Below are 144,179 nucleotides of genomic sequence, written 5' to 3'. Positions count from 1 at the left end.
AGATCAGGTGTGGCTATCTTTAGCAAACTTAGTATTCCGGTGACTGCTTGAATAATACCTGTCTTCTCCCTTGGACCATAAGCTCCATGAGGGCAGGCGCTGTCTGCCCTGTGCTCTCCTGAATCCTCAGATTGTGATGGAGTGTGTTGCACACAGGAGACTCAACAAACACTTGTTTTGATGCATAAATGAAGCATGTATCACCTCATATTCCCAAGGAGCTTGAAGTTGAAGTGGTTCAGAGTCAGCAGAGATGGGTGAAACCATACATCTTTGGCCTCCTTGACACAGAAGTCAGAGAACAGCTGGTACTCTGATGTCACACCATTCTTTATGCCACAGGCTATGTCACCACTACATCGTGGAAACTGTGTTGTGCATCCTCATGGATCCCGGGGTGTTTTGTGAACGTTTTTCTTTTTCCCTGGGAGTTTTTCTCATCTGCCTTTGTAAGTTTTCCAGTGTCACTGCTATCATCAGATTTCTTTGCAAAAATACATATCTGAAGTCCCCTCCATGAGTAAATAAACCATTCTCTGCCATGAAAGGGAGCACCGAATCATATTAGCGAGGTCTTGGACAGTCTGGGCAAAAAGCATTCAACTAGCCGAGATAATTTGTCCCTCTGGAAAAGTTCTGAAATGTACCTCCAGATATCAAGCTTTAGAATAATGACATTATCTCAAAGGTAATCTATGTGAACAGGTACTAATGTCACGATGAGGCAACGGGAAAAAGTGTTGGGCTTTTCCCCACCTGTTTGTTTTGAGTGTGTCTGGTTCTTTCCCTAGTCCTCTGTTTGCCTGATCTATGAAATGGGTGTGTGAACACCACACCTTCCCTAAGGACTATAACTTTGACGTCAGCAAGCTTCATTAGCTGCTGTTTGCCTAACCAAAAAGAACACAGGAGAGGTGGAAAGTGTTTTTTAATTATCTGTCTGCTCACATGCTCACTCATCCAGCTTTCAGACGGAGATTGGCATCAAACAGACCAGCCAAGGAAAGAAACATGGAGCAATAGAAACAAAAAGCAGAAAAAGGAACCCGAGAGAGGCTGCTGAGTAGCAGAGCTTTGGTCCGGGTCCTGTGTTTCAGGATGGTGTGATTGAGACATCATGTGTTTGGAGGTTAGGTGGGCTCAGCTTCAAATCCCAGATGAAGGACTTTCCGTGAGTTACTCAAAAGTCTGAGCGCTATTTCCAAGACTAAAATGGGGATCGTCATGCAAACGTTCTGGGGTTGCCATGGGAATCAGATATGTGTATGTAAACTACACGCTCCATCGTATCACTCAATTACTACTCGCTGATACTGGTCCTGGCACCCTGGGGAGAGAGAAGGTAAGGTTTGGTAACTCCCCTTGTACATTCAGGTGGAAGAAGGTAGCAGTTGTTCTTTCACATGCTAGGAAAAACTATTAACTACTAGTTACTGTTAGGTAGATTTTGAAGATGAAATTTTGCTTCAGAAATAGTCCCTTGCCTCCCTTACCCATCAGCTTTGTTTAGTTTTGCTTTTCTCCAGAAACATCTCTTACAGACTTACCCTCAAGTGTAGCTGTTACTGGGCAGGAATGAACAATGAAATGTAAACTTGTCTCATCCTGATGGGTTTCTTCTCCCATCCCGAGCACATTGGTGATGTTGGCTTATTCTGTATGTTCCTGCTTACACGGACACTAACTATGGACTCGAGCCTGCAGAAGGAGGTTCTCGAGTGACCACACGAGCCCTTCTATTTGCCTGCCTTGAGAGGTCCTCACCACAGTAACTGTGAGCCTTCTCTTCTGTGGAAACCCTTAAATATTTTAGAAGAACCCATGAAGTTTCTTGGGGCAAGAAATGCGGCCATCAGAATCTTGTGTGAACTAAATGGGTGTTACCCTGGTTTTGGGCAGAGCCTCAAGGGAGCTAACATAGAAATGAAGTTCAGGTAAAAATAAGACTTTTACAAAGGTCAGGAATGGAGAACCCAAATATATAAGGGGAGAGTTGAAAAGTAAAGGAGAAGAGGGGAGGTTACTATTGGTTTAGCCAAGATATCATCCTATATATTAGCAAGGAACCTTGAGCGTGTTACCTAACCTCAGTCTTATTTTCCACAGCTTTGAGATGAGGGTAATGAATATCTATCTCAAATGTTTATTACTGTGATTAAGTAAGATAATGTTGGTGAAGTGCCCTGTAGATTACCCAGTATTTAACAGGCAGTAAAAAATATCAACTGACGCATCCTTGCACAGATCCTCTTTCTTCTATAGCGATGTGTTGGAATTGGCTCACACTAGAGCTAGGGTCAATTGCATGAATTTCTGCCCCACTTTAATTTCAGGAATATCATGTTGGTAACTCGAAATTTGCTATGGTGGGATTATTTACACCATGGAAACTGGCAAATGCCATCAGTCAGGGCTTTCTTATCCACTCCCCTCCCTAGAGAGCTTGTTGGTACATATTTATCAGTACACCACTGGGTACTGACCAGGTAACTTGACATCTTTGAGTCTCAGTTCCTTCACCTTTAGGTGAAGGAGAATAAACACATTCTACCCATCTCACAGGGATTTTGTGTCAAATAACAACGAAAACCTGAAAATGACTGAGAGTAATAATGATTAATATTAATGTTAGCCAGAGAAGGTGCTAATGGCATTTCCTCCAGGGAAGCGCTCTCAAGACCCATTTTTTTCTGAATACCCCGAGGAGGTAGAAGGACCACAAGAGTGAAAATCTCAAGTAGAATAAGGTTGGCACACTTACCTTCTAACCAAAGAAGCTCAACAAACATATAAACCCTATTCCAAATGCCAAGGATATAATAGTGGTGAAGATAGTCTCCGGCTTCAGGGGGCTTATGGTCTAAGGGGTGATAGGCTGGTAAAGCAGAGTAACAATCCTGTGTGGTATGTGTATGACAAGGGTGGGCCCAGGTTGCTCTCGAACTAACTGTGTGGGCTAATGCAGCAGCCACTAACCACATGTGGCTATTGAGTATTTGAATTGTGGTTTTCCAAATTGAGATGTGCTGTGAATGTAACATACACCAAATTTTGAAGACTCAGTAAACAAAAAAAAGTAAGCTAACTCACAAATAATTTTATTATATTAATGACATGTCAAAATATTAATATTTTGGACATATTGAGTTAAATGCAATATATTATTAAAATGAATCTTACTAGTTTCTTTTTACCGTTTGTAATGCCACTGCTAGAAAATTTAAAATCGCATCTGGGCTCACATTATATTTTTATTGGCCATTGGTATATCTTTGGAGAAATGTTTATTCAAATTGTCTGCCCGTGTTTAAATGGGGTTGTCTGTTTTTTTGTTGTAAATTATAAGTGTTCTTTATTATTCTGGATACTAGACTCTTATCAGATAAATGATTTGAAAATATTTTCTCTGTGCCTTTGGCAGGCTCCCCACTAAGCATGGAGCCCTACTCAGGGGCTCAATCTCATAACCCTGAGATCATGACCTGACCTGAAATCAAGGGTCAGACGCTAAACCGACTAAGCCACCCAGCCGCCCCAAGTCTCCTTTTTAAGATTGTTTTGGCTATTCTGGGTCCTTTGCATTTCCATGTGAATTTTAAGACCAGCTTGTCCATTTCTGCAAAAAAGGCAGTCGAAATTCTTATAGGGATCAACACTGAATCTGTAGATTAGAATATTGGGCAATATCACTATCTTCACAGTGTTAAGTCTTCCAATCCATGAAGATTTACTTAGGTCTTCTTTGACTTCATTCTGCAATGTTGTGTAGCTTTCAGTGTACACAAAAACTTGGTTAAATCTTTTCCCAAGAACTTTTATTTTATTTATTGATTCTATTGTAAATGGAATTGTCACACTGGGATGACAGTGATTTCATCAAGACTGGCTTTGACCCCTGCCCCTGATGTCCCTGTTAAGCTGTCTGCCTCTGGAGGTTTCACACCCAGCCTCCATGCTCCTCTGATTGCAGGCTGATTGTGCTGTTGCTTAGACAATGCCCTGGTTGTCAGCTTGCTCTCCTTCTGATCCAGCTAAATTCGAGTCCTTTATGGAGGTAGTTTTTGAGGGAAGACTTTGAGGTTTGTTTTGACCCCCGGAGGGTTCTTCTTAGCTCTTTGTTTGCCTGGTTCTTTTTGATAAACTAGCTGATTGATGGTTTAACTTGTTACTCTAAAGGAACTGCCAGCCTCCTCTTAATTGCTACCCCCCAAATCTCCAAGGCTTGAGTTTCCCCATATTTTGTTTCAAATAAAGTCAGTTCCTCCGGGAATAGCTTTGGAACTCTCTGTTCTTATGGACTGCTTCTCGCCCTGGGCAAAATCCCTGAGCTTCTGCTTTGGATGAAGAAACAGTGGCTCACTTCTGCAGTGATACTGCTGCTTAACAAGCAGGGAACGGAAAAAACAAAACAAACAAACAAAACAAAAAGAAGCGGGGCACTGGATGAAGGTAATAGCTTCTGGTCTTTTCAGTTTGCCTCTCCCAGCGTGGAATCTCTGCCCTATGAGTGAGCTAGGGCAAGGCTGGTCAGGGCCCCCATGTTTTCCACCTGCCACATCTGGGGCCAAGCCTGTGGCCCTTGTAAGTGTGAGATGAATGGAGGAAGGGAGTCCCCTATCTTTTGGTCACACTCACAGGAATTTAGCTTCAGCAACTTGGAGCTGGAGGGAATGCGAAATGCCAAAGCTTTGCCCCCTCTGGAAAACTGGTGTATTCCTTGTTTGGAATATAAGAGGAAAGGGAGCCTTGTTTTCTTGGCCACACCTATCTGGATTGGAGCTTCTGTCATGGCACCAAGATGCAGCTGAGGGAAGAAAGGAGTGGTGTTGGCTCAAGCACCACAGATCCTTGGTGTTACCACCTAGACTACTGAGATTTAGTAGATTTTCTTGAATAAATGTTTCTTCATCTGTTGTATGCCATTATAACAACTTTCAGAAACCCTAAATGGTTGTTTTTATATTATTTTCGCCAAATCATTGTTGTTTCCTGTGGAGTGAGTCCACAGAGCTCCTCATGCTGCCATTGTGGAAGTGGATGCAGTAATAATTTTTTTTAAACAAAACTCCAAAACCATAAAGGGGACATTTATTGGTTTTTACTGTATTAGAATAAAAGGTTTTTGTTCAAGAATGGGTGGCATATAAGAAGTTGACTGGTCACTATCAGGTGGCAGACTGTGATAAAATATTTAGAGAAGACATCGATAAATAAGATATTACATATTTTTAATGGAATATACAGAATATATAGGCATTCCTGTAAATCTGCAAGGAAATGATGGGGAAGCTTATAGGAAAATGGGCAGTGGATGGGAATAAGCAGTTCACAGGAGGAGGAAACTCGTAGAGCAAATAAGTTCATGAGGAGAGACTTAGCCTCACGAGTAGTCATAAAAATGTAGTTATTTTTTTTAAAGATTTTATTTATTTATTTGAGAAAGAGAATGAGATGGGGGAGGGTCAGAGAGAGAAGCAGACCCCCCTCCCCCGCTGAGCAAGGGGCCTGATGTGGGGCTTGATCCTGCGACTCCGGGATTATGACCTGAGCCAAAGACATATGCTTAACTGACTGAGCCACCCAGGTGCCCAAGAATGCAGTTAAAATAAGATTCTACTTTAATCCCAACATTGGGCAAATTAAATTATTTGCTATCAAATACTGATGAAAAATGGGGAACAAGAGCCTCACATACTGTTGGTGAGATTGTAAGCTTTTGGAGAACAATTTGGCGGCATTTAATACAATTGACTATGCATTTAGCCTATGACCTAGGAAATTCCGTGCTCTGGTAAATACTTTAGAAAATCTTCACAAAGAAACTAGGGGAAGGTGATTCATGGCAGCATTGTTATTAATGTCTGTCAGAGTGAAGACCTGAAATCCACCTAAAAGTGCATCAACAGGGAATGAATGAACATGTGTGGTATATACATGTTATCAAATACCGTGTATCAATCAAAAAGTGAACTAGATATATCAATAAGGATAGTTTACAGGCGCGATATTGAGTATAAAAAGTGAAAGCAAAGCAAAACGATGTGGAACATAAAATAATACTTTATGTAGTTCATTGTTACACAAATTTGTGAATAAAGAGGGATGGTGGAATAATACTCCTGAAATAAGGGAGCATGGGTACACATGGTGGGAGATAAGATAGCAAATGGCAGTGGGTAGGGGAGGTGAAGATGACCAAAAAAAAAAAAAGCATAAAAATGAAGTTAAAAATGGACGATGCAAGGGCACAGGAAAAAAAAAAAAAGACTGTGCAGGTAGTGATGTCAGTAATACGTCCCAAACTAAGGAGTATGATTGGTCCCATTAACGCAATTCTGTGTGCCCAGGAGTCCAATAATGTTTTTTGATGACAATAAAATGAGATAACATGTGTATGAGTGACCAGCAATGCTACCATCTTTGCTAGTTCTCCTTCCATTTCTGAATACCTCACAGGTATAGCAGCAGAATTTGGGAGATAAACACTCAAGATAGACTTTGCAGGGGCGCCTGGGTGGCACAGCGGTTAAGCGTCTGCCTTCGGCTCAGGACGTGATCCCGGCGTTGTGGGATCGAGCCCCACATCAGGCTCCTCCGCTATGAGCCTGCTTCTTCCTCTCCCACTCCCCCTGCTTGTGTTCCCTCTCTCGTTGGCTGTCTCTATCTCTGTCAAATAAATAAATAAAATCTTAAAAAAAAAAAAAAGATAGACTTCGCAGCTTCCTGCAAAAATTATAGTTTGAATTACCTTTGTAAAAATTAGGTATGAATTACTATTATAAAAATGACTATTCATTCCTTTAAACTGGCCAAGGGTTGAGTCAAGTAGAGATCAACAGGGAAGCCAGAGTTTAGAAAGAAAATATTTCAACAAGGAAAGCGGTCAAGGTACATATGAATTATTCACAAAAAATGAAAACAAAAAATTCCTGGACAAAATCTGTAAGTCTGGAAATATGGTCCAAATGGTGCCATCTGCTCATGAAATCATGGAGAGGCTATTGGAACTTGCCAGCACGGGGTTGGACTGTCTCCACAAAATTCTGCGGCACCGGATCACCAGGAGCATTTCCAAGGGGAGAAGGCCACGGGGACGCTTTCACTCTTCTTGCCTTGTTTCTGCACAGCTATCCCACAAGTAAAGAAAATGAGGATTTTCCTTCATAAAACACCAGCCCAAACTAAACTTACTTTTACTGAACTAAATCCAGGAGTGTCTCTACCTGATTACCACCACCCATCCAAGTCATAATCGCTCTTCAAATTTCATCTCAAGTCCAAGAGAGAGTGGAACAAGAAAGGGCATTGGCTACATACTAACTTGGGTTCAAATCTAGATCAACTTCTTATTGGCCACATGAACTTGGACATAGTTGTATGATTTTTTTTGAGGGTTTTTTTTTTGTTCATTCGTTTTGTCTTGGGTTTTTTTTTAGAGGGGGTGGGGGGTGCAGAGGGAGATGGAAAGAGAGAATCTCAAGCAGGCTTCACACCCAGCACAGAGCCTGCACAAGACTTGGTCTCACAACCCTGAGATCATGACCTGAGCTGAAATCAAGAGTCAGGCGCTTAATAGACTGAGCCACCCAGGCACCGCACGTGGACATAGTTTTAAATTTCACTGTGCTGTGATTTACTGAGTAAAATGGCGGCGTGTATGGAATACCAAACTTTCAAGTTGTTGTGAGAATGAAAAAATCAGTGCAGATGCTTGAATCAATATTGACACATTATTTCCTCTTCACGTGCCTTGACTACTCCTGTCCCTGCCCATGGCTCCCTTTTTGGAACTTCCCCAACACATGTAGGTGCAACTCAATAACTTCCTATTTTTGTTGTTGTTTTTAAGGATTTTATTTATTTATTTGACAGAGAGAGAGAGAGCCAGAGAGCACAAGCAGGAGGAGCGGCAGAAGGAGAGAGGGAAGCAGGGTCCCTACTGAGCAGGGAGTCTGATGCGGGGCTCGATCCCAGGACCCTGAGATTATGACCTGAGCCAAAGGCAGACACTTAACCAACTGAGCCACCCAAGCGCCCCTCAATAACTTCCTACCTTGATTGTAATCTCATTTCATGGTGTAAGTCTTACCTCACCAGGAAGAGCTTGGCATGGACTTTCTTTCCCTTCTTTTCACCTTACCCCCTGCCTCCTCTCCCCATATCCCCCCTCCTGTGCTTAGCAGACCTGGTACTTATTAAACCCTTGTGGGCATCATGATAAGGATGCTCTCAGCCTTCCCAAAAGCCTCCAGGTGCAAAATGTCTGTATGGGTGTGCAGGAAAAGCTCATTATCGGAAAGTGAAGCAAAATGTCACTGTTGGACCGACAGTCTTAACGCAGAGGGTAGTGCCAAGTATTTCCGTGTGTACCCAAAGCCACCTTAGTCCTTATAGCACCAACCTCAGGCAACCAGAGGCCTTTTCCAATTGGTTTCTCTTTTCTCCTCCCCCGTGACCCCAACTTCTCCTCATCTTGCTGCTACCAACGGAAGTGGACAATTTATTTCTTCTATGATAAATCTAAAGTAGATAATCCCTCTTTTCTCCAGATAATAGGGCAACATTTGCGGTCAAAAGGGTTCATTTAAACTCATAATTTCCCGTGGGCCTATGATGATATCCCAAACCACAAAAATAGGTCCGTTTCATCCTACTGCTCCCAATCAGAGAAATAGAGTTTAATTGGTAAGGGGGCGTAGTGATAGCTAAATTTTTTAAATAAAATCTTTAAGCCAGGGGTGCCTGGGCAGCTCAGGTCATGATTTCAGGGTAGTGAGGTCAAGCCTTGGTCGGGCTCCATGCTCAGCAGGGAGTCTGCTTGAGATTCTGTCTCCTTCTGCTCCTTTCTCTACTCATTTGCACACATGCACCCTCTCTCTCTCAAATAAATAAATAAATAAATAAATACATCTTAAAACAAAATCTTTAAGCCATATGGATGATTTCATGGCTTTCCAATTTCCCAGTGAATTTTCCTAGTGAATCCTTAAGATTCACCGGGAAAAGAGATGTTCCCTATTTTTCTGGGTGCAGAAAGCTGGGTGCTCTGCTTGGTGGGAATGCACGTGGGGTGCCCTTTCAGTTTCCATGCCATAGTGGTCCCCAGGAAGCCTGTCATTCAGCCAGCTCCAGGGGGTCCAACTGCCAAGCTCACCAGTCAAAGGTCTTTATCCCTCTTCATGTAATACAAATGTCTATGAAGAGCTTAGAACCCTCAAAGGAAGTGAAAGCAATTATATTTTGACTTCAATATAGAGGTCATTTGTTCCACACATTTGCATCAATCCAGTTAGATTTCAGTTTACACTATAAACACTATTAATATTTGCGGAGCAGCTACTGTGAACAAAGCATTATATAAATGCTTAAGACCAGCAGTTCTCACTCATGGAGGGAATAGAAGACGACCTGGGGAGCTTTTCTTTTTCTTTTTTAGAACAGTTTTGTTGAGATTTAATGTACATACTCATAAAATTGACCCATTTTAAGGGTATGATTCAATGATTTATAGGACATTTGCAGAATTGTGTGAACACTGTCACAATGCAAGTTTGGAACATTTCCATCATGTCAGGAGGCCTAAAAAATTTTGGATGCCCAGGCCACCAGGATACATGTAGTTAGACTTTTTGCAATGATTTAGGCAGCTTCCCAAGTGGTTGTGGAATGCAGCATGTTGAGAAGGACTGCTGCAGAAGATACAAAGATGGGTCGTTCCTAGTTCCCACTCGTAGGGAACTTATGGTCTACAGCCGTCCCAACCTGGGCACCAGCAACACTTTGAGCTGGATAATTCTTTGTTGTGAAGGGCTCTCCTGTGCATTGTACGGTGTTTAGCAGCAGCGCTGGCCTCTACACACCAGTAGCACTGTCTCCCCCTATTCCCAAATCGTAACCACCAAAAATAATTCCAGACATGGCCAAACGTCCTCCGGGGGAAACTGGCCCCAGTTGAGAACCAATGGATTACAGAGGCAGCAAGACATGACCAGAAATACATTGAAAACTTGACAGAAACATAGTAAGACCATGAGAGATACAAAAAAAAAAAAGAAAAAAAAATGCTGTAGCGGCTTAAAGAAGAAAAGCTCTCCTGTGTGTCTCAGTGTGGTACAGGGTCAACGATGGTGGGCTTTGGAGCAACAAATGTTTAGACTGATATCCTGGCTCTGCCAGTGGCTGGCTTTATGATCTTGGATAAAGGTAGCCAAATTTTATGAACCTATTTTCTCATAGCAACCATTCAGTATATAGGTAGCTTAGTATTATCTGCAAAATGAAGGTAATGACACCTTGGCAGGAAGTGTAGAGGGCGTTGCCAAGAATTAGCGCACAGTAGGCACTTGATAGAGGCTTACATTAATTGGACCTTTCCTCTGCCAGACATTGTGGTAAATTCATTACATAATATCACATTTCATCTTTACTACAATCTTATTAATTATGGATAATGATCATCCCCAGTTTACAGATCTGGGTACGTCTTTAAGTTGAAACTTAGAGTCTTAAGTTGGTGAACTTACCGCGGTCTTGGGAGTTTGGTAAAGAGGAAGCCTCAAGAAGCAGATGGGTCTGACTTGAAAGCCAGAGTATTTGGGAGCTGTGCTCTATGACAGTGCTTCTTAAACCTGCTCATCAGAGGAGCCACCTGGTACGTCATTAAAAATGCACATCTACAGATTCGGAAGTTTTGTGACTCTGTACTTTCTCCAGGTGCCACAAATGATTTCTGTGGTCATCCAAGTTTGGGGATGGTCGTTATGGTGTGTTCATAAATACTAAATGAGTATTAAAAAAATAAGCTAGCTAAAAATTCTGGCTTGGAAAATGAGGCTTAAACATGTGCCTGGGTATCGTAGTAACAAAAGCTAACATTATTTTACATTTACAGGCACTCTTCTAAGCGTATTACATATATCATCTTATTTAATCTTCTCAAACCACTTTGTGAGATAAGTACCATTATTTTCTCATTTATAGATGAAAAAACTCAAGTGCAAAGAGGTGGAGTAACTTGTATAAGATCTCGTAGCTGGCAAGTGGTCAAGCCAGGATTTGAAAACAGGCTTGCATCTCATCCTCATACCAACTGAACCGAAGTATCTGAGGCTCCGAGAGTGTGTGGAACTTGCCCAACATAGCTACTGAGTCACACAGATTAGATGGACACTTGAGTTTGTCTATTCCCAAATCTTGATTTTTCCACTACCTCGTAATTGTAGGGAGCTTTGAATAGTGTAGCTTTCAAATTACTTAAAAAATATTTATTTCAGTGGCACCTGGGTGGCTCAGTCGGTGAAGCGTCTGCCTTCTGCTTCAGGTCATGATCCCAGAGTTCCAGGATCAAGCCCTGCTCAGTGGGAGTCTGCTTCTCCCTCTGCCCCTCACCCCGCTCGCATGCTCTCTCTCTCTCTCTCTCTCTCTCTCAGATAAATACATAAAATCTTTAAGAAAATATTGATTTCATGCTCATCCTTCACTCAACAAGTAGTCATGGCGTGCATGCTGTGGACCAGAGCCACCGAGCTGCAGAGGACTAAGGCATGGTTGTGTCTGGGGGGGAATCACAATCTTGTGTAGAAGCAGACACAAAAGCAATTAATTCTAACAGTAGGAAAGCATAAAAAGCACTCCGTCTAGAGAACAGAAAGGACTAAATTCTGCCCAAGGTAGTAGAGACTTGAAGAACAAGCCCAGGAGACATGCCGAGTGCAGAGTCTATTCTTAATTCTTTAGATAACAGGGCACAGGTGAAAGCAGAATCAAATGGCATTTTAAGATTCATTGATGGTAGGATGGAAATCAATTGCAAGGAGATAAATTGTTAGTCCAGTCAGGAAGTTATGATAGCAGCCTGAGAATAAGATGGGAGACACTGGGGGCCTAAATTAGGGCCATGAGTGTGGGGAAGGGAAGGTGCGGGGAGATGGTGGAGAATATGTGCACTGTGAACATGCAGTTAGTTACTCAGATCGTCTATGTGCTCTCTACTGGGCAGGAGGACTGCAGTGGGAAAGGGTATGAGATGCCAGGTTGAATCTCTCTAATTATTCCCTAATCCAGTGGCAGCTTCATGAACCCAGAGAAAAGGAAGAGAATCCTCAAGTTTCCCTCCCTTATCACACATGAAATGTTTTCATTTAGAGGTCTTTTAGCATTAGAAAGTTGCCTTTCAGCAATGCAAATGTTTTTGGGTGAGTGTCTGCCATCTAGGGAGAAAGTGAATGAGAGGTCAAAATCTACCCAGGTAGAAGGTCTACCCTGGATATGGGAGACTCTACCAGGATTGACTGGAAGGTTTCCAATTTCTTAAGGCAAAGTGAAAGTTGGCAATCCTTTCCAAGAGGAATCCTTGGCAGACAAACTGGACTGCCCGCTACAGAAAACAGGGGACAGCCTAAAGAAATTCAGAAGAAAAGAACTCACGGTGCACGCAGATCCCAGAGGGCCGTCAGGGTGCACTTTTTGCTGAAATAATGGCCAAGAGGACTCACAGAAGCTCACCTAGAACAAGCGAATGGGGCTGGCATGGAAACAGAAGAGGCTAAGAACCACCTGCGAAAGATAACAATGGCTCCCGCAAGTCCCCCACAAAGGCAGCACCTATGCAAAAGATTGCGAAGCCTGGGAAGGTTTCTGCTCCCCTAGTTGGTGGAAGACACCAAAGTGGCAGATCAGATTTTTAAAATAAAAATCTGACTATAAAAAAGGACTCAGTTCTTAAAATAAGATACAAATATTTATATCTTCTCCTTTCCTCTATCTTCAGCACCCTCCCCTTTTCTCCCCCAACAAATGAGGTTTCTATGAGTTAGTCATGAATTGGACCTTCCGTCTCCTCCAATTACTAGAACTGATTGTCTTGAACCCCGTTCCACGCCCAATAGGACTTCAAAGCCCACTCTAAGATGCCTTTATCCCCAGGGGGCATACAATGTGTTCTGATCCGAGCTCCCGTTTTTCTCTGAGCTCACAGGTTGACGAATCACCCAGCAAAATTCTGGGTCTCTTCTTCTTGCTCAACCTTTCGCTCCAGGCACGCAATATAGGACTCACTAAAGACCTAGGGGTTCAAAGGGAGGATATATCTTGCAGAAAGGCAAATCTCTTCAAATCTACAAGTCGCTCAACCTTATCACTGACACTGATTTTCCACTGTCTCAGCACAGACTCCCAGTTTCCCTTGAAATTCTTTGTTTTCTGAGAAAAGTTCCCAACAGCCCACCCTATCAGACCCACTGGGTGTTCAAGAGCTCAACAGCACTGTAGGGGTCTATACCGAACAGAATCCAGCCTTCTTAGCTGGCGATTTGTGGTTGTAAATAGCAGGTCTCCCTGGATCCCTCCAATCCGTTCACTCTCCACTTCTATTGTTACACGATATCTTCCCTTTAGGAGATTTTAGTCTCTTGGGAATAAGGCCTAATAAAGATATGTGCTAAGTGCTGGAAGGCTATCAGGAAAGGAGAGACTTGCACTCAAAGGTACTTGTGGGGATTAAAGGAAAGCTGTATGAGAAATCATCCATCTGTCCATCCATCCATCCATCCATCCATCCATCCATCCATCCAACATTGACTGAGAGCCAGCTATGGGCCAGATACTGGTCTGGCCATTGGGCATATAGTCATGAACAAGACAGCAAGGGCTATGCCCTACCAGGGTTTATATGCTGGTAGGGGGATGTGAATTTTGATTCATGTCTTGCAGGAAGGATAGGGGTTCTCTGTGTAGGTAAGGAAGTCAAGGCTTCCAGTAGAGAGAATAGGACATACAAAGGCATAAAGGAAAGAAATAGCATGAAATATAATTAAACCCCTAAGAAACTTAATATGGTTGGCTCATAAGATGTGCAGTGGGATGCCAAAGATGGAAGGAGATGGGGCAGGGCCTATCAGGCACAGAGCTGGGAGTCTGGGTGTTATCCTGTGGTGACGGGAAGGTTTCATTCATTGTGCAATGTCTCTGCCTTCTTTTTGCCCCACGGCCGTGCCCTCTCCTCCTCTGTATTCCAGTAAGCATGCATGCTTGTCATTCCCACCAAATGAGTCAGTGGAGATAGGAGCATTAATTTATTTGAGCAGACATGTGTCAACATCATTTGGAGAAAAGGCACCAGACCCATTATACACACTCAAATAACATGATTAGGACTAGTTTGAAAGCAGCAAACTCCAGGCCTTCCTAATTCAGTCCTGATTGGTTCAGCCCACTCTGCTGCTCAGGCTGTCTCCCTACGGAATTTCTACTCCCCCATCTCCCCACCCCTCATTCCCTTTTCCCCTACACGAGTGTGCATGTGCACACATGTGTACACACACACACACACACACACACACACACACACACATTGCCCAACTCCATCTCTCTCCTGTTGTCTTAGTTCTTGTGAGGACAACTCATAATAGTCACTGGATCGCTGGATAGGTCCTAAGATAGTAAATTCTTAGGACCTATCTCCCTTAATGTAGGGGAAGGCACTAGAAGAAAAGAAACAGAGTCTGATTCTAATCTCCTCACATCTTTATTAGATTCATGAAATTGTAAAGGCAAGATCTGGACAGGATCTTAGAGACTGTCTAGTGAAATATACCTCCTTCATTTTAGAAAAAAAAAAAGTGTCTCAGAGAAATTTATCTGAAGTTAAAAAAGCTCTGGAGTTGAAAGCGACACAAGCACTTTCTGGTTTCTCAATCAATGGGGGATACGTGTGAGTGTTACGAGTGTGTGTGTGTGTGTATGTGTGTGCATGCATGTGTGTCGAAGAGGAGTGTGTGGTAGGAAGCCACAGGGCTATGTGGGAAAGTGGAAAAGGTAAGACACAATCCCAACAGCCATGCAGCCGGGCTTTATGGATGCTGGAACATTCTTTAGGTTCTGCAGGAGTCGAATGAGCCCCAAATCTAGGCCATCTGGCCATGCCCTCAGCATCAGGAGCTCTTAGTTCCTACTTAAGGGTTATACCTTTGATATCCCCATTCCTCTTGATCTCTGCTTCTGCTATTACAGCTGCGGCTTCTATCTCAGGATAACGACTTGAGAAAAACCTCATCTGTCTTCTTTACGGCTTATGCTGACTCTTGGCTTCTCCTGATTGTGGTTTCTGCTTGTCGGTTCTCTCTGTGGATAATTCGGCTCGTGCCCATTGCTAACTCTCTCTCCTTGTCTAGCCTTCAAACTCCCTAAGAGAGAGGTACTGATTGGTTCATTTAGTCTCATAGCTATTCTTTATTGTGGTCAAAATTCTTGTGCCAGCCCTTCTTGGAGACAGCCACCTGGCCTGTGGATCCGCTGTCCTTGGCTCTTCACCTGTGACCAGGGTGGCAGGAGTTTGCTTTTGTAAGATGGGACTGGGCAGGTGGCAGTGTTGAACGTCCGCTCCAAGTAGACTCTCCGTAACTATTAGTTACGAAGATAGGGCTTGAGTCCAGGTTCAGACTCCTAGATGAGTGCCCTTTCCATTATGCCAAACTCGCCTGGGTTCTCGATGGTTCTGTGTATTTCTTCCTCACCACGTGCCTACCCCTTCGCTTCTCAGGCTGTGCGTGGCATCCTATTGCCTTCACTCTCCCGTAGAGCAAGGCCCACGCTTAGATCCTGAAATGACTGAAAAGGACCGGATAAAGTAATTATAACTAAGAATGGCTTAGTCTCTTTCCTTGGGTATTTGCATTTTAATGATGCTTTAAGCTGAGCAAATTACCCTCTAATGTGGCATTTCAGACTGCTCAAGAAGGAAAGAAGAATTTGGGAGGGAGCAAATTTTCTAGGGCTGCTCCAATTACCACATAAACAGCAACTTACTCTGTATGCCAATAAATAGAGCTTCCAGGCTCTTCTGCATACATCATCTCCTCTGTCACCACCACCTTTATTTCACTGATGAAGATTAAGAAGTTAATACATTTTCTGGGTACAACCCAGATCAGGGATGTTGAGACTGGCACATAGAACCACTTTTTATGGTCCAAAACAGGCTTATGCAACACAAGGTGAAGGATGAAAAGACCCTGAATAAGGGAAATTTTTTCTAATTTAAAGAACTCTCAAACTTTCTATTACCCATTGCACTCCTGCAAGGCAGAAGTACATTGTTATTCACCGAGCTGGAATTAGTTGTCTTGTATTCCTGGAGAGTTATTAATCAACAGTGTTATCCTCATTCCTACTACAGACTGGGTACGATTTAAGAAGTACCAGTTAGTGCCCAGTACTGAGTGAGGGGCCCCTTTGGAGATATCCACTGTAAATATTTCTATTTTCACATTTATTTCATATGTGTTTCAAATAAAATTGAGAATATGTGCATGTATGTATATGCATATGTATGTACTTATCTTCTATGTGTCTAATTTCATGTTATATTACAGGAATTTTCATATAACTGAACATGTGGAAAGATGTTATTCTCAAAAGATGTTATCCTAATAAACTACATAATATTCCACCACTTTGATACATTGTATACATTAAATATTTCCCTCTTGGTGGATATTTAGGTCGTTTTCAAATTTTCACTATTGCAATGATGCTGTAAATATCCTTTTACATAAATCCTTATATGCATTGATTATTATTCCTTAAGATAGATTCTCAGATCTAGAAATAGTAGGCCAAAGAACATGATGATTTTTCAAGTAAAGAAAAAGTCATCTTTGGGATGCCTGGGTGGCTCAGTCTGCTAAGCATCTGCCTTCGGCTCAGGTCATGATCCTAGTGTCTTGGGATCAAGTCCCACATCAGGCTCCTTGCTCAGCACAGAGCCTGTTTTTCTCTCTGTCTGTCCCCCCCCCCCCCCCGCTCCTGCTCTCTCTCCCTCTCTCTTTCTGACAAATAAATACAGAAATCTTAAAAAAAAATTATCTTTGAGGCTGAGTTGTGAAGATGCAGGGGCCGATCTAGGAGAAATGCCAGGACCCTCTCTTGCAAGTATGGAGAAAACTTTACGAGTCAACACTCCGTTTCCTTTATCATGGGAAGGGAGCCACTTGAGGTGTTACTTCCATTTTGTCCACCTTTTTCTTGGAGAAATGTAGACCAGAGCTTGGAGAACAAGTCAGTCCTCTAACATCATTGGCCACCTCCCATTCTTTGCTTAAACCGTACTCTCCCTTCAATGGCCTTCTGACTACTCTTAGAATAGAATCCAGAGCCCACAACATCCACACCACCTGGCCTCTGACTGCCTTTCCTGCCATCTTGTGACACTTTTCCTTTCCTTTTTTTTTTTTTTTAAGATTTTATTTATTTATTTGACAGAGAGACAGCCAGCGAGAGAGGGAACACAAGCAGGGGGAGTGGGAGAGGAAGAAGCAGGCTCCCAGCGGAGGAGCCTGATGTGGGGCTCGATCCCACAACGCCGGGATCACGCCCTGAGCCGAAGGCAGACGCTTAACGACTGCGCCACCCAGGCGCCCCCCACTTTTCCCTTCCTTAGCTTCCTTCAGTGGCTCGAACATGCCAAGCTCTCTAACAAGCCTTAGTTCAGCCTTTTCTCTCTGTCTGGAAGATTCTTTCCCACACTGTTTACATGACCTAGCTCTTTCTTTTCCTTTAGGATTCAGTGTTAAGCATTCCTTCTCATGCGTGATGGAAGAGCAGGTTCTGGGCATACCATGGAAAATCTAGAATCCCTGGAGCTTAATACAGTGACTGGCTTGTAGTAGGCATTGCGTGACTATTTGTTGTTGAATTTCTGATGAATTTGGCCAGCTGTGGCAGTGGGACAAAGTGTATAGTAAGACAAGATGTGGAATCTAAAGCCAGATTTTGAAGGGAGGGACTCGGGTTACAGGTCCAAGGTTGGGTTGATCTGCATTTCCTGATGTGGTGGTTGAATAATGTCCCCCAAAGATGTCCATGTCTTCATCCCTGGAAACTGAATATTTCAGAATGAAATACCAAAGTTTGTTTGGCAAAATAGCCAACCAAGCCCAAGGCTGGGGTAGCTGTGATCTCGGTTCAAGGCCCGGACTCTATTAAGTACCGAGCTCAGCAGAAATCCGAATTGCAATAGTCAGAGCACCCATTGAAATCCGAGTAAAATGAAGACAAGACCAGATACTGAAGTCAAAGTTGGGTGTAAGCCTGAATGGACCTGATGATGGGCCTCTGTTTGTGGTAGTTGAGTAATATCAGAAAGTGGCCTAGTGTAATTGAAACAACATGGACTGTGCCATTAAGCTTTGGTCTGAATCTGAGATTAGCTACTTACAAACTAGCTAGATAGCCTTGAACAAGTCCTTTAATCTAGCTGAGATTTAGTTTCTCATCTGTACAATGTCAGTAATAACACCAACAATGTAGGATAGTTGTGGAGATCAGAAAGTCTATTTAGTATGTCTGGTACATAGTAGGCTTGTAAAATGCCGATTATTATTTTTCCTGGGGTCTCTACTAGGGAGCCATTGCCAGAGCCACGAATCAGGAACTAATGCTCTGTCCTAGGTCAGTTCTGATAGATGCATATCCCTGATGATGAGTAATGTTGAGCATTTTCTCACGTACCTGTTGGCCATTTGTAGATCTTCTTTGGAAAAATATCTATTCAAATCCTCTGCCTGTTTTTTTTTTTATTGGATTGTTTTTGTTTTTACGATAGAGTTGTTTGAGTTCTTTATATATTTTGAATATTAACCTCTTATCAGATATTTCATTTGCAAACATTTCCCCCCATTTGGTAGGTTGCCTTTTCATTTTGTTGATGGTTTTCTTTCCTGTGGAGAAGATTTCCGGTTTGATGTAATCCCACTTGCTTATTTCTGCTTTTGTTGCCTTTGTTGTTGGTGTCAAACCCAAAAAATCAGCACCAAAACCAACGTCAAGGAGCTTCGTGCCTTTTTTGTTCTAGATGTTTTATGGTTTCACGTCTTACGTTCAAATCTTTAATCCATTTTGAGTTTGTTTTTGTGGAATGGAAGATAGTGGTCCAGTTTCATTCTTTTGCATGTTGCTGTCCAGTTTTCCCAGCACCATTTACTGAAAAGACAGTCCTTTCCCCATTGTACATTCTTGCCTTCTTTATTGTCAATTAATTGACTATGTGTGGTTTTATTTCTGGAGTCTATTCTGTTCTGTTGATCTATGTATCTGTTTTGATGCCAACACTCTGTTTTTGTTTTGATTACTATAGCTTTGGAATATAGTTTGAAATCAGGGAGTGTGATCCTTCCAGCTTTGTTCTTTACTCTCAGCATTGCTTTGGCTATTCAGGTTCTATTGTGGTTCCATACAAATTTTAGGGTTGTTTGTTCTATTTTTGTGAAAATGTCATCGGAATTTTGATAGGAATTTCACTGAATCTGTAGATTGCTTTGAGGAGCATAGACATTTTAGTAATACTAATTCTTTCAATTCATGAGCATGAATATCTTTCTATTTATCTGTGTCTTCAATTTCTTTTCTTTTCTTTATTTTTTTAAAGATTTAATTTATTTATTTGACAGAGAGAGACAGCCAGGAGAGAGGGAACACAAGCAGGGGGAGTGGGAGAGGAAGAAGCAGGCTTCCAGAGGAGGAGCCTGACGTGGGGCTCGATCCCAGGATGCTGGGATCACGCCCTGAGCGGAAGGCAGACGCTTAACGACTGTGCCACCCAGGCGCCCCTGTGTCTTCGATTTCTTTCATCAATGTCTTGTAATTTCCAGTGTACAGGTCTTTCACTTTCTTGGTTAGATTTATTCCTAGGTATTTTATTCTTTTTGATATGATTACAAATGGGATTTTTTTTCTTCATTTCTCTTTGACAGTTTTTTATAGAAATGCAACAGATGTCTGTATATCTGTGCCTCCGGTTTTAAATTTGGCCATTCACTGGTGAAAACTGAAAACTTAAAGATAAAACACAGTATTAACAATAACAATTATAATGAAAACAAAATGCACTTTTTCGTTTTTGACCAGTCTCATCACTTAAAAAGAGTGCAAAGAGTAGGCTTGCTGGTCAGGGCTGCGGTCAAGTCCTAATTCTGATACTTAACAACTGTAAAACTTTGGGTGTATGGTTACATTTCTTCATACCAGAGTTTCTGTTGTGTGTAAATGTGGATAAAAATACCCACCTTATCAATGGGTGGATTAACTAATGGGATATATCTAGCAAGTTGCCTAACCTGCCCCCTTCTTAACTTTCCTTCCTCCCTTCCTCTCTCCCCCTCTTCCTTCTGATTGCTTAAAGAGCTGTATAGCATTCCAAAGATATTTAGAAAGTACAAGTGTCCAAAAAGAATTTTAATAAAAATGTGGATATTTTTCTAAGAAAACGTGTCAGTGTTTATAGCAGGTGTCATATGAAACTCGTAGCAATGATAAGGAGAGGGAGGAGAAGAAAAGGAAGGAAAAGCCTACATAATTTCCTCTTTCTCCTTCCTCCTCCCCCCTCCCCCATCTCTCCCTCTGTTTGTCTCTTTCTCTCAGAATGTAAATTCCCGGAGGGCAAGTTTTTATATACTTTTATATCAACACAAGAAATGTATTCCAGAAAAAAAAGTAGATTTACTGTTAATCTTGCATTAGTTAAGTAAGCAAAAGTTTTCCCAGCCTCTGTAGGGACAGCATTGTTCCAGGTGCTGTGAGGTGATACAAACGTGAATAAGAAAGGTCTCTCCTTCCAAGGGGCTAGTACTCTAGCTATATTCACATATAATCTTATGGAAGTACAATAACTATAATGCAATGCAGACAGCCATGCATGAAAAGAGCATGTGTTAGAACCAAATAACCTAATTGTCCTTTCTACATGTGCTTGCGGGTAGGAGGATGTGGGGCAAAGCTGGCGCTCTTGACACCAACCCTGATCCAAACCACCACCCTCTCCGGTCTGGGTTATTTCAGGAACCTCTTGACTGGTATGCCACGCACCCCCCCCCCCCCCAGTCTGTCCTCAACACAACAGCCAGACTGATCCAGACAACACAAATCAGATCATGAAACTGCTCAATGGCTTCCTGAATTACTGGGGGAAAACCAACGTCTTATCCATGGTCCTCAAGGCCTTCCACATCCTGTCCTTGTTCCTCTGTCCTCTCGCCTGCTACTCTCTAATACTTGGCCTGCATTCCTTCTCTTCCTTCCTTCCTTCCTTCCTTTCTTCCTTCCTTCCTTCCTTCCTTCCTTCCTTCCTTCCTTCCTTTTCTTTTTCTTTCTAAAGATTTTATTTATTTATTTATTCGAGAGAGAGAGAGTGAGAGCATGAGATCGGGGTGGGGTTGGATGGAGAAGCAAACTCCCTGCTGAGCAGGGAGCCCAGTGTGGGGCTCAATTCCGGGACTCTGGGATTATAACCTGAGCCGAAGGCAGACACTCAACGGACTGAGCCACCCAGGCACCCCAGCACTTGGCTTTCTTAGGGTTCCTCTAAAATAACGGGAACACTTCTGCCAGGGCTTCTGCAGGTGTTGCTTCTCCCAGACACCTACTTGGCTCCCTCCCTCCCTTTCCTCAGATCTTTATGCAAATATGGTCTTCCTTGATCACCTTACTTAGAAACTGCAGTCTCTCTCTCTGCTTTGCGTTGTCGCTATCATACTGCAGAGCTCCATCAGTTTGCTGGAGCTGCCGTCACAAAGTACCACAGACTGGGTGGCTTAATAACAGAAATTCATTTTCTCACAGTCCTGGAGGCCGGAAGGAAGAGATCACAGTGTCCGCAGGATTGGTTTCTTCTGAAGTCTCTGTCCTTGGCTTTAAATGGCCACTGTCTCCCTGTGTCTTTACTTGCTCTTCTCTCTGTTCACGCCTGTGTCCTCAGCTCTTCTTATGCAGACAGCAGTCGTACTGGAGTAGGGTTCAGCCTAATGCCCTCATTTTACCTTAAATACCTCTTTAAAGACCCCATCTCCAAATACAGTCATGTTCTGAGGTATGGGGCGGGGGACACAATCCAGCCCATAAAAATAACTTAAGTATTTGTTTTTATCTGTTTCTTAGTAAGTTCCAAGATGGGAAGGGGTATCGTCTGTTTTGTTTGTTGCCAAGTACCCAAAACTCAGAAAAATGGCTGACCCATAGTGGATGATTAATCAACATTTGAAATGAATAGATAGTAAAGGAATAGAGAAGAAAGCAGAAGTAATCTTTCAAAGTTTGGATACGTAATGGCTGGGGGCAATACACATTGCGAAGTGAGAAAGCTGTCTTCAGTGAGGGTCAACTGGTCAGGGGGAGACAGATCTCAGCTTCTTCTCAGATCTGAGCTGGTTCTTGGCTGGATAGCGCTGCATTTCTCAAACTGTGTCTTTGTTCCTGCCACCAACAGGTGTCCTCCCCAAGGGGCTGGGAAAGAGTCTACTTTTATCACTTGGCCACGTGAGCTTGGACCAGTTGCTTGCCTCTCTGAAAATCTGTTTCTTCATCTGCAAAATCTGGTTAAGGATTCTTGCCTCACAGGATTAATAAGAGATATTTGTGAAAATGTCTGGCATATAGTATTCATTCAAGCCAAAGTTTCTGATCCATGAAATTTCAAGTTATATCCTTCTCAGAGCTCTACAGACATAATACTCCACCCCTTAACCCTGCCCTCCCCATCCTTAAGTTCTGTTCTCTGCCTTCTAAATCCTTCCATCTCAGCCCACTGACAGAAGAATTTGAAAACAAAGCAATGGAAATGAGGGTGTGGTTTTTTTTCGTGGCTTGTAAATAGATAAATTATTGTATTAGAGAAACAGTAATTTAATGCCTAAAATGAAACTCATTTTTACAACTACTTCGAAGAGAAGAATTGAATAAAATACCAACTTAGCAACCAATAAAATCATGTACAACCTTTGCTTTTTAAAATAGTAAACAGTTCTGGGGCGCCTGGGTGGCACAGCGGTTAAGCGTCTGCCTTCAGCTCAGGGCGTGATCCCGGCGTTATGGGTTCGAGCCTCACATCAGGCTCCTCCTCTATGAGCCTGCTTCTTCCTCTCCCACTCCCCCTGCTTGTGTTCCCTCTCTCGCTGGCTGTTCCTATCTCTGTCAAATAAATAAATAAAATCTTTAAAAAAAAATAGTAAACAGCTCTATATTAAAGACAGAGTTTAACTGATTTGTGGAGTAGGCATGTACGTGGATGGATTTTCAAACAATAGTGTTCATAAGTCATTTCTAGAAATGACTGCTTTAAGATAAAATATCTATTGTGCTCATCATTATGAATTCTTTATTTAGTATTAGTTTTACTGCTGTGAAGAGGGAAGGTTGAAACAACATTTTTGGTTAAACTAAGCCTTTTAACTATTTTAAATATTTCAGTGAAATGATTCTTTTCTGAGCCAACTCTGGTTGTCCATGTCGCTTGAGAACTGACTTCGGATTCAAGCAAATTACTTCAACTGAGCTTAAGGCATAATATGTGCAGGACGTCCTCAACTCTTTTTTTTTTTTTTTTAAGATTTTATTTATTTATTTGACAGAGAGACAGCCAGCGAGAGAGGGAACACAGCAGGGGGAGTGGGAGAGGAAGAAGCAGGCTCCCAGTGGAGGAGCCCGATGTGGGGCTCGATCCCAGGACTCCGGGATCACGCCCTGAGCCAAAGGCAGAGGCCCAACGACTGAGCCACCCAGGCGCCCCAGGACGTCCTCAACTCTTAATGCAGTTTGAAGCTTTAATTACTGGAAACGTGTATATGTTGCAAACAACAACAAATCATTTGAAAATGCTGTTATTTCAATTTTTTTACCTTTATGAATTTTGAAAAATCAATGTTTTATTTTAATTTTCTTTTCCTTTTTTTGGGGGGGGTCAATGTTCACCATCTTCAGTTAGAGGGACAAAAGTTAAAATTAAATGTGCACTATTCCAAAAAGCAAAAAATGTCGTAGCTATACGAAAAAAGCTTAAAAATTAAACTTTCAAATGTTTTTGGTCAGTTTGGAACATGGATACTTCTGTAAGTATTGATGTTTGAAACTGCATTAAGACTTTGGGGGCACCCCTTGGAAAACGGTCTGTATAGTAAGTGCTGTGAGGAATAAAAGAGAAAGAGATTTAATCAGAAGGGGAAATTTCCTCTCAAGAAAAAAAAAATCCCCTTTTCCTCAGCTCAGTTGCTGCAGGCAGGCCCCAAGGACCAATCATCTAGAAAACTGTAAAGGCCTTTGAAGGGGTGAGGCAGGGTGTGTGTGGGGTGGGGAATTGGGGTATGAGATTATATTACTGACATTTCCATCACTTAAGTGACTCAGGACCCAGTTTTCTCTTGCCGATGAAGTTGTTTCTCCATCCATTTGTCAGAGGCTTTTAATGCTGCCCTTGTCATTTATAAAAGCTGAAAGAATGGCTCAAGAGAGGTGCTGCAGGATCTGTTAATCAAAGGAATCTTCTACAACCCACAACCTACTCTTGTGAGCTAAGTTATGTATTGGCTAAGTGGGGGAGCTCTGAAGCCGTAAGACTTAGGTTCAAATCCCGCCTCCATCAATGTCTGGGTATGGGACCACCGGCAAGTTACAAAACCTCTATAAGACTCAGTTTTTTGGTACAAAGGGGATGATGAGGGGTGCCTGGGCGGCTCAGTCTGTTGAGAGTCTGCCTTTGGCTCAGGTCATGATCCCAGGGTCCTGGGATTCAGCCCCACGTGGGCTCCCTGTTCAGCAGGGAGTCTGCTTCTCCCTCTGACACTCCCTGCTGCTCGTGCTCTCTCTTTCACTTTGCTCTCTCTATCAAATAGATAAATAAAATCTTAAAAAAAAACAACAACAAGAGGGAATGATGATTTTAATAATACATACCCCAGAAGTCGGCTGTATGGATCAAATGAAATAATGCATGGGAAGGGCTTCTATGGCGCCTGGTATATAGGAATTGTTCAATACGTGTTGCTGACTGTTAGTGTCACTCTGATTGCAGTGCCCCAAACCCTCTCCCTGCTCCCATCAGAAATGGAATCAGGTTTCTCCAGTTGAGGTTGGCAAAAGGAGAAAACCGCTTCTTTGTTTTGCAAAATGCCTCATTGAAAGGCAAGGTTCTCAGTGTCAAGACAAAGGACACTAAAGGGCTGCACAGAAAATGGAACATATTTCTTCCCTAGGATGTATAGATTTTTCCATGCAAAATCATTTGGAGTTCTCTTGGGATAGACCTTAGAAAGGTTTGGGGAAGTGCAGGGAGGCTGGGAAGAGGAAAGATGCTATTTATAAAAGACCCTGTAGAGAAGGCTGGCCCAAGAAGCAAAGTGGGAATCTTCAGGAGACAGAAGGCTGCTTGGCTCAGCTTCCCGTTAGCAGGCAAAGGGACCTCAGAACAACAGCACGTAATCTAACTGTGTGTTGTGCTCTTGGTCGTACCCACTGCACTGCAGGGCCTTCCTCTCCTGGAAATCTAACTCTCTCTTCAGGCCTTCCCAGATGGGCTCCCACTTGACATGAATCTTTGCTTCCTATACCTTACTACAGCATTACATTTGCATCTCACATAATAATTATTTAGTCATTCCGCGAACATGTATCGCATAATCTGTGTGCCAGGCTCTAGCTAGCTATTGAAGGCAGAGTGTCAAAATCTGAATGTATTTATATGCTTCCAATAGCAAGTCTCTCGAGCATATTGCCAGCCCCTGACGGCAGAAGTCACCTTTATTCACCATTGTATGACTTATGTTGCCTAGCATACTGCATTGAACATAGTCGGTCCTCGATAGATGTTTGCTGAATTGAATGGAATTAAATAAGAGAGGCGAAATATTAAGATGAGTCTTAATTGAGGATTTCAGCTGGTAGAGATTCCAGGCAGAGAAAATGGACTTCACAAAATCACTTAGGAAAATGCATGGTGTGTACTAGAAACGGTGAGAAGTTCTTCTTCTCTATAGCTAAGGTAGTGGCGAAGGATGGTGCAGAAAAGGGAGGTTGAGGCCATACTGTAGAGAGCCTTAAAGGCCAAAACAAAAATTTTATACTTAATTTTTCCGTCAGTGGGGAGCCATCGATTGTTCTTCAGCAGATGTGAGGAATACTAAACCCGTGATTTAGGAAGCCGACTTTGGCCACCGTATGTAAGAGTCTTAGGGCGGGTGAGCCGTAAGAGAAGTAGGCCAATAATCAAACATTCATTCATCTAAGCAAAGATGTTAAGAACTTTGATTACATTGTTCGTAGAGAGAAATGGAAAGATACAAAGACACAGGGGACTTTGGTAAAGTACAGGTCTTAGCAGCAAAGTAGATGCGAAGGTTGGGAGGTGGGAGACAGAAGATGAAGAAAAGGAGGAGTCAGGGAGGGTTTGGGAATCCAGGCCTGTGGGCGAGAAAAGTGTGGTGCCATTAACAAAGCAGTGATTGCAAAAAGAGGCATTGGTGTATTTAGGAAAGACATGGAGAAATATAAGGGTTTCTTTGTTTATACATTTACTTACTGTATTTACGTATTTAAGGATGAAGGTCCTTGGATATTATAAGGATGGGGAAAACCAGAAAAGAGAGATTTTTGAGATGCAGAGGGAGAAAGAGTCATGATTTTAGAGGCAGCAACAGTGAGCTCAAGAGCATAAAAGGAAGCGTCAGCCTTGGCAAGGACAGGTGCCTCAAACACTGAAACGGAAGTAACAGTGATGGAAAAGGGGGTGAAGTCAGAGAACAATTCAGGCTCGTGGAGAAGCTTACATTGCAGAACCAGGATCAGCAAGATGGTCTGATGAGGGTGAAGGGGGGTGGGGAGAGGATTTGAGGGCAAGAGAAGTATGAGAAAAAAGCCTGCTTGCCACGACTGAGCAGACTCACCATAAGTACTTAGTCGCTAAGGGGATGAAAGGTCAGGCAGAGAGAGCAAGTGAGGAAAGGTGAGAAGCCCACGACTTGGTAAATCCCCAAATGGACAAGCAACTCTTGAACAGAAGCAAACTGTGCTCCATCACGCTCCCTCCACGCCTCCCCGCATCGGATTGGACTTCCTCCTCCCCAAATACTTTCTTCTTCAATCTTCTCTGCCTTCAGACATTAAACCACTTGAACCTCTCTGGGCCAGGAGAAAGTATGCTATTGGAGCCAATTAGAATCCCAGGACTTTGGTCGTCAAAAGAGCCACAAATGATCACTTAGTTCACCTTTATCACTTTGCACATCAGGAAGCTTCAACAAACCCAGACAGACACCGAGCAGTGCAGTGCCTTGTCCGAATGGGCACGGCTGGCTCGTGCGGGAACCAAGACCAGGAGTCAGATTGCTTGTTGTATCTTTCTTGACACTACATTGCATTATATCAGAGTAAGCAACTTTTAAAAATCTGTTCTAATCCTAAATTCTAATGTGTCTATGAAGAAATATTACACTTCCCCAGTTTCCTGTAATTAGTTTTTGAAAGATTATCCTCTCAAAAGGGGACCGGAGAAGGGGAGTTGATTTATTGAGTACATACTAAAGGACAAGCAATGTATTAGGGGTTTTACATATTTTATTCCATTTATTCCTCATATCACCACTGTGAGATAGCTCTTATGTCTTACAAACGGAGAGGTTCAAAAAAATTAAGGTACTTTCTTATACCTACCCAATCAGTAAGTGGTATAACAGAGATTTGATCCCATATCTGGTGACTCCTCAAACCCAACGTCTTTTGATTAAACTATTAAATGACAAATATAAAAATATATTTTATAAATATATATAATATATGATCCCTAAAATTATATAAGTATGTAAATATAAAAATTAAATATTAAACTTATTAAACTTTCTCATCAACTCTCACACGAAGTGAAAAATTATTTTTAAAAAAGCTTATGGCAAAATGACAACATTACAGGCATGGACTCCTGAAGTGCGTGGATGACGGCAATTGAAGGTGAGCCCCACTTTCCCCAATGCCAACATTCTCTCCTTCAGGGAAATGAACTAATTTAATCACCTCACTGTTCTTGCGAGTGAGACCAAGTGTCAAACCTTCAAAGGATTGTCTATTTTATTTTTCAAATCATCCCTCTCATCATCCAAGAGAGAAGGAAGCTTCTGGAACTGTGTCTACTTTGCAAGTCTATTCCCATTTGATCTTATCCAAGAGTGCCTTCTTTGTAGAATGTCACCATGGAGACTTGATCAAACTCATGCTCACGCACTTAATCTTGCAATCTGTTGCTGAATGGCTGCTATTCTTTCTTAGGCCAAAGAACGGCAAGCTCGTAAATGAATTTTTGAAGGAAACAGAGCTGCGGACAAAAGGTTTAACCCAAGTGTAGGATGTGGCACTTTGGTAATATACAACATTAAATCTATTGTTGCGTCACACAACTCAGGATGTTTAAATTAAGGCTTGGAAAAAGAAAATGTACAAACAGGTGTGTTAACTATTCTGCTGCTTGTCAAATTTTCCAAGTTTGCTTCACTCAACCAATATTTACTGAGTTAGGTACATATCTTGAATCTTGACTATGGAGATATGAAGATGATTAAGATATGGACTTTGGCCCCAAAGAGCTCAAAACTTGGCTAGGGACATGGAGAGGTAAGCAAACTATAGTACAATGTCATATATGCTGTAACAGAGCCATCTGGGAAAAAACGAGAGGTAGGAACAACTCTTTCCGAATGAGAGTAGAGAAGGTGAAGAGAGAACATCACGGAAGGCTTCTTAGATGAAGTACCACTTGAGATGGGTCTTAAAGGGTGGATTCACAGGAATTCCAAAGCAGAGGAGGGGAAATAAAAAGAAAACAATACTTAACAAAGGTCTAGAAGAATCACAGGGACGAGGTAGTCAAGAAACACAGTGATCTAATGGGATTAGGATGTAGACCTTGGGGTCTGTAGAGATTGGCAGCAACGGGGGTGGAAAACTGAGCTGGATGTAGGAAGGAAAGGCTTTGTGATGTTTACTCAACCTTGTGGCAGTGGTGAGGGTTGAATCATAAGCAGAGTTCACAATATGAATAGTTTTATTAGGACTTTGAACTCAAATTGAGTATAATGAGGGTTCTTTGTTGGGCTTTTGGCAAAGGAATGACATGATCAGACTTGGGTTGTAAAAAGCTCATTTTCCTTAGGGTGTGAAGAAGAGATTTATCGTGGACCTGAGAGGGCCAAGCAAAACTAGAGGCAGGGGTGCCAGTCATGAGATTTGTGTATCGGTAAGGGCAGAAGGGATATAGAGGAGGAGGAAGAGGAAAATAATTGACATAGAATCAGATCAGAATTGACTGAGACAGCTTAGTAAAGTTTGAATAGCAGGGGTGATGGATCACTAAGTTCTAGTCAATGGGAATGTTTTCCAGAAGACACGCATGACGGTTCTGCTTGGCAGAAACAGGAGTCAGGTGCTCAGGAGCGCTGGAGGCTAGGAAAGGTAATCTTTTATTCTGGGCAGCTGCATGAGCGTTGAAATAGGTGTGCACCTGTAATGGGGGTACAATAGCGACCTTTACTACCCACACCCACCATACTATTTCCCCTCCCTGAGACTGTCAACTCAAAGACAGGATCATTTTTTTTTTTTAAAGATGTATTTATTTATTTATTTGACAGAGAGAGAGAGACAGCCAGCGAGAGAGGGAACACAAGCAGGGGGAGTGGGAGAGGAAGAAGCAGGCTCCCAGCGGAAGAGCCCGATGTGGGGCTCGATCCCAGAACTCCAGGACCACACCCTGAGCCGAAGGCAGACGCTAAACGACTGAGCCACTCAGGCGCCCCAGGATCATTTCTTATTATTGTTTTTGCAGTACCCGACGCATAATAGATACTTGGTACATGTTGCAATGAAACAATCTTGCTGTTGCTTAGACAAGTTTCATGCTCTTCTGCCCTCTGAGCTTGGCTTCAGCAGATTCTTGTACCTTCTGCACACTAACATCTATTCCTGTCAATTCCTGCCATCCCATCACAAGGATCAGCTCAGGATGCTGGCCATAAAGCAAGCACTACTCAGAATGCGGACAACAGCTATTTTCATTATAAAAACTGGGTACTCACATTTTTGAAAATTGAAAGTTTATTAGAACTGCCCAAAGTGTACAGGATAAATGCAAGTATAAGGCAACACTGAAGGCAAGATGGTAATTTTGGTGATTTCTCCAGTGTCCAAATATGTAATAAGGATTTAGCTAGAAAGACAGAGAAAATGGACAAATTGGAGGGTAGAACAAGCAGATTGGCTGGAAATGCATTAAGGGAGGGAAAGGAATCAGCAGTGATTTTGAACCTAGGAGACTAGGAGAAATGTATAGCACTGGCAGAAATTAAAAAAAAAGCCCAAAGTGGGAATGTGTGCCAGGAGACGGGGGCTGGAGAAGGATATAATGGCAAAGATATGACAAAAATAATCCTTATGGATTATTGGATTTCCATCCCTTTCCAGAAAATAACCACGTCTAAGTGACCATACTGAAAATGTGGCAATGAGTTTATCAATAGTTGAAGAATTTTTACAAAGTGAAATAAAAACATTTATATATTTTAATTCAAAGTAATAAAGTTTCACACCCTGATAGATTCAAATTATTCATAATCCATTTTATTTGTTAGTGGCAAACAGGATTGAGGGAATTTTTCATCCCTCAAAATGGATATTCAGTTTCAACTTGATGTGATCAATACTAATTCAGGAAATGACAAAATTCCCAAGTGGTGAAAGCACAATTCAAACTTCTTTTAGGTTTCAGGAAGAGAGATAGTTAAGAAAGGACTCCTCATGCCTGCATAGTAACCCAAATTCTAAACTTGAAATTTGCTAACTTCATGGAGCACATCGATCAGACCCAACTTTGAGTAGGTTTGGTTGTAAGGAGTTACAAAACTAGCTAACAAACAAGGGCTTTCACCCTCCACCCCCCCTTTTTACACCTATGTAACTTTTTAAAAAACATGATGATATTGACCAGTCGTTTGAATTTTTAAAGAAATAATTGAAGCTGTTATATATGGCGACACAAATAACCCTCACTCTTTTGAACTCCTGGAAATAGCTAGAGACATTCAAGTCCAAACATAACCCTCTCCCCAAAACCACATATTTAGTGATAATATTTTTCAGAACTTCTTTGGAGTTCCCCCGAGGTTTTATATTATGGCTTTTCCCTCCTCCAATATTTATGGATAATCCTTCTCTTTCCTAATAGATGTTTGAAATAAGAGATTGGAATGAATGTTCATATTTTTTTATCATCTTTGAAGTATGCACAGAACAAAGGCCAACACAAAATATATTCATCAGAAAATTAATAGTTCACACTTGCATTTTATAGAGTACCCAGGAGTACTGGTAGTGCTTCTTGAAGCAGGTAATTGAGAAAGTGTGTTCATATTGAAATAGAGGAAACCTACGGTAAGCCCAGCACCACCAGGGCTCACAGGAAGTGGTGGGCTGACATGGTGAAAGTGGTAATTTCAATATAGCATACTGTGAACTGTCAGCAGCCAGATGACGAACACCACTGTCCCCCACACGGTGGTCATGGTCAGGGGACTGACTCCCTGCAGGTGAAACGAAGGGGATGCCAGGTCCTAGCTCACGTTCAGAAATGTAGGAGATGTCAACCAGCCAGGATCACGTTCTGGTTTTCTTACTTCTGAAGCAGCGTGCTACCTTCCTTTCCACCCACCCACAGCCCACAAAGGCATTTGAAACTCAACTCAAATATTGTAATGCTTTTTGGGGGGAAGAATTTTTTTTTTTTAATCTCTGTGATAATCAGATTCAAAACACTGGATCCTTAATTAGGAAGATGCAACTGCCCACACATTTCAAGGATTTCCGAGGCTTCTCAAAGACCACCCACGGACGCAACCAACTCCACCGACTCTGAGTTTGGAGCCCTTAGTCTGGACTTCCTTAACTGCATTCATTAGCCTAGAAGTTTTCAAACTTTGCTCCATCCGAAAAATCACCTGGAGAACCTTTGAAAATCCCAATGCCCGGGCCACACCCCGTTTTCCATTAAATCAGACTCTCTGGGGTGGGACCATTCATACATACATATGTTTTCAACTCTCTAGGTTATTCTAAAGCGCAGCCAGGTTTGAGAACCAAGTCCCGTATATTTTTGGCACGCAGTTGATCTATATGTTCCATGGTCGTTGGCTGTTTTTAATCACTGTCAAAAACAGCAGAACGGCGCCTGTCGCAGAAATAATTTACTTAGAATCATCTTAGAAAAAATAAGTAAATTTGGGTCAGGGGTGCATACCTCCGCAGCGGTTTCCCTGGGTCAATAAGCAGCTGCAATTTCTTCAGCCAACGCCAAGGGGCACCCTCTCCCTCCTCGCTCTACCTGGAACGCCTTCCCAGTTCTGATCGCACAAAGAGCCCGGCCTCCTCCCGGGTGACATCACAAAGGGCCGATCCCCCGCCCCTTCGGCGCCACCACGTGTGTCCCCGCGCCCGGCGGCCACCCGACTCAGTCCCTCGCCGGCCGGTCTGGGCAGCGGTGGAGGGTGGTTGGCAGTGGCTGGAGGCTTCGCTATGGGAAGTTGTTCCTTTGCTCTCTCGCGCCCAGCCCTCCTCCCTGGTTCTCCGCAGCCGCTGTCGGAGGAGAGCACGGGGAGGCGCGGGCTGCAGCGGCCGCTGCCTCTCCCCGCCCGGGCGGCCGCGCCGCTGGGCAGGTGCTGAGCGCCCCCGGAGCCTCCCTCGCCGCCTCCCTCCTCTGCTCGGCTGCCCCGCTGCCGCAGTGCACATGGGGTGTTGGAGGTAGATGGGCTCCCGGCCCGGGAGGCGGCGGTGGATGCGGCGCTGGACAGAAGCAGCCGCCGACTCCAGCTGCCGGGGGGCCACGCGCCCCGGGCGCCCCTGCGAGCCCCGGGCTCAGCCATGGGGACCTCCGCGAGCAGCAGCACCGCCCTCGCCTCCTGCAGCCGCGTCGCCAGAGCTACGATGATCGCGGGCTCCCTTCTCCTGGTGAGCGCGCTGGGGGACCGGGGGCGGCGGCCGCGCCGGAGCCGAAGGCGCCGCTCTCCGGGAGCGGGGCGGGTCCACCGGCCGGGGCTGCGGGAGGCGCGGGGTCGACCAGGCTGGGTTGGGGGGCTTGCAAGCAGGGGAAGGTACCCGGGTCGTTTGGGGGAGCCACCGGGCTCAGCCGGGAACTCAGGAACGGAGGCGAACTGTGTTTCTTGCAGTCTGGCTGCGCTGGAGGAGGCGCTAGAGGTGGCCACCCGGCTTCCTGCGCATTTCAGGGCTTTCCCCTCTCCTCGGACCCCTGGTGCCCCCACCCCCCTCCACGCACCCCCACAGCCACCGGCCGCTGCCCACTCCGCGTGGTGTGGGGCCTGGGCTGCGGTGCGGGGCGCCGAGGGCTGGCGGCGGCCGCCGCTTTGTTGCAGCTGCAGTGTCATGTCGGGATGCTACCGCAGTGGGAGAGCGGTACCGGTGCGCGCCGGCCGCCGGGGACCCGGGTGCGTCCGCGCGGTGCATTCCCCAGCAGGGCGCGAAGCCCCTCCCCCACCTCGCCTCCTTGGCTCGGGTGGGTCCCAGTTTCTGTAGGCCAAAAAAAGAACCCTTCGACCCACTCTCAGGCGCCTCCAAAGCGCCGGCTCCCAGCCAGCCAGCACGCTGGCACTTGAGTGGGGGGAGGGGGAGAGGGAGCTACATAAAGGAAGATGAATTTCTCCAGTCTTTCCGATCCCTCGTTTACCTGTGGCGAGGCAGGTGACCCTGCAAAGTGGAGCGGGTTCGTTCTTCAGCACCCAAGCTGCATTCAGCTCCAAGGCGTGCCCCATACCTCGTCCTCCCTCACTTACCTGGTCAAAGCCTGAAACCACCCTTGACCCAAAAACTTATCCCCAACTTCCCCCAGATCCCTTCCCCTTTCCAAAAGTTAGAGGGGAGAGGCCGAGTTAGGTGGAAGAAAATTTGAGAGCTAACCCTTGAGCCACCATAAGCTTCCCATGCCTATCTTTTTGTCTCTGCAGGGAGGACAGATTCTTAGCTGAAACCCAAACGAAAACAAAAGACAACAGCCTATTTTCACGGCAGGGCTGTGTAAGGGAAAGGCAGGCTTGCTGTCTCCTTCCCAAAAAGGGCTTAATGCCTGGTCAGCCAAGATCTCTTAGATCTCAGGGCATTGCAGTTGCTATGGCCTGGGAATTCATCCTACAGGCGCTCTGGTTCCCTGTGTGAGTGTGGGTTTTAAGGGGGAAAGAGACACTGAAGAAAAGTTTGGTGCTGTTAGCATTTATAATGAGTCTTCTTTCAAAAAGTCTTTTCCGCCCATTTATAGTAATGGCAAAATCAAGATCTGTACCCTCCAAACAAGTGTGGGGGCTGCTGAGCAGTAAGGAGGGGTCTCTTCCAGCCCTGAACCTGGATTGATAGTGTTGGTGTGTAGAAAAAGCCATTTCAGTCTACGGAACACTAACATCAGTGGAGTTAAATCAATCCTCGAGTTTCCTCCTTCCATCTACTAGTCTACCCCCCACCCCCATGCCCATCCCATCCCTCCAACATATCTGATTATTACATGCCCTACAGAGTCCACTCCTAGATTAAATCTTAAGTTAGTGTGATACTTCATTCATTTTACAATTGAGCATGAGATAGGTAGGTGTTTAAAAGTAAGGTCTCCATGTAATGAAAGTGTAGGTTGCTTTAACCAACTGAGAAAGATCTCAGTTCCTTTTCTTAAATCATTAAAGTCAGTTTATCTAAAAATTGTGCACTGGATTTGCCACTAAAGACCTGAGAATTTAGGTTTGGCTGTCTTTAAAAAAAAAATGAAATTTGTAATGGAGCTTAGAAGCAGTCTCCAGTTGTTAACTAAAATAAGAATCCGTCTTCTCCTGGTTAACTCATAGAAGGGCTCTACTTCAGTCCATGGAATGGCTTGGGGTTGATCCTGTCGTCCTGAAGAGTGATGGAGAGGGTGTACCAGGGAGCACCAGGGACTTCGCTGTAATCCGGAACCAGGGTGGGGAGGCAATGTCTTTTCCTTTTTTCCATCCCCAGTCTGCAAGCTCCATTCCTCAGGGTAGACACTACTTATGTGTAAAATGATGCTCTCACGATATTGGTATAAGGCTTATTTATCCCATTGGGATTCTTAGCCATGTGGAAATGACCGACACCAGGCACTGGAGCCCAGCTAAACACAGCAGGTGCTCAGAACAGTTGGGGGGGGGGCAGGAAGTGGGAAAGTTAGTGCCCTACCCATATATTGCGGTTAGATTAAGAAAAAATAAACTCAAGAAAGTGTCCTGTTTATAATGGCTTAGGTACTGTTGTTTTTCAAGTATCTCCTTTTTTGTGCCAATATTTGTTATTGTCATCATTTTTGACACTTTTTTTTTTCTTGGGATGACCGGATAACTGTATGAAAGAGAACTTTCATATGGCTTTAATAAGCTTTAAGAAACATATGATGCCTAACATATAATGTCATATATATATAATGTCACATGTATATAAACATATAATGTCATATATATATAATGTCACATGTATATAAACATATAATGTCATAGTTATATATATGTGTGTGTGTGTGTGTGTGTGTGTCAGATGCTTTATATACAGTGTCTCATTTATTCCCAACATCTCTGTGAAGCAGGAAGGTGTTATCTCCATTTTACAGATGAGAAGATGTAGGCTGGGCAAACTTCACTGGTTTGTCCCCGACCTCACAGCTCGCCACTGGTGGCGCTCAGGCCGGGAGCTGGGGGCGCCTGACTCCTCAGCTCATGCCCTTGCTCCCTCCTGTGCCACATTACCTATTTCACAACTCCGAATTGCTAGAGGATGAAATGTAGCAACAGAGAAGGCTCCCTGGAGCAAAGTTGAGACTGGTGGTTTGGTTTGTTGCAGAATATTAATAAGAATTACATGAGTGCCTTTGGAAGAAAGCGTTCTTGCTCCTTGTACTTCTGTTTCTGATGAGTTGAAGTGTCTGCATGATACTGGGAAGTAAACCACAAACAGAAAGATAAAATGTTATGTGTTCAGGCCAAAAGTCTGGAGGGAAGATAAGGGAAGCCTTTAAGTTTGTGCCAGTGTTAAGAAATGGCCCGGAAGGGCTTGTCCAGCACGACAGGACACATTCAGAGACGTCTCTTGCCCTCGGGGAGCTTGCTTTGCCTGGACCCATGGAGTGTTGGTAGTGAGGCAGTCAGAAGAGAAGGGAACCATAGTGGATAAGGTTCCATGTCGCAAACCTACACTGAGCGCCTGCTCTGAGAGGGACACTGTACGAGGCGGTGGGAGCCCAGGGATGAATTAGGATTTGGATCTTGCCCCACAGGTACAGTTTTTATGGTATGTAAAACGTACCTGGCTATCAGGAGTGAGGGCTGGGTTTCATGAGCTGCTATGGAATCAGGGGATGAATGTATTCAAAGTAATACACAAAATGTGGTTGATGTTAAAATCTTTAAACTGCTTAAAGTAACTTTGGGCTAGTTTAGCCAGTTTGAAAGCCAGCAGAAGAAAAACCTTCACAATTCTCAGAGTAACATACATTAGCACTGGTAGGGAGAGCCACTTACACTCAGAATAGGGAGGGCGGACATGTCCTGGAATGCAGGATTTCTGACTTACCCCATGAATCTCCCATCCCTGATCTCAAAATGTATAGTAGAGGATCGAGCTTTCTCGATCTGAACTGTTTCTAAAGGCGTGTGGCTGTATCTGCCTCAGGTTCAGCCCAAAACAAACAGAGAGACCTCCAGTATAAATAAAATACACAAGCAAACCTAACCAGCAAGAAAAACAAATTCCTTGTAATGGAATGTATATTATACTACCTTATATTGAGAAAAACCCCGAGACTACATAGACGTGGATCCATCAGCCAGCTAAAGTATATATTTTAGTGTGGCCGCATTTGCACAAAGGCTGCCAAGCTGGATGTGGTCCGAACAGTTAACGCCCTATTTTCCAGGACATGTTGCGGAAGGCGCCTTCTCCAGGTGCGCCTTATTGGATAGAGGCAAGGAGGCGTGGCCTAAGTAACAGGTGGTCTGTGTACTTGTGCCTTGTAGATGAGGATGTGGAGACAGCACACTTGAGCTGTACCTTTGACTCCATCTCTGAAGATGAGGGGTACAGCTTCTTCGGTCACTCCATAGACAAGCTGCAAATTGGTTTTGTACCCCACCGGCCCTTTATAAAGCATAATTGGCTTAAGGAAACTTGATTGATTGATTGATTGATGCTGGGAAATGGTCCGATGCGTTGCCAGGCTATTCAGGAGCCAATATGAATTGAGTGACTTTTTACTGCATAAATGGCAATGTGTGTTTTCCAGTAAGCGCTGAACGCTGTTGGCCTTCTTCCCCCAAACAGGCCTGGCAGATTCCGGGGAGGCCAGGTCACTGGCAACTTCCTGGAAAACTCAGATGCTTGCTGTTCTGTGACAGGAGGAGCCCCGGGTATGTCATCGCCTTTGGGCATGTGCCCGATGACCGTCTGAAGCGTTCAGTCTGGCCCATCAGGCGCAGATACATGTGTTTGATGGAATGAAGACAGAAGCCTTAATAGGAGTCAACTTGTTCCCCCAAATTGAATCTCCCTTTAGTGTGAAGACACTGGGCTTTGTCGCCGCTGGGATAGTGGCTATTGAGCTTTGATTTTTTTTTTTTAGGAAGGGGCTGCAGATCATGAATAAATACAGGCCTTGCCCCAGTGTTTGTATTTGTCAAATACCAAAAAATAAACAAGAATCCTAAATTGGCTTGTATGCTGCCATCTGGCTTTCCTACCAGCTCTCATTTCCAGCCTGAGTCCAGGGGAGAGGAGCCCGGCAGAGGTTATAACCAGGGAGGAACCTGGCAGATGTCAGGGAGTGTGTGCTCACCTTGGGGCTACAGAGAGGTGGGGCGCACTACTATTCGGGCTGTTGATTCAAAGCTGATATTGAGGCTGTTGACCTCATTCTTCTTGAGAGGTGGAAAGTCCGCCAGGAGCGGTGCATTTCTTCCTGGATTCTGGCTGTCTGGATTTTTTTTCCACAGATGTCAGCACATGGCCTTGTAGAGACAGATGCTTGCAGTGGTGGGAGAGTTTGCTCAGAGGGACCTCAGGCAGGGTGGGGTGGGGCTGGTGTAGGTGAGGAGGCAGGGCCCTGAGCTGTATGTAGCCCCATCTCCTCTTTAGAAGATTTGAAAATCCTGTCTAGGGCTTTGTTCTTTTTTTTTTTTTTTTTTTAAGATTTTATTTATTTATTTAACAGAGAGAGAGACAGCCAGCGAGAGAGGGAACACAAGCAGGGGGAGTGGGAGAGGAAGAAGCAGGCTCCCAGCGGAGGAGCCTGATGTGGGGCTCGATCCCACAACGCCGGGATCACGCCCTGAGCCGAAGGCAGACGCTTAACCGCTGTGCCGCCCAGGCGCCCCTCTAGGGCTTTGTTCTAAACTAAAGATCAAAACCAAAACAACATAAAGGAGAGGAGTCTCCGTAAGCGAAGTCATAGCCAGGCTCATTCTCCGATCTTCACACAATTTTCCCTTTGCTCTTCTGCCCCCAGAACGGCGTGGGGAGCAGCTGCTTGGAGCTGTATGCAGATCTGTTTTGGGAAACAAAACAGGAGTTTAGTGGATTTAGGAGTTGGGGGGGGGGGTGCGACCGTGAGTCCTGGAATCAAATGAGAACCACTGTGAATTCAAGAGGGCTTCACCACTGAGAGCCCAGAGGGGAGGAATATTAGTGGCTGTTAATATTGATCATTTATATTGAATTACTAAGCTTCTATTGATTACTTACCCCTGGCATTGTGTTGAATACTGTCTACAAATGATCTCAGTAAATCTTTCAAGTACACGATGTGGTAGCATTCGCCCCATTTTATAGATGAGGGTTTGAGGTGTAAGAGAAGTTATGGTCGAGCAGTTGGCAGCTTCCAGAGAGATGATTCACATCTGGGTCTGAGTGGCTTGATACACACAGCTTTTTTTCTGCCAAGATGTGGGTAGGCGACAAGTGACCTTAATTTACTGGAATTTTCTTTTTCTTTCTTTCTTTCTTTCTTTCTTTCTTTCTTTCTTTCTTTCTATCTATTTATTTGAGATAGAAAGAGAGCACAAGCAGGGGGAGGGGCAAAGGGAGAGGGAGAAGCAGGCACAGCGAGTCTGATGCGGTCTTGATCCCCAGGGGCTCAGGGATCATGACCTGAGCCTAAGGCAGACGCTTTACCGACGGAGCTACCCAGGCGCCCCTGGAATTTTGTGTCTTGTTAAGGGAAAGATTTTACCTGAGAGCTGAACATTCCCTTTCTTCCTGGGAAGCAGTTTGGCTCCATGATGGCGCTTGGAAGTTTAGCCAGAGGAGCCGATTATAAAGTGAGAGCAACCTGTGTGTGCGGATTGAAAGCCGAGGGTGTGGAGTCGTGGCAAGCATTTTCCTATGGTGTGACTCTGACGGACAATGGTGCCATGGGTAAGATGGAAAGATCCTCTTGCAAATTGAAATGTTAAAAATAGGGAATGGATGCTTTGCTTTCCTGCTACTCGGGTCATTTTGACAAATATTTGCTTAGTGAGTAACAGTGTGACATGGGTTCTGCTTAGCAAGGAGTTTTCACTCACTTCTCCTGAGAACTTGAGGACTGGGGTCGGGTTTTCTTTGCTGCCAGCCTGATTATTTGTATAGGATTAGGGCATAGGTTTGCATCATCTGTTATTACTATTTACTTCGTTCACTTTTTGGGTCTCATAGAAACTGGTTTAATGCGCCGATATGCGTGGTCCCATAAGTCATGTTTTTGTGTGTGGTTTATCCCACTCACTTTTTCGCATTCTCGTAAGCAGCCTTTTAAACTTGTCTCTTCCTAGATAGCACATGCTGAGTAGATTAAAGAAAGGCAAAGAGTGAGAAGAAATTTTAATCTTTGGTTCGGGGAAAGAGGATGGACTTCTGCTTTCCCAAAGAACTCATGAGACGAGACCATTATCTGACTTCCTACTAGGTATGGCCAGGTCAGTGTAACCAGAATTAAGAGAAATGGGGGCGGGGGATGGAGAAGATTCAGAGGCCCATGGTGACAGGTTTCTGGAATAATTTAACTGGTTATTACTCACTCCTTGCTCTTCCTTAACTTCTAGGAGTCCATGGCCCCGCTCTCTTTGGTTTGAATCTTGTGTATCTGGTCCAGGAAAAAAATACCAAATTAGACAAGGTTTGGGTGTGTTTCATTCCTCATTTGGAATGTTCAGGGCCAATGTTGTTATCCCCATTTCAGGTTCTTAAAGACAACATACAATGTGCTATTTATTCATCTTTGTGTTTTTGGTTTAATGCCCTGACACATAGTAGTTAAGCAATAAAGGATTGTTGAATGAATTCCAGAAGGATCTTGCTCTAAACTAACTGTTCATTCATTCTAGATAGGTTAAAGGGTAGTTGGGTCCTGAGCCACATCTCAATACTTTGAACTACAACTGAAGGATATTTGAGTTATTAACAAAGAATATTTTCACCTCAAGCGAATTGCCAACTAGAAGAACCTAGTGGATATGGATTTCTCTTCCCAATTCATTTTTATTCTTTGGCAGTGTGCAACATTTATGTACAGTTAAAACTAATGTGTGTGTACTTGCTTGTATTCTGCTTTTCTTTATGTAGCTATTATATCTTACAGAGATATATTTATAGTTCTTCATTCATTTAATAAATGTTTCTGGTGCATTGCTAAATTACATTGCAAAATGTCAGGCATTGCTAGACTTTGGGTATATGATAGTAAAAGGCTACTCGTGGGCCTTCCGTTTTGGAGTTAATAGTTCATTGGGGATGGGAGAAAGAGTGATGTTTTAGAAGAGCAGAAGGAAGAGTATACCAGTGTGAAGGAACAGCATGTACAGTGGGCCAGAGGTAGGAAAGAGCCTATGTGCTCAGAGGGTAGAAAGAAGGCCACTGTGGTTGGAGCTCAGCGAATGCGGGCAAAGGGGGTGTGGATTGAGGTTGCGCAGGCAGGCAGGGGCCGGATTGGACAAGCCCTTTAAAGGTCTGACCGTGTCAGGGTGTTGCTAGGCATACAATTGTAGGCAAGGTTATAATATGGTTTTATTTTTATTTTTTTAAAAGATTTTATTTATTTATTTGACAGAGCACAAGCATGGGGAGCGGCAGGCAGAGGGAGAAGCGGGCTCCCCACTGAGCAAGGAGCCTGATGTGGGGACTCAGTCCCACCACCCTGGGATCATGACCTGAGCTGAAGGCAGATGCTTAACCAACTGAGCCACCCAGGCGCCCCTGTAATATGGTTTTAATGAGATTTTTTTTTTTTTTTTTGAAGATCACTCTGGCAGTTCTGTGGAGAATGGATTCGAAAGGGGAAGTAGAGATGCAGGAGGCCAGTTGGATTCTTTCGCAGTTAGGTCAGGGTGGGGGGAGCCGATCGTTCCAGGGGGCAGTGGCAGTGAAGATGGGGATTACTATAGATTTTAAAGATTTTTAAAGAAGATCTACCGCCGGTGAGATGTGAGAGGGCAGGAGTGGAAGGAAAGCATGACCACTTTCACTCAGTAGTCAGGGCTGACTCCCTGGTTCCTGAGCGGAGTCTTTGGTGGTCTGACGACTTTGAAGGGCAAAGCTGGGGCGGGGTGAGGCGGGTCGGAGGCCCCAAAATTTGGGGGTGTGTTAGTAAGTCTGAGGTGCCTGTGATTCCTGCAGTTCAAGCTTGCGGGCCGCCAAGCCCCCTGTCTCCTCTGGGTGGGCAGTGTGTGGAGCCATCCTGATGTCATCGCACACTTGGGCTGTCGTCGCACACTTGGGCTGTCGTCATTGTTTTGCCAGCCAGCAGCCCTGATGAAGTTGTCTCTGTACAGATCAATGGCTCTTTTTCCTTTTGGGTTGTTCCCAGAAGTGAGGTATATTTGGGGTATATTGCCCAAAGTGGATTGCTGGGTCACAGGAAATGAATGAATGGTTTTATGGCTCTAGCAGCACGTTGCCAGATTGTCTTTAGAAAGACCGAATTAATTTAGAGTGCCACCAGGAAACTATAAATGTGCCTTCTACCCCACAAGGCTGCCAACATTGGAGTTTATCATTTTCATTTATTTATGCTGCTTTAATATAGATATGTAAGGGTCCTTGGTTGTGCACATGTGCATTTCAGGAGTTGCTAAGGATGTCCTAAGTTTATCCATGTGAAAATTACCTTTGTAATTACTCATGTCGTCCTCCGGCTCAATAAAGCTGTGTATGGCATACATTTTTTTTTAAAGTAGGTTCCACACCCAGCTTGGAGCCCAACATGGGGCTTAAACTCACGGCCCTGAGCTCAAGACTTGTGCTGAAATCAAGAGGCAGCCGCTTAATGCATGGAGCCACCCCGGCGCCCCTCGCATACCTTTTTATATTCTAGTTTTCATGCTACATTTAATAACAAAAATTTAGGTTAACGTTCTTAAACCTCTTCTTTTTTGTGTCTTCTTTTTTGTTGCCATTGGTTCTATTTTAATAGGCAGAAATTGATCTCTGTACCGAGGGCCAAAGTAAACTATTCCTGTTACTTTGAATTTTGTATCTGTGTGTTGCGGGTTTGTTGACTTTTCTGGACTTCAGCACCGTGTTGGTGGTGGAAACTGCATCCGTGTGTGTTTTGCAGGGTGTTCATACATCTTGCATGAGTAAAGGATTGTATGGACAAATATGTTTTGGGAAATGCCAGACTCCACCAAGTCACTGTTTTCTGCAGCCCTCCTGCTGGGCCTCCTGGAGCCGTCCGCAGGCGAGTATTAATTGTGCCTCCATGAGGGCTGCCATCAGGAGCATCTCCTCGACTTGTAGGCCAGGGCGTGGTAAACTTTATCTGTAAAGAGCTAGATAGTATTTTCGGCTTTGCAGGCCGTGTGGTCTCCGTGGAAACTACTCAACTCCGCCTTTGTACTTCGCAGCTCTGAGCGTAAGTACCTAAAAGAAGGGGTGTGGCTGCGTTCCACTAAATCTTACTTTGTGGACGCTGAAATCTGAATTTCAAATTTTCACGTGTCACAAAATTTTATTCTTCCTTTGATTCCCACCCCCTGCTGCAACTATTTAAAATGTGAAAGTCATTCTTAGCCTGCGGGCTATAAAAAAGCAGGCAACTGGCGGGAGTTTGTGCGCTGGTGTTTCGTACCCGAGGTCCTCGGCATCCTGTGAGACTCGGTCAGGGAGAATCATTCCAGAAAGTGCTTGCTGAAATTCTGCTCCATTTGTCTAAAGTGCACTTTGTTAATAGGAAATCCTTTCTTCTCCCTTGTGCTTTGTCATTTGCTGCGTGGTGTTGATACGCTAAGCCTTTTTTTGAGGATTTTATTTATTTATTTATTTATTTATTTGAGAGAGGGAGAGGGACTGGGAGGGCGGACAAAGGGAGAAGGACAAGTAGACTCCACACTGAGTGCAGAGCCGGTGGGAGGGCTTGATCCCATGACCCTGAGATCGTGACCTGAGCTGAGATCAAGAGTCGGTTGCCTGACTGTGCCGCCCAGGCGCCTTGTTTAGCCTTTTTTGAAATGTTGGTTGGCCTTTGTTTATCTTTTAATTCATCGTCAGTCTGTATTTTGGTTGTGTTTTTTGTTCCGTAGAATGCTCCAGGTCTAGTAGGGGATGTTTCAGGATGTTTAAAATCTGGAGTCTGTCATACACTTCTCGGGAACTGGACAGTGGCATTTTAATCGGGGTGTTTTAAAAGATTGTCTAATCCTGGGCGCCTGCATGGCTCAGTCGGTTAAGGGTCTGCCTTTGGCTCAGGTCATGATCGCCAGGTCCTGGAATCGAGATTCCACTTGGGCTCCCTGTTCAGTGGGGAGTCTTCTTCTTTCTCTCTCTCCCTCTCCCCCCCAAATAAAAAACTTATCTTAAGAAAAAAGATTGCCTGATCCTCAGGGAGTGAAGCTAAACTATAGTGATATTAACATTTTTTTTAAAGATTTTATTTATTTATTTGACAGAGAGAGAGAGACAGCCAGCGAGAGAGGGAACACAAGCAGGGAGAGGAAGAAGCAGGCTCATAGCGGAAGAGCCTGATGTGGGGCTCGGTCCCATAACGCCGGGATCACGCCCTGAGCCGAAGGCAGGCGCTTAACCGCTGTGCCACCCAGGCGCCCCTAACATATTAATATTAACATAGAAGGAGTGATCATTCAAATAACTAAACTATTTGGGGGTCTTGGGTCACTCATGTCCCACCTGCTTGATCTGTCTTAACAATTCTGAAAACAATCTTAGGAGGGTGGGTATTACCATTATCTACACTCTGCTGACGAGGAAATGGAGACACCGGTTGGGTCACTCGCCAAGATCGCCCAGCTAGGACCTGGTAGAGCGGAGCGTGCTGAGCACACGCCAGGCTAAAATAGGTTTTGTTGATGCTTTCTTGGCGGAACTGCTGTGCTGGCTGGTGGTGTTAGCTTTGCCTTGGTTTATATGCAGATTCTGGAAATTCTCAGCGAGCACAGCAGAGTGTTTCCCCCTAAACCTTTATCACTGTCTTGTTTATAACGTGGCTTCTCCAGGCAGGCGGGGGTCTTAGCTTACAGAAGTAGCCGTGGGTGTGGAAGGGAGGAGATGATGAAGTTTGTGGTCCGAGGACTCAGGGCCGAGTGCGCATGCTACTCTGCGTTGCCGGTTCCAGGGAAGACAGCATCTGGGTTAAGTCGAGCCTGTTTTTTTCCTTTTCCCAGTGTGCCCCGAGCTTGTCTCCTTCCAGTCCCGGAGTCAGCACATTCTAGCCTTGGCGTTCTTTATATTCTCCGGCATTAACAGCAGTCCCTGCTTTTGCCTTAGCAACAGAAGACTTTTTTAAGTCAGGGAAGATAATAGGAAATGCAAGAGCTGACCACATTTATATAACATACCTAGGAACAGTTCCATCTGTGTTTTGTGGAAGCTTTACCCTTGGAGTTTTCCTTTTTAGACCGTTCTTTTTTCCCTTCAAGTATGGAGAACTCCCAGCAGTCGGGGTCTTGTTATTGTAAATTTAACGTGATTCTCATAATAAAATGGTCGGAAATTCTGGGGGTCCCTCCCTCTGCCTGGCTGTTGCCTTTTGATCATCAGCTGGCATATTTATGGCCAATGTCTCCGGAATAATTTGCTTGCCTTATCTTTCCCTTATCTTATCACAGTAACTGAGATCCCTCTTAAAATATTAGTTTTATGCACCATTAGACATTTTCTGTAGCAAACTCACAGTCCGTCTTCTTGCTTGCCCATTAGGAATAGACACAAGTTTATCACTGCCCTTGAGTTTACTCATTTTCCGTACAAAATTATTGTAATTTGATACAGAACAAGAAGGGCATAAATGTGCTGTACTCGTAAACTGCAGGGAATTTTTTTCCCATTTGTTTGAAGGATGAGGTCATGGGATGAGAATCGTTACAGATAAATAGGCATCAGCAATCTGACAGGTGTTTGCCCGTCTGGGTGCTTCAGTCCCATCCCAATGCCCTAGAGGAGAAATGACAACAGGACCAGTGTGACATGGGCCACCAAGGTGAGTGTGGAAGACTTGGAGGCCTTTATAGCTGGTCGTTTTAGAGCTACTTCTTCCTTCTTTCAAAATTTGCTTTGTCCTGGGGTTTACCTTTTGGTTACTCAACAAGCAGTTATAGCCCTCCTTCATCCTGTGCACTTTGGGATGATACACTGATATTTGGTAGTTCATTCATTATTGTCGGTGAAAACAGTGTCCTGGATAGATGAAATTTTCCAAATAACTGAAGTTTAAACCAGGATGGAACATAGATGACTTCTGAAGCATAATCTCATTATACTTCTAACAATTCCAAGTATCAAATTAGTGTCATTTTTTTTTTATAAGATGGGGGGGAGGTTTTAAATTCTTCATTACATGCGCTTGTCATCGGAAGCACCATGCTGAGCATAATTCTTGTAAACCAGTTATGGTTTTGTTAAAACAGTGATGGGGCTTTCGGGTCTTTGGAGGTGAAACGCACTGTTTGCCCTTCCACTGAAGGGTGCCAGACAGCTTCTATCCCTTGAATTATTATGGCTACATTGCAGAGGCTTTTTGGTCTTTCTCACACTTGCTCTTATACCTGTGCTCCAGCAATCTCTTCTACCATCCCCCTCGAATTTGTTGCTTCTGATTATTTATGGTCTGCCAATCTGTTCATTCAATCAACAAACACTTGTCAGGTATATCACGAGTCAGGTACTGGCCTGGGGGGCTTGGATAGCATCAGTATGTAAAATAGACTACACCGATGAATGTACAACTACAAAACTGTGGTAGTCATACAGGAAGACAAGGGACGGGAGTATGTGAAACCCGTTTTAAGTTAGGAAGAGGAGGTCAGGGAGGATCTTTCGCTGGAAGTCTGATCTCTGTGAAAAGAGTTCGCATTTCATCCCAGGTCCTATGCGAAGCCATTGAGTTTTAAGAGGGGATAAAAGGATCAGATTTGGTGTGCGAGTTGGAATGTCAATAAAGGGAGCCAAGAGCTCAGTACTCATTGCTAGACTCCAGAGGAGGTCTGAGGGTTCCTGTGAATGGGCCCCCTGATCCCTGCATTTTTTTTTTTTTTTTTGACATTTTCTTGGACGGCTCAGAGCAGGTATTGGCTGGCGCTTTTTTTTTTTTTTTCTGTACAGTGCCAGATAGTAAATATTTTAAATCTGTGGGCCATATGGTCTCTTTTGCAGCTACCCACCTCTGCCATTACAGTGTGAAGGGTACTATGGGCAATACCTAAATGAATGGCTGAATTCCAATAAAGCTTATTTATAAGAATAAGTGGCATGTGGGATTTCATTTGCTGACCCCTGGCTCAGAGGCTGCTTTGTTTATGGTTTCCGTGGTCTTCATTATTGAGGTGGTTGAGCAAGGAAGGAAATGCAATCTATGTGGTTGTCCCTGGCCTTGAGCTGCTTATAATCATTATGGGAAGATAAATATATGCACCTGTGAGGCCATCAACAAACATTACCAGCAAGATGTAATTAGGTCCTGAAATGAAGAACAGAAACAGGAAATGTGATGAAGAGTTTGCTCATCTGCTTGGAATCTGGGTGTCTAGGAGTCATTGTAAAGCCTTCATGGGGAAGGTGGAATGGACCGATAGTCGCAGGCACCTCAAAGGTTAGAGTTCAGTATGACCTAGTCTAACATACTAATTTTACATGCAAGTAAGACAAGGTCCAACTGATCTTAAGGCAGAGCCTGGACAAAAACACGTCTTCTGTTTTCTAAATCTTTGCCCAAGTATTCTTTCTTATTCAGGTCTGGTCCTCCCACAGGCTGAGAACACTAATATAGTAGATTCATATTGATAGGGAAGAGGGGTGTGAGTGAGAGCTTCCAAGTTATGGGTTATATAAAGACTTCTTTTGTCCATTGAAGAAAGTGGTTCTCGAAAGACTGAAAGCAGTATGGTTGTATCTGCCATTTGGGGGTGGAAAGGACAGAAAAGGGAAACTGGGGTGTTGAGTGGGAAGGCAAGGAGGGGAATATGGAATGCAGAAGAATGCATGAATACCCTGACACATGGATAAGGAGGCTACTCACATGTTCTCGGTAGGAAAAAATCCCTAAGTTACGATGTATCCATCCTGTTGAAGAGAACTTGGGCCATTATAAGGAATAAAGTAGTCTGTGTGTTCTGACATGGAAAGATTTCAGTGATGAACAAAAACAAATCACAGAACAGTTTGTATGGTCTGTCCCTTTTCGGTATGTGAGACAAAACAAAGCCAACAGTAACGGAAACAGCCAGCTCGAAGTTCATGTGTATGTAGTATGTGTGAAACCTGAGAAGAGGGTCTGGGAAGATACGCACCGAAATTACCTGTGAGTTTCTCTGAGGATGAGTGTGTTTAGGTAGAGACTTAAACACTTTATTTTGTAATTGTTGGAATTGTTACAAGAAGGTTTATTTTTGTTGTAAAACAAAAAAAAAAGTAGCAGGTTGGATAGGAGGTAGAGGGAGGGACTCTGACCTTGAAACTGGGGTTCTCCAAAGGAGTTCTTAGAATCAGGGAAGATGAGAGCCAGAGGGGTCCTGCCTTAGTTCGGGGCGGGGGTGGGGGAACAAAACTTGGCCAGCGCATCGGAATCACTTGGAAAGCTTAAGAACAAAACACATTGCTGCCTCTATTGCAGACCCACAGTAGGCTCAGGTGATGGGACTGGAGATGTGAGTTGTTTTTTTTTTATAAAAAGCTTCCCAGGTAACTTCTTCGATGCTGTGTTTGAAGCCTGAGGCTTTGGAGGGAACGTCTGATTTAGTTTTTCTGCCTCTGTGCAAATGAGAGAATTAAAAATCTTGATCTGGTGGAACCAGCCTCAAGCGCTCTGCTTCCCTCTCTCGAAGTTTTCAATGACTGTGTCTCCTGATTTTGGTGTCTTCCTAACTTTTGCTTTTAGGTATTATCTAAACTGTTTTTACATTTTGTAGGGAACATTTTTTAAAAAAGATTTTTATTTATTTATTTATTTGAGAGCGAGCGTGAGAGCGAGCAGGGGGAGGAGCAGAGGGAGAGGGACAAGCAGACTCTGTGCTGAGCATGGAGCCCAACATGGGGCTCGATCTCACGACCTGAGACGAAATCAAGAGTTGGACGCTTAACGGACTGAGCCACGCAAGTGCCCTGGGAACATTCTGAAATATTTTTTTTTTAAAGATTTATTTATTTATTTATTTGACAGAGATAGAGACAGCCAGCGAGAGAGGGAACACAAGCAGGGGGAGGGGGAGAGGAAGAAGCAGGCTCATAGCGGAGGAGCTTGATGCGGGGCTCGATCCCATCACGCTGGGATCACGCCCTGAGCTGAAGGCAGATGCTTAATGACTGCGCCACCCAGGCACCCCTAAATATTGTTTTTTGAACTTGATTCACCCCCTCTCCACTGCCCATTGCTTCACCCCCAGAACTGTCTTGGGGGATAAGGTTTACATCATTTCAATTTTCTTAGGAACCGGGGACTTGCCACCAGGCTAGTGGGAAAAGCTCTAGTTAGGTCACCAGCCTTCAGGCAACGAAAAGCCTTTAGGAAAATAAGTTCTCAGGTGCCACCTGTTCTCAGTTAAGAGAAAGGGGTGTTGCCTCCTCTTCCCTTCAGGACAGTTCGGTGATGATGAAGAGCCCAAGGAGCAGGTCCTCCAGCTTTGTAGCTCAGATTGGTTTTGCCATGAACTTGGGAATTGGGGGAGATCTTAGAGGTCCCTCGAGCGCAGTGATTTTCAAACTTATTTCAGGAGTAATCCTTTCTTCAAACGAATTGTACCTTTCCCCTCACCCCCCCCTTACCAAATTGATAAATTGGAGCTGCTGTGTTTGAGGCAGAAATGGGGAGTTCGGAGCCCTACCTCCTGACCCTGCCATGGGCCCACAGGTGCACCCTCCCGGCTCGAGGGGTACCCTCGAGAACAGTGTTGAATCCTGTGCTCTCTTGAGTCCAATGTGAAGATGATTGATTTTTTCCTTTTTTTCCTTCCATAGGTAATCATTCACCAAATCTAGCTGCCCTGACCTCTCAAATCTGTTGCCGTCTTCTCTTTCCACGGCCACCCCCTTAATCCAAGCCACCCCTGACTTTCACCTTCTAAGTGGGGATTTCCATCCACTCTCCCCCCAACCACTTTCATCTTCTGCTCTGCTGCCAGTTAACTTTTTTATTCACACATGTGTTTGTATGCCCCTTCCCCTCCACCCCATACAAACGAAGGGTGACTTCTCATTGTATGCCCCTTCCCCTCCACCCCATACAAACGAAGGGTGACTTCTCATTGTATGCCCCTTCCCCTCCACCCCATACAAACGAAGGGTGACTTCTCATTGCGTTTTGGATTAGAATCAAAATGCGGAGCCTCTCCACATTTAACTATGGCCGCCATGTTGCATTTGAGGGAGAGCCCCATAAACTTCTTCGTTCCTGAGCTAAGCTTCATTGTGCTTCCAATTTTTGCTGTGGGGCTCCCTCTGCCCAATCCGCCGTCCCTTCCCACCCGCCCAGAATTACATTCTGCTTCTCTGTCCTTCAGAACGGCTGTGAACGCCTCTGTAACATCCCTCAGCGGGGAAGCACCTGGTAACCTCCCCCTCTCAGGACTCTTGTGTTTCTCCTCAGCAGTAATCTCAATTCTAATTAAGTAATTCCTGATGTAATTAGGTGTTTCTGTCCTGCTTTAGAATGTACTCCGTGGGGCTGGAATAGAGTTCACTAGGCTCTGTTGTCAGCCTGTGGCATAGTGCCTTGTATACACGTAGTAGGTCTTCAATAAATATTTGTCCGGTGCACTCATAATGCCTAGTTTTTGCACAAATCTCATTTCTAGTGTTCAGTCCAGGTGAGATCCTGAGGCATCTTTGTTAACTCTGTGTGTAGGAGCTGGAATTGCCTCCTGCAACATGAGGTGACGAAAGGTCCATTTATGGAGCCACGTTGTCTCAAGTGCGCTGCTTAGTATGATGCAGTTAAAGAGCCCCGAGCCTTGCTTTAGTGAGACACTTGATCGGTTCTCTTAAATGAACCAAGAACTGAAAAATCTACCTAATGAGTGGGGCAGAGTGTGGGCGCCATGGGATTTGGAGACGGGTTTTGTGTGCTGCTGGGGGGACCTCTGGTAATTCGGTAGTCAGGGGGCTGATGGATCCCCAACGAGTATGTGCCCTGGGGAGAGAAGTGAAACTGTAGGAAGACAAGCCCCAACCTTATGCCTGGATGAGTGTGTGCTTGCAAACACACACACACACACACGCACGTGCACACACACGCACAGTGCTATTCGCCACCCCTCCCCCCCAGTGCCTGTTCTGCAGAGCCGCCTGGGGGTGTGTGCCTGGCTGGCTGCCCAACCTCCCTGCACAGGTAGGGGGGGCCGACTCAGAGCCCGAGGCCCAGCAGGGGGATGTTTGTTCCCAACCATCACCCTCTGGCCAGATCTCCTGTTACCTTCTCTGCTTTTAACTCGTTTGCACAAGTGTCATAACCTGCCATTTAGGTTATTTATATACATCTTTCAAATTCCAGAACCCTGTGGCCATCTAAAAGTGCTTTTGCACTTAGAAACTAGATGTAAAGGAACTTGGAGAAATACAGAGCAGAGCTGCTTTTGCGACCCCTTGGGTGGGTCCTTAGCATCAAGAAGACTGGGAGAGATTTGTCCTCAGGTACTTGCCACATGGAACCTGTGCTCCACGTGATGGGGGTGGCTGGCTCTCTGCCCCCCATCTCATAACACCTGGCAGGCACAGAAGAGGGTGGCTGGGCTCATTTTGCAAATAGGAGGACCAAGAAAAAGGAAAGGAAGCCAGAAACCAAAAAGGGGAGATAGTGCAGAATTTACCATTATCAAGCAGGAGATTTCTTTCTCTTCAGTCCAAGATGCCATTAAGTTTCTTACTGAGAAAAATCAACCACTAGCCCTTTTTTGTGTGTCTCCTATTAAGGAAAAGATGAATAGATTCTCACAAGCCGGAAGTTTGTTTTCAATATTGTTGCTTAATGGGAGGCAGCTCTGGGTAGAGTGAGGGACTTCAAGGCAGATACTTCCGATTCAAATCGTTAAATTTTGAGATGGAGGGGAACCGAATCTTGCGTTAACTTTCAAGGCACTAAGGAGACAGGAACTCTGATCAATGTTTGAAGAGATTCTTGTTTTATTTTCTTAGTTCCAGGTACCCATTTAGAAGGAACTTGTCCTGGCGGGCATCTGGTAGTTTGGGCCGGCCTCTATTTTCTTAACACATAACCATTCTCCATTTTGTAGAAGGCCATGGAAACTTCCTTGTTGGAACCTCTCAATCTTCATTCATGCAGAAAAGCTCTCTCTCAATATTCTTTCTTAATCCCTCTGCCCCGAAGGACCTCAGGATTTACCATCACAAATATAATTTCCTTTTTCCCAAGTAGTATAAAATGCTCTCTAGCTGGGTGAAGTTTCTGTCCTATGAATTCAATTCACTTGTGTTGAGTCTCTGCTGGGCCCAGCTTTGTGCTTGGACCTCCTAGGTGTCTGCAGGCCCATGCTCCAGTGACCATGGCCTTTAGAGGCTAAACAAACAGGATATACCTCTAAACGCATCAACTCTGTTGCTTAAAGCAAATTAAGAATGCCAAGGGCCTGTCTCTGTTTTGCAAATAAACCAAAACCAAAACCAAAACCAAAAGATGTTTGGCTTTGCATAGACAAAAGCTTTGAAAAACTCCAGCATTATCAGGTAACTCCATGTGGGTAATCTGGTGCTCTAGCAGAAGCGGCTAGAACATAAGCCATTCTACTTCTCCATTGCTTTGTCCTGCTACTAAGAAATGGCAACTTAACATTTGCATCATGGGAAGGAAGAAAGCTGTTCGGCAAGTTATTTTCTTCTTGCATTAGGATTTTTCACTTCTATGCAGGTTTTAAAAAAAAAATTTAAATTTGAGGAAAAAAAAAATTTTTTTTTTAAGTAAGCTGTACATCCCCAACATGGGGCTTGAACTCATGACCCTGAGATCAAGGGTCACCTGCTCTACCAACTGAGCTAGCCAGGCACCTCTATGTAGCATTTTGAACAACAAAGCGCTTACATGCTCATACTCTCCATTGATTTTTCTAATCGATTTGAGCAGGATTGTCAGCTTTTTTAATAGAAAAAAAGGAAGTTGAGGCAAAGGTCACGCAACAAAACCAAAGCTTCGTAGCTAGTAGGTCAGGCCCCGGATGGAATCGGGGTCTTTCTCTCTTTCTACAGTGTCACTCTAGTAGCATTAAGAGGTTGCGGTTGTGGTCAGATCTGAAATGGGGGTGGTGGTGGGAGTATTCCGTCCTTTCCTCTCTGTCCCTGTGTAACCCCTTCTTCGTTTTTGTTCCTTTTCCCTCCCCTTTTATTTCTTTCAGCTCGGATTCCTTAGCGCCACCACCGCTCAGCCAGGACCGAAGGCCCCAAATCTCGTTGGCAAATACCGCCATGTTGACCGTGCCACCGGCCAGGTGCTAACCTGTGACAAGTGTCCGGCAGGAACCTATGTGTCTGAGCACTGTACCAACACTAGCCTGCGTGTCTGTACCAGTTGCCCTGTGGGGACCTTTACCAGGCATGAGAATGGCATAGAGAAATGCCATGACTGTAGTCAGCCATGCCCATGGCCAATGGTTGAGAAATTACCTTGTGCTGCCTTGACGGACCGAGAATGTGCTTGCCCACCTGGCATGTTCCAGTTTAATGGTACCTGCGCCCCCCATACGGTGTGTCCCGTGGGTTGGGGTGTGCGGAAGAAAGGGACAGAGACCGAGGACGTGCGGTGTAAGCAGTGTGCTCGGGGTACCTTCTCTGATGTGCCTTCTAGTGTGATGAAATGCAAAGCATACACAGACTGTCTGAGTCAGAACCTGGCGGTGATCAAGCCGGGGACCAAGGAAGCAGACAATGTCTGTGGCACACTTCCATCCTCCAGCACGACCTCACCTGCCCCTGGCACAGCCATCTTTTCACACCCGGAGCACACGGAATCCCATGAAGTCCCTTCCTCCACTTATGTTCCCAAAGGTAACTTAACCTCATGTGTTATTAATTTGAGAAAGTCTTTGAGCCCAGTGGAACTACCAAAAATGGGCTTGTACCAAGGATGTTTCCTCCATTTTGTATATTCCAAATTCACCCCTTGAAGAAGGGGCCTTCATTTCGTGGCTCATTTAATCTGTCTTCTTTGGATGTATTAGAAACATTTAGACTCAGATTTTCTGTTGGGGGGAATCAAATATCTAAAAACTAGGTTGCAACAAGCTTAAAAAGAAAGAACGGTGAGAAATAAGGACAGTGCGTGGCCTTATGTAAGTCACTTCTTCAGGCCTTGATTTCAAACTTGTCAAATACGTGAGTGATTTAGATGTTCAAGGTTCCTTCCAGATTCAGAGCTTTCCAACATGGAATCAATCCTGGATAGACACAGCCAGAGGGAAAGAAGGAAGGAGAAGAGGAGAAAATACCATGATGCCCGGAAGGGAGGGATAAATATTGGAACCATGGTGGGGCAAAAAAGAGGAAAGAAAGTTAGAAGCTTTGGGAAATGAACAAGTTTGTACCTGTTATAAGGTACTATAGATAGTAGATAACTAGCATTCACATCTGGAAAATAATAAGTTTAATTTTTTCAAGCGATTTTAATTTTATGCCCTCATCAAGTATCCTAGTTGTTCTCAGGATTTTGAGCCTCAGGCAGAATATAAAATTTGTTCTTTATTTTCAGATCCTTTTTGATTAATTTTCTCGAGGTGATAGCCAGCTTGTGTTCTGCTCTCTAGCATACTCTTCATGTGTGATGACATTTTACCTTCATGATAACTCTGTAAGGAGGGCCTTACGACCACCATTTTGAAATGAAGAAACAGGCTCGGAGAGCTTGAATGACCTGTCCAGGTTTTCTCAGGGACTGATGCAATCCAGGTCCTGTCTCTTGGGACTTGAAATCCCTGGCTCCTTAGTGAAGACTGCTGGGGAAGCTTCTCTGAAGGAAGTCCACTAAGCTGCCAGCCCAAAACTTATGTCTTAATAATAGATCCTAAGAAAGTCCTGACTTGCTTTAGTCACTGATTGGTCTCACCAAAGCTTACACTGGTCAAATCTGGATTTGAGTCTGAGCTCTTTTCCCTTAGTCATATTCTCAGTTTTACCATTGTATCTTGAAATGGCCAAAAGGTGGGAGAGGAAGGATAAAGGGATTAAATTTGAACTAGTTCTGTGAACAATCGACACAATTAAGGGTTGACGAGAACCCTGAACATACCCGAGTCCGTTCTGTATGTGAAGCATAGGGGAAGCTGCTGGGAAGCTCAGATGTTAGATCCCTGAGGATGCTGTTGGTTTTGCCATGAGGAAGCGAGTTTAGCTGTTAAGTTTAGTTTTTATCTTCCACGTAAAGGTGCTGTTAGAGTCTTGACGAAAATGTGCAGTATAACTTATTCTTAAGCTCCAAAGTTCATCTCTTCTTTCATTATCTGGCCTGGCTTGAAGATGAGCAAGAAGAGGAGGAATGTACAGATCCCCAAATATAGAAAAGCTCTCCCCCCTCCTTTTTTCTAGGCGTGAACTCAACAGAATCCAACTCTTCTGCCTCTGTTAGACCAAAGGTACCGAGTGGCATCCAGGAAGGGACAGTCCCTGACAACACAAGCTCAGCGAGGGGTGAGGAAGGCGTGAACAAGACCCTCCCAAACCTCCAGGTAGTCAACCACCAGCAAGGCCCCCACCACAGACACATCCTGAAGCTGCTGCCATCCATGGAGGCCACTGGGGGTGAGAAGTCCAGCACTCCCATCAAAGGCCTCAAGAGGGGTCACCCCAGACAGAACTTACACAAGCATTTTGACATCAATGAACATTTGCCCTGGATGATTGTGCTTTTCCTGCTGCTGGTGCTTGTGGTGATAGTGGTATGCAGTATCCGGAAAAGCTCAAGGACTCTGAAAAAGGGGCCCCGGCAGGATCCCAGCGCCATTGTGGAAAAGGCAGGGCTGAAGAAATCCATGACCCCCACCCAGAACCGGGAGAAGTGGATCTACTACTGCAATGGCCACGGTGAGCCTCCTTTTCTCCTTGCTCAGGGATCCCCCCGCCTTCCCTTTCTTAGTCCTTGCTGCCTGAAGGAGTGGGAAATGCAAAGGTTCTAGAAGCTACCGCCTACCGAGGGCTATCTGATCTAGCTGTGTTCTGAAAAATGACGTGGTCAGCATTTGATATAATATGTTCAGAGAGAATAACCACTCTGCCCTTTTCTCCCCTGACGCATAAAAGGAGAACGTTGGCAAACCAGAGACCTGAGAATGACCTTTAGGGACTTTGTTCAGCCATGTCATTTAACAAGCAGGGAGGTTGAGTTCGGGGAGGTTTGGCTATGCCCCTGACCCAGGCTGGTTGTTTGTTCAGGACAGACGGGACTGACCCCGCGTCTCTCTGACTGTTGGGCAGCTTGCTTCTATAATTCCAGACTACTAAAACAGGAGAGGGCAAAAAACCCAACTTGTCTTAATTAAGTTTGCCTTTTTAAATCTGAACCTTGCGTATCGATTCCTATCACTTTCTCACATGTGCTTTTCCCCTCCTTGGATTTTTAAGGTCCCATTTCTATGAGGAGGATAGAAAGGTCTTTTAGATTTTAGACACCCAAAGCTTAATAGACTGGTTATCATCTGGGACTGGGCCCTACATCTTCTACCCAGCAGCCAGCGTGTGTTGATCTAGGCTGGAATATTTCAGTTTTTCCTTTTCTGAGGACAAACAGTAGCTTACAGAACTTGTCTCTGCAGCAAAATTTGGTCTGAAGACTGCAGGTTTTAGCTTGGGGCAGTAACTACCCTTCCTTTAAATCTGCAATGAGATATCAGCCCAAAGTTTTGACAATCCCCTTCAGGTGTCTCCTTTCTCTTTTAAGATAAAGGCGTAAGCCTAATTTTCTAAAAAAGTCATTTGACTCTTTTCCATTGAGTCTTAAAAATGTTTATACCTTTTGCCTCAGTAACTTAATTTTTGTGAATCTGTCATAAAGGTATAAACCATAAATACTAAAAAAAAAAAAAAACGATTTAAGCACACAGGTCTTAAACTTTTTTTTTAAAAAGATTTTATTTATTTATTCGACAGAGATAGAGACAGCCAGCGAGAGAGGGAACACAAGCAGGGGAAGTGGGAGAGGAAGAAGCAGGCTCATAGCAGAAGAGCCCGATGTGGGGCTTGATCCCATAACACTGGGATCACGCCCTGAGCCGAAGGCAGACGCTTAACCGCTGTGCCACCCAGGCACCCCAGGTCTTAAACTTTTAACTCAGCATTATGGGTAATAAATAAAAATTAGAAATAATCAAAAGTCCAGTTTTAGGCAAATAAGTAAATTATGGCATATCCATATAGTGGAATACTGTGTTGACATTGAAGATTTAATGAAGTTTTTTTTTTTTTTTTCCTTTTTACCCATGACATAGGAAAATGTTAATACTAGGTTAAAGGAAAAAACAACAAAACCAAACCAGGCTACACACTTTATACAATATAATCCCAATTCTCAAAACGGTGGGAAAAAGACTGAAAAGAAATATGCCAAAATAAAAATAATGTTTCTTCCAGTTTGGGGGATATGGAGGAATTTATGTATTTTTTTCTTCTTTATTAGTTTTCTGTTCTTTTCCCCAAATTTTCTATAATAAGCACCTGGAATTCTTATAATCAGAAATTTATAGAAAGTTAAGAAAAAACCCCAAAAACTTCATTTTCCTTCCTTTTGCTAGTCTGTATGAATGACCAAACCAAGTGAAAATCAGACTGAGGCCAACGTCCTACCTGGGAAGAGCCTTCATAGACTTGAATAAGACATCTCTTTGCTGGCAACCCAGTGGGGGAAAGAAGGCTTCAATTCTCCCCTCGTTTTAATAAAACATATTTTTAATTGGATGTAATTTCAGACTTCAGAAAAATTTGCAGTAGTACAAAGAATAACCACATACCTGTGCCCAGACTGAACTGTTGCTAACTTTTGCCCTTCTGCTTTGTTATTTTCTCTTTTTACATAAAAGTACATACAGACTTTATATTATGACATATGTATAATATAGACTAGTTTATTACATATAATGTTATATGATATATATAACATAATTTTTTAAAAGAGATTTTATTTATTTATTTGAGAGACAGCATGAGCCAAGGGAAGGGCAGAGGGAGAGGCAGAGCAGACATCCCACTGAGCACGGAGCCCGATGTGGGGCTCGATCCCAGGACCCTGGGATTGTGATCTGAGCCTAGGTCAGACGCTTAACCAGTGGAGCCACCCAGGTGCCCCCCATGTTTTATAATAGACAATATATAGTGTATATATACAGACTGTCCCTGACTTAAGGATGGTTCAGCTTAAGATTTGTTAACATCACGATGATGCCAAAATGATATGCATTCAGTAGAAATCATTCTTCGAATGATGAATTTTGATTTTTTCCTGGGCTGGTGATATGCAGTGTGTTCCTCTTCCATGATGCTGGGCGACAGCAGCTCCCAGTCAGCCGCGCAGTCACAAGGGTGAATAATTGGTGCACTCATAACCATTATGTACCCGAATAACCATTCTGTTTTTCACTTTCGGTAGAGCATTCAATAAATTATATGAGCTATTCAACCCTTTATTTTAAAATAGGCTTTGTGTTAGAGGATTTTGCCCAATGTGGGCTAACATGAGTGTTCTGAGCGTGTTTAATTTAGGCGAGGCTAAGCTGTGATGTTTCGTAGATGAGGTGTGTGTTTTTTTGTTGTTTTTTAAATTGAGAATAATGGGTTAGATGTAGGAAATGCATTTACAACTTACTGTATTAAATGATATTTTCAACCTGCACTGGGTTTACCAGGATGTTACCCCATCATAAGTCATTATTATACAGTAATTTTTCTGAATCATTTCATGGCACTTTATGTATTTCCTAACAATAAGGACAGTCTCTTAAAAAAAAAAAAAAAGCTTATTTTCAACCTCAATCAATTGAACATGGATGCGGTATTTTAATTCACTGCCCATATTCCAGTGTTGCCAGTTGACCCAGTCGAGCCCTTGATTGATAGCATCCCTTCTTCTTCTGGTCTAGGATCAGCCTAGGATCAGATATTTCATTGAATTGCCCTTTAAGTGGCCAGTCAGAACACTTGTTCTGATCTATCTAATTAGGAGAAAATTAGCAGAGAACATCCTGCTGGATTTGTAAATGTCTGGAACTGTCCTCCCACTTTATTAAAGAAGTGACTCCATTCTTCTAGTGGTTGCACTTACGGATTAGAGCTCGGTCAGCTGTATTTCTAAATGCTCTTTTGCAGCCTAGATGTCAGAATTCTTGGGAATACCGGGAGTTGCAGAAGTAGAATTGGGGCCAGCAGCAGAAAGCAGCCTAATGCAGGGGCGCCTGGGTGGCACGGGGCGCCTGGGTGGCACAGCGGTTAAGCGTCTGCCTTCAGCTCAGGGCGTGATCCCGGCGTTGCGGGATCGAGCCCCACATCGGGCTCCTCTGCTATGGGCCTGCTTCTTCCTCTCCCACTCCCCCTGCTTGTGTTCCCTCTCTCGCTGGCTGTCTCTATCTCTGTTGAATAAATAAATAAAATCTTTAAAAAAAAAAAAAAAAAAAAAGAAAGCAGCCTAATGCAATGACCTTAGACATTCTTATGACCGCTGTCGCCTTGTAAACTTCCGTGCCTGTGTCCTTGAAACGATATCCTGTTTCGTAAAAACAGTAGAAGTGCCAAATCAAACAAAGCCTGACCATGCCTCCTGCGATAGCAGGACCTGGGCGATATGCTTTTCCAGCTGAATCACAGTAGTCTCATTCAGGTGCAGCCACCTCTTCCCATAGTTTAACCATTCCCCCCAGGTTTTTGCGTTGCGATGTTTATATTTAAGGTGTTTTTTGTTTTGTTTTGTTTTTTTCCTAAGGATGGTCTCTTCTTTCCAAATTGCTATTCTCAAAGGTACAACCAGGTAAAAGCCATCACAAAGTGAGGTTCTGTTTCATAAAAACCATCCCAGGGGCTCAGAGAAGCCTTTAGAAACACTACCTGTTTGATCAGATTGCAGTGAGTTCTGGGCAGCAGGTGATCCTGTATAGTAAGATCTTTCTGTGGTCCTCATCCATTTCCCATCCTCATCATGAGGATGAAAGAGGGGACACAATCACCTAGCTCTGGAACGTGCTCTGTAAAAGGTTATGTAGGACCTCCCTTATTACCCCTGCCTACCTTCAGCTGACCCGGCTGAAGGTAGACCGTCAAGCATTCTGAAGCCAGGCTATTGGTTCCCATCTTTGTCACCAACAAGAGCCTCTTCTCTGTTAGGCCCCACTGACCCCTCTCTACCTACCATGGACTTAGAGTTTTTAAAGTTGAACTCTGCAAAACTGCAACCCACTTTCATGGAATGCTAGTGTTGGAAACACCAGATGAGACATTATGGGGCCAGGAGGTTGAGCAAAGGCACTGTGGTCCCTCGTATACCTCCTTCCTTTCTGAAGTCATAGCAGTGTTACTTCTGGTAGGTTAGGACTGTACCGAGGTTCCCTGTAATATGTCTCCCACAGCAACAGAATTAGAAGTCTCTTCAGAAAGTCTGTGTGAGACTTTATTACCGGGTCCGAGTGTCATCAAGATGTAAGTCTATTGTTAACGCTCCATTTGCCATGTTTTTGTCACTTTTAAAAACTTTAGTTCTTTCTGTTGTATAACCCCAACACAATGAGGCAAGTGGTAGGTCCAAAATGTTCCACTTAAAGTTAGAAAGAGTGTGGGTTCACATTAATTGGGAGGTTACATGGGAAACAATAGTTTTTGTTCTGTTTGTTTTGTCACAAAAGGCACAAAAGTAAAGATAGTGAAACTTTGTCTGTACCCAAGTGGCCATACATTGCAATGGGAGAGGCTCAAATGATCTCAAAATAGTCGTGCCATTCACTTCCTGGTAACCATGGAAGATCGAGATCTGTAGTCCAGTCCCCCTTGAGAGTGGGGACGGCTGACAATGGTCTTCCACTGCTGTTGTCTCTTCACTGTTCTTTTATGGGCCATTTCTTTTTTTTTTTTAAAGATTTTATTTATTTATTTGACAGAGATAGAGACAGCCAGCGAGAGAGGGAACACAAGCAGGGGGAGTGGGAGAGGAAGAAGCAGGCTCATAGCGGAGGAGCCTGATGTGGGGCTCGATCCCAGATCGCCGGGATCACGCCCTGAGCCGAAGGCAGACGCCTAACCGCTGTGCCACCCAGGCGCCCCTTGTGGGCCATTTCTATTTACCTTTCCTTCCCTTTTCCCTCTTCTCTCTCCCTTCCCTACTTGTCTCTCTTTTTCCTTCCTTTATGCCCCCTCTTTTCAACTGTTTGCAAAAGGCGGGAAGCTGGCTTCCCAGCCAACCTGTTGGCCTAGGGCTTTGGAGGGGAATTTCGAAAAGCAGGTCGAGGAGTAGAAATGCCCCTGCAAATGCTTGTAGAGAGGAGAGGAAACTCCAGAGAGGAGGGCCCTGCAGGATGATGAAAGGAGCAAGAAATGGACAGTATTTCTCCCCGATTATTTTTCCTTTTTCTCTCAGACTTCAGGCTAGGAGGATAGATGAGGAATAAAATGAGAGAAAAAGGAATTGGATTTATCTCATTTCCACTGAGCTTTGTTCCTGCTTAGCGCTTTCTTAGTCCCGCGTCTTGGGGAGATAGTAAGCACTTGATGGGCAGCGATCCCTTCGGGTGTACTTACTTCAAGCACATGACATATAAGGACAGTGGCGTCTCCTTTGAATGGACCACAGAAGCGACAGTGCAAGCAGCTAGCACGCTCTTCCTCAAGCAGGCTTTGTAATCCCAGTAGCAAAAGGGTAAAGGACTCATTCTGTAGAACTAGGTTCTAAGGTGCTCTTTCTTAATTTCTGTAGCTCTTATTGTCTGTCACTGCTTAACTGTTTCTGTGTGTGTGGTTCGTCTGCCCACATTGCTTATAAGTCCTTAGAGAGCAGACACTGGGTTTTTTTTTTTTTTTAGATTTTATTTATTTATTTATTTGACAGAGATAGAGACAGCCAGTGAGAGAGGGAACACAAGCAGGGGGAGTGGGAGAGGAAGAAGCAGGCTCCTAGCGGAGGAGCCTGATGTGGGGCTCGATCCCATAACGCCGGGATCACGCCCTGAGCCGAAGGCAGACGCTTAACAACTGCGCCACCCAGGCGCCCCGACACTGGGTTTTATTGTGTGACCCTCTGCCTGGTCAATAGCACGGGGTCCTGGAAGGGGTGGTCTGGAGCCCGGTTGGCCCAGATGGTAGCCACCTGAGCTATTTAATTTAAAGGTAAAACGAACTAAAATAAAAAATTCAGTACCTCAGTTGTACCAGCCACGGTTCAAAGGCTCAGTAGCCACATGTGGCTAGTAATTACCATATTGGACAGGACAGATAGAAAACATTTCCATCATAGAAAGTTCTACTAGATAACACTAGTCTAAATGGAATATTACTCAGCTATCAGAAAGAACGATTTCTCAACATTTGCTACAACATGGACAGCACTGGAGGAGATAATGCTAAGTGAAATAGGTCAAGCAGAGAAAGACAACTATCATATGATTTCTCTCATCTATGGAACATAAGAACTAGGATGATCGGTAGGGGAAGAAAGGGATAAAGAAAGGGGGGTAATCAGAAGGGGGAGTGAAGCATGAGAGACTCTGGACTCTGAGAAACAACCTGAGGGCTTCAGAGGGGAGGGGGGTGGGGGAATGGGATAGGCTGGTGATGGGTAGTAAGGAGGGCACGTATTGCATGGTGCACTGGGTGTTATACACAACTAATGAATCATCGAACTTTACATCAGAAACCAGGGATGTACTGTACAGTGACTAACATAATATAATAAAAAAAAATTAAAAAAAGAGATAACACTAGTCTAGAGCGACCATGAACTAATTAATCCACTTAATCCTTTTCCAGGTTGGATTGTTTTCAACCCATTGAACTATTGGATTTTTTTTCCGTTTGACTTACAATAATATTTGGTGTTTGGGAATTAACATAAAGATCTTAAGGTGGGTTCTTGACACGAAAGTGCCATAGATACCAAGAATTATTATTCAGAGCTGAAGGAGTCTTCTATGACAGCAGTGCTTTAAAATATTGAAAAACAGCTACAAAAAACTGCTGATATTCCGCCATCTGATTTTCTTCTTCGAAGTGGAACGCTTTGGCCCCCGGACCCTGGGGAGCTGGTGATGTGAAGAGAGAGAAAACTGCTAATTTGTGAACACTTCAATGCTTGTGTTGAAGCAGAATGGGAGTGGCTTAGTCCGGTGGGTGGCCTTAAGCAGAGAAGGCTGTGGGAGTCCTGTGGTTGGGTCGGAGGTGAGAGCAGCAGGGGCAGTGGAGGTAAGGGGGCTTTGGGAGGAAAGCAGTGTCACAACCTCGAAATGACAGCAATAAACCTGGGCTCGCAAATTCTAGATTTTCCATTCCCTGTTCATTTCGGTGAAGACCTTTTACTTCTCTGGGCCTCTGTGTAGAAGGTTAAAAAAAAAAAGGTGTTGTCATAGGCACTTAAGAGCAAAGACTCTGGAATCTGGTTCCACTTACTAGCTGTGTGGTCAAGGTCCAATTAGTTAACCACTCTGTGCCTCATTTTCCTTATGGATGAAATGGGAATCATAATAGAACACAGTTTGTTGTGAGAACTACCTAAGGGACTGTGTGCCCAGTGTTCCGCACGTCGCTGGCCGCATGGTACGTGCTAGCGGAGATGAGAGCGGTGATGGTGGTGGAGATGACTCATCGTCACCTCTGTCCTCTCTGGTAATCTCTCGGTTTGTTTCCTGATTCACTCACAGCAAGAATGACCATGAGAAAGGCAGAAGTATTCTCCTTCATAATGCATGCGACTAGACTTAAGGAAGCGGTCTGGCTCTTCTTGGATAGCTTGAGTTCTAGCCGCTAGAGTTCCTCCTTATTTGTTTTTTTAAAGATTTTATTTATTTATTTGACAGAGAGAGAGAGAGAGCCAGCGAGAGAGGGAACACAAGCAGGGGGAATGGGAGAGGAAGAAGCAGGCTGTCAGCGGAGGAGCCTGATGTGGGGCTTGATCCCAGAACCCTGGGATCACGCCCTGAGCCCAAGGCAGACGCTTAACGACTGAGCCACTCAGGCACCCCTCAAATGACATTTTAAAAGAATATTTGAATTTTTTTTAAAGATTTTATTTATTTATTCGACAGAGAGAGAGACAGCCAGCGAGAGAGGGAACACAAGCAGGGGGAGTGGGAGAGGAAGAAGCAGGCTCGTAGCGGAAGAGCCTGATGTGGGGCTCGATCCCAGAACGCCGGGATCACGCCCTGAGCCCAAGGCAGACGCTTAACGACTGTGCCACCCAGACGCCCCTAGAGCCCCTCCTTATATTTAGCAGTAACTCTTCTCTAGTCTGCGGACTGCTGAAGGCTTGAGTTATAAAACAGGACCGTCAGATACATGTGGGAGTGAGGAAAAGGTGGCAGTTGTCCTGTATTTTGCTTAAAAATTACTCCATTCTTCCTTCGTCTCCTCCTGGAAAATACTAGTTTTTACCAGGCAATCCCAGTCTTACCCTGTGGGTCTACCCCACAGAGGTACCAGCCATGCACTTGCTACAACGTGTCTCTCAGGCAAACTGGAGCCATAGAGGGGGAGAGACAGTAGCTTGGGTGCAATCTGTCCGCCTACCGTTCATCTGTTTGCTCAGGGAACAGATACACTTTGAGTGGAGAGAGGGGCCAAGAGGGACAGTCGATAGACACAACCAGCTGTAGATTCCAGAGAGAAACCCAGAGAGTGAATGGTCACGAACATCTTCTTAGTTCAGTGCCCGAATAGTGCCGTGGAGGAGAGTTAGTTGGAAGGGAGGCACGCTGGATTGCTACACAGGGTAGTAAGGATCTCCCAAATGCAGTCCTTTTAACACGTATGAGCTGGTTGAGCGGACCCATGGGCTCATGCTTCAGAGTCTGGCTTGCAGTCCACAGGAGGAGCCGTGGCAGCAGAAATGAAATGGACTATGAGACCTGAAGTCCACGTCTGATTCTCCTACTAAAGGGCTGCATGATCCCCAGCAGAAGGCTAGCTCTCTCTGAATCTCAACTTGTTTGTAAAATGAGGAAACTTGAACCCCTCACAACAGGGTCACCCGATTTTGATGTATGTGACCGTTTTGCTGTAACCGAGTTACACTGCTGTCCCGCCTGTGCCTGTCCCAGGAGACACTGCCCTGATTGACCCTGCGGGGTGCTGTAGAGTGGAGTACAGGGGCTGCCAGGCAGAGGGAAGAGGCCAGGCTTAACCCCAAACTGATGCCGAAGAGGGACTGTCTGTGTGCTCGCCGCCACACAGAAGAGCTTTCCCTCGTGCTCACTATAGAGCAAGGTCAGGGCAGGAAGATTTCCACTTCAGTCAGGACCCAGAGTTGGGGAGGTGCGGGAGAACGGGCGGTGACTGCACATGCTTTTAGGGAGAGTGTGACTTTTTGTAGCATGGTAGAGATTGAGCAGCTATTAGAGAACGACTTTTGGGTCTTTTAGTCCCTTCAAGTGTGTCACCTCGCTTGCAGTGGAGAAGCTGTGTCCAACGTTCTCATGCATTTCTGAATTTTTAAGCTGAGGGAGACCTTGGTCTCCTCCTATGGGCCAGGGAGCCCCGGGCACAACAGAATTCCTGAGAATGGCTTTGCACCGCTCACCAGAAGGGCATACTTGGTCCATGCTTTCCTGTTTTGGAAAAGTTCCTCGACTCGTCCTGGCCGGCGGGAGGCCAGCAGCTCATATCCACCGGTCAAGAGCAGGCAGCTTCTACCATACGTGTGTTCAGGCAGTACTTTCCTCTCAGTCTACCTAAGGATCAGTAAAGAAGCTCAGACTTTTGCTATACTGAAACCTTCTTTAACTTTCATGTATTCTTATTAGCTCGTTAGTGGGAGCGTTACTGTCCCCAGGGGCGCCTGGGTGGCTCAGTCAGTTAAGCATCTGCCCTCGGCTCAGGTCATGATCTCAGGGTCCTGGGATCGAGCCCCACGTTGGGCTCTCTGCTCAGTGGGGAGCCTGCTTCTCCCTCTCCCACTGCCTGCCACTCTCACTCTCTCCCTGTCAAATAAATAAATTAATTAATTTAAAGAAAGGAGTTATTAAATTACATGTTGACCACAGATCCATGTTTCTTTGTAATTCGTTGGGACTTTGTGCTTGAAATTTTACAAGATAATCCAACAGTAATCCTTGAGGATGGGGGAAATATCACTCATACAAGAGTGGAAGGCCATGGTTACAGAAAGATTTTATTTCACTTCCAGAAAGCAATGTCCAAGTCTGGTTTCACCTGCAGGGAACAGGCTAGGTGCCCTGCCAGGCACTCCAGAGGCCCAGGCAGGGCTCTTGGCCACAGGATTTGTCAGGACAGCCATGAATGTCTCCACGGAAAAATGCTGTGAGAGATATTAGATTGGAGAGGAGCTATTCTCCCTCTTAGTTACATGTTTCTCCCTCTCTTTTTGGTCTTTTGCTGTATTATCTCCTATTTGAGAGTTGTTGTCCAGATCTTGAGTTATTTTCCTAAAGAGAAACTCAGTGGTCAATCTGCCTGATTCTTTGGCTGAAGTAGGGGACTATAGGATCTGAAGTAAGCTTTTCCTGTTTGTAACCAGGTTTACCTTGAAGGAATCCCAAGGCAAAAAAAAAAAAAAAAAAGAAAGAAAGAAAAAGAAAAAATTGGGAAATTTCAAACATGACTCATTATTAAACTGCTTAACTTCTGTTATTTTTCATTTAATTATATGTATGTGAACACCAAGTTCAAGATACTGTCCTAGGACTAGGCTTTAGTAACATAAAGGTATTCGTTTTAGTTTTCTTTGGGGAGAGCCTCAAGTTGGAGATCATGGAGCATTGTGTGTGTGTTGGGGGGGATGTGTGTTTTGTGTGTGTGTGTGTGTGTGTGTGTGTGTGTGTCTAATCCATCATTTTACAGAAGCTGAAACTGAGTCCCAGGGAAGAACAGTGCCTTGCCCAAGGTTACGTGGCCAGTAGGGTTAGAGAAGAGACTAGGACTGAGTTTCCTGACTCCTGCGACAGTGCTTTTTTAATTTCCCATGTTGCCTCTCTGCTCAGAGGACCACAGGGTTCTGCTCAGAACAGAGGCTATCGTGGTTTGAAAGCAAGTTACTCCAGTTTCTTGAATGACAAAATGGAGAGGCTGTTTGCCTGTGAGGCTACTGAAGGCTGTGGCTGGGGGGGCTACTGAAGGCTGTGGCTGGGGGGGCTACTGAAGGCTGTGGCTGGGGGGGCTACTGAAGGCTGTGGCTGGGGAGGCTACTGAAGGCTGTGGCTGGGGGAGCTAGAACCTTTGGCCTCAGGGACTCAGGAGTGGATGAGGGAGAGAGAGTTGAAGGCGTGTTTCGAAGGGGACATCCTTTGGCATGTTTCTCCCTGGATTGCCTTCATGGGAATGGTGATGGTCCCTAGGTGGTCATTCAGCGGGGGCCTGAGGTGGTGGGGGTGCTCGGCTGCTTTTGCCGACCGTCTTAATTGGATGATTTCAGACGGGAGGAGGTAAAGGAGCTGATGGCTGGGGATGAATTAGATCTTGGCTGCAGGTGACAGGAAAGAGATGCTTAACTCTCAGAATCTACAGGGAACCTTCCCACCTTGACCTTGAAGAGGCAAAATCATCCCCCCCTTCATTTATCCTTTCTTTACACCCTCTTCGCCTGTCTCTCAGGCACTTGAGCACCTTCCTGGTTGCTCTTGACATTCTCTGACTTGAACTCCGTTTTACTTGAAGATGTCCTTGTCCAGGATTATTCTATAAGCAAATTGCTCCAAGGGAACCAGGGTAAGGCCTTATTATTGACACACTGGTTTGGGGGGAGAGAGAGAAATAATACTTCATGGTTATTGAATGCTTACTGTGTGCCCGGCACTATTCTGTGGGATTTACATGTACTTTCTTACTTAATTCTTTGAACAACTTTCTAATGTCAGGATCGTGCCCATTTTACATATTAAGAACGTAGAGGCACAGAAGGGTTACGTGACCTGACAAAGGTCACACCTCAAGCCCATGGTGAGCCAGGACTGGCACTCAGCTGGTAAGTGGTGTGCAACACTGCTGCTCACTCGTGTGTCTCCATTGTTGGGAGGAGGAGGGGTGGGGTGTGGGCAGACAGTTGAAACCTAGACCACTGTAAATATGTCGTTGTAACAGATTTCCCCTTTATTTCCATTTGTCTCCTTTTCTATGATGCCACGAAGGGGAGTAAGTTGGTAACACTGCTTTAGTCCCAGGAGGCAGCGTGGTGCAGTGAGTGGTGAGGGCGGGCGGGTCGGACTGACCTGGGTTTTGACTTTCAGCTCTCACTAGGCAACGGTGCCGAGCTACTGAAACTGTCCTTAGTTTTTCTGTCTGGAATGTGGACATGACTCTCATCTCTTGGGTTTGTTTCTGAGGATCGAATGAGATCATAGGTAATATTGATCAAGGTGCCAGCGCGGCTTCTTTTTCTTTCTTTTTTAAAGATTTTATTTATTCATTTGGCAGAGAGAGAGACAGCCAGCGAGAGAGGGAACACAAGCACGGGGAGTGGGAGAGGAAGAAGCAGGCTCCTAGCGGAGGAGCCTGATGTGGGGCTCGATCCCACAACGCCGGGATCACGCCCTGAGCCGAAGGCAGACGCTTAACCGCTGTGCCACCCAGGCGCCCCGCGGCTTCTTTTTCTTTCTCTCTTTCCTCACGGGAAGGTCAGGAAGCTGAGCTGTACTAAGCATTCTTGGAGAGCTGAGGTCAGGGTGGAGGGACAGTTGTATCTGTTGTTCAACACAAGTAGAACTCCATTAAGGGTGAGACTTAATGAGTCCTAGGGGCCAGGAGAAATGGCAGCAGAGAAAACATCTATGTTAAGAACGTTGGCCATAACATGCCTCAAGGCCCGATTGAGCAGTACAAAAACAGCTTGAAAGGAACTGACAGTGTGCCACATGGCCTCTGGTTCTCAGTATTCTCGAGGGTGAGATGAAGAATTTCTGCTCACCCAGCCTGCTTCCATGGTGGGAGGAGCACGGGAGGAGCACTGCGGAGGCGATAGGGGGGCCTGGGGCCAAGGGAAGGGGGAGCAGTCAGGGGGCAGGTGCAGTGGGGGAGCGTTGGCTGTGAGGGAAGCCATGCAGAAGGGAGGGAGCTCGTGGGGCCTGGTGGTGCTCACTGGTATGACGAAGGTCTTGGATTCAAGCATCTCTAACATCTTCCATTCTAAAATCCTATCCTTCAGTGCTGCAGAAACTGAACGGTGAAGTTAAACACAGTCCGCAACCAAACTGCTTCTGTATCTCAGGCTTGAAACCCTCAGATGAAGTTCAAGTGCGGACCAGCTGGCTTGGTGGTTAAACCTCTTATTTGCATAACTTGATTGCATAACTTTACTTGTATAAGATTGATATCCTACTCTGGGTGTAAAGACTATTCTTTGGGGAAACAGTGCTGCTTCAGAACCGGGACATAATTTGCTTGTGTTCTTATTTAAAAAGTTCAGACACAGTCCTTGAACTGAGCTGCATTTTAGGCATGGACGGTTTCTGGTAATATATTTTTGTTTCTTTCGTCCTGTCCCCTGTCCACAAGCCACTGCTCAAGCAAAGCGGTACACGACGTCGTCCCACGTTACCTGGCAGACACGCAAAACCTATCCCTTCTCATCTGTGTTGTCTTTAGGTTTTACTCAAGAACAGCGTTCTTGTTTCTAGGTCCTTATGTATCCCAACGATAGGCTTAGGAAATGTGTTTCCTTTCTTTGCAAATTGTGGTTTCTCCTTTAGGATGGGTCAGGTGTGGGAGAATAGGTCTTTGTGGGGGTTGTGAAGGAAAGCCTTCTCTTGGATTCCCAGCTCTGCAGACTTCCTCCTCTTTCCAGGGATGCAGTCCAGTTGGGATGGTGTTTCTGGCATGAATCTTTGCCCGAGGTTGCAGTGACTGGTTAGGGGACAGACACTGAGTAAGCGGAAGCTGTGCCCCACATGTATTTGAACAGTATCAGTATTCTCTTCCATCAGGTCTTAGGAATGACGTAAAACATTTCAACTGAATGATGAAAACTATTCCGTGCAGCGTTCAGAGGAGAAAAAATGAGGTGTGTTAGGAATTTGATAATAAGTACTTCTCCACTCCTCCCCTCACCCCCAAAGTGACATTGTGGAGTGTTTCTTAGTACAGACGTAGGCAAGATCACAAAGTGACTCTGGGATGCAAAGATGACCTGTTACACAGTGATTATGAAGTATATTTTTCTAACCTTATAAGAAAGGTCTCTGCTGCCATTTTATTTACTTTTCTTCAACAAAGGCTTATGCTGACTGAGCGCCATATCTTGCTCTAAGTATTTTCTAAATATTAACCTAATTTCTATAATCCTGGGAGGTAGGCCACTATCATCACCATTTTACGGATGGGGAAACTGAGGCAGAGGGAGTCACTCACTCCAGGTCACACAGCTAGGAAGTGGCAAAGCCAGGTTTTAAACTTGGTCACCAGTCTGACTCTAGATACTGCCCCTTGATTCTTACAGTCTGGATTTCCCATGCATCACCCGAGGCTAGAAATGTCTAGGTTTCTATGGTTGATTTTTGTTTTGAATCATGCTCCATTAAGAAAATATTTCCCTTAGCAAAGCCCAGCTTGTCCTGAAGTAGAACAGCTATAATATTGTCCTCAGCAAGGAGTTGTCCTTTGTAGAAATCACACTGATTTCCTCCTTTTCGCTTTTTTCTTCGATTGCTTGGAAGGGGAACATTCGAAAGCCAGATACCCAATGGGCTCAAGGCTCCGAGGGTTCTTGTAAAAAGAAAGGCTGTGACCTGTAAGTCAGAGGTGCTGGAGTCCTGCTAATCGGAAGTCACATCTGTTGAACTTGGTGGTTTTCTCAGCCCCAGACAGCAGACAGCTGCAACCGAAGAAACCTTCCTTCTTTGCCCGAAGCCTCCTCGACTAAAAATTCCAGACGGTCACCTCCTTGTCAGCCCAAATTTCCTCTGGGAAGTAGACTTGAAGTGTAAACACCGGGAAGCTGGGCTGAAGGGAGTGGGCTGGCTCACTGAGGAGGCTGCTGTGTCCTTTGTCCGGTTCCCAGGGCTGCCCTATGGCAGTGATTTTCCAGCGGCTGGAAGAGGCTTTTTTCCCCCCCTCACCCCTCACCCCCCTGCCTTCTCCGCCTCTGCGTCCAGGGATGCCACTTCCAACAGGCAGCACCTTTCTGTTTAAGCTCTGAGGATGTCTGAGGATTATACAGCAGACAGAACTGTTGCAAGAGAAAAGCCTCTTTTCATCACTGCAGCCTAAAAAGCATTATCTCGTGCACAAAGCGGCCAGAGAGGGGCTTTTGCCCTTGGGTGTCACAGGCTGCTGTCCCCCCCCCCCCCCCCCCGGCCCGGGCTCACCCACCGATGACATCTTCCTCTAGGCTTTAGGGGGAAGGTATTTATTTTTATTTTTATTTTTTATTTTATTTTTTTTTAAAGATTTTATTTATTTATTTGACAGAGATAGAGACAGTCAGTGAGAGAGGGAACACAAGCAGGGGGAGTAGGAGAGGAAGAAGCAGGCTCCTAGCGGAGGAGCCTGATGTGGGGCTCGATCCCATAACGCCGGGATCACGCCCTGAGCCGAAGGCAGACGCTTAACCGCTGTGCCACCCAGGCGCCCCGGAAGGTATTTATTTTTAAATGCGTATTTTATTTTGTAATTTATCTAACTAAAATTTATCAAGTGTATCTAACTTGAATTTAAGCTATTTGGGATGTTGAAAGACAAATTAGCGTTTTCCTCACGTAGGGCTAAAATACAAATAGAAATAAAAAAATCCTTAAAAATGAGTGCCCTTGAATCAACCTGGTCAGGTGTTATGTAAGCAGATTCTGCCGAGGAGGAGTTTCTGGATTTCTGTGGGTCATTCTTCAGAGTCACCGGTTGTTAACATTGTAGGGTATGCACAGAATTTGACACGTTCAGTGTGTCGATGGTATGTCGGCTTTTAAAAAATAGGTGGGTTCAAGTTTATATGTTAAAAAAATAATGACTTACTATATTTTATCAAATCCGAGACACCACTGATGGTGACATATTTTTTTTTCTGTTCCACTAAGGAAGAAAACCCACCGGAACCAAGCTCTGAAAAGGCCTCGATTCAAATACACATTCAGATGTCTTAGAATCCGTGAACTATGGCTGTATCTTAGCCACAGTCTTGCGTCTTTTCCGTAGAGTCTGACAACGTGATTCTAACCGCGCTGTCAGTTTAGGTTCCTCTGCCTGGCCTGTTGGCAGCATTGAACACACTTGACTCCCTTCTCCGCGAAACACTTCCTTACCTTGGCCTCTGGGACATGGTTCTCTGCTGGTCCTTCTTCCACCTCTCTGCTATTCCTTCTCCATCTCCTGGGCTGGTTCCTCCTCTTTCACTTGACCTGTGTTCAGTGGACAGCCCCAGGGCAGAGGACTTGCACCTCTTCTCTGCCTGCACCCTCTCCCTCCCGTGGGGACCCAGACCTTTAAAGACCGTCTTGTCTGCTGGTGATTCCTAAGTGCGTAGATCCAGCCTGGTTCTTGTACCCAGATGCAACATGTGAACATCCTCTCCCTTGCGTGACCGACCCAGAGGTCTAGATGCTCGACACCTAAGATGTTTAAGCCAAATCCCAAACCACAACGCCACGTCAGTCACCCATTGCAGAAAGACACCCCTCCAGCCTTCCAGTTGCTCGGGCCAGAATGTTAGAGAGTTCCTCCTTCCCTTCTCTCGCACCCCATAGTTAGCAATCGTGGTGGCAAACCCCATCAGCTCTTCTTCAAAATATATACAGAAGTTGACCATTTCCTATCATTTCCACTAGGGCCCCTCTGGCCCAAAGGAAGTCAGTCCCCTTCCTTGGATGACGGCTGTGGCCTCTGACTGGTATTCCGTGCATCCCTGACACAGCAGCCAGAAGGATCCTGCCCAAATGGAAGTCAGATGGTGCCATTCAAGACTGAGACATTGAGACTCTGTTTGAAAGTCTCCAGTGACTTTTTGTTGCAAGCAGAGTAGAAGCTTCAAGACCTAGCGCAGTCCATACTCCCCGTTTGTCTCTCAGCCTGTGACCCCCGTCACCCTCCCCCTTACCCACTGGCTTCTGCCACACCAGCCTCCTTGCTCCTCCTGGTGCATGCCACCGCCCTCCCTTCCTCCAGACCTGCTGTTCCCTCTGCCTGGGGGTCCATTCCCTCACATACCTGCATGACTTGCTGTCTTCCGTCCTTTAGGTCTTGATTCAAATGTTACCTCAGCGAGGCCTTCTTTTAGATATGAGGGAGAAGGCCCCAGTTCTAACATGGCATTTCTGCCCTCCCATCCCCCATCCCTGCTCTGTTTTTCTCTTTAGCGTGCTTCACTATCTGTCACTAAAGATTTTATGACTTCGCGTGTCTCCCAGTAGAATGCAGGCTTCATGAGAAAAGGCTTTGGTTTTGCTCTCTGTCCCCCCATGGCCCCAGTGCCCTGAATAGTGTCAGGGGTGGAGTCACTGTTCCATGCATTTTTGTTGGATAAATAAATGAACAGCTTCAGACACAGACTAAGACCAGGAGGAAGGAGGCATTTTTGGCTTCGTGCTTTTTGTTTTCCTCCATGGAATGAAATAAAGGGTTATTGGTTTTCCTCATAGCACCAGCGGTATCTGTTTTTCCCATCTGGAAAATTGTCTGCTGTTTTGATAGAACTTGTCATTGGTAAACAGTCCAGCATTAGCTTTATGAGACCTTTGCACAGTGGGTTTTTCGTAGCTTATGGGATTCATCTGAGCTTACGATGATTGCCCATTGAACCTTCAATAAGCTAGTGATTCATTCTGCTTCAGAAGTCACTTTTTCGGTTAAAATGAAGTCTAAGCAGTTCCTTTAACATTTGTGCTTCAACTAGGGAAGGAATATTTTTAACTTGGGGCATTCTGAGCTCCCAGGCGCTGATAAAGCAGGTTCCCATGTGAGGCATTGGGAGTGATCCCTGTTCATAGCTCATTTTTAAATCATCCTGTGATATACCGGTTACTACAAAACACATGCGCTTGTTTTGGGCTTGTTGCTTTTAGAAACACTTACTGTGTAATCGGGCCAGACAGACCTTGGTCTAGACAGCGTCTCCCTGCAGGGGCAGAACCCAGGAGACTTTTCCTCTGGTGCCGGACGTGGATGTGGTGGACCACCCTCATGGGTAGGAGGGCACCACCAGAGGGAGAGGCGCTTCCATGAGAACTGGGCTCCTGTGCCAGAAAGCCCAGCTTCTGCCCGTCGATGACCCCATGAGATCTGGCATGGCTTCACGACAAGGGTATGTTGGCATGTGGCCCCCCAGGTTCTCAATGGCTGCAGTTACAGAGATTAATGAGATGATAAAAGGTGGGGGAGAGGGGTCAAGGCAAGAGGGGAAAGCTGACAAAAAAGGCTCTCATTCATTCATTCATTCATTTGTTCATTCATTCATTCATTCATTCATTCATTCATTCAAGATGTTCATTGTATTCCTAGGCTCTAGGAGGTGCTGGAGATAATGGTAGTCAAAGTTGACATGGCACTTGGGCAGAAGGTGGTCAGAAAAGGCATCAACGAGGACATGGCCATTGTATAGGGAAGAACAATCCTAGGAAGGCTAAAGCCATGCTTGTATTCAGATTTCGAACTTGACATACATTGCTCTGAGCTTACATTGAACGTGCTGTATTCATCTTTGCCCCTGTACCTGCAGTTGGTAAGCCTGAGGTCACAGCATATGCTAATAAAGAGCAGTGTCTGGGGGGTCAGGAATTAGGATGATGGTAGAAGGCAGAGAATCTTGAGCTCACTGTCTCCTGTTTCTTGCGTACCTCACAGGAGACCGCTGTGTGTAGAGAAACCCGCCGGGGCTAACTATGGAGTCATCTGTCCTGGGAGGAGGTCGTGTATTAATTGCCTCGATGGGAATGTTCTCATTATTTGTCTCTCTACTTCTCTTTCTCTAGAAAGAGAGTAATGAGAACTGACTTTACATTTCACAAGTATGGAGATTCCGTGGGAATGCTCGAATATTTTAAATGATGAGAATCACAAAGTTTATCACCTACTCATCTCTCCCATGCACCCATTCTGTGCAAAGCCCGGTGCAGAGTGTGAACCGGGGTGCTGTGTTGTGTGTTATAGACAGCCTTTGTTTCCTCTGGCTCCGTCATCACTGTCCTTCATCCCTCGTCCAGTGAGGCTTTAATATGGGTTCTTAAGGATGGCCCTCATTTCAGGGGTGCCTGGGTGGTGCAGTCGTTAAGTGTCTGCCTTCAGCTCAGGGCGTGATCCCGGCGTTCTGGGATCGAGCCCCACATCAGGCTCCTCCTCCGGGAGCCTGCTTCTTCCTCTCCCACTCCCCCTGCTGTGCTCCCTCTCTAACTGGCTGTCTCTCTGTCAAATAAATAAATAAAATCTTAAAAAAAAAAAAAAAAAGGATGACCCTCATTTCAGATATTTATCTCTAAAAAGAAAGAGCCTTAATACCTTCTCTGATTATAAAGGTCAATTCAGGTTTTTATGAAAAGAGGTAAAACTCTTTTTTTTTTTTTTTTTTTTTTTGCATACTGGTGCTGACATGGAGCTTAAAAAAAATGGGCCTCAAATTAATGTTGTCACCCAGATGATATCTAATTCAGGGTTTTAGAATGCACTAGAAAATGCCATTTCTTCCACTATAGCCTGGTTGATGACCTCATGCCTCTGTTCTTGAGTTCCCTGCTGGCGGATCTGGGCAGTGGCAGCAGCGGGTACTGATGGGACGTCCTGCCTGTGTTTTTCTTTGGCATTTGCCTTTCTGTGGATGGGGCCCTTCTGTGTAGTGGTGCCCCTTCTGACGTGTACTGGTGAGGTTCCAAACAGCACAGGAAGCCAGGATTGTGGCGCTTGCCTTCATCGTTCAGTACCTACAGTCTTGGTGCCAAAACGTATGTCTCTGCAAAACTCCTGCCACCTTTTCGGTCCATTGCCGTGATGACTTACCCGTGCAGAGGTGGAGGGGACGGAGGAAGCGAAACCCATGTGCGCTCAGGCTCTTGGCTTGCCGGTTTTACTACCTGATCCCATAAATCACCTTCCCTACCCTATGGGATGAGAGGTGGTGGGGTCATTTTATTGATGTGGACACTGAAATTGTAGAGGTGGTCATTTTCTAAGATCACACAACTAACAAGCCATGGCATTTGAAACCATATCTCATGATGGCCAAGTTCATGATCTTTCCACTACCTGCACCTTGCAATTCAAAAGCTCTGTCCTGGGGCCAGGGGGACCTTCTCTCGCAACCAGCTCCTGGCGAGAACAGCGTCTGGTGGATAAGGGCTTGCTTGACTCCTGTGATGATTTCTTGTAAAAGCTTCATTCTCGGAGCTCTAGGACCTGACATCACAGGAAAAGCAAAGTTAAGCTCCACACTCCTGTCAGCACTTGGGTGGGTTGAGGGATATGTTGTTTTTCAACCTAAGGAAAAAGAGACTTGGCATCACTTTCAGCTACATGAGTCAGATCGATTCAACACATCTGTCTCCAGTCTCAATGAAAACTTGGAACTCGGATGGGACAGGGGACTGGGGCACTCTGTCAGCCAGAGAGTTGGTCTCCATTTCGCTCCGCCTCGTGTCACATTCATAATTGGGGGTGGGAACTTGCATTGTCTTGTGTGTGTGTGGAGGGGTGTTTCTTTTCACAAAATGCTTTTCTAAATCTTTGTTCCGTTGGATAATTTAGCTACGGTCCTTTAAAATTGCACCAGTTTCAGGGGTTGGTGAATTACAGCTATGGGCCATTTCATGTTGCTGGAGCCCAGGAATTGCAAGAGACCTCCCTACTCAAAACCTAATATGTTTATTGTTGCCCTTTACGGAAAAAGTTTGTTGACCTCTCTCTTTTTTCCCCCCTTAGGGTACATACCATAATTTTTTTTTTTTTAAGATTTTATTTATTTATGTGACAGAGAGACAGCCAGCAAGAGAGGGAACACAGCAGGGGAGTGGGAGAGGAAGAAGCAGGCTCCTAGCGGAGGAGCCTGATGTGGGGCTCGATCCCATAACGCCAGGATCACGCCCTGAGCCGAAGGCAGATGCTTAACTGCTGTGCCACCCAGGCACCCCAAAATACTTCATTTTTTAAAAAGATTTTTTATCTATTTGTTTGAGAGAGCAGAGCTACAGACAGAGCAGGAAGAAGCAAGCTCCCAGCGGAGCAGGGAACCCGATGCGGGGCTCGATCCCGTAACGCCGGGATCACGCCCTGAGCCGAAGGCAGACGCTTAACGACTGCGCTACCCAGGCGCCCCTACATACCATAATTTTAAAGAAAAGAAATAAACTTTTCAGCCCCAGAGAAAACTTCCCCAGCATCTGCTTGGTCAGTAATGACAGGCCAGGAAGAAGCATACACACCATACCCAAGCCCGAGTGCATTCATAATTCCAGCGTATAATAAAGCTGCTGTACTGCACCACATCCCTATGAACCGCAGCAGGGGCACCATTAACTAGCTAGCTGACCGCGAACCAATAATAAAGTAATAAGCTAAGAGGAAGACCCATTTCCCCAGCACCCAGTTTAGCAAATAGAACCTTGTGACTCCCTTTGAAGTCTCTTCTGTTTCTTTACCCAGTAACCTCCAGCTCCTGCCCCCAGCCCCCAGGTGACTATCTTAATTTGGTTTAATTAACTGAGCCGCGTTTCTCTGTAGTTGTATTCTTTAGTTTTGCCTAAACCTTTTTTCTGAACAAAGAACGCTTTCAGAGCCCATCACATTTTATGTTTCATTGGCATTACTTGATTTTCTCGGGGATAAATTCTTTCTGCATTAAGATTTTGTAAGGGTTATCAGTCCAGCAAACCCAGTAACCCGCAGTGACTGCTCAACAAATATTCTTGAAATACCCTGCAAGCTTTTCTTTCCCTTTTGGTGGGGTGGGGACAAGGTGCAGCACGCTTAGGGGCCCCTCCCCTGCTACAGTGTTGTGACCCCGAGCCATGTTGGAAGCCTGGTTCTCTCTGGCATCTTTAGATTTATCAACTGTGCCATGGGAGAGGGGGAGGAGAAGAACATTGCTGACCCCGGGGGCAGCTCCCGCGCATTGACTCCATGTTTTCAGAGTAAAAAAAATAAGATGAGACCTGATTTGTGGGCCTTAAATTTAGCTTCCAGTCAATGTTGGTTGAAGGAAAAATCTCATTGTATCCATTCTTTGTGTTTTTCTTTTTTCCTCTTTTTTCTTTATTTTGTGGCTGAAAAGAAAGTATAAATACTGGGTTTTGGAAGAGGGAACTGTTGTTATGTTTGAGCCTTTTAAACTCTGTAATTACTCTATAAAGCTATGTATTTGCATCAGAAATGCATTTAGTCTTAAGTTTTAGTGTTCAGTATATGGAACATTCATAATGATGGGGTACTTCCAAAAATAAATCAACTCTATAGAAAATGTTAATCAGCTCATCCCCAGGGACCATAGTGAGTATGTCCATTGTACAAATGAGGAAATGGACATGACAGTTAGTGGTTTGCCCAAAGCCACACTGTCATCGGCATTATGAAGATTTAAGCAAAGGTCCCATGTACAAGAAAATGCAGTCATGTTTTCATGTAAGACACTGTGAGCCTTCGTCAAATTAACCTAAATTAAGATTCAGGGACTAACATGCCTTTTGGTATTTGGAAGAACCTACCACGTCAATCACAAAGAGCTGATTTGCTCCTTAACGTTACCTGCAGGGTTTTAAATAGGACATGGATTTTTTTTTTTTTTTTTTTTTTAAGGCGTCTGTTACTTGAAATCACAAGCTCTGTATCTGGCTACACATTGCCCTGAAAATTGAAAAGCAACTGGTTCAAGTGTGTTTCACACTGCCAGGGAAAATCATGTGAAAAGTGCAGTAATGCCTCATTCTGTGGCATTCTACTCTTAGAGTGACAGGAAAGCAACCTTCTCCTAAGAACTTATTTTTCAAATGCCATTTGTGGGTGGTTGATTCAGGATGCGCACGCGCTCTTGCAGACCCTCTGCCTCTCCCGGTTGGCCGGGCAGAGTAAGGATTTAGGTGGAGGGAAACACCAAATCCTCCATTTTCAAAGGAACTTCTGGAATTAGTATTGCTCTTTTCTTAGGCAAAAATCGAGAGCTAACTTGATAGATATTTTCCCCAACAACTGATGGGAGCAAAAAAAGATTGTTTTCCCCTGGTTAACCTCTAGTTAATTGAAAAATTCAATTCTCTGTAATAAGAAGCTTCTCTTTATTCTCTTTTTTTTTCCTCTTTTATTCTCTTTTTTATTTCTTTTTTTTTCCTACTTCACTTGGAAACTTGACTCCTTTTTTTTGTTTGTTTTCGTTGTTAGTGTTTTAAAGACGTTGTTAACTATTATAACTCTGATATCTGGGCATGTGGGTATCATGGTATTGGCTGAGAAGACTCACCCCCTGTGTGGTAAGCTGTCAGATCCCATACTCTGAGGTTCTCTATGACCCCATGTATCAGTTTGGGCAAAACCAGTGTGCAAATGCAGAGAGAAGGTGCTTTGAAGAGGAAGACACCAGAGCGTGCTGCTCAGGGAAAGCTGCCCCTCACAGAGGGTCAGTGCCAAGAGCTCATTTTGAGCTTGCAGCTTCGAGATTTGACTTGGCATTTCACCCTGCACTCATCGGATCGGCATACTGCAGACCCACACCAATCCAGTTTACAAGTGACTGAGAAGCCAGAATGACAGTAGAATGCACTGTCCAGTGAGTTGGGTTCAGTTCCCACCCAGCTAGCTACCTTTGTGATATTGGGCAAATCACAAGTTTTCTAGGTGTTCCTGTCTTATCTGTGCACTTGGAATGTTAATGGTTTATAAAGATGTTCCAAGAGCCAATGCCTTAACATAAAACCAGGGAGACTATAGTGATGGTTATTATACTGTCATTTCGGTTGTTGTCTCCATTATAACTGTACAGGTCAACTTACAGGACTGAATAATATATCAGAAAATTGCTTGTTGAGCATAGGATGAGAGTGCCAGAAGCCAGAAGTCCATCAGGAGTGCCTCCCTGGGGCTGGAATGGCTGGGCACACTGTTGGTTGACCTAAAGGACACTATTGCCAGAATCTGCAGACCCTTCACCCAGGCAGTGCTGGATCAGCTCCACAGCAGTTTTAATCCTTGGCTTACGTTTTTCTTAATTTCATGAAATCACCACTTTTTTGGTCTGGGGGCCCCTATGGGGTTATACTCGTTTTTAGGAGTAGCAAAGGAATCACTGATGATTTTGTTTGGGTTTGGCTTTCAAAACAGCTGTTTCGGGGGCTATTTATTGTCCTTCTAGGATTCGCTCCTTCTTGTGGTTCTACATTCAGGAAGTGAAATTTGCAGGAGGGAACCTAATTAGTCCCCAGGAGGGGCTGCGGATGCTGAGTGCTCAGAGAAGGCAGTCCATTCCTTTGACGTGTAACAATGGGAGTGTGTGCTGCTTTTTTTTTTAGTTCATGAGAAGAGAGTAGCCATATATAAAGACCTTCCCTCCCATGCCTGTATTTGTCTTTAATTTTATTTTTTCTCTGGTTTAGGGATTGACATCCTGAAACTCGTTGCAGCCCAAGTGGGAAGCCAGTGGAAGGACATCTATCAGTTTCTGTGCAATGCCAGTGAGAGAGAAGTGGCTGCTTTCTCCAACGGGTACACGGCGGACCATGAGCGAGCCTACGCCGCTCTGCAGCACTGGACCATCCGGGGGCCCGAGGCCAGCCTCGCCCAGTTAATCAGCGCCCTGCGCCAGCACCGGCGCAACGATGTCGTGGAGAAGATTCGGGGACTGATGGAAGATACGGCCCAGGTAATGTACCTGGGTTGCTGGTCTTTCCAACAAACCTTTCGGTCCTGTGCTCAGATTTTACCAGGGATGTATAATAAGGAAAAATACTGATATTAGGTGTTTTGGTTCACACACGCACTTCTAGGGCAGTGGGTCTCTGTGGCTGTCCATGACAATCGTCTAGAAACTTTATTTTATTTATTTATTTATTTTTAAAGATTTTATTTATTTATTTGACAGAGATAGAGACAGCCAGCGAGAGAGGGAACACAAGCAGGGGGAGTGGGAGAGGAAGAAGCAGGCTCATGGCGGAGGAGCCTGATGTGGGGCTCGATCCCAGAACGCCGGGATCACACCCTGAGCCGAAGGCAGATGCTTAACCACTGTGCCACCCAGGCGCCCCTTATTTTTTTTTAACCTGTGTTTTTTAAAAAAGATCTTACTTATTTATTTTTTTTTAAAAAAGATCTTACTTATTTGAGAGAGAGAGAGAGTGAGCGTGCTCACAAGCGGGGGGTGGGGTGGGGGAGGGAGAGAGGGAGAAGCAGACTCTCCCAGTGTGGGGCTCCACCCCAGTTCCCTGGGATCATGACCCCAGCAGAAGGCAGACACTTAACTGACTGAGTCACCCAGGTGCCCCTATCTAGAAACTTTAAAAGAATTCTGATATTTGGACCCCACTGTAGACCAGTTAGATCAGAATCTCTAAGGGGAGGACCACAAATCAGTTTTTAAGAAGTTCCCTAATGATGCTAATGTGCAAAGCTGAGAATCGTGTTTGGGGGATGTTCTAGCATCAGACTGTACAGCCAGATCTGCTGCTTGTTATCCCATTTACAGTCTCGTTTTGCATAACACACTTGGAACAAATCCAAGAAGGAAGACTTTTTTTTTTTTTCCTCTTCTCTCCCCTCCCACCCACTAATCCCCAGGATATTTTTTGTGATGTAGTTTAGGGAGGCTCGGTCTTACCTTCTGGGGATGCAGTTGGTGCTGACAGCAGTGGGTAACAGGACTGAGCGATTCTTTCTCCTGGGCTTGTTCAATCTGTATATCAGATGGGAACTGAGGGGACCCAGGAGTGTGATTTACTGATAGTCGCTGGTTACTGGGCTTTGCCCTGGGAGCCAGGCAGCACTGGATTTGAATCCTGGCTCTGACACTTATTAGGTGGTTGACCATGGGCAAGTTCCTTCAGCTTTCTCTGCTTCTGTTTTCTCATGTGTAAGCCAGCCTTAATGGGCTAATTAAGATTAGAAATGAAGTACATGGGATGCCTGATGCATTGAAGGTGTTTTACAAATGGTAGTTATGGTCATAACATAACTGATTTTACTTCGTTTCTTTCCTTAATCATAGTACGTGTCCCTGAAAGGCCATGAATTAAGTACACGTTTGGATATTGACTTATATGTCTCACAGACTTCGAGTAAAGTTTCCGAATATATTTCCAAAGTAAAGGAAATGTTGCCACCGAGACCTGATAAAACCCACTTAATTTAAAAGACCATTCTGTCGCTGTTATTCTCCAGTGCTCTAAACGCATTACCTAAAGAGCTGGAGAGAGACTTTTCCCCATCAACTCTAATTCATGACCATTCTGTACCAAATTTTGTACATCAAGGGACTCGATTTTATACATGGAAGAGGTCCAAGTGCCTTTATTTTTTTTATACTAACAGTGTAGTCTTTCTTCTCTACGGAAGTAAACGTCCATCAGGTGGATCTTTTTTTTAAGTGTCTGGTTAAAATTTATAGGTGCTAATCGATGCCAAAAGTGGTCTTTAAACTCCTGGTGTATTTTCAACTTCTTCGACATGTGGAATTTCCAAAAAAAATATTTATGAATAGATGGAGTGGTAAACATTCAAAGGCACACGCTAGTGTCTTGTGACTTCCTGAGAAAGATACCAGAAGTGTGGCTCAAACATGAACGGGCTTCCTTGGAATGTCGACTTTAAGGAACAAGCTGATAGGATAAGCAGACCTGAAGAAGGATCCAGATACTGGAGAATAAGCCGTTAGGGCTTTTTGATGATACTTACAAGAGAGATAAAATGTGGCTGATGTTAGGATTTGGTTAAATGGAATGTTTGATAAAGTGGAAAGATGAGCATGATGAATTTTTAAGGGAAAAGGAGGCTTCTCATTAGAAGTAAAACCGTGGGAAAACGTAAACATGGGGAATTGGAAAAGCATAAATGTTAATGCTGTTATTACTAAATCCAGGTGGCACGATTAGAAGTAATTTTTCTTTTTTTTTTATTTTCTGTAATGAAAACATGTTACTTTTGTGATTTAAAGTATTTCTTCAGATGACTAAGCTGAAGGGGCACCAGGGAAAGGATAGGTGGGGCTCTGCTTGTGCTACATGGAGAGAGGGAGGCCCCCCGCATTTCGGTTTCGGGAGCAGATCGTGGTTTGTGTGACAGTCCATCCTTCCTTGTCAGGGTTGACTGAGGTTTGGGATGTTGGATCAGATTTGTCAAAAAAATTCCTAAATTTACTTTGCTTTTGGCTTCTGCAAGTCTGTCTCGTTTTCAGTTGTACACTCAGCATTTAGAATTTGGTCCTGGTCTTTGCGGTACTTCTCTTTTGGGGGGGAGTGCGGATGGTGGTAGGGTATTGACTGTAACAAATGACTTTTGTTTGTTTCTCTGATGATTCTGTTGAGGTCCATACATATCTATTGAGCACCTGCTTTATTCCAGGCGCTGTCATAGGTGCTGGGAAAGGTGGGCCCAAAGTCTCTGTGGAGGAGACTGCGTATCAAGGAGAGTGACTCATAACAAAAATCACGGAGTCAGTGAATAAGAAAACAACAAAGTGCCTAGTCCCCAGTGCCAAACTCTTGGACCCTTTAATTCTTTCCTCTTATCTCATCTATAGCCAACAAGATTCTAATATCTACTTTTGATGATACTTACAAGAGAGGTAAAATGTGGTTGATGCAATGTTAGGATTTGGTTAAATGGAATGTTTGATAAAGTGGAAAGATGAGCATGATGAATTTATTCCAGGAATAAATGAAGTACTTATTTTATGAGGGAGCGTGGCATCAGTGCATCCCGTAGCTTTCTCGGAGGTTCTCGCGTAGCCTCTGCGTGACGACGGAGGCTAAGAAGCCGATATTAAGCTTCTCGCTCCAGGTTTTAATAATGCCCATCATTGTCTAGCGACATTGTGGACCCAGCTCTCGACTCTGATTTTAATAGCCAATGAGCCTGGATTTCTGCCTGCCAGCTCTTACTAATCACACAGTATGGAATTGTCTGCAGGTTGTCTCTGAGATTAGTTGAGTCAAACAAGACACAGAGTGCGGGGGGCATAATTGAGACTTACTCTTCCCACTTCATGATGGATTTGTAGTCTTTCTGTACTGTGGTAGTGCTGGCGACTTGAGACTTGGCCCTAGGAGTTAATGGAACCTTAATGTGTAAAAATGACTGTGTGTGTGTATGTTTGAAAATGGCTAATGTTTTTTTTCCTATTCACGAACCTGAGAGCACCCACACTCTGTTCCACTCAAAGGATTAGCCTGGTGTGCCTTTTAGTCACCTCTGTCAGGAACAGCTGCTCCGTTATTAACCATGGTGGTCTATTAGCCATTTTTTAATTAAACACATCTAGAGTCTGCCTTTTTCTTTTCTTTTTTTTTTTTTTAAAGAAATACACTTCTTTATGTACTAAAAATATTATATAGTAATATTCACTTTTTGGTGCACCGTTGAGTCCTTTTTTAAGGAAACTGAAGGTTTTAGGAGCAGTTTTAGGTTTAAAACAAAATTGAGAGGGAAGTACAGAGATTTCCCATATACCTTCTGCCCCAACTTATGCATAGGCTCTCCCACTGTCAACACGCTTATCAGAATGGTACATTTTTTTTACCAAGGGGAAACCTACACTGACATATAATAATCACCCTAAGTCCATACGTTAGAGCTCACGAGGTTGTGTATTCTGTAGGCGTGGGCAAATGTATAATGGCATATATCCATCATGATGCTAGCATACGGAATATTGAGACTGCCCTGAAAGTCCTCTGTGCTGTGCCTGTTTCTCTCTCCCTCCTACCCCACCCCTGACAACCACTAATCTTTTTACTGTCTCCATGGTTTTGCCTTTTCCAGAATGTCATATAGTGGGAATCATGCAGTCTGTAGCCCTTTTCGGATTGGCTTCTTTCACTGAACTCACATGCTGTTAAGGCTCCATCATGTCTTTACATGACCTGACGGCTCAGTTCTTAGCTCTGAATAATATTCCATTGTCTGATTGTACCAGTTTATTTATCCATGCACTTCCCTGACTCTTTCTTTATCAGAGGTACAAGTTGTGGTTTTCAGTTCAGCGTCTGAAGCCTTCCAGAATCCTATGCGTTCTTCCCGTCCAGGGCACCAGCATTTGGTTTAAGTGGCAAAGCGGGGGGACAATGGTTGGAAGTTACTGGGACTTTGCCAAAGCTATTTAAAAACCCTAATACAGCATTCCAAATGGTATGCTATCTCTTTTTTTTTTTTCCATTCTTTTACTTTGATATTTTTCCCCCCTGAGGCTTTATTTAAAGGAAGTCTTTTGTAAGTAGCATATACTTAAGGTTTCGAAAAAATCTAGTCCGACACTGTTTGTCAGTGAATTAGAGAATTTCAGTGTGGTTACATTTCTCATGTAATTACTCATATATTTGGGTTTAAATCTAGCATCTGATTATTCATTTTGTATTTGTCCTGTCTCTCTCTCTTTTTTTCTCTTCTTTCTTGCTTTCTTTTGAATTAATCAAGTATTTTTTATTATTCCACTTTTCCTCCTCTTTTGCCTGGTTACAAATGTTTTACTTTACTTTTCATGGTCCCCATAGAGATTACAACTTGCACACTTAAATCATGGGAGACGTTTCCCGAGCGTGTACTTCTTACTGTTTCCAAACAGCACAACAGCCTTAGGAGACTTTAATTCTATTCATCCTTCTCTCGCATTTTGTTTTTTTATTGTCATGAATTTTAACACTGCACATTTCTTAGCCCCCAAAAGGCATAATTGTTATGGTTTTACACAGTCAGGATTTACATGGATTTACCTGCGTATTGATCTTTTCTGTCATTCTTCATTCCTTTCTGCCACTTCAACTTCTGTGTGAGGTCATTTTTCTTTGGCCTCAAGAATACTTAGTGTAGGTTTCCAGCAATAACTGCTGTTTTTCCTGTGTCTGGAAAATGCCAACTAAATAAATAACTTGCGCTATTTGCCCTTTTTTAAGAGATTTTATTTATTTATTTGACAGAACTCAGAGAGAAAGAGAGCATGAGCGGGGGGCGGGGAGGCAGAGGGAGAGGGAGAAGCAGGCTCTCTGCTGAGCAGGGAGCCCAACTCGGGGATCGATCCCAGGATCCTGAGATCATGACCTGAGCTGAAGGCGGATGCTTCCAGCTGAGCCACCCAGGCGCACCTGCCCTTTGTTTTTGAAGGATAGCTGGAAAAGAGAATTTAGTTTGACTGTCATTTCCTTTCGATGCTTTCCTGTCTAGATTTAAGTCTCCCCTGCTAAGGAGCAAGCGGGATGATGTGATTTTATGTTCGTATCTATGTTACATAACAAATTAGGTGACAGTATTATACCAGACACCACGCAACTCCAAGATGAGTGTAGACAGGGTCTGGGCCGTCAAGGAAGCTTACGGTTGAATGGAAGAAGCATATATACTTACATAGTTTAAGGGACTAAATCCAAAAGGGTGGAAGGAGGGAAGGTGCTCGATGTACAGCTAATTGGCCATTATGGCTCTAAGTGGGAACATGAGTGTGAAGATGCGTGCCAGGTTAAATTCCTGCCCTGGCAGCTTATCACTTTGGGAACATTCTGGTAAGTTACCTGGCCTCTCTGCCTCAGTTTGTCCCTGAGGAAATGGGGGCATCATTAGTGCCTGTCCTGTGAGCTGTTGTGAGAATTAGTTGCCTGTGTCCCACAGTAAGTGTTTGGTGAATGTTTACTATTCAGAGTTGCAATTATTTCCCAGCTCTAGAGGCAAGAGAGATGGAAGAATGTTCCTAAGTAGCTCCAACTCTCATACACATAATGGATCCTTTAAGTCCTGAACTCCGGGGGTTCGTTACTGTCTGTTGGGTGGGGAGGTACTTCCAGTTCCAGCACAGCTTAAGCTGGACAGTTGAGTGTCAGGCTTGCCATCCGGGTTCAGTGCCCAAGAACTGGAAATTCCAGCTCATGGTAAATATTTATTCCTTACTGCCTGAGCAAATGTTCCTAGGCTGGGGGTGTTTCCTCTAGTGGAGAAACAAAGGTGATGGTATGTGGGAAGATAACGGTCTGCTTTCTCACTGGCTGTCAGAAAAAGGGAAACAAAATTGAGCAACTGAGTTTCTAGTTTGACTCTCTCCTCTCCTCTCCTCTCCTCTCCTCTCCTCTCCTCTCCTCTCCTCTCCTCTCCTCCCCTCCCCTCCCCTCCCCTCCCCTCCTCTCCCCTCCTCTCCTCCCCTTCCCCCCACCTTCTCTCCTCTCCTCTCTTTTCTTTTCTTTCCTGGACTTGTTATAGTCAAATAGGCTTCACCAGTGTAATCTTTTTCTTTTCTTTTTTTCTCCTGCTTGGAGGGGGTGGGCTTGTGTTTTTTCTCTTTGGAAAACCTTGGGAAAATGATTTCTTGGACTCAGATTTTTCTATTTAACATGGGAAATCAAGTGGTTATCAGAATTAAATGAGGTACTGGTTTGTTAAACTGCGCGATATAAGAAAGGGAGGTAGGAAAGCGATGCTTACTGGCTAGGTTCGGCAGGATTTGTGTTTTGAATTTCAGTATTCCTTTATTGTCTCATTTGGATAAAAGATGGAAAAGGAATTTTAAGTACGTTAAAAAATGATCATCTTAAAAACAACCACAGTAATTTAAAATACTATAAAGTGTTACTTCAGCTGTCTGCTTTGACCAGAGATTCACAAACGGAAAGAATTGGTCCCTGGGGGGGGGGGGGGCGCCCGGTTGGCTCAGTTGGTTAAGCATCCAGCTCTTGGTTTTGACTCAAGTCATGATCTCAGGGTTGTGAGATCGAGCCCCACGTCGGGCTCTCCACGATCAGTGCAGAGGTTGCTTGAGATTCTCTCTCTCTCCCTCTGTTCCTCCCCCACATCCATAAATAAATAAGTAAATAAATAAATAAAATATTTAAAATAAAAAAATAAAAAAGAATTGGGGCTCATCAGGCAGGGGAGTTGGGTATCTTATTGCTCCTTCCCTCCTTCCAGTAGATTAGATAGAGTAAAACAGGGGCGCCTGGGTGGCTCGGTCGTTAAGCGTCTGCCTTCGGCTCAGGGCGTGATCCCGGCGTTCTGGGATCGAGCCCCGCATCAGGCTCCTCCACTGGGAGCCTGCTTCTTCCTCTCCCACTCCCCTGCTGTGTTCCCTCTCTCGCTGGCTGTCTCTCTCTGTCAAATAAATCTTTAAAAAAAAAAAAAGATTGAGTAAAACGACACCATAATTTAACTAGTGGACCTGAAGCCACCGTTGCTGTTGTGGGCTGCTGTGTAGCAGAACGATCCTTTGTTAGAGATTCTTGATCCCTTCCAGAAATCATGCAGGAGACCTATGTCCCAGAGACAGAGTCCTCCCCCCCCCCCCCCCGCCCCCAACTATAGTAGACAGTGTTTGGCGGCTGGACGGCTTTGCTCTGTATAATCAACTGCGAGAATCTCAACGGCGCCGAGAGCACTGGGCATTCTGTTTTGGCCAGGACAGTACCACTACTTCTGCTGCGGAGGGAACTACAGTCGCTGATTTTTTTTTGTTGACCAGCTGCAGGATGCAGCTGTCCTTATCTACGGTCTGACTGAGACCAACTATTTTCAGAAATGCAATACAGTGAGGGCGAGTTGAGGCAAATACCAGCTGTACGTTTAACTGCTGGCTTTTTGGCTATTCAAATTTGTCTTTGTCTTTAATTTGCCCGTTGGTCATCTCGGAGAAAATGGGGATTATTATCCCTAGGCCCTACGGTGTTAGCTGAACTTGCCTGTATCTTGCGCCTGCCCTCTGCCCTGTGACCACAGCGCCGAGGGTCATTTAAGGGCAAGTTCCTTTGCAGGGTGTGACTGTGGGCTCTGGGGAACCCCTGGTATGGTGAGAAGGGGACTTTATAAAGGGATTGCTGCCACACCATAGGCCCAGGTCCGTTCAGTGGTGCTTGCGTGGAAGTTGGTCATCGTGTACAAAAAGGCGAGATCTGTGAATAAGCCTTCAGGTGCTCAGTGTCATTTCAGGCCATTCTACTTATTGTCAAAGTCCAAGGTTTTGTTCAGTTAGTCAACAACCTTCTGTGGAGCACCAGCTGTGTGTCTGTACTATGTCAAGAAGGAAGGTGGTCTCCCGGCCTTTGAGTAGCTCAGTCACCGAGATGGAGACTCTTGTGCAAATAATGACAATTCAGTTGTGATCAGCAGATGTTAGAACAGAAGGGCACACAGGAAATTATAAGGTTGGAGCGGAAGGCGGGGGTACTGACCCACCAAAAAATACATGGAAAACAATAGCAGACATCTATTTATCCATTTGAAAGTCATTTTTTTTTTAAAGATTTTATTTATTTATGTGACAGAGAGACAGCCAGTGAGAGAGGGAACACAGCAGGGGGAGTGGGGGAGGAGGAAGCAGGCTCCCAGTGGAGGAGCCTGATGTGGGACTCGATCCCGGAACGCGGGGATCACGCCCTGAGCCGAAGGCAGACGCTTAACGACTGCGCTACCCAGGCGCCCCTGAAAGTCATTTTTAAAGAAAAAAAACCAGACTGTAGTTTCTTTCGAGACTGGGTTTTGGTCCTCATCTCTGAGACTTTCCATCTGGTTTCTGCCTACGGAGCCCTACCTACTCGATCACACCAAGGGCTTCTCAAGCCGTTGGCTCTGCGAAGAACATTTGTTTTACTGAGAACCTTGCTGTGTTTTTGCTCAGTTGCAAGCTTTTCAGAAAGCTCTCAGTGTTGTGCAATATGGAAAGTACAGGAATAAAGGTGTAGTGTCTCACTTCACGGAAGGGCTGGAGTTCGAACTTTGAATCTCTAAGAACTAATAGAAGAGACTGGTGGATCCAACAATTTGACTTTTGACTTCTTAAATTCATAGCTGGCTCTAAGGATCTGGGGAGGATTAGAGACAGAGCATAGATACTGCAGATCATGAGTGTAAGTGCCCAGTCCTGCACTTGACATTGAGTAGGGGCTCAATACATGTTTGCTGCTATCTTCTATGTTGAAATTTGAATTCTGCATTTTCCTTTTTTGACTCAAGAGCAAATGATATCACTCTGCACGTTAAGGAGAAAGGGGACCAACATTTGCTGAGTATCTTCTGTGTCCCAAACACTGTCTGGGTGCTTGACATCTGTGATGACCTAGCAAGCTTTCACGGTCCTGAGAGGTATAGGTCGGTATTAGATTTCAGACATATTTCTGTATTTTGTTGAAGGCCATGTTCAGTGTATGAAGCACCATTATACACATGACTGAGGAAGCTATTAAAACATTGCCATCTATAGTTATAAGATACATCCCTATTTGAGAGATGTTAAAATGTGAAAAAATTTACATCATAGGATTAATCAAATATGATAGTTGAGCTTGAGTGTACAGTTTATAAGGAGAAATCTAGAACCAGATTCTTGGGGTCTTGAGATTGACACACACTCTATCCTAACATGTATTCACACGGGCTTTTTTTTCTTTTTTCTTTTTAATATTGCCTTTAAGGATAAGCTGGATTAACCTAAGCAAGCTATTTAGTAAACACTAATTATGTTTCGAGCCCTGTGCCGGACACTGGAGATGCGAGATGAACACACGTGCATACAAAATACACACAAAACAAAGCACAAAGACAGGGAATCCTCTCTGAAGATGCACTGACAGTTTTATAAGAGGGCTAGCTATGCGAGCCACAATTTCGAGGAGGTTCTGTGGCTCTGAAGTGGGCTTTTATTTTTTTCCCGCGACGCAGTGTCTCCGTGTTCAGAAAAGGTAGAAGAATGTATTAGTTGATGACAACTTTCCACCCCTTAATCCACACCCTTACTTGCTTTCTCAGAGAAGCCACCGAGAGGGAATCAGAATCAATATCGCGAAAACAAGCTTATTGTCTCCATTGACTACCTGTGTTGGATATCATATGTTTGTTTATTTTTGAAGCCCAAACTCATATCTGGATAAAGCTTCATAGCTTCCAGTTTGGGCCTAGCTTCTCCATCCTATGTTTACGAGACTGTCTCTTGGTCTGTTATAACTCCTGTGCCAATAGCAGTCACACTTGCTAATGACAAATTGCATCATGGTCAACAGTAGGTTTTATGATACAGCAGTTGATTTCAACATTTTAAACCTATTCCTCCTATTTTTGGGGAGCATCAACTGTCACTCTTGATTTTCCCATTAATTTTTTTTTTTTTTTTTAAAGAGAAACTTTGATTTATCCACAGTTGGGCTTTGTCAGGGAACAGTCTGGAATGACCAACCATTAAAATGACTTGTCACCAAAAAAGAACTAGAAAAAAAAAAACATGGGGAAATTCTTCTTTGTTTTTATTCTCAGAACAGTAGGTAAGTCTCTTCTGACAATGATAGAAAACACTGAAGTCATTCAAGAAAGATTCAAGTACTTAACAATTACTGTACAAGCCAGAAAACATCATAGGCAGAATCAAAAGACAGAATAATGACTAGGAGAAGTTTTTCGCAACATAGGGTTAATAGCCTTAAAAAAAAAAATGAAGAGCTTTTACAAATTAATGAAAAGACCAATGACCCAAAAGAAAAACGGGCAGTCTGTGAACAGGAGAGTTCACAGAAAAGGAAATACTGAAGATTCTTAAAGGTGTATAGGTTTTTTAGCCTTGCTTGGAACAAGAACAATTAAAATGGAAACTTACACTGAGATACACAATTTTAAGCTCTTAGATGGTAGGGCGGGAAAAGTATGACACCATTTTTGTGTTGTGAGGGTGTAGGGAAAGAAGTACAGTACCCATTGCTGATATGTGTGTACATTAGCCCAACCCTTATGGAGAACCATCTGGTATTATCTCCCAAAGAATATGGCAGTTGACTACTGACCTTGCACTCCCAGGAATATGTCCTACATATAGTCTCACCTACCTCCGCCATGTGTGTAGAATATTACAAGTCCAAATATTGCTCGTAGCATCATTTGTAATAAAAGAGTGGAGACAGCATAAATGCCCTTCAGCAGAAAACTAGTTGTGGAAGTTGCGGAACATCCGCACAGTGGAACAGTCTGCACTTGTCGAAAGGAGCGAGTCAGCCATTTGTGTGCTAACCTCAAGAACTGTTTTTAAATGAAAAAAAGGCACAGTGCAGAACAGTGGGTGCCCCTGGCCTCCATATTGTGTTAAAAAAAAAAAAAAGTAAAAGTAGAAAAGTGTAATAAATACAGAAGAGCTGGGGTCGGGTGGAGAATATGTATTACTTATTTACTGGTGTATCGACTGTGTGGAAGAGGACTCGAGGAATTGTTAAGAGTCACCACCAGCAGGGGACCGAGTAGCTGAGTACTGTAAGCCAGAGGTTAATAAGGGAGAAGTATTTTTCACAGTAGCCCCTTTCATACTTTTGGAATTGTGTACCAGGTATATTCTAATTCTAATGGCACGCACCCAGCTAATGATTTTATTAAATAAACTAATTTAATCAAATTGAGCAACTCAAAACACTTGGAGTCACTGAGATGAGCTTGAGCCTTCTTATCTCAAGGTCACGAGTTTCCTATGAAGTTACTTTCTATCTTCCACAACGCCTTAAGGCAAGCTCGTAAGATTCGTGCCGCTTCTTTTCATGGTTAGAATTGTTCAAAGGCTTTTTTGTGGGAAAGGCTTCCTAATGGGTTCTCAGTGAGTGAAGTTTATAGGGAAGCCCACGTCATTTCCAACAGTATGATCTCCTCATGTGTCCATGGGGCTGAGCTCTTGCAAGGCTCAGCAGTATGTCTGAATGTGAGTGAGCTCCAGCTCTGAACCAGGAGAGCCCACTTACTCTTTCTATCATCACTTCCTTTTTCGAGAAGGCTAGTCAGTGAGTCAGCTCAGGGCTGCAACATTACCGTTGATGTCAGCAGCCTGGACAGCTTGCAGACACATGCGCCAGCAGCTGGGCGGGGCTCACCCTCCCTTCCTTCTCCCTCCAGAGCCAGCTGGTTCTTACCAGCTCTGGCAGCTTCGTACAGCACTCCTTGTGGCTTCCTGTGGCTTTCCGCCTCTACATCCAGGAGAGGAACCGGTCCCTTGTTTCGGGCAAGGATTAGCCACCTTCACTTAAATGTGGGTGGATTCGTAGCCTTTGGGATTCAGTTTTGAAGTTAACTCTTAGAAATAAACAGAATTGACAGATGACATATACACGCAAGACTTGGCAACTACCTTGACTTGGGCTTGGGGTAGTTAAAGGAGAAACACACTCTGGCCAGCTAACCTGGGATAAAGTTTAAATATAGCCTTAAGTGAGATTGCAATCGATACAAAATACTTTCATTATGCTATGCTTGGATAGATCTAGGGTGGGTGTGAGATGTCTTTTAAAATAATTTCCCAGTGCCTTTACCATTTTCTGCCCAAGTTAATCCTCCGAGCCTCCCAAGGGTGAGTTCCTTCGTTCTGTGGGCTCTGCTGGGGCTCCCAGCTCCCCGGGGGGCAGTGCAGAGCTCGGTGCCTACTCAGCTCTGCTACCGTCCTGGTCTGACACAGGGCTTCCCAGGGAAGCTGAGCAGGGCTTCTTGGCATTGCACTCCTGTTCCTGCTTCCATCCCATGACCTCCAGTGGCCCTGGGGGGATCTAGACCACATAAGGCCAGCAGTGTCCACCTGGCAGCTGATGATTGCGATTTAAGTGTTAGCCCCATTCCCTGCTGATGCAATGGGAGCACCCTCTGTCTTCCTTTCCTGCGGCAGGGGCTGGGCAAGAGAAGAAAGAAGGAAAGATAACAACAGGCTAAAGAATCAGAAGCCTAGGAAAAGTTTGGGGAATTTTTGTCTTATAGTTATTTGGCTCTTAGCCCTTTTGTAAAATTATTTTCTGAACTAAAAAAATAAGGTTTAGGAAACACAGAAAAGTTGAAAACACAGTGCAGTAAACACCCATAAACTTACCACTTAGATTTAATAATTAATTCACATTTTAACATCTTTGCTTTATCTATCATCTATCTATCTATCTATCTATCTATCTATCTATCTATCTATGTATCATCTATCTATCTATCTATCTATCTATCTATCTATCTATCATCTATCTATCTATGCATGTGTATTTCTAGTTCATACTTCCACTTCCAAAACTTCCCTCTAAATTTCTTAAAACTGATACTACTTCTAAGGGCTAAGGAATCAGCATCTTCCCGTGCCCTTCCTTTTTTTCTTTTTGTTTGCCCCCGCCCCCCAAAAAATTACTGCGTAAATTTGGATTATTCTTGCCAAGACCTCTATTCTGAGTTGAATTTAATAAGAATTCACACAAGAAGAATAAAGTCATTGTCTCCTACCCATTTTTCCCTTTTATTAAGTTGGGGACCACCGCTGTATTTGTTTCATTTTTATAAAGGAAGAAATCATTGTATTTCTCAGGTGTTCTTCACTGTCCGAACTTGGAAATTGAATAGATTCAGATAATTTTTTGAGAGACAGTTGGTAACCTTCATTATCTGAACCCTCATTTATATCTGAAATCGTGGAACTACATAGATTTAGATAACAAAGCTTTCCTTATTATCTGCATTCCTGTTCCCTAAACACAGGAGCTACATAGATTCCGATATCTAGATACTCGTATGGCAAGGGAGATGGCCCTTGCTTTTATCAGAGCCTGTTCTTACATACTTATTAGACCTATAGGAGGTCATGAAATCTAATTTGATTTCGATTACATGAGCACGTGGGAGAGCAGGGGAAACAAGCTTGAGATACTGTCATCATCCTTAAATAATTTTAGTTATGTATTTATTTGTGACTGTAATTCCTTTGAGATAAAGCTTTAGTGGAAATTGAATGTGTCTTGTTTTTTTAAACAGTCACTGGTCTGTTGGGATCTGGAATATTTTCAAATACAGAACCAAGTTCTTGGGCCACAGTTGAAGTGTCTGATATTTACAGCATCTCTCATCTTTATCTCAGGGCCAGAGTGGAAGCTCGCAGACCCTGGCCTTTTGCCCCTTCCCTCTGGCTCAGAAGCCGGAGCAGCTCCTTGTGGTCGTGTGATTGCTTGTATTGAGTGTACAGGGGTTTGACATTTCCTGTAAATGCCTAGTGGGTCCGGACAGAGAAGTGACATGGCTCAGCAAGGAGGATCACTTGGAAACCAGATGGACCTGATCCTGAATCCTCGCTTTGTGACTTTGGGCTGATTATGCAACCCTCTTAGTGGCTCCGTTTTCTCATGTCAGATGAAGCTCGTAAGAGCTACCTTCACAGCAAACGGATTACTTATATTTCGTGCTGAATCATTTTGCACAGTACTGGTAATGCTTTATTTCTTAAAGTCCCTCTTGTTTACTGGATCTGAGCAAGAAGTTGGTCAGCTCAGATGGAATAGCAATTCGTTTTCACTGAATTTAGCAAATGGGCTTTGAAAAACCATTATTAAAGTGATGGAAAATTTCACAAATGTGGCATAGGATTTTCTCTTCTTTTTCAGTGTTAGATGAGGTCTGGAGGGAAAGTTCAGTGGAAAGGGTAGCCTTTGACTGTGAAGAAGCTTCTTCTTGAGTCTATCGGGCATGTCTGGCTATAGAGGGGGAAAGGGGGACCTTGTGGAATCCAGCTGGGTAGTGCCAGGAGCCAAGGGGTTAAGTTGAACCACTTTAGCAGATTGGCAAGGAGCATCTCGGCTGGGTAATTAATGCTTCATTTCAGGGGGTCATTGATGCATCAAAGTTGTTAATTAGTTTTATGAAAACAGATTGTGCAACTGCAGGGAGATAGTAATTGGGTAGTAATTGAAAATAACTCTGGTAAACCTTAGTTGAGTGCACCAGTTGGGGGTAACTTGGAAGGAGAAAGAGCGTTGGGTTGGGTGGGTTGGGGGTGGGGAGAATGACATAGCAATTGTAGGGCAGATAAGGAATAAAACATCAGTTGAACAGAGATGACCTGGTCTAATCTTTTTTGTTCAGAAGTGAGGAAACAGGTCTAAGGAGAGCAGGGGTTTTTCTAAGACCACACAGCTAGTTAGAGGTCTATTTCCTTTCTTCCCTTGCAGTGACATCCCAGGATATTAATGACTTTGATGTCTAGGAGTTGACAGTGAGGAACGTACAATGCATGCTGGGAAGACCGCTTCTAAGGCTGAACGTGTACTTAGGAAAGCTGCTAGATCACAGGAGGGAAGAAAGGTGGTCTTAGAACCCTGTTTCATTTATAAATCACTTTTGCCATGACCAAGCCTTGCAAGGATGTCCCTTTACCACCCATGGCTGCACCGTCCCCAAGGACTAGAAAACTCTTCAGCCTTCCACAGTGTATCCTCTTAGGAAGGGCCAGTCAACGGGAAGTGCGTTTTGGTTTGATATTAAAAGAGAAGACTTCTTTTTGAGCTTGTTTCAAGTTGTAATTTAGCCGAGCGCCCGGAGCAGCCACTTCTCTTTGGAACCTGTAGGAGCAGAGGGTTACCGGGACACGGCTGGAAATGGCTTATTCCACCGTAGCCCAAATGCAAGTTCAATCACAAATGCCGCAGCACACCTCTATAGCCCAGAGGTGTTGGAGCCCACAGATTTCAATCAATACCTTGTTGACCTCATCCATCTGGCTGGTTCCTTGTCCTCAGTGGTTCTGGTGATCAGAAAGGCAAACAGTCAGGTCAGGAGAGGAGCTCTAGGTGTGACTCAGGCGTGGAGTTGAGGTGAACCGTTTCTCTCTCTTCCCCTATCACCTGGGACTAATAAATGCAAATATCTGGAAGGACTAAGTGTACTTGCATGGAGACTCATCAGGAGGACATTTGGGGGCTCATTTGGCCAAAAATAAATTGCATGCTCTCGAAGTTCACACAATAGAACCGGTCTGGTTTTGGCTGCTGGGGGAGCTCTCCCCTCATTATCCCTGCCTCCTCCCCTTCCTGTGTGTCTTACCGTCTCTGCCTCATTTCCCCAGTGAGTCTTCCAAGGAAGCATGATTCTCTCATGGCTGGAAGGCAAAAAGAATTATATTTTTTAAGTTCCTGCAAAGGGACTTCGATTATCTGGTGGATAGATGGCCTTCGCTGGCCAAGTTTCCCGAGACGCCTTTCTCTCAAGGTTTAATATCTACCTCACTGCAATAAGTTGGGGGGCAGTGTTGCCCTTTTGTGCCTGTGAACTCTTAACAAAAGCCACAGAGGCGCTCGGCCAAGTAGGTGATCCTCCAACTCTCCTGTTCCTTGGCTACCGATATAAATAGGAACCACGGCAGCCATAACATTTTCAAGTTAGCAAAAGGAAAACCTACGGTGGTAACTGCTTTTAAAAATAACATCTATTGTTTTTATAATTATAAAAGTTCATATGTCCCTGTAGAGAATTTGGAAGGCTCGAAGAGGCATAAGGAATAAATTAAGTCACTCGTAATCTATTTGATGAATATTTGGATAAGTTTATGCTTTACAGCTTTTGCAAGAGGATGAGACCCTTTTCTGGCTTTCTTGTGTAAAGTATCTTTTAGAATCTAAATCTTTTAGTATCTAAATCTCATTAGAGGTATTCTTTATTTGCTGTGAACTCAACAGTGAACTTTCTGAATCAATAAAGAATTAATTTATTCCACATATCCTGGTGACTTCATTTCCGATTAGCGCTGTCGTAGGTCATACGATGCTGGAGCTGCTGTGCTGCAGTGCAGTTTTGAGGGTTATATAAATAGTAAGGTCAAGGGAGGAAAGAAGTTAAGTTTCTATGATTAAGGTTTTCTTTTCTTATAGGAAGAAAATGCAAATAACTTTAGAGAAATCTGGAATGCAACTGTCTGCTGTGTATCCTGCATAAAGCAAGGGATACCTATACTTACTAGCTGAATAGATTTTTTAGAAAGATGATTGTCACACGATCTCGGCCTTTGGCTATGGTTGTTAGCCCCACTGTGGCGACGCTAAAACCATTCTTAGGGGCATTTTCATATTCACTTGACTCATTGTTAATTACAAGAGAGCATTCTGCAGCATGCTGTCTTTCTGAATGATGTTGGAAATCGTGTACTTAATTTCCGTGGATAGGATCCTTTGACAAAAATGGGGGAAAATTAAATATTTAAAGTTTTGAACTAAGTTCAGGAAATGGGTGGGTGGACTCCTTAGTCTGTTGGCATGTGATTTGTGGGCAGGGATTTCTTTTTGTAAGCCAGAACAGTGCACTACATTGACTGACCATGTTGTCCAATGTAACGTTGTCCCTGAGAACCAAAGTGTAGACAAGTGCTCTTTGTCTAATTGAGTGAATAAAAAATGTGTATTGGCATGAATGGCCATGTGCATTTTTGGAGAGGAGGGGCACATGCCAGGGCCCTATTGAATTAAAAAATTTAAAAGCATATACATAAAACTTGTCTGTGGATCAAAAGGGGGCAGCTGGGAATGCATTACCCAGGTCTTAAACTTGTACTGGAGTTAGAAGCGGGGTGTGGGTGGTTGTGCAGAGGACAAATGCTGTTGGAACAGTAGACACGTGCCATAATTGGTGGTCTTTGGAATCTGCAGTCGGTTGCAAGAATTTCTCAGGACTTACAGGTAGTAAAAGAGGCAGTCGTGTTTGCTTTGTGCTTTTTACAACTCTTCAGCCTAATACTTTGAAATCAGGGTCAATGTCTTCCCGATTGAGGAACTTGAAAATCTTTTGCTTGTCATGTGTGAGTGAAGTCCTGAGGGTTCTAACTGAACCCTGCCCCATGGGATCTGGCCACCTGGCTTCCAGACTTGCATCCGTGCCAGAAGAGCCAATAAAAAGATTAAGGTCAATGGACTTGGAAGATGCCACAAGTGCCTGCCAGAGTTTTAAAGTCTAGTGGCAAACGACAAGCCAAGTAGAGATATCAAGCAGACCTGAGTTGAGGGCTAGCCTTCTCCCAATGGCTGTGTGCCCTCTCTGGGCCTTACTCATTTCACCTGTAAAATGGGGTGATATCACCTATCATCTCCCCACTCCACACCTGGGTGGTTTTTACCTCCCCTAGCCAGCTGTAGCAACATCCTGACTGGTCTATTTTGTTTCTTGCCCCCCTAAAATCCATTCTCCATGTACCAGCCAACGGTCATGAAGTTCACCATCTCCATCTGAAAACATTTTGTTTGCTTGCTTCCTTGTTATTGTCTTTCTGACCCAGCCTTCCAGAATGCGAGCTTCACTGTCTCCATTAAATCCTTCAGAGTGGTACCCTGGCTCCTGTGGGGTGGTCCTCATGCTCTCCGTTCAGCTGTTTTTGCCTCTGGTGTTCTCCTGAGCTGCTTTGAAATGGGAGTCAGGAAGCCTAGGGTCTAGCCTTAGTTCTGCCTCTTACTGGCCCATAATTGAGAAAGTCACATCATTTCTCTAGACCCCAGTTTCCTTGCTTGTAAAGAGAGGGTGTATTAGTTTGCTTGGGCTACCATGATAGAGTACCACAGACTGGAAGCTGCTTTTGTCACAATTCTGGAGGCTAGAAGTTGAAAGGTGTCATCAGACTTCTCTCCTTGGCTTGTAGAAGATGGTAACCTTCACCCTCTGTCTTCACACTATGTGTGTCCGTGTCCTAATGGCTTCTCATAAGGACGCCAGTCATATTGGAGTAGGACCCAATTATCCCCTAATCACCTCTTTTTGAAGTTCCTTAGTTGGCCCTGTCTCCACGTACAGTCATATTCTGAGGCGCAGGAAGTTTCAACTTCAACATATGAATTTTGGGGGATATAATTCAACCCATACAGAGGGGAATGTACTAGATATTATCTAAGACCTTTTCCAGCTCTATGAAATTGTATTTGAAGTTGGAGTTCTTCCTCTTCACTCCCTTGTCCTGTTCCACTCCTGAGAGGTAACAGCTTGGTGCATATGCTTCTTAATTTTTTTTTTTTTTTAAGATTTTATTTATTTGAGAGAGAGCGAGAGCTTGAGCGAGGGGGAGGGTGCTGGTGGGAGAAGCAGACTCCCCACTGAGCAAGGAGCCCAATGCAGGGCTCCATCCCAGGATTCTGGGATCATGACCTGAACCGAAGGCAGATGCTTAACCAACTGAGCCACCCAGGCGCCCCTGCTTCCTAATTTTTAATGCTTATACATAGCCCCATGTGTATTTTTGAAGAGTTTAAAAAGTGTGCGTGTGTGTGTGTCTGTACATATGTATGTGTGTCTAGCAATGATGTAAGTTGTGGACTGTCAGAACAGCAGCATTTATCTATAAAACATTAAATGGAACAAAAAGAACACCTGAGGGGGTTTCAGTTTCCTTTTTTTTGTCAACAGTTTTTGAAGTATATAATAAAAAACATTTTTGTTTGTTTCCTCCTCCAGCTGGAAACCGACAAGCTGGCTCTCCCGATGAGCCCCAGCCCCCTTAGCCCGAGCCCCATCCCCAGCCCCAACACGAAACTTGAGAATTCCACTCTGCTGACGGTGGAGCCTTCCCCTCTGGATAAGAACAAGGGCTTTTTCGTGGATGAGTCGGAGCCCCTTCTTCGCTGTGACTCCACATCCAGCGGCTCCTCCGCGCTGAGCAGGACGGGCTCCTTTATTACCAAAGGTAGGGACATTGGCAGGACCGCTGTAAGGAGTATTCGTTCTGTAAGCCTCCCCCAGAGGAGCCCCCGGGGTTTCTCCCTGGCCAGTTCCACAATCCAGTGGGATTTGGGTCATTTGGGTGACTTGCCCGGCAAGACCTATCGTAGACCCCAAGACATCACCAGCCAGCCAGCCAGCCTGGACCCACCCAGGTCTTTACAGCTCTGATTATCTGGCCGAGAGTCTGCATTGGTCGCCCTTTATCCTCATGATGCTATCGAAGGTGTTTCGGGAAGGTCTGATAAAATGTAGTCTGGCAGGTTTTTTTGAAAATTATTTACCAGGTTTGTAGAATCCAAGGATTTAAAGTATAACCTATCTTGTGAGTCAGAAGTGTTGGTTTCAGTGACTCAAACAAATTGGAATAGCAGTGTTTTAAATATTGTGGGTTAGTACATTTGGTAAATAATTTGCCACTTGGCAGTTTTTAATGGCAGGATAGGGATTGGCAGGCATGCTGTATTGATCACAGATTTTTGTTTGAAATTTCCCAGTTTGGGTAATTCCATTTATAATTTTCGTGAAAGGGTTGTATTTTATGTTATGCTGTAGTTGGTGATTATAAAATATGTCCTATTTTCTATACTTCACCCATTTAGATGATCTATTTTGTATTTATATGAAAGATTTATATTTTAGTTTGTATTTTATGTTCCATGTTCTATTTTAGGGGAAGCTTTTTATAAGAGTAATGAAAGTTATAGTCATTCCCCTCCTTGCGTAAGGTCTGACCCAAGAAGCAGTATTTTCTTATTTGTGTGCTTTCATTCTTAGCAGTTTAGTTTTAAAATTTATCAGTGTAATTAGAAAGTCAGATGAGCAGATTAGATTGGCTTGGAATTTTTGAGGGGCATAGGTGAACTGATGTCTTTTGTTTGGTAAACACAGACGGGGAGAGTGGTTTTTTGTTTTGTTTTGTTTTATTTCTTTAAGTTTCTGTAAGTATTTCAGCATTCTCCTGAGTTTTAGAAGAATCTAGAAGTCTTTTAAGTCTAGGCAAAGTCATACTAATGACAATCGACAACCCATTCAAGTGGTTCCTCGTCTGATCGCCATGAGTCAAATCTTGTTTGTTATCTTAAGTGCAGGGCACGTACAAACTACTGTGTTCTTTAAAATGTGCCAGAGGTTCCCTTCCTCACCGTGAGGGTAGGGGTGGGGACAGCCTGCGGGGAGGGGAGCTGTCCCTCCTAGCGCTCCTTCTCTCCTCGGTTTCCCCAGTACAGTCCCTTACCTCTGTCCCCTTCCCTCCTCTCTCCTCCCTGCAGAAAAGAAGGACACAGTGTTGCGGCAGGTACGCCTGGACCCCTGTGACTTGCAGCCTATTTTTGACGACATGCTCCACATTCTGAATCCTGAGGAGCTGCGGGTGATCGAAGAGATTCCTCAGGCTGAGGACAAGCTGGACCGGCTGTTTGAGATTATCGGAGTCAAGAGCCAGGAAGCCAGTCAGACCCTCTTGGACTCTGTGTATAGCCATCTTCCCGACCTATTGTAGAACCCGAGGGATACTGCACTCTGGAAATGACTCAGTTTAGTGGCAGGGTGGTTTTTCGTTGGTTTTGTTTTTGTTTTTCTAGTTTTTTGGGTGTGTGTGCGCGTGCGTGCACGTGTGTGGGTGTTTAACAGAATATATGGCCAGTGTTTTGAGTTCTTTCTTTCTTTTTTTAACCCATCTAGGAAGTTAGTTTATAAGTCTTCTCAAGGTGTAACTGTTGAAAAATACCCACCACTAAAGTTTTTTAGGTTCCATATTTTCTGTTTTGACTTCTTTATGTATTTTCAGCATTGTTCTGTGCACTTTAAATTCACTTAACGTACCACGAATGCAGTGTGGCTTTCCCTGCACACTGGATTGTGAGGCTCTTAACATCTTAAAAGTATAATGGCATCTTGTGAATTCTCTAAGCAGTCTATATGTCTCAACATCACATCTGCTTTTTTTTAAATGATTACTATTTTTATTATTGTTTGTAATTTACCAATTTTCTTAAGGGTTGAGGAAATGTAATACCCCGTTGAGTTACTGTAATACAATTAGATCTTGAGTTCTCTTTGTAGTATGCCTTGGTGTATAGTTCATATTCATGGCTGAAACTTGACCACACTGTTGCTGATTGTATGGTTTTCACCGGAGCACCGTGTAGAATGCTTGATTACTTGTGCTCCTCTTACGCTATTATGCTCTGGGCTGGAGACCTGAAATCCTCAAGCCAGCAGAACTTGCTATTTAAGTGGCTTGACAACTGGGCCACCTAAGAACTTGAACTTCATCTTTTAGGAATTGAGCTGTTCTGGAACATACTGCTGCACTTTGGAAAGTCACAACTGAGTGCCGGTGGCACCTTTTTCCATTGGGAATTTGCCCAGCTTTGCTTTAAAAGATGTCTTGTTTTTTATACACACATAGTCGGTAGGTCCAGTCCGCCTCAAGGCCTTGGTCTTGGTGGGTCTCCTTCGTCCTTCAATCACTTTAATTAAAAATGGCTGCAGCTGTAAGAACTCCTGTCTGATATATTTGCAACTCTGCTCCCATTTATAAACCTGCTCTCTCTAATGCTCCGTTGGCAGACTCGAATGCAAAGGTGGTGTGGACTCCCTTCGTGTGGGCGGGGTTTATGGGTCGTGGTGAGGGACTGATAACAGAAAAATGCCTTCAAGTGTACTAATTTATTAATAAATATTAGGTGTTTGTTACTTGAGTGGTTTGAGTGTATTCACTACTTGCCTTATACATGTGCTCAAGTTACAACTCTTTGGTGAGTCTCTTGGAAAAAGACGTGTGTACCCTAAAAATCGCAGCCTTTCGGGTCTATAAATCATGCAGATTAACAAAGCTTTGTGTCTGGAAGAGTATCTGGAGATAGTAGGGGAAGGATGGCCCAGCATTAAAGATGACCGAGCATTTCCAGGTTACTGTCTTTCGAGGGTAAATCTGAGGCTCCTGTTCTGGAGTTTGCCCCTATTTTAAGAACTGAGGATTTGGAGGGGGAGAGGTGGAAATGATGACCAGGCCCTGGAGGATATTCTTACTCGTGTCCACCTAGGAAGTTTACCACTCGTGGGGGGGTCTGTAGCCGTTCACAGGCTTCCGTGTGAAACTTCTTTCTCCCTGAGTAACTTCAAGGGGCTTCCTTCGGCCTAGGGCAAGGCAAAGTCTTAAGTTGATGGGATATATTACATCATATTATAAATTATGTTGTATCTCGTATTTGATCACTTAACTGCCTTAGCCTGGGAACCCCGACTCTAGAATTCCAATGACCAGGACATCAGCAATTCTGAGTTCCTCTTTCAGTGGGAAAGTAGAAGTAGATGGCCTCTCCCAACACTTTGACTCCCATGTCAGTGACCTTAAAGGGGTTTTCTGCTTTCATCCACTTCCATGTGGCTGGTTTCTAGAGAACCATTCTGGCATTTGGTTTTATGGTTCTCAGGCCAGGTTTCCCTTCCTCTTTTGTCAACGGAAGACAGGAACTTCACAAACAAAAGCAAACTAGAATGGGTTAGAGATAGTAGCGGAGGAGACAGGGTGTGTTTTTCAGAGGATTTAAAGACTGCCACTTCTTTTTGTGGGGGTTGAAACATAAATCAGTGTTGTGGTTACTAAGTTTGTAAGTTATTCCTAGCTTGGGGATTATTATTTTCTTAACCATTTATGCAGCTTTATACTTTAAAAAGTGTTTTTTACATTATCTTGTTGAAACCTCATAAGTATCTTACAGGTACTATTACGGTACCCATTCTGTAGATGAAAAATAAGCTTATAAAGCCTAAGGAGCTTGCTTAAGGCTCTACAACAGAGCTGTAGAGATCAGACTTAAGTCTGAATCTAAGGCTGTTTGCTCAGGGCTGATGATAACCAGAACTGCTTTGTCAGTCTGGATCAGTGGACACAGAGATCACAGTGATGAAATTTATTTGGCTTATAAGGAAAGCCTGATACTTAAATTCAATAAATAATTGTGAACGTATAGGAATGGGGTGATGATCCAAGGGAAAGGGGCATAGAAGTTGTGGTAAAGCAGAAGCTTAATATTGAATTAATATAGAGCTTACCCCCTCCGAAAAAGCAACCCCAAGCTGCATTATTAAAAAAATAAAAAATAAAAATACACACACACACACACACACACACACACACACACACACAATGTTTGGGTCAGAGTTTATGACAGTCTGATTTATATATGATGTGGCTCACTTTGGAGATTTTCTCTGGTTTGAGCTGCCTGCCTTCGAGGGCTGTGCTGAACTAGAAGGTTTCCAATGTGGGGGTTGGAGGGATAACCAGAAGAATAAGAAACAGAATCAGGAGCAGTTGTTGAGAAATCTAAACCTTACAACAAAGATCGTTTGAGTGGGAGAAAAACTATCTTCAGTTATTTGCAGGGCTAAGGAAGAGACAATTTCTTTTTCTTTAGAGAGTAATACTGTTTCCTCTAGGCCAATTTAGGTTAAATGCACAGGAGCTTTTAAACAATTAGAGCAGGCTGTTTTTCAAAGGAGAAAATGACTCCTACTCTGGGGAAACGTTGGACGGGCTTCAGTGGTTCTCAACCTCGCCTGTAAATGATCACCTGGGAATGAGCAGTCTTATAAAGGCAGGTTCCCAGAGAGTTCGATTCAGAAGGTTTGCAGTGAAGGAGAGATCCAGCATCTCACTCCTTTTTTTCTGGAAACTCACATTGGGCTAAGTGCTTGAGATCCTGGCCACGGTGGATGGCCACAGCACCTGGGAGCTTGCTACAATGCATAACTTGAGGCCACTTTGCTATGCTCCTTAAACTTTAATGAGCAAATGAAACACTTGGGGATCTTGTTAAAATGCAGATTCTGTTTCAGTTGTTGAGGGGGGGTGGGTACCTAGCTGATATGGATGCCGCTGGCCTCTAGGTCACCCTGAAGAGCCCGCAACTACAACTCTGTTTCAGGCAGAATAGTGGTGATATGCGAGAAGATTACACCAATTCCAAACGAGAGAAGTAAACAATTGCTGACGATCCAAGGAGATTTCCAGAGTCAGGCAGTCCTGGTCAAGATCTAGGCAGTGACTCTTGATCCTGGTTGCACGTCGAAATCGGCAGGGGAGCCTTGGGAAATCCAGTGCCCAGGCTAACCTCCGTATCACTTACGCCAGAGTCTTAAGGGCCTGGGACCCAGGCATGAGCATTTTTTAACACTCCCCAGGAGACACCAATGTGTAGTCCGCTTGGACAGCCACTGATTTAAGAGTTTGGGAAGACGGTGCTGCTCAATCCTCACCCCAGGTCTGATGGATAAATCTTAGCAGGGAGTCAACCTGGAAATCTGCAATTGTGATTTTGCTCTACGTAGTCCCACTTAACTCTGCAGACTTGCGTTGGGACCTATAACCCTACTGTAAAATTCTGTGTTGATACACAACCAAGCATGGAGGGGGCAACATCTTAAAGCTTCATTGCATTGATGACCAATTAACTGATGCAACCAATCAATGCTTCGTGGCCTTGAGCATTATGCATAAGGTATGACTAACCAAGAACATTTGGGATGTGATGTTATTCTGATTGGCGTTTCTATACATATTTGATTGAAGGTTTGCCAATTTTCAAAAAATAAAGAGCTGGTGAGTCATGAACCGCACTAGGTCATAGAATCTCAGACTGTTGTAGCCCCTGGGCTCTAGGAGCATCAGTCCTATTGTCCAGTCCTGTAGACGCATCAGGCACTGATCTTAAACTTCGATTTGAGCAAAGGAGATGTGATCCATCTCTTGGTTAGCAGAGTTGTGGCCCTTACCTTTGTAAGGAAGCTTACCTTTGTAAGGAAACCTTAGTCCCTGCCAGCACTTTTTCACTGTTCCAAGATCCTTATTTTGCCTCTTTTCTTAAAAGGAAGTAGAACGTGAAGTGAACGATTTGGACAAGAATTATTTGAATTAGAAATCCAAAACAGTTTTTACCCTAGTTGACTTCAAGGAGCTGAACATGTGAAACATGTTGGGTGCCAGCGTCTTTATCATTTCCAAAACACAGATATTCATAAAACACCTTACAAGGGTGTATCAAAAACATGGCAGCGGATACCTCCAGGGAGAGGAACCGGCCATCCAGGAGATAGGAAGGGGAAAGGAAGGACATGTTCTTTTCATGATTTGTTCTTTGCAGCCTTTTGAGGTTTGTACCATGTACATATGGTGTGGAATTGAAAAATTATAAATAAAAACTATTTTTAGAATATTTCTGAGGCATCCAGAGAATATACGCTCGTGAAGACCAAGGTAAGAGTCACATGAACCAGACTTAAAATGTCAGTAATAGTTTCGTAAGGGGCATTTTTGTAAAATCTGCAGGAAGATGGTGTCCTGCTCTGCTCACCACCAACCCCAACCTCTATGATTTTAGATTCTTTTCCTGGAGTTGGCTCCGAAACAGACTTAATTAATGCAAAATTGAAATGGAGAGACTTCAAACTTAGAAACTTAGAGACGTGGAACATCGCGGCGATTTTCTGGCCAATCTTTTTCTATTTCTCAATATAGGAGTCACTTGTAATTAACAGCTTCAGGAGGAAAAAGGTCAAAGATTTCGTAAGAGTCTTTGGGTGGACCTTCATCTGTCCAGAGGAGATGCTTCCGTTCTGCACCAGCATGGTCTCGTTTTCTCTTACCTATTGCTGTGTCCATAGCAGGACACCAAACTGGAAAGCTCATGAGAGAGGTGGAAGAGGAAAAAAGGGAGCTCATTTCCAATAGTCCTATGAAAATTGTTTCTCATTCTCTTTAGAAATTAGCACAGTTGATTCCACACTAGGTTTTGGCTCATTTTGTTCGAATATAGGGTACTCACCAACGGAAATGTTCATTTTATCACTACACTCATCCATCCACGAAACATTTGAACACCCACAGTGGGTCAGGCGCTATGCCAGAAGCTAAGAATACAAAGAAGAATTCCATACAAGACTATGGTAGCTACCATCGATACCAGGGCATTTGTCTGTTTGATGCTGTATCCTCAGCATCTAGAACAGTGCCTGGAACATGGTAGGTGCTCCGTTACTACATGTTGAATAAATGAAAGCACGTAGGGCTTGACCTCAAGTTCACATCTCAGAAAGGAAACAGACATAGGGTCATTATAATCCAATGTATCTAAATGAAATGATAGAAATACGAAGAGGATATTAGGAGAGTTAGAAACCGAATATGAATTAAGGGAAAAGATCACAAAGCTTTTTAGTGGAAGTCTCCCTTCCTATTAATTTCAAAGAAAACTGCGCCTGAAACAAAGGGCTGACAGTTGCAGTGTCATGTATTTCAAAGCTTTGGGGAATGCGATTGAAAAGGGGAAGCAATCCAGAAGGAAAACATAGGTGTTGTAGACATTATTACGCAAGCGAGGAGTTCATATTGTTTCTACATCGGCTGACCGTCCTTATGAGACAGGAGGCTCAGGCTTGTGACTGCTGTGTGTATGGTACTATGCAATTGTATCACATGTGATTTCATGAAACCACTACCGTAATCAGAATACAGAACTGCTTTTTTTTTTTTTTTAAGATTTTATTTATTTTTTGAGAGAGGAAGTGCACGTGTGAGAGGGTGATGGGCTGAGGGAGAGGGAGAGAAAGAATCTCAAGAGACTCCTGCCGAGCGCAGAACCCATCCCGGGGCTGGATCTCACAACACCGAGATCACGACCTGAGCCAAAACCAAGAGTCAGACGCTCAACCGACTGAGCCCCCAGGCATCCCAGGAACTGCTTTACCACCACAAAGATACTCCCTCCTGCTGCCTCTTTATAATGACACCTTGCCCTCTACCCTAAACCCTGACCACTGCTTCCCATCACGAGTTAGTCATTTAGAAAGTGTTGTATACACAGAACCATGCAGGATGTATCTGAGATTGGCTTATTTTCACAGCATAATTCCATTGCCATCTAACCCAATTGTTCCATCTGTGAACACTTTGCTCCTTTTCGCTGCTGAGTAGCGTTCCACGGTAGGGAAGCACCATAGTGCATTTCAGCATTCATGCATTGGAAAACATTGGGACTGTTTCTATGTTTTTGGCTATTACAAATGAAGCTGCTAGGACCATTTGTGTATAGGCTTCATGTGGAAACAAATTTCACTTCCTTAGGATAAATACTCAGGTGTAGGATTGCTCGATAAAATGCTAAGTGCATTTTTAGCTTTATTAGTAAACCGACCAACTGCTTTCACAGTGGTGGGACCTGCTGATACATAAGAGATCCAGTAACTGCATCCTTGTGAGTCCTCAGTATTTTCAGTATTTTTATGTTAGTCATTCTAGTATGTGTGTAGTAGTACAAACCTGAATTTATAGTTATGGAAACATGCAAATGAGTAAGAGTTTAAAATCAAAAAGTGCTACCTTTCAGATGCTCACTTCTATTTAATTGCCAGAATTTCATTCTTTTAAAAATTTCATTTATTGGATACTTAAACATGAGATCGACCCTCGTGACAGATTTTTAAGCGTACAGGGCAGTATCATATATTACAGGTGCAATGTACACAGTAGATCTCTGGAACTTACTCATTTTGCTTAATTAAAATTTATCACCTTTGATTAGTAACTCCCAATTTACTCCCTACTCCCAGCCCCTGGCAACCACTATTCCACTCTTTGATTCGATGAATTTGAGTATCTTAGATACTTCGCATAAATGAAATCATACAGTGTCTTTCTGGGACCGGCTATTTCACAGGCATGAACTCAAGGTTCATCCATGTTGTCACACGTTGCAGAATTTTCTTCTTTGTTAAAGTCTAAATAATATTCTGTTGTATGTATAGACCAGATTTTCCTGATCCATTCATCTCTCGATGGACATTTAGTCTGTTTCCATATCCTGGCTGTTGCGAATAGGGCTGCAATGAGCATGAGGGAACTAGTATCTCTTTGAGATTCTGATTTCAAGTATTTTGGATAAATTCCCAGAGGTGGGATTGCTGGATCATATAGTTGTTCTGTTTTTTATTTTTTGAGGAATATCCATATTGTTTTCCCTAAGGGCTATAACCAATTTACATTCTTAGTAATACTGTACAAAAATTCCCTTTTCTCCACATCCTCACCAAGATGTTATCTTTTGCCTTTTTTAAAAAAATGAGGTATAATTGACATACAGCATTATGTTAGTTCAGGTGTGCAACATAATGATTTGATATTTGTATATATTGCAAACAGATCACCACAGTCAGTCTAGTTAACCTTTATCTTTTGACTTTTTGATAATGACCATCCTAACAGGTTTGAGGCGGCATCTCACTGTGGTTTTGATTTGTATTTCTCTGATGATTGCTGACATCGGGCATCTTTTTATAGACCTCTTGGCCATTCGTATGTCTTCTTTGGAGAAATGTCTATTCATGTCTTTAGCCCATATTTTTAGGGTTATTTTTTGCTACCAAGTTGTCGGAGTTCTTTCTATATTTTGGAAATTAACTCCTTATTAGATAAATGGTTTGCAAATACTTTCTCCCATCCCACTCATTGCCTTTTCACTGTTGACTGTTTCCTTCCGAGGGAGAGGGAGAGAATCCTAAGCAGGCTCCATGCCCAACACAGAGCCCTAAACGGGGCTCGATTTCATGACCCTGAGATCATGACCGGAGCCAAAATCAAGAGTCAGTTGCTTAACCAGCTGAGCCATGCGGGAGCCCCCACTTGCCTATTTTGCTGTTGTTTTCTGTGCTTTTGGCGTCCTACCCATGAAATCATTGCCAAGACCAATGTCAAGTTTTCCCCTGTGTTTTCTTCTAGGAGTTTTATAGTTTCAAATGATAAACTCCATTTTGAGTTGGGTTTTGTGAATGGTGTAGGGCAAGGGTCCAGTTTTATTCCAATTTGTAGGGAAGTCTTGACTCCCCTGCTCCCTTTACTTCAAGTCTGAGAGAAATTTGTTCAGGTGACTCCAGGTCAGTGTCAAAGAATGGCACTTAAGTCTGGTGACATGTTTGGAGAGTTCCACAGAAAAAACTCCATAGGCCAATAAATTTGAAAAAAGCTATGTACTCTGCTTCTCTCTTCCCACCCCTTGAATATTACAATGCCCTATAGTAGCATATTAGGGGCCCTAGAAGTCTTGTAATGAAGTGACCCATTTAACATTGTTTAACACAGCGTTTTCCAAATTCACATGACCACGAAATACACACACATATAAATGCTTTTTAGTGAATTCATTTGCTTGTTCTCCAAATGCCTATTGTCTCATGGAATAGTAATTTTCTACAGAGCAGAGTCTAGAAGATGGTGCGATAGATCATAGCATTGTGGCATATAGGAAGAACAGTGATTTAAGGTCAGAAGATCTGGGCCCACTGCTCTGTTGGTTAAGGCTGGGAAGGTCTGAGCACTTGTGAGCCAGCTGTCAGAGTTAACGTAATAACCTGGTGGCTGAAGAGGCCCCGAGAGTTCCATGGAAGCAAGAGGCATAAAATGGTCACTGTTACCATGGTCAGGTCAAGCTCTGGGTCAAAGACCAGCTTTCAGATGTGTAAGCAAAATAACCAATACCAGGCAAAGCCACTTAGAAAGTGATAATGTGGTGCTGATAACCGAGGCGAGGCTTTGACAGAGCCAGCGATTTTTACCTTGACTTCAGTCAGAAGCCAAGTCCAGGATCCTAAGTGGGGCCTCTGGCCTGGCGGGGGCTGGGACGGACTCAGCATCTGTGTGGTTCCGAGCCCCAGCAGAGATGTCAAGTCAGGCCTGAAGGTCCACATGGAAGCCCAGCTGGGAGATATATGGGGGTATGGTTCTAGATAGGATGTGTCCCAGGTTTCTAGAATTTAGAGGTCACAAGGACAATTTTCAAATCCAGCAGTGGCTTTGAGCAGGAGTAGGGTGGGAGATCAGCCAAGGCCCAGAGAGCAGGGTGTTAGTATCTAGAAGGCTAGCAGCATGTGTCAGGTCAGCCGCCCCCAAAGATGGGAAACAGAGGTAAAATCCACACTAGGGGTGGTCTGAGAGTGGGGGCATTAAAGAGGATTTTAGTCTCCAAGTACCCCCAAATAGCCCTTCTTCTCTAATAAGACTAGCTCTATCCCTGGGGGGCACAATTGAGCTTAAAGATGAGGGTGAGACGTGTGAACAGAAGCCCAGCAAGACAACACAGCCAGGGCACTGAAAACCAAGGGCCACAAATGAGGAAAATGGGCGAGTGAACCCCTGACCCAAATGGGGGACAAATGAGTGGAAGTAAGTCATGTCTGGATGCAGGGGACTCGGCATTGCCCTTGAGCAAGGTTCTAATCATAAAGTATGGGACTAGATCTCAACATGGTCTAACTCTCCCCTCCACCATTCCAACTGGTCGTTGAGTCATCTGGCTAAAGTTTGGTTAACTTTATTTTAGAAGAAAATGATTATAAATGTAGTAGCCTCAGATATCTACAGCCCAAGGACAGGGAGTTATGTAAACGGAAGGAACATTAGAGGTCACTTAATCACACTTCTCACTCCAGAACTCTCTATCGCATACTTCGCTGCAATTCAAATTCATGACCCCTGAAACTTACAAACATCCCTCCAGCCCTTGAGCTCTGAAACCAGTCAAGTGCAACCACTCAAGTGCAAAGTGTGGGATTTTCAACTGCCAAGCAAACTGGGGCAGTGACGATAGCCAGAAGAGATAATTCCATGGCAATGATTATTTACGCACTACAATTCAGCTGCCAAACGGCAACTCTGGATTTCATTTTGAGTTCTACGAATCTCGCTCAAAGCCTCGGCTACGTGAGTAAATAGCTCTTGCGCTACGAAGTGAATATTTCCAAATATATTTCCACAGGTGCATTTGCAGATACAGTGAACCTAATAACAGGCGCAGTAAAAACAATTTATCTACATTACCACCCTTTCGTTCCAATTAGCAGTTGTTTTGTCGCACCGAAAGAAACAAATATATGAAAATAATAAGGTCTGGTCTGCTTTCTGTTTTGAAAACATTTTCAGAGAAAACACATGTTTGCAAACTAACTAAATGTGCCTAGTCTGGCCTGCAGATTCTTTATCAAGGAAGCATCTCCAGGGGAGGCATCAGTCTTTAGGAAACTCTCCAAGAGATATGCTGGTCCTGGGAGCGCCTGTGCTCACAGGAGATGTTGCAGAGAGTGAAAAGTGCCACGGTGAATCCAGGAGCTTAGGGAGTGTGTCATGGCTGTGTCTCCATCCTGTTGGGACCCCTCTCTCCTGCCAGCTCAACTCCAGGTAGCTCCCATCCCTATCCTATCGGTACTGTCCTCCGAGGACTGGACTGTGCTTAATTTTACACTTTCAACCCTCATCCTTCTCCCCTCTTTATCCACTCAAATTTATTGGTTTAGCCCAATGATATATTTTGCAGTCCCCCACGTAGGCCCCAGATTTTCTTCATAGACCCTTGTCAGGGCTACTTCCTCTGCCTAGAACGCCCTTCCTGCACCCTCAACTGCCCCCAACCTCCTCCTTTGTTGGCTAATTCATCGTTTCCCAGCAAGACTCAGCTGCACTCCCAGCTTCCTGCTGCCTCTCGGCCTCCAGAGGTCTGCTGGCTGTTCCCATCTTATTTTTGTCGGCTGTACGGCAGGAGCTGTGCCCAGTAAATTCCAGTTGATGGAATTAATAACAGGAAGCTTAGGAGTCATTAGGAGGTTAGGAGGAAGACGGAACATTAAGAAGAAAAGGAGGTAGGTAGGCCAGATGTCATATGGCTCACTAGACCATACAACGTTAAATTCAGTGAGAAGAAAACGTGGCTTGTGCTAGCAGGTGTTTCCAGTTCAATTGCAGCTGGCGAGGCAAACCCAAGTGAGACTGTCAAAGCTACAGATTACAGGGCACATATATAACAACAGTGATAAAGAATAAATGGAATAAATGCATGGTACAGAAGCAATTAAAATGGCACAGAATTAGGCACATTCTGCCCATCCTGGCAACTGGGTGTCTTGCTTTCTTCTTTGCCATGCCCCATCCCTTGTTTCAGGAAAAGTAAAATTTATGTAAAAAGTATGTGTCCCAGGTGCCTGGGTGGCTCAGTCGGTTACGTGTCTGACTTTGGCTCAGGTCACAATCCCGGGGCCCCGGAATCGAGTCCCACATCGGGCTCCCTGCTCAGCGGGGAGTCTGCTTCTGCTTGCCACTCCACTGCTTGTGTTCCCTCTCTCGCTGGCAAATAAATAAATAAAATCTTAAAAAAAAAAAAAAGGCATGTGTCCCTTCTCCCTTTCCTTTCTGTTAAAAATGTTCTCATCATGAAATGATACGGTGTTTGGGATTTCATTCGAAATAATTTGGGTTTGGACAGGGAGAGAGTGGGACAGAAATGAAACATGCCTGGCTGTGAGTTGATTATTCTTGAAGCCAGGTGATGGATACACTGGGGTTTATTAAACTTTTCTACTTTTGTGTAAATTATTTTGTGTAAATTAATGTGTCTACATTAAATACTAAGTGGGTGTTTACATGCGCCTTCGACTACATTTCACGTACATGTGTAATGTGTCAGGTACGTGATGGGGTATAAGATAATTACTGTGATAAATGCAAATGTTCCTATTTTTCCTGTTTCCTCCTCAACCTGAATCCTGGTTTTCCAAGACCCTTGGTTCAGGAATGATTTTGGGGGAGTTGGTAAGGGTTATCAATGGCCTCATAGCTGAGAAACGGACATCGTTTTCTCCTGTCATTGGGTACCACCGAGGGCCTCTTACATAGTAAGTATCCACAAAACATGGGGGGCACTTACCACCGCCATGCTATATCTCTTATGTGGTTTCATTCATCTGCCATCCTTAGATAAGGAAATTAAGGCACAGAGAAGTTAAGTAACTTGTCCAATGTCACACAGCCAGTAAGGGGCAGATAGAGGAATTGAACTTTAGGGTGTTAGACCCCCAAGTCAATTCATCGAATCATAAGAAACGCCCAAGTCAGCCTTATAATCTTACATGTGCTGATTTCCATATCTACTTCATTTGGTCTTATATTTTCCCACTCTCAACTACTGGCTTTAGAGAAAACCTTCTCACTCCCTTTCCCCGGTTTTAGAGGGTAATTCTCTCTCTCTCTCTCTCTCTCATACCTGATGCCTGGATTGCCTTAGGCTAAATATGACTATGGTAGCCCTCAGATATAATTTTTCCCCACAACTAAATTATTTTTGATTCTGGGGTCTTTGAAATTGCCATTTATAAGATGTGGTGCTATGATGGCAAAGGACAAAGAGCAGAAGGAAGGAGAGGGCAGCTGCTATCTTACCGATGCCCCTTCTTCTTTCAAGAGACAGCTCATTGAAGAGGTAGAGGAGGCTGATGACAGTAACAGCCAACATTTAGTGACCACTCAATGGATTCTAATGCCCGGCCCTTTAGAGCATTTATACTTAGCTCTTAGAACAACCCAGCAGCGCAGGCACGGCGCTCTCCATTTTACAAGTGAGGGGCTGAGGCTGATAGAAGTTACGGACTTGCCTCAGGTCGCACAGCTGTTGGGCAGCAGAGGAGGGATTTGCACTGAGGCTGCTGGGTACCTTTGCGCAGGTCTTTCTGATGGGCACACAGGTGCCATGCTGATAGGTAGAAGCCTTGTGTAAACCCGGGCCCAGCCGACTTGGCATTCGGAACTTCAAGCCTTGATCCCCCCAGGAGTAAGCTTGAACTTTCTACAGAGCTTTGACATTGCCTGGGGTACACTGGATTTTGCAAGGACATTTTGAGAAGGGAGAGATCAATGTGGACTGGAAAAGAAGAAGTATTCCTGGAGGAAGTAAGCCTAAGCCACACATTATGGATAGGCAAATCATTTCTAGACAGGGGGAGAAGACAGGATTTCCCCAGGGAAGAGAGGAGGGAAAGAGGCAAGAGAGAAATGTACACAGAGAGCCCGGGGAGAAGTAAAGGGTGGTTCTGACTGAAGTGGGTATCAGGTGAGGGGGGTGCCAAGGATGGGGAGGGAGGCAGGGCTGGACTGGGGGCAGAGCAGTTTAGACTTGAAGCAGGAGGCAGTATGGAGCCAGGGGAGTGCTCTGATCCGGGGAGGGGTGAGATGACAGCATTTTCAGAAGGATTAGGCTGGCTGAGGCACAAGATGACTTGGTCTTGGGCAGGTTCAGACCAAGGGTTGACAAGAAGTCCCAAAGGAACTGCCCTATTCTGAGGTTTAGCCCAGCTCTGGTCTCCCAGCTGTGGTGACGGTAGTCTTCGTAAGAAGGCTGGAATGATCTAGAGGACCTCCCTGTGCATTTCGGGGACTCGTCCTCCCACCAGCTTTGCTTCTCTGCTATCCTCTCACCAGGCATTTCTAGCTGATGCAGACCAGAGGACTCAGCAGGCTGGGGTTTTCAGAGGCAGCTCCCTGAACTTGCCTGCTCTGGCTTTCCTTCCCTGCAGAGAGGAGAAAACACATTGCTCAACTGGACCAGGGACCTTTGCAGTCATGTGGCCACAGCTCCCCTGGCCTTCTCTTTGGCTCACCTCCTTTTCCTGTCTCCTCTTGTGTGGCCCTTTCTCCCACCTGTTATTCATTGAACTTATTTCAGCCTTCTCTAACCCTCTGGAGGCTCTGAGGAGAAATAGTGCTGCCAGCTCCAGCGGCAAGGTTTAGGAAGACACTATGTCCTGCCAAGCTTAGGATGGGGACTTAATGAGAGGTGAGTCTCATTACTCCCACTCTCCCTCACTGGCAGTGGTTTATGGGTGACAAGGCTCCCGACGGGCATTTGTGCCCCACCCCAAGGCAGGTCGGGAGTGGGTCTGAGTTACAGCCCTTGCTCAGCCCTGGCCTGATCCAAGCTCTGCACCATCTCCAGGTCCCACTTCTCCATTGGTGTGATAGGGGGCCTTCAGGATCCCCAGCTTCCAGGATTCCCTGAGCACCTTCCCATTCTCAGTGTGTTGGCTGGGTAGAATCCTGGCTCCTGCTGGGGCTGTGGCTGCCCAGTGCGGGTACATGGAAGTGAGCACCGTGTAGGAGCCGCGCCTACAAGCAGCAGTCACATCCATGCTCACACTGACCGACACACGCACAGCTTTGCTTCCTGTAACCCTGACTCCTCTCTCTCTGGGAAGGAGGAACGTGAATCACATTTCCCCCAAGAAGCTTCAGTCAACAAATTACCTGGCCCTTGTCACTAACCCTCCTGCACGTGTTAAGGCCTGTCATGGAGACCAAGCTAAGGGAAACTCTATGTTGAATTTGCCTGTGTGATGCCTAAGTCACACCACCACCTGGTCCCTCTGCTCTGCCCCATTCGTTTGAATTGCCAGACTCTTCTCTGCTGTTCTTAGCCCATGTCAACAACGGTCAATAGGAGATGCAGATCCACAGTGCTGTCTCAGATGTGCACAGGCCAGGGTTTCAGGTGGAAGGAACATTTCAGTCTGGTTAAAGGAGACGGGTACCAACCCTCAACCCCATAGAGAAGCTTATCTGGTAAATCCCCAGGGAGGAGAGAGGCCATGAGAGTCCTCCTTCCACTGAGGAGCAGAGAGGCCCAGGGAGGGTTTCCAGAGGACGCATCTGCAGTGAAGATGGGAAGGACTGGGGGGATCTGGTAAGTGGAGTATTCACAGGGAGATCTCCTAGAAGCACAGGAGCCAGTATGCATGTCAGAAAGAGGAGGCCCATGGCAAGCCTGCACTTGTCAGTGTGAGGCAGCTTCACGGGTAGTGGGAGATGATGTTGGAGACAGAGGAGACACCTGTCAAGGGCACTGGGGATGAGCTGAACAGCCTGCGTCTGGAAAGTTGTGTGCGTTGCCTCTAAGGTTCTCATGGGACAGTCAGTGGATTGCAGAGACTTGGTTGTCAGCACTGCTAAGAAATCCTAAGCAGCTTTGAGGAAATGAGCATTGACAAGAGGTCAGTTTGTTTTTTCAGCCAATATCTTGCCTTGGAGTGTGGTTGGCCTTCCTTTGTCTGTTCCAGTCACTATAATTGCTTACAGTGATGCCTCACAGACTTTGAACATGGGTTTCCTGTGGGCAGGACAAATTGCTAGCAATATTAGGTGTGTGTGTGTGTGTGTGTGTGTGTGTGTGTGTGTATGAGAGAGAGAGAGAGACTGATAGCATATTGAGGTTGAGAAGGGAGGAAAGAAAAGACAGCATAGTGCCTTACTGCTAATGGTCAGTAAGTGTCAGTGCTTAATAAATGCTGCTGTGTTGAACTCAAGAACACAGCAGAATTAAGGAGCTGTGCTGGGACCACCATTGTGGAAGTGCCTTCCACCATTCCCTTTCTTGTTTGGTGGACTCTTCCATCAACCCAAGTCAGCACCATGCAGCCATGCCCATCACAACAGAAATGCTGGCAACAGGAGGGAGCAGCTTGGAAGCCAATGTCTTTGGGGATAGTTTTGCTCTTGTCCTTAAGTTCTGTGGTTCTTCCTAGTCTTGGATTAATTAATTTTGCTTCACACCAAGGCTATTACCAGTACCCATAACGCTCGGCCAGCCACTCTCTAAATGCAGGGACCACTGAGAGTATGACTGGCTCCACATTAAACTGTTGCCGATATTGAAGTCACACAAGGGTCTCTTGAGTTTGGGCCAACACAGCCATGGTCAGTGATGAATGGAAGGTGACATATGCCATCTTTCCCAAGGGCCTGAGCTCTTGTTCCTGTTAAACAAGCAATCAATTAATCAAATAAATACTAATTGAATGTCTACCGTGCCACTCAGTATTTGGAGGCAGCCTCCCGTCCTTTGATACCTTGGGACTTTTAATTCTGACTTGATCTTGGACCTGCTGTTGCTTCAGAATCACTTAATTTCTCTTAACTAAATTTGTTCCTTCCTCTAGAAATTGAAGACTACAACTCTGACCTAAGTATTCATGGAACAGCAGAGAAATAGGATAGTTTCGAATTTGTATAAGAAATTCTTTCAGTTATTGAGTTCTCCAGTAATTTTGCACTGCATGGATATTTTTTCTCTCATTCTAAAGGTATGAAACATTTCACACTAAGAGAAAAGAATAGAGTAACATTGCAATAACCTGGATATCCGCTATCCAGTTTTGTTAGATACTAATATTTTGCCATCGTTGCTTTGTTTTTCGAAGAAATGGAGCGTTGTACTTAATCCCAATTCTATGTTGTGATTTAGGAATGATTTGGTTATCTCTGTGCTGCTAAATGCAGTGAAAGGTTAGGCTTTGAGAAGGGGGAGGTGACTGAAGTTCCAGATTCTGTTGCAGAAGAATTATAAAATATGCTTGATAGATAGAAATTCTAAAATATTTTTAATGGAGTTTATCCATTGTATTCATCAAACAGAGTGGAAGTGGATCTTAATTTCCCTAACCACTAAAATTTCTGAAAGATTTTGCAAGTCTGTCTACAAGATAAAAAATTCATCTATCATTCTAACTATTGTCCTTGCCTTCCACAAATTAGCATATCCGAATGATCATTAGGCACTTAGAATTTAAGAATATGACTTATTCTTTTGGTTTCAGTCCTTAGAAAGCCGAAAGTTCAATATCACTTTTCTATTTTGGCTTAGTTTAACAATTTCCTAGGTCGTTCTTTGAAAAGAGAGAGATGTGTGAATATTAACTCAACCTCATTAATGAATGGCTACTTGAGTACTCTGAGCTGAAAAGTTGAGTGGGTCATTTCACTTGAATCAGAAAGTTGGTTTGTAGAGTATTCATTCATACAGAGAACCAAGCTGAAAATGATGGATAGCATTTGGAATATGCAAAACATGTGAATAATGGTGGATATATTTTGAGAGATTAAAGTTAACTCTAGCAAATCCTAAGATCTTCCATTCTCATTAGAGATGCTATTAGAAATCATTGTCTGCAAGGACAAAGATCATGTCGTACATAGCATGTGCTTACATCAGTGCAAGAGCGAGAACAGTCAGTTGAGTTCAATTTAGATGACAACAGTTCCCAATGCACTTCGTTGGAAACCATGAGAAGTTCAAAGCTGACTAACATACAGCTATCTTGCCATCAAGTTATGCAGTCAGGGAAACAGGTGTGTGCAACTAAACAACCTAGTAAGAAGCAAGTGCTGTAACAGATGTACGAGGGAAATTCCATGGGATCAGTGAAAACACTTGGCTAATGCAGCAACGATTTATGTGGCAAGTCCTGCGTAATCCATTCAAACTGCCAGGAGTTCAGGGAAGCACAAGACATGGTGGTATTTGATTTGGTCTTGAAAGATAGCCCGCATTTCAGTGGGAAGAGAATTGGGAATAACAGCATAGGCAAAACAGGGAAAGAAGCAGGACGGGAGGAAACTACAGAATGAGCAAATGGCCTAAAGATGTAATGAGTTTCGAATTTTCATAAAGATTTGGCTAAAATTCTAGTCTTCCGTGCCTTACCTTCCATACATTTCTTTTTCCACTGTGATCTGGCCTTGCCTACATTGTTTGCTCAAATGGCTCCTGGCCAGCTTGTTAGCGATTTTTCCACTCTAAATCCAATGGACACTCTAGTCCTCATCTTATCTGACTTCTTGACAATACTGTGGTCCACTCCTGCCTTCTCACTCATCCCTTTGCTTCTGCCAAAAATACCCTGTTTTTCCTCCTTTTCCTCTGATCTCTATTCTCATTTCCCTTTTCTCTGGACATCCTTTCTTGCCCCAAGTCTTTTTGCATACATTTCCTTCTGTATTAATAACAATGCCCCCCCCATTATATCTGAATAATTCTTACTTAGCTTTGGTTCTCAGCTCAGTTATTACTTCCCTTGGGAAACCTTCCCTACCTCCCTGTTCCCCAAATCTTGCCCCTGTGCAGTTAGGAGCAGCCAGGTGATTGCTCGCAGTGCCCAGCTGTCCTAGATTAGTACTTACCATGCAGCTTTTCACTGGTTTTATCATCTAAGTCTAAACACAGAAGTCATGTCCCCCATTATATTTCCAACACTTAGGACAGTGTTGGGCTAATACCAAATGCTTAATAAATATTTTTTGAGTGAATAATTCGTGAATGAATGAATTATTCAGGGACCATCAAGAAATTTGGGCTGGTTAAAATCGGGTGTATATAGGAACAGGTGAGGGGGAAAATAGGTCAGGAGAGAATCCTGGGCTTTCAACTAAAATGTTTTAACTCCATGTTATAGGCAAAATATTTGGAAGAGCCCTGAGCCTGGAAATGACACATTCTACCATCACCTTAAGTAATCTGTTTTGTTAGCTGGTGTAGGATGCATGACCCACGAGGTGAAGCATACAGGAGAGTCTGATTGAGCAACTGTAAGAACAGAAGGATAGTGATTTGTCGATGAGGCATGGTGACCAAAGGTATATTGGGATGATGAAAGAGAGAAAGGCATTGGAAGGAACTCTGAGCATTCTCTTCTACGTCACTACCCTTCACTGAGAAAAGGGGTACAGATGGGGAACCAGAAGAAAGATGGGTGTCATTTTTGATAAAATTTGTTGGATCCGGTAGGATATTATGGGGATAGTGCAGAGACATTTGGAAATTCCAACCTGTAGTTCAGAGAAGTTTTGAGCAAGAGATGTGGATTGGAGAGACATTTGGAAAGAGATAAAAGTTGAAGCTGTGAAGTTCACCAGAAAGAGAAGACTAAAGGAAAAGAGTTAAGGGCGGCATGTGGGACCTTGAAGAAATCCTACCTTTTTGGTGGAGGGACACAAAGACAGCAAAGAACAAAGGAAGAGTTTTTCAAAAAGGAGAAGGTAGTCACAGTCAGCTATTTTTGAGATCAGAATCTTCAGAATGTGGAAAAATAACTTGAAAGTTGGTGGATCCCAGAGCAAAGACGGAGAGAAGGTGATAAGCTGATATGGGTTTTAAGAGAGGGGAGATAGTTGAATTTAGAAGGTGAAAAGCTAATGCAAAAACGGTCGGAGGCAAGGGGGGTAGAAGGCAATGAGAATGTGCCACCGGTGACTTTGAGGTAAAGGGGAAATGAGGAAGAAAGTAAACTCTACTCCAGAGGGTGAAAAGCCAGGTTAAAGAGAGAGCTAGTTTTTCGGTAATGGAAGGAAGTGGAAGAAAGAGGAAAAGATGAAAGCATTCAGGGCAAAGGTTCCAAAGTGTAAAGGAGTTTATTGACAATGGAATGAGAGTTCCTAAGGTTATAGTAGCAAGGTTTAACCAGCCAATAAATTTCCATTGGGTCAAGTCAACCTGACATCATAATGCGTCTCATCAGTTATTTGCCCAGGTGTGTAAATAATGGGTCTGTTAACTTTTATCATAGTTAGTTACATGTTTCATAAAGATAATTATTTAGTCATCAGCATTCCACCTTCCTGATTCTCGTTCTTCTGGAGAACCATCCTCTTATTATTTTCTTTAAATGGACTTTCTTATCCTCATTCTAAACAATAATATCCATGAAATCACTGGTTCATACTTATATTTTTATACAGTACAGATGAAATATATGACTTAAAATACGAACTGATTATACAGGTAGAGCATGGGATCTGGCCCCCGACAACTTGTGTCTAATCTCACCTCCACCACTTACTAGCTGTGTGACTTTGGGTACCTCACTTAACCTTTCCGTGCCTCAGTTTTCTCTTACACAATGTGAGAATGCTGGGTGCTCCAGCCCACTACTATCTTCTCCTTCTCTCAAAATTTTTAGTAGCTCTTTCTATCTTGTTTTCTGTACAACTTGTCCCTTATTAAAGAACAAAAATTCAGTGGAGTAAACTTGAAGATCTAATTGGCTTTCTTAAGTGATTCATGAATCGGGCAGCAAGCAGAGGGAGCTCCTAGGAGTTGTACCAAGTGGAAGGTTTGTATAGGTAGGAGGGTAGGGCAAAGAATCTACTAGCAAAATAAGATAAAATAAAATAAAATAAAATAAAATAAAATAAAATAAAATAAAATAAAATAAAATAAAATGATGTTCCAGGCAAGGTCACCTCCAGGCAGGGGATCTTATTAGGTAGATTACCTCATCTTTCTTTCTTTGGGAGGGCCCATATGACAGATAACTATTGGTGCTGATCGGAAAATTCCCGACTGACCAGTTAAGGTTACATTCCTGGGGGAGGTTGAAACTGACATTAGGTTACATATTAAGCCCCAGTCTGGTTACTTGGCCTAAGTGAAGCCATTTTGGGCCCGCGGTTTTCTTTTTAATACCCTTGTCATATACTACCTTCACTCTTTTTCATCCCAGGAAAATTGCTGAACACTTACTATGTGCCAGTCACCGGGGGCGCCTTCTCTGTGTGTGTAGAATGTTTTTGAGCCCTAGGCAGCCCTCTTGCTTGAAGAAGCCACAGACTTCGAAAGCAGTCCCCTGTGGTCTTTCAGCAATCCAATCTTTGTTGAATTAAATTTGGGGAACCGCAAAGAGCCTCATCTCCAGTTCAAGCTCAAGGTAGGTACTGGCTTTTACACAGAGAGGGATGAAACTCTTTCGGAATCTGGGGACTGCCTGGTTAATCCGATAAAATCTTCCGAGATAGAATTAAAAGGGACGTTTCCAGGGGGACTTCAGAGTGTTTACTATACGCAGCTGAGGCGCCTGTAACTGAGGCTGACCTTTGCTTTGACTCCTGGCCTTCGGGGTTGCCTTTGGATAAACACCAGCCGGTTCTCCGACTTACCTCTGAAGTATAAAGAGCCTGTTTGTTCTTCACGGTCTTCACTGCCTGAATTCCAGAAAAGAGAATGTGAAAGGATGAACCTATCTTACAGCACTCAGGCCTTGGATTTCAACACATAATGGATGTATTTATTTTTTTTTTTTAATTCTGTATATCAGTCCTGCACACCATAAAGCCAAATCAATACTAGTCAACAATACTTAATTATGAACTGGATTTAAACTGAGAGCTAACTAAGCATTACTGGACATCGATAATGAACTGTCATTTCACACATGTCATCACATTTAATCATATTAATCTTCACGACAAGCGAGTGAGATAGGTATAATTAATCCTGTTCTAGAAATAAAGACACTGAGACTCAAGGTCACTTAGCTAGTGTCTTGCTCTAATCGTAACCTGAAGAAAATACTTTTCTTAAAAAAAGACACCATTTTCACATGGTGAAACTCCGGTATCCTGAACAAATGCAGACACATGTACCAAATCATATTTCTGAAGCTATAAATTAAGGGCGGTGGGATGAACCGTCACCTTCTTGAGCTCATATGCCATTTCTTGTTTCACTTTTTATCCCTAGATTCCAGTACGAAGAGAAGTTTTAATAAATGCTTGTGGGATGATGTGGGTAAATACTAATGATTTCTTGGGGCCCTGGGTAAACGTATACATTTGCAGGAAAAAAATAGAATTCCCAAATTGGAAGGGATCTTAGAATCATCTGCCCCAGTGTTTGGTTCTCAAGCTTTAACATGTAGCTTTAGAATCCTCTGGAGGGTTTGTTAAAACACAGACTGCTGTGCCCCAGCCCCCCCGAGTTTCTGGTTCACAAGGTTTGGGATGGGACTGAAAATGTGTGTTTCTAACAAGTTCCCAGATGAGGCTGATGTTGCTGGTTCAGGGACCACTCTTTAAGAATCACTAATCTGCTACAACAATAACATTTATCAAGGGCTTATGATGTGCCAGGCACTGGCTAAATGCATTAATTACACTATGTCATTTAATCCTTACACACAGTAAGTCTAAGGATGGTGATGTTATTAGGATCTCCATTTTATTTATAAGAAAAATGAGACACAGAGAGGTTGTCTTCTGCCCAACTTCACTCTTCCAACCAGTGGTGGAAGCAGGGTTAGGAACACAGGGGGTCTGATGCTAGATCTGGCACCATCGGTCACATCAGGGCATAGGACCTCACAGACTGAACCGCTCCTTTCGTCCGTCCAGATAAGGACAAGAAGTCATGCAATGAATTGGAAGGCAAACGTGGATGAGGACACAGGCTTCCTAATCTAGCATCTTGTAGGTTACCTTCTTTTGACACAGAGCTGCAGAAGCAGGCAAGGACTCGACTCTCTTCCAGTTTGGATTCCCAAGGCGGTCACCTTCTAATCCGTGTGAGTGTCACAGATGCCCTTACGGTGTTTTGATATTCTAATGGTTTCCCACACTTCCCCACTATTTCATCTGATGGAGCGAGGTGGTGGTTGCCGCATAGGAGAGAATGGGGGGCCATGGATCATCCCGAGGCTGGAGGCAAAGCTCTAGAAAGAAAAGGGGTTAATCAAATTGGGGAATGGCTAGAGTGGGTGGAAGGAAACATCTTCGTGTGTCTTGGCAAGTCCTCAGTTATATCTCAAACAGCACTTAGAAAACCCAGCTCTTAAGGACTTCAGGTCACTGTACTTCGACCTCGAAGTCTCCCCGGGATGCTGGGAAGGAAAACTAAGAATGTTTGGTTAGTGGAAGATTGGGCCCGGGAGGGCTCATAAATCTTAAAATCAGTCCCCCAGAGGCTCTATCTATCCTTAGCTGTGCTGTACCCATTGCCCCAGAGTGTGCCCCCTCCTGGGCTAGCTGTTGGGCAAATATTTACAAAGAGAGGCAGCGCACTGCAGTGGACAGAGCACTGGCCTTGGCCCAAGTCCCTTCTTGCCACTGACACATTCATGAACTTGAGCAGGACTGTTATCTTTCAGAGCTGGCTTCCTGGTTGATAAAAGGGTGTGTCATAATAGAGTAATGACCTCCCCCAAATGTCCACATCATAATCCCTGGAACCTGTGAATATACTACTTTAAATGGCAAAAGGAGATTTTCAGATGTGATTAAGGGTCTTGAGATGGGTGGATTATCCTATGTTATCTAGGTGAACCCGACGTGATCACAGGGGTCCTTTTAAGTGAAAGAGGGGCAGAGGAGTCAGTGCTAGAAGAGATGTGACCACAGAAGCTGAGGTCGGAGTGATAGGGTTGCTGGCTTTGAAGACGGAAGGGGACCACTAGACTGGGAATGCAGGCAGCCTAGGGACACAAACTGGAAAAGGTGAGGAACTGATTCTCCCCTCCCGGCGTCCAGAAGACACACAGCCCTGCTGACACCTTGATTTTAGTCCCTTAGGACCCATTTCAGACTTCTGACCTACAGATACTGTAAGATTATATATAAAATTGTGTTTTAAGTTGCTAAGTCTGTGATAGTAGCAGTGGGAAACTAATATGGGGGCGAATGATGCTTTCCTTGTCTACTTCTTAGGGTTGCTGTGAGAGGCGAATGAAATCATTATGTGATGCCACTTTAAATTTTGTAACCCACCATCCAAATACAGGTTTCCCCACTACTCATAACTGGAACATTTCCTGTGAAATCTTTCATAATATGAAATGGTGTAAAGGGAAGAAGCAATCTCCCTTAATTTATATGCAAAATTTTTGAGGGTTCCCAGACCCCCCAAATAATCTCCCTTAGGCCTTTCGGATACTTTAGGACACATCTTGCTAATGCGTGGACAGGATAAATGGAGATAAAACATAGATGCTCCCAGACACAGCTCAAAGTTTTGTCAGCGTGATGCTGGGATGCCAAGTGTAGTTCCTGGGGAAGGAGCTTGGCGGGGCCACTCTTCCGGCTCAGGTGCACCGTCTTCATAACAGCTTGCTGCAAAAACAAATGCTGACTGCTATTTTTGCATTTCTCCTTTTTTAGTAAGTGCAAAAATCGTCTTTGGATTTCTTTCAGTTAGCAAAAACAAAGACTAATGTAGGTCTTGTGTAAAAGCAAAGTGGCCTAATGCAAACTTTGGAAAGGTGTGGGGATACCTCTAGAAGGCCCTGTCATTCTCAGCATTAGAGTGATTACGCGAAACAAGGACCATTGACAGATAAGCAGAGTGGTGTGCTCATAAAAATGTAATAACAGGCTTTTGGAACAAAGATGGGGTGAGGGGAGCACTGGTTTATAGCATTTACCTATTTCCACAGTATAAATATTCCCGTGATGGCTGAGTTCAAGTTACAACATTAAGTCCCTGAGCCAAGAGTGGGGGGAAGGTGGGCACAGAACAGTTCCAATACACCACTACAGAAGCTCAAATTCTGCCCCCAGCACAAAAAAAAAAAAAAAAAAAAAAAGCATGGAAAATGCTCATGGAGGGGGGCGGGGTCTCAAGGTAATCCTCACACAGGCAGGCCAGAACATGACACTGAGCTCAGTGGTACCATCAGGGAAATAACCTGCTTTCAGAATCTGTACTGGGTTAGAATTTGTACTTTTCTGAAGGGGAGTATCTCTGCCCTGAATAAGGGAAGATCAAGAGGGAATGTGGTCAGAAGGTAAAAACTTCTAGTTATAAGGTAAATAAATCCTGGGGATGCAACGTACAACATAGTGCCTATGGTTAACAATACTGCATTGTATGTTGAAACTTGCTAAGAGAATAGATCTTAAAGGTTCTCATCATAGGAAAAAAAATTTAACTATGTGAAGTGAGGAATGTTAACTAGACTTCTGGTAGTAATCATTTTGCATTATATACATTTATTAAAAATTTATCAAATCATTATATTGTATACCTTGGACTAATACTAGTACAATATAATAGGTCAATTGCATCTCAGTAAATCTGGGGGAAAGGAGTGAGTAGAATCCTTACCATAGGCTCAGGAAGAATTCAAGTTTGGTTGAAAAAGTTTTAAATAAAAGGTCTGTCTCTATCAGGTCAGGTTCCCACAGAGAGAACAAATTTGGGGACCTGGGAGATAGGTCCTCTTGAAACGTGGCGCCTTCCTTGGGGTTGTAGGGAGATTCCATCCAGCAAATATAAATTGGGCATACACTGTGTTCCAGTTCTGGGCTCATGAAAAGGTGTAACAACAATTAGACATGGTCCCTGTCCTCAAGGAGGTCACAGTGTGGTAAAGTCATGACTCAGGTCTCATACTTGGGCCATCATCACACCTACATGTCATCACTTAGGTCTTATATTTATGATGTCATCACACACTTAGATGTCATCACTTCAGTCTCATATTTTTTGCATAATCATGGATCACTTATATTTTCAAGCTGAAAATTTGAAATATAAAGTACAGAATTGGATTTGGCTAGATATAAAAGAAACCCAACTGCAGTGGCTTAACCCAATAAGGGGGTTGTTTTTCATGTAATAAAGAAATGACGGTTAGAAAGTTGAAGACATAGACAGCTGCTCAATGAAACAGCCTCTTTCTTTCTTCCTCCTCTCTCATGCTTAGTAGCTTCATGGTCCAAGATATCTATACCTCATCTACCATTTTACCTGACTTCCAGGCCGGAGATGGGGAGGTGCAAGAGAAGTGAACAGGAAAGACATCTGCTAACTGTCTGACCCTTTCCATCAGAAAAACAGTAGTTTCCCTTGAATTCTCGTTCAGTAGACTTTTGTTTACATCTCATTGGTCTGAACTGGGTCACATACCACTCATAGCTGCAGGGGAGTCTGGGGAGATAAATATTTTTTAACTGGGAATATTGTGACCTGAACAAAACTTGAGTTCTGTGAATAAAGGAAGAGGATGAGATAGTCGAAGCAAGTGGAGAAATCCATCACCTAGTCAGTCTCGTTTAAGAAATAGCTGTATAACCATGTACTTACGGGCCAGCTGGCCTAACACATGTTAAAATACAGAACAGAAATGAAAACCTTAAATGCACAGCTACAAAGAATTTAAATAGCAGACGTAAGAAACTGGACTGTCACTACCAGGGGTTTTCCGGATTGCTTTGCAGGGATGTAGAATTTGCTGAGTTCCCTTCCTGGGCCACAGGGCTAGCCCGGCTTCAGAAGAGAGCTGATTTCCAAGGGCATGTGGCAGGAACTGGCTCTAAGATGTAGGATCAGAAAGCAGGAATTAAAAAGTTTTTTTTTAAATTGAGGTGTAATTATATACACTAAATTGCATGGATCGTAAATGTACTGTTTGATGAATTTTAACAAATGCATACCCTCTGAAACCAATACCCCAAATAAGACCTGACTATTTTCATCACCCCAGAAAATTATCTCATGGCCTTTCTAGTCAACCTTTTCTCCACCCAGGTATAATAATATTCTGATTTGTGTCCCCATAAATTAGTTTTGCTAAACATGTGTCTTTGAGCCACATTCAGAGTGGTCAGGGTAAAAACGTTTTTTGTGGTTTTTTTTTGTTTGTTTGTTTGTTTTTAAAGGGGAGGAGGGGCAGAGGGAGAGGGAGAATTTTTAAGCAGACTCCCCGCTGAGTGCAGAGCCCAACGCAGGGCTCCATCTCCCCACCCTGAGATCAGGACCCGAGCCAAAACCAAGAGTGGGACACTTAACCGACTGATCCACTCAGGCGCCCCAGGAAAAAACATTTTAAGGGAGCTTAACATCAGAATCAAAGAAGAAACTTGCCCACTTCTCAAAGATACACAGTGCAGGGTACATAGCAGGTACTGGCGAACAGCAGTTTCTTGGGTTGTGCTGCTAACCCATAATACTGTCCTTTCTCAGGCCAGGAAAGGTTTTATTCAACACCCTGCCTACGAGGAGCCAACTTCCTAAAGGGCTCTCCTCCCCCCAGGGAACATCATGCATAAAGCTCTTTAATATAGAGATCAGGAGCATGGTTATGAATGGGACAGTTTCCTAACTCCCTCCACGGCTTCATATGGATGAGTAACCAGGCAAATGCCGTGCGGCAGGCAGGTTTGCTCTAACATGCTGTCCCCAGAGCTCAGGTACCCTTAATGAGTCATTAGTAACAAGCAGATGAGACACCACACAAGGTTTGTCCGCTTTCCCTGCCCTGGACCCTCCCTCCACCACCAACTCCCCCAGCCCCACAACTGGGTGGGAAGACATATTTTTGCAACCAAGATAAGGTTAGAATGACTGTTGCTGTAACCCAGCTCTGCATCAGGAAAATGTTTTCAGCACAATCGTGTGAGCGTATTAAATTGCCTTTCTCTTTTTCTCTGACTTTATAATGGAGATGCACACTTTTGCAACTTTTTTGGTAAAAACCAGCACAAAATGGATGCAGTGCATAGAACACTGATACTTAGCTGAAGTCAAATGCATCTTTGGCCAGTAAAATGCCACGGGCCTGTCTGGTTTCCAGCCACACTAAGTTATACGTGCTGCAGATTTCCACAGAGGGTATGCTTTGGGGGTGGTGGAGACAGCATTTGGCCAATTGACCAGCTTTATGACCCCTGCGGTGCTCTTCACCCACAGCCCCAAGAGTTTCTGGGATCCCTCTGTTAGCTGTGGTTTGGGCATGTGGTGTCCTTGGAAGGTTGTATCTTTCCTTATACTGAGTTATTCTTAATTAAGCCCCCAGGACCCAGCCTGGTATTCTAGTCCCTGGATTCTATTCCCAACCAACCGTTGTCACTGGCTTTTACACTGAGCAGACCTCATTCTTCTCTAACTAGTAGAGAATTCTTCTCTAACACTAGAATGATAGGCATGGACTCTGGCAACAGAAAAACCTGGGTTCTAATCCAGCTCTATTCATTATTCTTAGCTATAATGAGCTATAACTACTTTTCCCCACACCCACGCCCTTGCTTACACCATTATCTTGGCCTGAGATGCAGTCTCTCTCTAAACCCTACTCACCTTCTAAGGTCAAGCACAAATACCACCTGTAGCCCTTCCTAGCAACTAAGTGAGATCTCTTCTTCTGGATTATCTCAGCCCCATCTGTTGGCCATTTTTCATATCTTGGTTTTGATGGTTCCTAGAGCTTTCTCTCTTCTGTATTTCTACCTTGATTCTCTGTCATAAAACCTATTACATAGTAGGGTTGCCAGATAAAATACAGGACACCCAGTGCAGTTTGAATTTCCGATAAACAATGAGTAAATTGGTTTAGTGTAAGTATGGCCCAAGTATTGCACGGGAAATACTTCTATTAAAAAATTTTTGTCATTTATCTGAAATTAAGATTTAACTGAACAGCCTGTATTGCACACACGCTAAATCTGGCAGCCTTTCACACCGGACTCTTTTTAACGGATAGTTGTGCGTTTGCTTCTCTGGTTCCTTCACTGGGTCGCACAGTATGTGACGGTAGCAATCTTGTCTCATTTATCTTTGCATCTCCCAGTGTTTCTTCCTTGAAGCAGTTGCTTCCTAAATCTTTATTGATCGGTGTAGGGATTGTCACACCTCTAGGTCTGAGTGCAGAGCACCGCTTCTGAGAGCCTCAGCTTTGGAATCGAATGGACCAGAATGTGTCCTGTTGCCATCCCTGGACTAACTACGTGTTCCTTAACAAGTTACCCCATTCTCATATATGCTCATCTGTAAAATAGGAGGAGGAATATACCTATTCGGAAGGCATTACCTACCTTCATTGTCCATATGCATATAAAGGGCTTAGCACGATGTGTGGTCCATCGGAGAGGCTCCTTCGCTGGTAGCTCTGGCTACTGGAAATGATGGAACACATTCAGACCAGCTAGCTTGGCTCTAGCAGCAACTACTTTGCTACAAACAGTCAAGGCTGTATAAAGGAACTGACCGTGTGTAGTTTGGAAACATAAAATGCAGGATGGATCCTGGTCTTCCTTTGGAGAGTTCTTAACTCATTTGGTTGTCCTTTTTAGTTTCCTAGGCGAAGGGCATGTTCTTGGCCCTTGTCTGCCTGTCTAAGATGTCAGTGCATCTCTTGTTCTAAGCCTGCCTTCCCCAGCCTGCTGAGATGTCCTAGCTCCTTACTCAGCCCTTTGTGACTATGTTTTACTTTCCTAGTCCCCTTTCCCCTGGCCCTGGGGGCATAGTTTCCCAACCAGAAATTATTTGCGGCTTCCCTTGGATAGCATTGCTCTGTGTGTGTGTGTGTGTGTGTGTGTGTGTGTGTGTGTGTGTGCGTGTGTGTAAATGTGTGTATATGTGCATATATATGTGTGTAATGGGGGAAGAAAAGGGTTGTTTTGGTGTCTCCTATTCATCCAGGCACAGTAGGGTGGGTGGCCATTAGCAAAACCTCTTAAATCTGACAGTGTTTATTACTACTAGCCGATGTGCACAGAACACCCTCAGTGACTCTAATGGGGCCTCTACGCTCCAGCAGGCATTATGTCAGATACTTTGCTTATATCGTCCCACTGAATAATCACAACATCTCAATGCGGTAGATGTTCTCATCTCAATTTTATGAATGGGGAAACATAATGAGAAAGATTAGTAACTTCCTTTAAGGCCACAAGGCAGGTAACTTCTAGGTGCAATTCAAACCCAGTTCCCTGACTCCAACCCTCAGTGTCTTCTCCAATGTCAATGGTTCTTTACCCCGTTTGCTCATTAGAATTAACCCAGGACCCAGAGAGCCTTTCCAATGGACTGATGTCTAGACGCCCTCCCCAGAAATTCTGATTTAATTATTTTTGAAATCACTGCAATGATATTGGTCCACCATCATCACATACACTGGGACATGAATTAAAAGGATCTGCACAATCTAATTTGATCCTCCATCATCGCTATTTATCGAGCATGGGTCCTAAAACTTTCCTATGATTTTTATTCAAAGATTTTTTGGTCTCGATTCTTGTAGATTGATCCTAGGTGTACATGTGCTCTGCGTAACTACAGAAATGTGGGTATAACGGTGCCAAAGTCGAAGCCATAGCCCATGTTGCTCTTCCGTCATGTGAGAAGAATCTTTAAAAAAGTATTTTGATGATCCCTCCCAAGTCTATTTCACATTGCTTTTTTTGAGGAAACTTTGCTGCAATTTACCCAGTTTCCAGAGATTTGTTTCTTTTTGGGCAATCTTTACTCCACGGGCTACCTCATCTTTCTTTCGGCCAGGCTCAGGCTATATGATTTGTTTTCTGTGCTCAGTTGAATTTGTCTTCTTTTTTGTTTTATTTCAGGATTTTTTGGATTGTAATCACTGTTACCTTTTCTTTTGCTTTCAATGTACTTTAGAAAGTCTTCCCCATCAAAAGCTATCATGTGGGGCGCCTGGGTGGCTCAGTTGGTTAAGCGTGTGCCTTCGGCTTAGGTCATGATCTTGGAGTCCTGGGATCGAGCCCTGCCTCAGGCTCCCTGCTCAGTGGGGTGTCTGCTTCTCCTTCTGCCCCTCACCCTGCTCATGCCTGCCCTCTCTTGCTTCCTCTCTCAAATAAATAAATAAAATCTTAAAAAAAAAAACAAAACTGTCATGCGCTGTTTTCTCCCTCTGCTCCTTACCCTGATCATGCACGGTGTCTCCCTCAAATAAATAAACAAAATCTTAAAAAAAAGAGAAAGAAATCTGTCTTGTGCTATTATTAATGATCCACATTTGAAGTTGCTCTTTGTTTCAATACCATTGGCCTGCTTATTAGGACTGTAATCTGGGGCCAGTTTTATTTTTGGTAATCTCAGTTTTGTTCATTGCTAAATCAGGGTTAATAAAAATCTACCACCCATGATTTCCATGAAAACTCATTAAGCAAACAGAATTGGTGTGTTTATTTGTTTAATGCACCTGCACCACTATAAGCTCTTCTAGGCACCAACTCTGTTTTGATTTCCATGGTGGGTCTGGTGCCTAGAATTGTGGTGGGATTTAGGAGATGCTCAGTAAATACTGGTGGAATATTGACTGTCGAGCGGCCTTGGGAGTCAGACATGCTGAGTTCTGAGCTTCTGCTGCACCACTTACAAGCTGTGTGACCTTGAGCAAGTTGTTTCACTTCTCTGGACCTTCATGTCTATAATTGTAAAATAATGATAATGGTAATAATAAATTTAAGATGGTTGTAGCGAAGACTGAATGCCATATGCCCATAAAGAAATCAGTTCAGTGCATGGTCAATGATGTGCTGGTGGAGACGACCACGTTACCTAGAAATATTGATTTCCATAATATTATTGTGGGAAACCAGAAATATATTCCAAATTTGAGAGCTGCATACATAAAAAAATAGCTATGAAGCTTCAATGAGGGAAATTAATGAAGTAGAATGTGTACACTTGCTTTTTGCTGTGTATTTTCATCCTGGGGTGTGTTACTCCTTTTGGAGAGGAAAACAAAGAAGTAAACTCAGTTTTATGTGCAGATTTGAATGACTTCAGGAGTTATTCTGGAGTGTGTGTGTGTGTGTGTGTGTGTGTGTAATCGTATTTTGAAAGAAGACTCAACTTAGGACTCACTGCCACATTGAAGATCTGTGCATTTCATTGTATGCAAATAATACTTAAAAAAAAAAAGAAACTGTATACAAATGTTGAACTACAGTTAATGATACACATGTTGCAGGATTTGGGGGTAAACTGTCCAGATGTTTGCAACTCACTCTGAAATGCATTTAAAAATATGATGCATTGATGAATGGAGAATGGAGAGATGCCTAGCTATGTGATAAAGCAAATATAGTTGAGCCTTGAACAACACAGGAGTTAGGGGGTCTCAACTCCCCATGCTGTCAAAGAGCCATGTATAACTTGTGACTTCCCCTAAATTTAACTACTGGTAGCCTACTTTTGACCAGAAGCCTTACTGATAACATAAACAGTCGATTAGCACGTATTTTATATATTATATGTATTATGTACTGTATTCTTAAAATAGAGGAAGCTAGAGAAAAGTAAAGGTTACTAAGAAACTCACAAGGAAGAGAAAATACATTTACAGTGTTTTCCCATTAAAAAACCCACATATGAGTGGACCCACACAGTTCAAACCTGTGTTGCTCAAAGGTCAACTGGACAGCAAAATGCTCATTATAGAATCTAACGGTTAGTGGTGTTCACTGCACAATTTTGTCAGTATTTCCATATGTTTGACGTTTTTCATAATAAAATGTTGGAAGGAAAAGAAAGTTGGGGACCCTAGGGAAAGGCAAGACCTAAGCCGAAGGAGACTCATTTGTGCTGGATTTCGGGCATGTGGTACTTGTCAATATCTGTATTTTAGGAAGGCTTCCCTAATTCTCTCTTAATTGGCCCATAGGAAACCTCCAACACTACATTTTCATAATGCTGACCCACACGAAGGAAAACAAGGTCTGAGTTGAAAAACTAACAATGAAAAGAACAGGTGAACAATGGGAGACAGAAGCAGGCTATCCTTTGGCACTTTGGGGAACAACTAAAGTATTAGAATCCCAGGCATCCAGGATGGCTGAGAGAATTATGAGACTCTGATCTCTGGCTTTTAGGCCTTCTCTCATACCTATTATTTACCATGTAGGTGGAAAACGTTAGAAATAATTAACCATTTCATAGAGATACAAAGGTGCATGTAGGCCATTTCTTTGGAAAGGTATCTATGATCTTAATAGGGGTTTTTGGAATGGCAGTTGTTTTTTTTTTTAAGATTTTATTTATTTATTTATTTATTTATTTATTTATTTGAAGAGTTAGAGACAGCCAGCGAGAGAGGGAACACAAGCAGGGGGAGTGGGAGAGGAAGAAGCAGGCTCCCAGCGGAGGAGCCTGATGTGGGGCTCGATCCCATAATGCCGGGATCACGCCCTGAGCCGAAGGCAGACGCTTAACGACTACGCCACCCGGGCGCCCTCGGAATGGCAGGTTTTGTCTTGTTGTGGAAAGACATAATAAGAAAGGATTTGGTAAATTCGAGAATATGAGTCAACTTCCTATAAGTTAGAATGTTTTAGAAATTTGGTGAAGATAAGTTTTAGGTTTATACACAGGTAAATAATCAGGAACATACCCTGGTAGTCAAAGGAAATACAAGTTTCTTCTCCTGGTCATAGGAGGTACCTGACGAGATACTGGAAGCCTTTAGAAAGAGGGTGGGAAGGAGTGGCCATGCTATTGTACATCTGAACAAAAGGGCCATGGTTTTATCATTAGCTCATTCAAATGGCAGTTGTGAGGCCCATTTATTTGACTTTTTCTTCTGTTTACATAAATGGAAACACCCTACAAGGTTTACTAGAAGCAGATGTATTAAATATCAACACTGAAAACTGGTTTAACCAGGAAACAATGAGCATTAAAACGCACAAAAAGGAGAGAACGAACGAGAGTCAGGAAAGAGCAATGTGGCAACCCACAGGAATCCTAGGCAGGGAAAAAATATCCAAATCAAGGTCCTAGTCAGTTACAATCAGTCACACTGGGAAGAGAGCAAATAGCACTCACTCCTTTACCATTTGCTCAAGAAACAGAACCAACTTCCTGCCTGTCTTTGACGCCTCCTTGATGATCCCAGGACTCTTAACAGCAGAGCCCAGGGCTTGTCCTTTAGGGAAGGTCTTAGCTGGCAAGACCATGCCACTCTGTAGTGTGAAGTGCTTAGGGCCCTGCCAGCACATTGACCACTGCCATGTGTGTGACAAAAGGTGCCCTCTGGGCGGATGAATGACAAAATGTGACTTTTCCTCTGAGCTGGCACAAGATTTGGGGAGGGGAGTGGTGGCTGGATTTCACCCCCTCCCAACCCCTCAGCTTGGTCTTTGATGAAATGTAGACACACTGTAACTCTAGACGGTGGCCCTAGAAAACTTTTATCTGCTCTACTATAGGCGTACCCCCTTTTGCCAATGAGGAAGCTAAGTGCCAGAAGACTGAAACATCTCATATACGGCTACGACATAAATAGTAATAGACTTTCCGTGGGAGAAAAGCCATTCCCAATGTCGGCCTTGGTCAGTATCACTGTATAAAGCACGCGCTGCACACTCTGCTAGATTCTAGGATATGGTGGGCTGCATGGATGCCTAGACGACTCAAACCTGACTCTGAAGGTAGGTGGTGCGTGCTCTGTGCTGCCTGAGCCCTGTAGACCGTGAGAGCCACAGGAGCTCATAAGAGAGAGTAATAATCACTCTTTTCTTTGCAATTGGAGAAGGCTTCACTGAGATGAAACTTGAGTCAAATGAAGAATGGATTGGGCTCAGAAAACCAGAGAAGACCAAGCAGGATTGTAAGGGAAGGAAGCAGTGTGCACAATTGTTGGAGAGGGGCTCCATATTGGTGACCCCAGTCACTCCATGGCATCATGTCACCCACTCTCATTCCTCTTCCCCATTCTTAAGTGCAATCTTCACTCCAGACCACAACCCTCTTTTTGACAGAACTTATCCATCCTATGTCTCACACACCCCAGGTCTGCTTTCTGAAGGGTGGTAGCTAGTTATATAAGAGAATCTGGGGTGAAATATTAATATATTAACCCACCCACATAACAGAGAGATACTGTAATGAGGAATTTCTGGATATATTGCCATAAAATGTTTCTAAAACTTTTGGGATTACAGGTAGAGAGAAAGAGTTTATATTTGATACCTATCATAATGCAATAAATTCTCCCCCAAACTTAGCAACAACAAACATTTATCTCACATGGTTTCTCAGGGTCAGGAATTCAGAAACCATTCAGCTGGGTAGGTGTGATTTAGGGTCTTTCATGAAGTTTCTATCAAGGTATTGGCCAGGGCTGTATCATCTGAAGGCTTGACTGGGGCTGAAGGATCTGCCTGCGAGCTCACTTATCTGGCCATTGGCAGGGGGGCTTCAGTTTTATGTGTATTTCCATATGGGAATATTCTCACAACTGGCCCGCCCCAGAATGAGTGATCAAGAAAGAAAGAACAAACAGAAAGCTCAGTGGCTTTTATGACCTAGCCTCTGACAAAGCATCACTTCTGCTATATTTTACTGGTCACTCAGACTCCCCAGGATACAACATGGAAGGAAATTATATAAGGGGGTAAATAGAGTTGGGGAGCACTGGGACCATCTTAAATATTCTGGTACCACAGAATCATATTTTGGGGACACTAGAGCTTTCAAAACATATACCACAGGTAATACGATGCTCTGGATATCCTAAAAGTTTCCTACTTTAAAAGACCTAAATATTCTTTTTTTTTTTTCCTTAAGATTTTGTTTATGTGAGAGAGACAGAGCGAGCACAAGAGCATGAGCAGGGGGAGGGGCAGAGGCAGAGGGAGAAGCAGACTCCCCACTGAGCAGGAAGCCAGACATGGGGCTCAATCCCAGGATCATGACCTTAACCGAAGGCAGACACTCAATGCCTGAGCCACCCATGCACCCTAAACATCTAAATATTCTTAACAAAAAACTAAAAAATCTTTAAGAATGCACTGCTATGCTTACTGGAAAAGAAGAGGCAAAATAAACAAGCAAACGAGGAAGCATGAATCCAGAGATTCAAATGAGTGTTTAAGCTGAAATCTGCCCCGGGGGCATCTTTCTGCCCTCCAGTGACCCAAAGAGTTGGTTTAATGTCTGCATGGCAAGCATGAGACAAAGTCTCTGGGAACATGAGAAGTCAGATCAGAGACCCTCATGAATTACCTTGAACCCCAAAGGATGTCTCCTCAGTGACAGTTTAATTTTTTTTTAAAGTAGACTCCATGCTCAGCATGAAGCCCAACATGGGGCTTGAACCTGCAACCCTGAGAGCAAGACCTGAGCTGAGATCACGGGTTGGATGCTTAACTGACTGAGCCACCCAGGTGCCCCTCCTCAATGACAGTTTAAATCAGGAATTTCTGGGACTCCATTTCCTCACTGAAGAGGATAGAAAGGAAACTTGCCTGTCTTAACCCTGGCTCTAGATAGCAGGAAGAAAAATCTGAGAATTGATAACTACACACTAACCTCTATGCAAGCTTACAGTCAAGCTGACGCTCTCAGTATAGTTTGAAAAACCTGAATGGATAATTTGTTTTCCTGTGGTCCAGAGTTGGCAGCACTCAGTGTAGAAATAAATCAAATCCTCATTGAAGGCATCACCCTTATCAGAAACCTCAAAGATTCCCAGATATAACATTCCATTGAACTGGGGTTCACGATTTAAAAAAAAATCACGGTATACTCAAGGAATTGAGGCATCATTAGAAAGAACCAGCAAAACCCAGCAAATCAGGCTGACAAACACTTCAGATATTTGGCTATTGATTATGGAATAAATTTAAGTTTATTTAATATGTTTAACAAAGAAAAGACATTATCAAGGGGAGCAGTGAAAAACAAGAGACTATTGAAGTGACAAGTCCTCTTTGACAACCAAATAGAATGTCCAGAAGTGAAAACTAGGGGCGCCTGGGTGGCTCAGTTGTTAGGCGTCCGCCTTCGGCTCAGGGAGTGATCCCAGGGTCCTGGGATCGAGCCCCGCATCAGGGTCCCTGCTCCACTGGAAGCCTGCTTCTTCCTCTCCCACTCCCCCTGCTTGTGTTCCCTCTCTCTCTGGCTGTCTCTCTCTCTGTCAAATAAATAAATAAATAAAATCTTAAAAAAAAAAAGAAGTGAAAATTAAATTTAACAAAAGTAAAAAAAAAAATCATTGCCTTTTAAAGGGTTATAGGGGTGCCCACATAATATCTTTGATTTTTGCCTCTTGGCTTATAGAGCCTTAACTATTTACAGTCTGGCCCTTTACAGAAAACCTGGGCCAATCCCTGCCATACAGAAACCTGTGTCGGAGACCCTCAGTCAGCCTGAAGGGTCATTCAAAGGTTGACGATACGAGGAGTAGCCACACAGGCAGGGCTGACCACTGAGAGGGTGGTGGGGACGATGAAGGGGCTGAATGAGGGAGGCCAAGAAAGCCTCAGTGGGACGCAGGCCTGGGTCTCAAAACAGAAGGGAGGCTAATTTTATGTGTCCATTAAGAATAGCTGGTTGTATACCTTGAATGACCCCTGAGGAATGTGAGAACCTAGAAGCCTTGCCTTTTAATTTTTATGTATGGGGTGGGGAATAAATCTTAGTTGCCCTGGAGCCTCAAGAGTTTAACGCACGTGTGTGGGGAAGTCTGAGGTAGAAAGATACTGGTCTGTGTATGTAATTATTAAGCAATTATGGATGGCATTCTGCAAACAGCACATTAAGAAGGAAAAGGAGAAAGGGGATTTCTTTGCCTGAGTCACAGATCTCAAGCTGCATATCCTTAGGGGCTCTCTAATTGCCAAATGTGGATCAAGGCCAAGTGGTTCTTTTATGGCCACTGGGTACACTGGGGATGGGCCTCAAAACTGTTTCTAAACACCAAGTGCTGACATGTTTGCCCTGGGAGGAGTGAGGGAGGGGCAGGATGCCGGCAGGAAGCTTGAGATGACCCCAGGGTGGTATGAGCTGCGGGAAGCCAGGAAGGGAAGTGATTTGGGGAAAGGAAAGCAAGAGGCTCACCACACCCCAGGCCACTCCTTTGAAGATGGACACCACACCCAGCCTGTCCAAGTGTCCCCCAGCATGCGTGCTCATCGTTCCCAGGTTTTTCAGAATGAGGGAGCAAGGATGGAGTCGTCGAACAAGGAAGCTGGCTGGGAGCAGCCGTCTTCTGAGCCTCTCTTACATGCCAGGTGCTGTACGCATCAATCTCACGGAGTAAATATTAGCCTTCCCATTTTGCAGATGGGGAAGCCAAGATGCGGATAGAAACGTTAAGAACTGTGTCCAGGCCCACAAAGCAAGTCAGCAATTAATTCAGGTCTCGCTCTAATGAGAAGGTCTTACTCCAAAACTCAACTCTTTCTTCCCTACCAAGCAGGTATAGCCAAGAGCCACACGAAGGGAGTAACCCTAGTCCTCTGGCAGGAACAGGGAAAACATCAGAAAATTAAGCCCAGCTACCCCGACTCCCACAAATGCCCTTGTCTGTCATCCAGGGTTACTCTGCTAAATAGAGAAATTTGCCCCCAAATGTCCCAAGCGACCTATCATGGCTCTTTCTGTCTGACATGTTAGCTCAACCCCCAGGGTGGCAAATGGATGAAATAATCAGAAGAAGAAAAAGTTCTGTTATTAGAAAGTTGCTGTGAAAACACTCACATGTTGGGAATGGAGAGGGCAGATGGTCTACTGAGACTTTCTGCTGGGAGAGATATGCTAAGTAATTAGGCTGAGAAAAAGCCGAGAGAGCCTAACTCCGATGCTGGAGGGATTGATGGCCAACACAGAGGATGAGGAAGCGTTCCCTGGCTACACAGAGTGGGTCCACATAACTCCTGAGGGAGGAGAGCAGGTCTGAGGAGAGCAGGGTGGGGAGACAGACTTCATTCACAGGCTTCACGACTCTCTGGAAAGCTGGGTTTGGCTCTCACCTTCTGCTGGAGGGGCCAAAACGACGATGAGCATTCTAGCAAAGGATCGAGACAAGGGAGAGAAAGAGCAGTGGGATGGTTGACTTTGTGTCAGTTTGACTGGGCCAGAGTTGCCCAGATATGTGGTTAAGCATTATTCTGGGTAGGTCTGTGAGGGTGTTACCGGATGAGATGAACATTTGAACTGATATACAGAGTAAAGCAGATTACCCTTCTAATTGTGGGTGGGCCTCCTTCAATCCGTCAGAAAGCTGAATGGGCACACAACCTGGGCCACAGACCCTACGCTCAGGACGGTCTGTACTTAGTACTTTGCGGGCCCCACATTTTCATGTTGCTCAAATTATGTAGCTAGTCATGAGTGGACAGGTGCGGTTGTGTCCCTTGGAGAAGTGTCAGTGCCTGAGGTGTGAAGTGACAGAGTTAGCTCTTGCTGCATAAAAACCCAGACAGTGTTCTCCCAACTCCCCCATGGTTCCCCCACCCATGACTGACCTCAGGGGCCAGGGCCTCAAGTTTCTGCTTCAAAGGGCTACATAAAGGAAAAGAAGAAAAATGCTGATTACGGAAAGCTGAAGAAGCTTTTAGGTGAAAACAGCATGGACTCGTTCTGGGCCCTCAGGCTGAGTTTCATAACCCTTGGTCACATAAACAGGGCTTTCTCCAGGGCTAGGAAGTTAAGAAATGTGAACAGTCTGGCCAGGCCTTCCTCCTTCACAGAGAGACTAGGCACCTCTACTGGATGCCCCCCCACTCCCCCCCCCCCCCCCAAGGCATAAGACGGTGAGTGAAGCACATTTTGCTGGAAGGATCATCAGAGCTGAGTTGGCAAGGAGGTTCTCAGACTGCTTTCATGGCTCCAGGGCCGGGCTTGGCTGACCTGTGCCCGTCAGTACCGGACCTATAGAGAAGCTTACAACAGCTCACGGACTTTTTTGGGAGACACTCTCAAGCATATTGTAGCCAGTATTCCAAATGTTTTCCAGCTTCAGGTAATCCCATCCCCCTTACTCCAGGAGACCCAACGCTACAAATGACAAAACTTCCCAAACTGCAGTTCAGTCTTTTAGGGGGTTGGTGGAAGCCAGTGGCTAGTAAAGCCCAGCTTTGAACAGTCTCTTGGCTGCCTTTATTTAGATGCAAATACTGCTCCTGGAATTCCTTATGGCCGCGACTTGGCTGGTGTTTATGAACAGGTTTTTCTTCTTCCCACGTGCAACACAGGCATGTACGCGAACGCTTGCACGCTAGCAAGCTCAGTGTTCTTCTTTCTTCCTTTTGAAGAGACTGTCACTTTTCTTTGGGAAGATTTCCCTTCCCCAATCCCTGTGGTCCGCGTGGCATCAACGATGCTAGTGGCAGAATGTGATCCCGGGGCTCACTCCCCAAAGGGCCCTCCATTAGTTCTGGTTGCCAAGATCCCCAGAACTGCTTTCTGTCCCATCCTTCTGAGCATTGCACCCTATCTTTTTTTTTTTTTTTTCCACACCAGCGAGAGAGGGAACACAAGCAGGGGGAGTGGGAGAGGAAGAAGCAGGCTCATAGCGGAGGAGCCTGATGTGGGGCTTGATCCCAGAACGCCAGGATCACGCCCTGAGCCGAAGGCAGACGCTTAACCGCTGTGCCACCCAGGAGCCCCATTGCACCCTATTTTTTAGCCTGCGAGCTATCCAGGACCTAACACCGAACTTCTTTTTTGCTGATGGTTTTCAGGATCAATCTAAGGAGCTTGTGATCAGACACATGGTATGGGAGGGACTATCACTTTGGATGGCCTGACCCTTCTCTACCCAATTTCCTTAAAAGTGGTAACATCATAACCACTTTCTTCAACAGGGGAAATATATGATGTAGGATATTAAAAACGTACTGTGGTTAGTAATCGTTTCTCTTGAGGAATTCGGTCACAGAAGCAGCAAAACTTCTTTACTTGCTTCTTAACTTTCACGCGGCTGGTTGGACAGTAGAGTAGATGGAAGAGTTTGCAGCCTGAGTAGCTTTTGGGAGTTTTCTGAAGCAAAAAGAGAGCATCCAGGCCCTTGGGTCACGGCCAGCGGCGGCAGGGTGAGTGGTAGGAATCACTATTATGGGGAGCCAAGGGCACCACCAGCTCAGAGGGAGGATGGTTGGTGACTCAGAGCTAGGAGGGGAGGATGGGGAGAAGGGACGTTCGCAAATGGTGATTCTTTGGCACTGACTTGGAGACAGTTTTATTCTCTACCACTATTAATAAGTAGGGGAAAATGAAAATGGCATTAATTAACTTTGAAAATAGTGCAAAATGAGATACTGCGATCAATATTTAGGAAGACCAGAGTAAAATTTAAATTGTCTGGACTAACGAAATGGTCTTATAGAAACAAGGTGGTATTCCTTCGAAAGAAAGTTTCTTTCTTTCGAAAACTTAAAAGTATTTCAGGGAAATTAATCATTCATTATTTAGGGAAGAAGGAAGATACCTCATTATAACTGAAAGGGTAGGACTTTGCAGCCAGACAGATTTGCATTCAAGCCCAGTATACTACTATTACTACTACTATTACTACTACTGGCCAAAGGCATTGGTTAGGAGGACTTTGGGCTACAAGTAACGGAAACCCCAACTAGCAGTGGCTTTAACCATAAATAAACATTTATTACCTCTCCTAACAAGAAGTCTGGAGGTATTGGGTTCCAACATATATGCAATATGCAAGACTTCAGTGACTGTATAAGAGAGGGTTTATTTCTGGACTCTATCGTTTATCATTGATCTCTGATTTAATCTTAATTAGTTCCTTCCTTCTGCTACCTGTGGGTTTAGTTGGTTCCTCTTTTTCTACTTCCTTGAGTTGTTAGGTTATAATTTGAAATCCTTCTTGTTTTTTAATATGCACATTTATAGCTATAAAATGTCTCCTTAGTACTGCTTTCTCCAGTCCCATAGGTTTGGGTGTGTTGTGTTTTCATTTGCATTCATTGCTAACTATTTTCTGATTTCCTTTGTGATTTCTTCTTTGATCCTTTTGTTGTTTAAGGGTATGCTGTTTAATTTCCTCAAGTTTGTGAATTTTTCAGTTTTACCTCTGTTATTGATTTCTAACTTCAACTTGTTGTGGTTGGAGAAGATACCTTGAATGATATCTATCTTTTAAAATTTATTTTTTTATTTTCATTTTTTTTTAAGATTTTATTTATTTATTTGACAGAGAGAGAGACAGCCAGCCAGCGAGAGAGGGAACACAAGCAGGGGGAGTGGGAGAGGAAGAAGCAGGCTCCCAGTGGAGGAGCCTGATGTGGGGCTCGATCCCGGAACGCCGGGATCACGCCCTGAGCCAAAGGCAGACGCTTAACGACTGCGCCACCCAGGTGCCCCATCAGTTTGTTTTTTAAATCCATTCTGCCAATTGAAGAGTTTAATCCATTTACATTTTAGGTAATTACTAATAAGAAGGGACTTCCTTCTGTCATTCTGCAGTCAAACGCTCTACTCCTGAGCTATCCCCCCTTTCTGTCATTTTGCAATTTATTTTCTATATGCCTTACAGCTTTTTATCCTTCATATCTTGCATTTCTTGATTAAGTGATTTAATTGATTGTGTTTAATTGATTTTTTTTGTAGTGAAATGGTTAAATTTTTCTCATTCCTTTTGTGTATATTCTATGGTTATTTTCTTTGTGGTTACCATGGAGATTCAAAGTTATAATGTGAATATACATACACGTGTATCATGTGAACTTCTACTGACTTAACCTGAAAAACATACAAAAACTCTGCTCCTTTGTAAGAACTCTGTTCCCAACTTTTTTGGTTGTTGGTGTCACAAAATTACATTTTTATATGTTGTATAACCATAAATAGAAATTAATAATTCTTTTAAATGCATTAGTCTCTCAAATTATGTAGAAAACAAAATGGGGAGTCACAAACTAAAGTTACAATGATATTAGCTTTTAGACCGGCAATTGTTATTTTTAGAAAACATGTTAGTCTCAACTCATGTAGAAAACAATAGCTTCTTTAGTCTTCCTAACAGGTGTTATGTAAGGAGAAGGCTAGCGTGTTGGGTAAATCATCCACTTGGGAGCCAAAGCAAAACTAAATGCAGCAGAGCACGAGGAAAATGGCGGGCCAGTGGTCAAAAGCCATAAATACAGAAAAGTCACCAGGAGACTGGTAAGGAACAAAAATGAAGAGAGAGAGAAAATACCTTCCCTAATTCTCTGAGTGATTATTTGCTCATGAATGTATTCATTCACCGTCTACTGAGGTTCATTACAGGGTGCATCAATGTTCAGCTTTAACAATAATGCCAAGTTCTTTTAAACGATGTTCGTACTTATCCTCTTACCAGTA

At 44.1% G+C, this 144,179-nt stretch overlaps 1 protein-coding gene across 1 annotated transcript; it reads left to right on the top strand.

Annotated features, from left to right (window-relative positions):
- The first annotated feature begins 32,263 nt into the window (after nucleotides 1-32,263).
- On the top strand, nucleotides 32,264-102,633 carry TNFRSF21 (TNF receptor superfamily member 21). Its single transcript, XM_026507292.4, has 6 exons — nucleotides 32,264-32,796; nucleotides 52,662-53,310; nucleotides 54,844-55,338; nucleotides 79,923-80,188; nucleotides 99,670-99,898; nucleotides 101,205-102,633. Exons 1-6 carry the CDS (start codon nucleotides 32,710-32,712, stop codon nucleotides 101,432-101,434), a joined length of 1,956 nt encoding a protein of 651 aa, XP_026363077.1. The 5' UTR covers nucleotides 32,264-32,709; the 3' UTR covers nucleotides 101,435-102,633.
- The last annotated feature ends 41,546 nt before the right edge of the window (nucleotides 102,634-144,179 follow it).

Source organism: Ursus arctos, unplaced genomic scaffold (assembly GCF_023065955.2).
Source record: "Ursus arctos isolate Adak ecotype North America unplaced genomic scaffold, UrsArc2.0 scaffold_29, whole genome shotgun sequence".
NCBI classification, from domain to species: Eukaryota; Metazoa; Chordata; class Mammalia; order Carnivora; family Ursidae; genus Ursus; species Ursus arctos.
The sequence above is the reverse complement of the archived record's forward strand: the minus strand, read 5'-3'. Positions and strand labels throughout refer to the sequence as shown.

Coding starts and splice junctions, on each gene's coding strand:
- TNFRSF21 (XM_026507292.4), top strand. CDS start 32,710: ATGGGGACCTCCGCGAGCAGCAGCACCGCCCTCGCCTCCTGCAGCCGC. Junction 80,189..99,669: donor TGATGGAAGATACGGCCCAG/GTAATGTACCTG, acceptor TTCCTCCTCCAG/CTGGAAACCGACAAGCTGGC. Junction 99,899..101,204: donor GGGCTCCTTTATTACCAAAG/GTAGGGACATTG, acceptor TCCTCCCTGCAG/AAAAGAAGGACACAGTGTTG.